Below are 144,179 nucleotides of genomic sequence, written 5' to 3'. Positions count from 1 at the left end.
ATTTGTCTATAATTTTTTTCTCTTTTTTTTTTTTGCTCTTCTTGGTTTAGGTATTAGCACCATATTTTTTTCTGTAGATGGAGTTTAGTAAAACTCCTTTGCCTATTATTTCAAATATATATTTTTTAATATTGAAATTACTTGATCCTTAAATGTTTGGTAGAATTCATTTTTCAAGCCATCTGTTCCTAATGCTCTTTTCTTAGGAGTTCATTCATGGTTTATTTAATTTACTTTTTAAAAATACATTTATTTAGATATTCAATGTCTTGCTCTGATAATCTAAGCACTTTTTGTTAAGTATTCTTCTATATCTCTTTCATTGCTATATTTGTTTTCATATAATTGAAGCAAAATAACTCCTAATAATTGCTTTAATTTCATTTTAATTGGTAGCCTATTCACCCTTTTGATCTTTAATGTTTGTAATTTTGTTTTCTTCTCTCATTTTAAAAAATCACATTAGCGAAACTTTTAGCAATTTTGTTGATTTTTTTCATAAATTTAACTCCTATATTTGCTTATTAATTCAATAGTTTTCTTACATTCCATTTTATTGATTTTTACCTTTAATTTCTGTTTTCTAATTTGTTGTATCATTGGAAGTTTTTATTTTGTGCTTTCTCCAGTTTTTTAAAAATTGTAATGCAAATTCATTGATCTTTTATTTATCAATTTTATTAATATAAACATTTAGAGATATAAATTTCCCTATAATTACTGCTCTTGATATCCCATATCTTATGTTGTCTCATTATTTTCATTCTCTTTAATGAAATTATTTATTGTTTCAATGATTTTTTTTAAATCACCAACTTTTTATTGTTATTCAGTCTCTAATTAGTTTTTACTTTTACCCCCATGGTTCTTTATTTTATATATAATTTTTATTGCATTATAGTCTGAAAAATATGTGTTTATTATTCTTGCTCTTCTACATTTAAGTGTAATGGTCAATTATGCCATTAAAAACATCAATTTTTGGAAAGATGCCATGTACCACTGAAAAGAAGGTTTACTCTTTTTTTTCTTCTCATTCAATTCGCTCTGGATATCTGTCATATATAACTTATTTAAGATTCTACTCATCTCCTTAACTTCCCCATTTATTATTGTTTGTTATTTATTTCTATATGAAACTTACATAATTTTTTAACAATTTGGATGCCATAATATTTGGTGTATATAGCTTTTATATTAATAAAGCTTCATTACATATATATTACCTTTTAACATAATAGTCTCCCAATTTATTCCTTTTGATTAAAGCATTTAGCTTTAAGTTTTTCAGAAATCATGAATGTTACCCCTGCTCATTTTTATCAGCTGAGGTATGGTATAATCTGCTCCAGCCCTTTATTTTTATTCTATATGTGTCTCTCATTTTTAAGTGTGTAACTTAAAAACAACATAGTGTCAAGTCTTGGTTTTGGGACCATTCTGCTATCCACTTTCACTTTATGGGCAAATTCACCCCATTCACATTCAATGTCATAATCATTAGTTGTTTATTTCCCTTCTTTTTATTTTTCCTCACTGCTTGTCTTTACCTTTCCTTTCTTTTTTGTCATTATTTCTCATCAGATATCCAATTTTCTGTCTATTATGTCTCTAATTTGAACCCCTTCTTGGAAATCTTCCCTTTTCTCTCTTTTTTGCCTGCCTAATTCCAAGTTGGCCTACTTTTAAAAAATCCCCTCTTTTCTTTTCTCCCTAACACTTCAATTCTTACTCTGTCTTTCCAAATGCCCCTTTGTTATCACCCAACTGTGACCTCCTATTTCTTGATATGAGTTCAATTCTTAAAACACTTCCCTTATTTTGTCCTGAGGCTTTCTGTTATCATTTCACCTTACCTTCCCTATTTCTTGATATGTCCTCCCTTCTAGGTGTCCCATTCTTTTCTTATACCCTTTGCACTCCTTTCTCTTACTCTACTCTTTATCTTCTTAATCCCTCACTCCCTTAAGGAAACTCAGTACCCCCTTTAGATTTTCCATTTTCCCCTGCTATTTCTCTGTATGTTAAGATTTTTACCCTTCTAGTTACATTTATTGTTCTCTTTTTTACCCATGTCTGATGAAAGTACTATGAATTTTCCCCACCTTCTCCCCTTCTGTATAGCAATTCTTCCAATAAACCTTCCTTTAAATGAGAAAGTCATTCTAGTTTATTTCTTCCTCATCTCTTTTTACTATTATTTCGATCAATTCATTGTATTCACCTTGACCTCAATTCTTTTATCTATATATGCCCTTCCAAAGCACACAAGTAATGATGTCACTCTTAAGGGTTATAGATGACATTTCCCCATAGAGGAATGAAAAAATCTGACCTTTTGGGTTGCTTATGATTTGTCTTTCATCATTGCCTTTGTGTGTTTCTTATGGGTCTAATTTTATACTGAGTTCCCTGTTCCTTCCCCCCAAATATTTGAAACTTCTTAGTTCATTAAATATCCACTTTTTATCTAGAATAATTATGCTCAACTTTGGTGGGTAAGCTATTCTTGGTAATAAATCCAGTTCTTTTGCTCTTGTAAATATTTTTTCCTTTCCCTTCATTCTTTTAATGTTGTCACATATTATTTTCATTATAACTCTCTAGTATTGATTTTTTTTTCCTCCTCTTGCTTGTTGTATTTTATCCTTAATTTGAGAACTATGGAACTTAGCAAAGGTGTTCCTGGGCATTTTCATTTTTGAGTCTCTTTTAGGTGGTGATTGGTAGATTCTTTCAACTTCTATTTTACTCACTGATTCTAGAATTTCTGGGCAAGTTTTCTTGATTATTTCTTGGAGTCTTATGTCTTAACTCTTTTTTTTAAATTGTAAATTTCCAGGAGTACAACTATTCTTATATTGTCTCTACTTGATCTATTTCCCAGGTCAGTTGTTTTTGTGATAAGATGTTTCATATTCTCTTCTATTATTTCATTCTTTTGATTTTGATTTATTATTTCTTATTATTTTAAGAAGTCATTAGCTTCCCTTCATTCTGTTTCTTAATAAATTATTTTTTTCCTGTGAGATTCTGGATCTCTTTTTCTATTTGGTTGCTCTCTCTTTCATAATTTTTGTGATTTTCTTACATTGCCTTTAATTTTTTCTAATCTTTCTTCCTGAACCTCTCTCATTTTGTTCCCAAGGTCTTTTTTTAAAATAATATTTTATTTGATCATTTCCAAGCATTATTCATAAAAGACAAAGATCATTTTCTTTTCCTCCTCCCCCCCATAGCATGATTCCCCTGGGTATCATATGTGTTCTTGATTCGAACCCATTGTCATGTTGTTAGTATTTGCATTAGAGAGTTCCTTTAGAGTCTCTCTTCTGTCATGTCCCCTCAACCCCTGTAGTCAAGCAGTTGTTTTTCCTCGTTTTTCTACTCCCACAGTTTGTCCTCTGCTTATGAATAGTGTCTTTTCTCCTAGATGCCTGCAGATTGTTAAGGGACATTACACCTCCACTAATGGAGAAGTCCATTACGTTCGATTATACCACAGTGCATTAGTCTCTGTGTACAATGTTCTCCTGGTTCTTCTCCTCTCTCTCTGCATCACTTCCTGGAGGTCATTCCAGTCTCCATGGAATTCCTCCACTTTATTATTTCTTTTTGCACAATAGTATTCCATCACCAACATATACCACAATTTGTTCAGCCATTCCCCAATTGAAGGGCATCCCCCCGTTTTCCAATTTTTGGCCACCACAAAGAGCGCAGCTATGAATATTTTTGTACAAGTCTTTTTGTCCATTATCTCTTTGGGGTACAAACCAAGCAGTGCTATGGTTGGATCAAAGGGTAGACATTCTTTTATCATCCTTTGGGCATAGTTCCAAATTGCCCTCCAGAATGGTTGGATCAGTTCAAAACACTACCAGCAATGAATTAATGTCCCTACATTGCCACATACCTTCCAGCATTCATTACTTTCCTTTGCTATCATGTTAGCCAATCTGCTAGGTATGAGGTGATACCTCAGAGTTGTTTTGATTTGCATCTCTCGGATTATAAGAGATTTAAAACACTTCTTCATGTGCTTATTAAAAGTTTTGATTTCTTTATCTGAAAACTGCCTATCCATGTCCCTTGCCCATTTATCAATTGGAGAATGGCTTGGATTTTTGTACAATAGATTTAGCTCTTTATAAATTTGAGTAATTAAACCTTTATCAGAGTTTTTTATGAAGATTTTTTCCCAATTTGTTATTTCCCTTCTGATTTTAGTTACATTGGTTTTCTTTGTACAAAAGCTTTTTAATTTGATGTAGCCGAAATTATTTATTTTACATTTTGTGACACTTTCTATGTCTTGCTTGGTTTTAAAGTCTTTCCCCTCCCAAAGGTCTGACATGTATACTATTCTGTGTTTACCCAATTTACTTATGGTTTCCTTCTTTATCTTTAAGTCATTCACCCATTTTGAATTTATCTTGGTGTAGGGTGTGAGGTGTTGATCAATTCCTAATCTCTCCCACACTGTCTTCCACTTTTCCCAGCAGTTTTTATCGAATAGTGGATTTTTGTCCAAAAAGCTGGGATATTTCGGTTTATCGTATACTGTCTCGCTGAGGTCTCTTTCCCCCAGTCTATTCCACTGATCCTTCTTTCTGTCTCTTATCCAGTACCAAATTGTTTTGATGACTGCTGCTTTGTAATATAGTTTGACGTCTGGGACTTCAAAGCCCCCCTCATTTGTGTTTTTTTTTCATTATTGCCCTGGATATCCTTGATCTTTTGTTCTTCCAAATGAACTTTGTTATGGTTTTTTCTAAATCAGTAAAGAAATATTTTGGTAGTTCAATGGGTATGGCACTAAATAGATAAATAAGTTTGGGTAGGATGGTTATTTTTATTATATTGGCTCATCCTATCCATGAGCAGTTAATGTTTTTCCAATTGCTCAAGTCTAGTTTTAGTTGTGTGGAGAGTGTTTTGTAGTTGTGTTCGTATAGTTCCTGTGTTTGTCTCAGGAGATAGATTCCTAGGTATTTTATTTTATCTAAGGTGATTTTGAATGAGAATTCTCTTTCTAGTTTTTGCTGCTGAGCTGTGTTGGAGATATATAGAAATGCTGATGACTTATGTGGGTTTATTTTGTATCCTGCAACTTTGCTAAAGTTGTTGATTATTTCAATTAGTTTTTTGGTTGAGTCTCTAGGATTCTTTAAGTAGACCATCATGTCATCTGCAAAGAGTGATAACTTGGTCTCCTACTTGCCTATTTTGATGCCTTCAATTTCTTTTTTTTCTCTAATTGCTACTGCTAGTGTTTCTAGTACAATGTCAAATAGCAGAGGTGATAATGGCCATCCTTGTTTGACTCCTGATCTTATTGGGAATGCATATCTAGTTTATCCCCATTGCAAATGATATTAGCTTATGGTTTTAGATATATACTGTTTATTATTTTTAGGAATGACCCTTCTATTCCTATGCTTTTTAATGTTTTTAATAGGAATGGGTGTTGTGTTTTATCAGAGGCTTTTTCTGCATCTATTGAGATAATTATGTGATTCTTGTTGGTTTGTTTGTTGATGTGGTCAATTATGTGGATGGTTTTCCTAATATTGAACCAACCCTGCATCCCTGGTATAAATTCTACTTGATCATGGTGGATGATCCTTCTGATCACTTGCTGGAGTCTTTTTGCTAGTATCCTATTTAAGATTTTTGCATCTATATTCATTATGGAAATTGGTCTATAGTTTTCTTTCTGTTTTTGACCTGCCTAGGTTTGGAATCAATACCATGTTTGTGTCATAAAAGGAGTTTGGTAGAACTCCCTCTTTGCTTATTATGTCAAATATTTTGTATAGTATTGGGATTAACTGTTCTCTGAATGTTTGATAGAATTCAATGGTGAATTCATCGGGCCCTGGGGATTTTTTCTTAGGAAGTTCTTTGATGGTCTGTTGGATTTCATTTTCTGATATGGGATTATTTAAGAATTCTATTTTTCTTCTGTTAGTCTAGGCAGTTTGTATTTTTGTATGTATTCATCCATATCACCTAAATTGGTGTATTTATTGCCATATAATTGGGCAAAGTAATTTTTAATGATTGCCTTAATTTCCTCTTCATTGGAGGTGATGTCCCCCTTTTTGTCTTTGATGCTGTTAATTTGCTTTTCTTCCTTCCTTTTTTAATTAGATTGTCTATTTTGTTTGTTTTTTCAAAGTACCAGCTTCTTGTCTTATTTATTAAATCAACAGTTCTATCACTTTCAATTTTATTAATTTCTCCCTTAATTTTTAGGATTTCTAGTTTGGTTTTCTGCTGGGGTTTTTTTAATTTGATTGCTTTTGAGTTTTTCCATTTGCATTTCCAATTGATCGATCTCTGCTCTCCCTAGTTTGTTAATATATGCACTCAGGGGTATGAATTCACCTCTGATTACAGCTTTGGCTGCATCCCAAAAGGTTTGAAAGGATGTTTCGCCATTGTCATTTTCCTCGGTGAAATTATTAATTGTTTCTATGATTTCTTCTCTAACTAAATGATTTTGGAGTATCATATTGTTTAATTTCCAATTAGTTTTTGATTTTGTTTTCCATGTACCTTTACTGATCATTATTTTTATTGCCTTGAGATCTGAAAAGGCTGCATTTATTATTTCTGCTTTTCTGCATTTGTGTGCTATGTTTCTGTGACCTAATGTATGGTCAATCTTTGTGAATGTGCCATGTGGTGCTGAGAAGAAGGTGTATTCCTTTTTATCCCTATTTATTTTTCTCCATATGTCTATTAATTCTAATTTTTCTAAGATTTCATTCACTTCTTTCACCTCTTTCTTATTTATTTTTTTATTTGATTTATCTAAATTTGATAATGGTCGGTTTAAGTCTCCCACTAATATGGTTTTACTGTCTATTTCCTCCTTCAATTCTCTGAGTTTCTCCATTAAAAATTTGGGTGCTATATTATTTGGTGCATACATGTTGATGAGTGATATTTCCTCATTATCTAAAGTCCCTTTTAACAAAATATAATTACCTTCCCTATCCCTTTTGATCAGGTCTATTTTTGCTTTGGCTTTATCAGATATCATGATTGCAACTCCTGCCTTCTTTCTGTCAGTTGAGGCCCAGAAGGTCTTACTCCATCCTTTAATTCTGACCTTGTGGGTGTCTACCCACCTCATGTGTGTTTCTTTAAGACAACATATGATAGGGTTTGGGGTTCTAATCCAATCTGTTATTCATCTCCATTTTATGGGTGAGTTCATCCCATTCACATTCAAAGTTATGACTGTCACTGGTGGACTCCTTGGCATTTTGATATCCTTCCCTAATTCTAACCTTTCTTCTTCAGCTCTACCTCTTAGTCCAGTGATTTACTTTAAATCAGTCCCCCTTGTCCCCTCTCTTGATATGTTTCCCTTTCTAGTCCCTCCTTTTTTGTTCCCTCCTCCTCCCCCCTCTTCTTCCCTGCCTTTTTTGTGTTCCCTCCCCCCTCCACCCTTGTTTTTCCCTTCTCCCTTTCCTTGTTGGGTAAGATAGAATTCAAGATCCCAATGGATCTGGATGTTCTTACCTCTTAGAGTTGATTTCCCTGAGAGTACAGTTTAAGTTAAAACTCTCTTCCTCTCCTTCTTATAGGAGTTTTCTTCCCCTCCCCTTCCCGTGTGAATCTTTGTGTGAGAAAGATTATTCTCTGTATACCTCAAAGTTTCTTAGACTTATAAATGTTGGAAATTTCACCATTGGGATATTTCATACTTGAAAAATTTCCTATTGATAGTGGGTCTTGACTATTGGAATGTGAACCCCATTGGCATGGGAGGTTCCTTCTCCTCCTTTCTTAAGATTACTTTAGGACAGAAACCTTTTGCTGAAGAATGGAAAGGACTTTGACCTATGCTTAAGCATAGAACAGGAATTTCTTTGAGTCATGATTGATTTTAGAATTGATACAATGGAGATACTTGGAATCAATCTCCACCCTATTCAGTCCTAACAGGATTGAGTAAGGGCTGCAGCCTAGATCAAAATTTAATTATTCCAATCTCTACCCTACTCAGGTTAACAGGATTTAGAAAGGGCTGTAGCAAAGGATCAAAGATTTAATTATTTGAAAATATGACCTTCAACAGACATGTGCAAAGCCAGAGACCTCTGGGAGGTCCTGGGTTAAGCTAGAGCCTCCATTGGCTCAGGGAAATTGATGGACAGGTGATTGATAGATGTGAGGACTGAGGGGAGGGAACTTGGATGGTCTCCTTGAGGATAGGGGGGTCTGAAGACTGGAGGGGGTTGAGGAGTTGGTCGGAGTGGTTGCGGTGTGCTCTGAGAAGCTTGCGCTGAAGGAAGCTGAAGGTGGGGGCCCCGGAGACTGTTTCTCCATTTTTGGTCACGTGAGTAATAGGGACTGATCTCCTTTCATTGCCCCAGCTATCTAAGGGCTTGGGCCTTTTGGCCCAGCCTAAACAGAAGGGGTATTTAAGCCCTATTCCCTTCTCTCCCCTTTCTCTCTCCCTCTATCTCTCTATCTCTAATTCCTTTCTTCCTCCTGTTTGTAATTAAAACTCCATAAAAGGTTGACAGCTGACTTGAGTTTTCATTTAGGAATTACATAGCTGAATTCCTTGGCGACCTTAAATTAATATATATCAGTCTTTTAAAGTGATTTCCTTGTCACATCTCTTTGGTCTTTCTTTTCCCCCTATTTACACATTACATTTTCCCCACATGTTAGTATACGTAGATTGATATAAATGTAGTCCTTATAGAAGAGAGTTTGGGTAAAGAAAAAGATAACATTTTTCTCCTTTTCCCTTTCCTTCATATTTACCTTTTTAGCTATTCCATGCTCTTTGTTTTTCAATATCAAACTTTCCACAGAGCTCTGGTCTTTGCTTTGCAAAAAGTTGGAAATCTTCTATTTTGTTGAATTCCCAGACTTTCCCTTGGAAGTATATAGTCAGTTTTGCTGGATAGCTGATTCTTGGTTGAAGACCCAACTCTCTTGCCTTTCTGAAAATCATGTTCCATGCCTTACGATTATTCAGAGTGGAACTTGCAAGGTCTTGTGTGACCCTGATTGGCATTCCTTTATATATAAATTGTCTTTTTATGGCTTCTTGTAGGATTTTTTCTTTTGTTTGAAAGCTTTGGAATTTGGCAATTACATTCCTGGGAGTTGTCTTTTGGGGATTAAGTGTAGAGGGTGTTGTGTGAGCTCTGTCAGTGACTGTATTGCCCCCTTGTTCTAGAATCTCTGGGCAATTTTCTTTGATTATATCTTGTATTATGATGTCGAGTTTGCTGTTTATTTCTGGTTTTTCTGGAAGTCCAATTATTCTTAAATTATCTCTTCTTCCTCTATTTTCCATGTCTGTCACCTTGTCAGTGAGATATTTTAAGTTCTCTTCTAATTTCTTGATCTTTTGGCTTTGCTTTATTGATTCTTGCTCTTTTATCTGCTCATTGTCTTCGAGTTGCCTAATTTGGACCTTTAAAGCCTAGTTTTCCTTTTCAGTTTGGTCAAACTGGTTTTGTAGATGCATGAATTTCTTTTGCATTATTTCCCACTTTTCCTCCCAGAAGGCTTCCATCTTTTTTATCCTTTCCGATTCAAATTCTTCATGGGTTTGTGGAGAGTTTCCATTTCCTTTGGAAGGTTTCAGAGCATTTGCTTGTGTTTCCTCTTCTATCTCCTCTGTATTTTGTATTTTTGCTCCATAAAATGTGTCCAAAGTCGCCTCCTTCTTCTTGTTTTTCTTGGAATTTTGGGGCTTTTGTGCTTCTGTGGAGTTTGCCATCTCTATCTGAGTGGGGAGGACTAGCTTTTCTTATCTCTGTCTGGTGTTAAGAGGTTTTAGCCCTAGGCAGATTGTCTGTTCTATGCAGTTGTTGTTCTGTCTTCCTGGGGAAGCCAGGGATTGTTGGTGTTTCCGTGTTACTACCCTCCTCAGTTCCCTCCTGATGCTTCTCTGTTGCCTTACTTCCACACTCTGAGCCTGGCTTGGCCCTTTCCTTGGGGTGTTTGTTTCTGTGCATTAGCTGGCCAGGAGAGCCAGCACTCTGAGGGAGGAGGGTCCATGGCTTCCTAGAGCTCCTAGGGCTCCTGATAAGATTAGCTTTCTCTGGGTTGAACTGAGTATGCTTTGAGGCAGGGACCTTGAGACTCGGATGGAAGGATCCAGCCAGGGGGCTGCAGGCTCCCCCATCTCTTTCTGTTTCTCTGCTGTCTGGGTGCCCCCGTGACTGGGTCAGGTTGTTTTCAGGATGTGGCCTTCAGCTCAGAGGCCCTTTTGCCAGCCCTGAGGGTTACTGTTGTTTCAGAGGACCCTGCTCTCTGAGGGGGGGGTGTGGCTTCCTGGAGCTCGGAGGGCTCCTGATAGGATTAACTCGGATTGAGTATGCCCTGAGGCAGGGACCTTCGGTGAGACCCAGATGGAAGGATCTGGTCAGGGGGTTACAGGCTCTCTCGTCTCTATCTGTTTCCCTGCTGTCTGGGTGCCCCCTCAACTGGGTCAGGTTGTTTTCAGGAAGAGGCCTTCAGGATAGTCGGCCCTGAGGCTCTGAGGTTCCCTCTGCTGCCTCGGACTCAGTGCTCTGAGTTGGGGGGGGATGGGTCCTGGGACCTTCCTTCTGCCTACCCCTTAGGTCCGAGTGATCTCGTGTTCTGGCTTGGGGGGGGGTGTACCTTTTGATCCAGGTCCAGGTCCAGGAGGAGGATTTCTGGGGTCTATTGTTTGTTTTGAATTTCAGTGCCTTAGGAGCATATAGTTTGAGTTTGGTAGGGAAGGGTTTCCGGAGATCTGAACTTTAGCTTTCTCTAAGCTGCCATCTTGACCGGAACCCCAAGGTCTTTTTAAGCTTACAAAACCTTTTTTTTTTTAAACTTGGGGCCATTTAATGTGTTTCTTAGCTGTTTTTGAAGTAAATGTTTTTATTTCACTATCCACTGAGTTTAAACTCAGGTATTTTCTGTTCCCATAATAGCTCTCAAGAGATGGGTTCTTTCTCCTTTGTTTACTAGTTTGTTTATTTTTTATTTTATTTTAGTGGCCAGGCCAATAGACTTAATTATTGATTTTATGTTGTAGTCCCAAGGGTCCTGAGAAATATTTCCTGGGTCATATTTAATTATTCCAGTTTCTATAGTCCTTGGTCTGATATGATTTCCGGTCCCTCCTTAAGCCCCAGTATGTGATTGGTCTCAGGTTCTCCAACCAAAGCCTGTGGGCAGTTCTGCCACTACAACTATAAGCAGATAGCTCCTGGGAGAAACCTCAGTGAACAGAGTCTCAGTTCCTCAGTAATCACACTCACCAATATGAGCTTCTTCCTCATATATCATCTCCTAATGCCAGAACCTGGGATAGAGCTGATTTTATATTGGCAGGCCTTTTTATACCCTGAGGTGACCAGTGAGCTACATCAATATGAATAGTGCATACAAAGAAATCTTTCTAAAGAAAAAGAAGCTTGAACTAATCACTCTGGGCCAATCAAATATGAGGAAAAGATTCCTTACCTTTTATAGAAAAAAAATATCATAATCTATACACATTTGAAGGCAAGAGGAAAAGCATCTTATTGTATATTGATCTTTTCAGATGTCCCATGAACTCTCAGACCTTTAATTATCCTTTCATTTCTAAATTCAAAACATCACCACATGATGTCATTGGTCCCCATCAAAAATGAAGGAATAACAACAACTTATAAAGCTCTTTAAATGAGGTATTTAATTTTTATTTTACTTTTGTAATGGCAGTAATTGTTATAGCTCCAGTCAGACTAGAAGACAAGAATAAGCATGGATTTTAAAAAGCCTTTAAAAATGAATACTTTCTATGATTTTTCCATATATTGTATTCTTACACTCTTTTTTAAGCACTTTGCTTTGCTATCTCTAACTCAACCATACATATTTGTATTAAATCCCTGTATGTTACTTCCCCTGTGCCCCCAAATCATTTATAGTATTTACTATAAATTTAAAATGCAACATGAGATCCTTTAACTAGTACTAAATTCATGACAAGCATTACAATCTAATTACTGAAGTCATGTGCACAAATGGACTTCAAATGTCCCTGTGGTTGGCCAACTTAAGTCAGGAGTTCAGTTGCTTGGTAAGCTCTGCTGTCACCCTTAGGCTTAAAGCTACAATCTAGAAAATAAATTCCTTTTATAGGCCATAATTTTTAACAGCATTCTATGTTGGCAGAATCATCTTTCCTTTAAACCTTCCTAATGTGCCCACTGGCTGCCTTGCTCTCTTGTTTTTGTGGCTGACTTTGCTAACCTAATTAGCTGCATCATTTCAGCTAGACCTGGCACATGGATCCCCAACTTAATGATCACCTTGCTTCTATCTAGCTCCCATTTTGCTTATTTAATGTGGCCAGGATTCTGAATCCCACATCCTTGATCTCATATTCTTTGCTTTCCCTTACCACTATGACTGCTTTTTCATTTCGCTTAAAATACACTCTCATTTGTCCTGTCAAAGAAAGTTAGATATTTGGCCATCCTGTTATTATTTTCTTTGTTTGCCTCAGTAGCAGGGCTGTCTGTGCCAATACTTTGGCAATAATTTGTGATCTTCCTGTCACTCATTAAGAACAGAGGAAGGAGCTAGTAAGATGGGGAAAATGTTGCACTATTAGTTCAAAGATCATCTTTCTCTATGTCTCTGTAATTAATTATGTGTATCATCTTGGGCAAGTGGCTAAATTTTCTGGGCCTAAGTTTTAGCCTCCATAAAATGAAGGGGTTTGAGAGTTTCATTAGAACTCTAACCTCCCTTTTAGTTCTGACTGATATTTTAGAGTTTTAGTAGTTTTACTTTTTTTACAGTATTCTTAAAATCATCACTGATTTGTTATTAAACATTGGACTATGAGCTGAGCTATTAAAAATCAAATATGGACAAACAATATAAGACTCATTAGACTGCAGGAGAAGCAATGAATGGTCTCATTTAATTTGTGGAAAGTTGAATAGTAGTGATTCAGAAGCTGAAATTAAGTGATATGCCTCATTGAACATGCCCAGAGCTCTCCAAGGGGAGATGAGTACCAGCGCACAGCAAGAGGAAAAAAAAAAAGACAGGCAGTGCTTTTAATTTAGTTGTATTTTTGAGATAGCAAATTGGCAGAAGATAGTCAGGAGAAGGATGTAATGATCTCACCCTGTAGGATACTGAAGAGATGTCAATGTCAAAAGGAATTTCATGCCAAAAATTGCTAAAAGAAATATCTTTCTATTTTCCTTTTTTATTGGAATTATTATTTTCTGGGTTTCTCCTTATTTCCAAAGCTCCCCAAAAGATAATGAATCTGAATTCTCATGATATTTCCATCCCCCAGTTAAAGCTCTTAATTTCATATCTATGCCTCCTTTCATTTAAAGTGTAAAACTTCCACTTAGTAATTTAAAAATAAAAATCTGGTTTAAAGTTTTAGCTTAAGGAGGTCATTTCCTAGAAACTCATTTAGAGAAAAAAAATCATCCATATTAACCAACTTTAATTTGACATTTCTTGTACCACCTGCCTTTCGACACACTTGATGAACTCAATCAATGAATCTATCATTTTAGAATATTCTAGTGTGCTTGCCTTTTCTACCAAGCTTATTTTTTAATCCTTTCTAATGTATGATGCTGAAGAGATGATGAAGAAGAAGATGTAAATGAGCCAAGATGGTTATGTTCAAAATGAAAGTTGGTGGATAAAAATGATTATGTTTATATATTTATGTATAATCACACACATACATATGCTTCGTTATACAAAATATTCCCATGCCTACTCTTAACTATGCTAGAACACTGTACACTATGACTATGGTGAGTTTGATTTTGAGAATACAAAATTACAGTAATAGGATTTATTGTATTTAAAATGCTATTAAGTATTTTAGTAAAAAAGATCTTGCCAAAATTGGTTTATAAATGGTTTCTATTAAGTTTGGCTGAAGCTTTCATGTAAATCTGAATACATCCAACAAATAAGATATTTATGTAGTTCAGATAATTTTTTGTGTTCTTCAGGAAATATTTATCTCTCTTTTGAGGTTCTAATTTTCCTAGATTCAGAACTAGAATTGACTACCCAGAGTTTGTCATAGTGTTGTAGCATTTTCGGGGAGGGGAGTTATATACTTATTTTACATACGAGTCCCTATCCCTGAATGCCACAGTATTTCAAAATATACGATCTATTATGAATAACACTTTTTCTGATGTTTGATTAGGAAATTAAATATTGTGATATTTGGCTCCTTATTATTTTAATCCTGACAACTTCTGCCAGATAGTGAGTGGGGTTGCTAGCTAGTGTTCTATTTGTAAATTTAACCCCCCCCCCCATTTCTGTCTTCACAGTAAAATAAATTTGTCTCAGGTATAATTATGCTTGCTTAAAATTTGACATTTTTGTTCTTACTTCTAGTGACCCTTTTTGATACCTAGGTTCTTTAAATACTTTTATCTAGTTTTAGGAATTACTATTAAGGCTTTTGCTATAGAAAAATGGTATAATGGTATGTGGAATCAATGTTTTTCACATATTTTTTTCCTATTAGATATTCAAAATTTTTAACAATCATTTAAAAATTTTGAATTCCAATTTTTTATACTTCCTCCCTGACTTGCCCCTCATTAAGAAGGTGAGCAAACTAATATGTGTTATAAATCTACAGTCATGAAAAAATATATTTCCATATTAGTCTTGTGGTGAAAGAAAACACAAACCTGCCCACCCCCTATAGACAAGAATAATAAAGCTGGAAAAAAAAGATGTGCTTATATCTGTATTCAAACATTATCAGTTCTTTCTTTGGAGATAAATAGTATTTGGTATCATATGCCCTTCAAATTTGTTTTAGATTATTATATTAATAAAAATATTTGTCTTTCACAGTTGATCATTACCCAATATTGCTCTTACTATGTATACTGTTCTCCTGGTTCTGCTTACTTCATTTTGCATCATTTCATGTAAATCTTTCTAAATATTTTCTGAAAGCACCATGTTCATTCTTTCTTATGAGTATTCCATTATATTCATTTATCACAACTTGTTCAGTAATCCCTCAACTAATGGTTTTCCTTTCAATTTCCGTAACTTTTCCACCAAAAAAAAAAAAGAGCTACTATAACTATTTTTGTACAAATCAGTCATTTCCCCTTTCCTTTGATCTCTTGAGGATATAGACTTAGTATTGCTATTGCTTGTCAAAGAGAACACACAGCTTGAACTGGTTCAGAACTTCACCAAAAACAGTATGTTAGTGTTCCAATATTCCTACATCCCTTCCAACCTTTGTCATTTTCTATTTCTGGCATATTACCCAATTTGATAGGAATGAGATACTTTCTTCAAAGTTGTTTTAATTTGCATTTATCCAATCATTAATAATCTAGACCTTTTTTGTGATTATAGATAGCTTTGATTTATTCATCTTAAAATTGTATGTTCATATACTTTGGCCATTTATCAAATGAGAAAAGATGTAAAATTGAATCAGTTCTTTATTAATTTGAGAAATGGGGCCTTCATCACAAAAATTTGGTATAATCCCTCCCCTCCTCCCATTCCAGTTTTTTTCCTTTCCTTCTTATCTTGTCTGCCTTGGTTTTGTTTGTGCAACCCCTTTTTAAATTAATGCAATCAAAATGACTTATTTTGCAGTCTATAATACTCTCAACCCCTGTCTATAAATTCTTCCCTTATCCACAGATCTGACAGGTAAACTATTTCATGCTCCACAATTTTTTTATGGTATCCATCTTTCTGTCTTAATCATGTTCCCATGCTGACTTTATTTTGGTATTTAATTGTTTTAAATGAAATTTATCTATCTCTTGCTGTTAGATTTTGTTGGTATCATACAGAAATATTCATGATTTTTTAAGGTTTACTTTATATCCTGTGGCTTTTCTGAAGTTGTTAATTATTTTTAAAAAATTTAGTTGATACTGTAAGATTCTCTATGTATAATTTTTGTTTCTTCATTGCCTATTTTAAATTTTTTTTAATTTCTTTTTCCTGGGTTAATGCTATGATGAGAATTTCTAGTGTAATATTGAATTATAATGTTAATAATGGCCATCTTTGCTTCTCCTCTGATTTTATTGGGAAGACCCCTAGCTTATGACCATTATGTATAATTATTATTAATGATATTTAAAAAGATACTAACCATTTTAAAAGTTCCATTTATTACTATATTTTGTAGTGATTTTAATATGAATAAGTGTTGTATTTTGTCAAAAGCTTTTTCTACATCTAGTAAGATTATAACATGATTTCTGTTGATTTTATTATTGATAATGATCAATTATACTGATAATTTTTCTTAAATTATATCAACCTGATTTCCTGGTATGAAAGCTACCTCATGATAGTAAATGATCTTAGTTACATATTGTTTTCATCATATTACTAGTATTTCATTAAATTTTTTTTGCATCAACATTATTTTGGAAAATGTATCTTTGGTTTTCTTTCTCTGTTTTTGTTCTTCCCTATTTAGATATCAGAACCATATTTATATCATTAAAAATTTAGCAGGATTATTTGCCTAGTTTGTGTAGCATTTGAATTAATTGTTCAAATGTTTGGTAGAATATATTTGTCAATTCATTGGATCCTTGGGTTTTATACTTAGTGGGCTACTTGATGAATTGATATGTTTCTTTTTCTAGGATAAGCTTATTTAAGTATAATACTTCCTCTTCTATTGATCTGGGAATTTTTTTTATTTTTGTAAATATACATATATTTCACAGAGATTTTTGGATTTATTGGCTGGGCATAAGGCAAAATGGTTGCTAATTATTTCTTTAACTTCATTGTTAGTGAATTTACCTTTTTATTTTTAAAATGCAATATGGTTTTATTATTTCCATTTTAATCAAATTAAGCAATGGTTTTTCTATTTTAATGTTTTCCTGATAAGCTATGTCCCTGTTATGGTTATTAGTTCAATGGATATCTTAATTTCAATTTTTTTAGCTCTCCTTTGATTTTTAGGCTTTCCAAACTGGTGTTTTAATTGAGGATTCTTAATTTATTATTTTTCTACTTTTTGCAAGCCCAATTCATTTATCTGTTGTTGTTTTTTATTTTATTGACATAAGTATTTAGAGATGTGCATTTTCCCTTATGTATTGCTTTGACTGCATCTTATAAATTTTAATATATTGTCTCATTGTTGTCATTCTCTTTAATGCTATTATTGATTGTTTCTATGATTTGTTCTTTGACCCACTCACTCCTTATAATTAGATCATTTAGTTTTCTGTGTTTCCATGGCCCTCTATTGACTATTTTAAAAGTTGTATCAGAACTTGAAAAGTATGTATTTAATATTTCTTCTTTTCATCATCTGGTTATAAGATTTTGTGCTCTTTTAAATGGTTCATATTTATTGTGGTAGCATGTATTGCTGAATAAAAGGTATATTCTTTTATTCCCATTTAATTTTTCAGAAGCCTATCCTATCTAACTATTATAAAATTCTATTAATTTCCTTAACTTTTTTCTTATTAGATTTACCTAGTTCTCAGAGTACTAGTACAGTATCTGTCTAGGGAGGATGGAGGGAAATAATTACTTCTCAGTTATCCAATCAAGAATTTGGGTTGAGTTTGGCTCTAGCAAGTTAGGGCAGAAGGGCAGAAGCTGAAGAGAAATAGCTTCTATAGAACTCATAAAAATATCTGCAAGATCTGTGTTGCATATAGATTGAGAAGTGACTATAACTATTACTATAACTGTAACTGCAAAAACCATCTACACTTCTAAAACAAATTCATTGGCTTGAGGCTGAAACCTGAAGCATTATCTATAGTGTTTCACTCTGGCAGTGAAACTAGGGAGAATATGATCCTTTTGAAGATGAGGACAGACATGAAAGAAGAACTATTTTTGGATTCATATAGTGGGGACAGAAGGCAAGAATTGACTGACAGGTTTGTGTAATACTATCCTGACCTTCTAGTATATGGAAAATGATATAAAACAAGGAAATTAGAGAGATGGATGATAATATACATACATATTTACATGAAAGGAAATATAGAAAATGAATGAATATACATAAATTAATGTATTAAATTATCTTAAAGATTTTCCAAATAAAATAAATATCTGAATATATAAAATCTATATGAAAAGAGTCAGAAAATTGAATTAATATAGATGAAATATATAAATATATACGACATGTATATCTTTATTTATTCTTGCCACATATACATATACATATACATGTGTATATACATAAATATAGTAAAAATCAGGCTTGGACATTTAAAATGTCATTAAAACCATTAAATAACCATGGATATATTACCAAAGTTCATAACCAATATCCTTTAACATGATTATGAAGGGATAGGGAGGAACTCATAATGGTTCTAAAGAAAAAATAAATCTACATATACATACATGCATATACACATATCCTTATTTGTAGTCCTTTTGAAATGCCAAAGGATGCTATGCTGTTTTCAGACACTGAAGGGGAAGATTATTAATTTTGTCTCCAGAACGACCTGCCTCTGTAGGAACTGAGTAAAAAAAGAATAAGTAGTGATAACTAGAAACAAAAAGAGCCTGACTAAGCTGAGTTCTAGGTTCGGTAGTACAAGATAAAGAGATGGTTGACAGGATGGGGGAAGCAAAGCGAATAAGCATCGAATAAATACATACTATGTAACAGACACTGTGTCAAGAACTTTACAAGTATTATTTCATTTCATTCTCAGAATACTCCTAGTAGGTAGGTGTTAACATTATAACTATTTCAGAGTTGAGGAAACTCAGGAAGACAGAGGTTAACTATCTTGCCAGGGTCACACAGCATCTGAGTCTAGATTTGAACTTAGATCTTCCTGACTCCAGTTCCAGTACTCTATCTCGTGTAGCACCTCAATGCCCAGCTATATAATTTTATCTATAATATGAGACATTAAGAAGCACTTTCAAAATATAAAATTGATGGGTAATCTGGTAAACTGTGATGCATATTATGATATTTATAACCTTAGTAAAATATTTACTTATTTTACATTAATATAATGTCAAGGATAAGGGTCTCTTGATTTACTCCTCTAAAGGATCAAGATGTAAATCCCTGATACATTTATCCAGTGAGAAGCAACCTCTTACCTTATCACACAGAGCCATCTTGGTCAAACCACTAATTCTTCTTGACCCTAAATTTCTACCTATATAAAATGATGCAATTGACAGCCTCTGAGATCCCTTCTAAATTCATATCTGTGACTAGAACACAACCTTGTTTTCTATCAGAAATGTTTCTGCTTCTATATTTCAATAGATTATTGCTTCAAAGTACCTTAGTTTTGAAAAAAAAAACAAACTAATGCTTGTATTTATTGTTGGTGCTTATGCTTACAATCAATCACAAATTAAGCAGAATCTGAAATCTGCTTGACTAGAAGCATGGAGTCCAAATACCTCCTCAGCTGTAAAATAGGAGGAAGTATGTGAAGGTCTTGGGCAAAATGACTCCTAAATTCTACATCCTAAGCAGTTAGACCTCGAGTATGAATTTTGTTGCTCTGATTTTTCTAAATAGAAAAATTGTATACATTGTGAAAGCTCTAAGAAAGAAATTGATTCATGATAGAAAATTTTCTGGATATAATTTTCTTATAATTAAATAATGTCAACAAAATGCTTCAGTCTCCAAGGAATTATTAATAATTTTGCTTGGATTCTGGTTCTACTTCTGAATATGGAACTACTGAAGCTTTAATATTTCCCAGAAGTACATAGATATTATCTCAATATCGAGTAAGACTAAACTCAAACATGTTTGAGATGTTTTATTAATTTTAAATTGTAAACCTTCAATACTGACTATTGATTATACTGTATACTGAAATTCCTTCTATTTTTATTTTTATTTTTTTAATTTTAATTTTGTTTTATCAATTTAGAACATTATTCTTTGGTTACAAGAATCATGTTTTTTCCCTTCCTCCCTTCTACTCACCTTTCCCATAGCCAATGTGCAATTCCACTTGGTATTACATATGTCTTTGATCAGAACCTTTTTCGATGTTGTTGATGTTTGCACTAGGATGATCATTTAGAGTCAACATCCCCAACCATATCCCCCTCGACCCATGTAGTCAAGCAGTTGTTTTTCTTCTGTATTTCTACTCCCACAGTTTTCCCTCTAAATGGGGATAGTGTTCTTTCTCATAGATCCCTCCAAGTTGTTCAGGATCACTGCATTGCCACTAATGGAGAAGTCCATTACATTTGATTGCACCACAGTGTATCAGTCTCTGTGTACAATGTTCTCCTCTCACTCTGCATCAATTCCTGGAGGTCATTTCAGTTTACATGGAATTCCTCCAGTTCATTATTCCTTTGAGCACAATAGTATTCCATCACCAAGAGATACCACAATTACTTCAGCCATTCCCCAATTGAAGGGCATCCCCTCATTTTCCAGTTTTTTGCCACCACAAAGAGAGCAGCTATGAATATTCTTGCACAAGTCTTTATCCTTATTATTTCTTTGGGGTACAAACACAGCAGTGCTATGACTGGATAAAAGGGAAGACAGTCTTTTTGCACCTTTTGGCATAGTCCCAATGCCATCTGGAATGGTTGGATCAATTCACAACTCCACCAGCAGTGCATTAATGTCCCAACTTTGCCACATCTCCTCCAGCATTCAGTACTTTCCTCTGCTGTCATGTTAGCCAATCTGCTTGTTGTGAGGTGATACTTCAGAGTTATTTTGATTTGCATCTCTCTGATTATAATAGATTTAGAACACTTTTTCATGTACTTATTAATAGTTTTGATTTCTTTAACTGAAAATTGCCTATTCATGTCCCTTGCCCATTTATCAATTGGAGAATGGCTTGATTTTTTGTACAGTTGATTTAATTCCTTCTATTTTTAAAGCCTCGGCACAAATGTGATTTTTGGATATAAAGCCCTGACATTGGCAGAAATGATCTTTTCTCCATGTTTTGTCTATGAAAAGCCCAGAGAAGAGAGGGTTATCAAATAATAGGAAACAGTTAAGACTCCCTCATATCAACAGGAAGAGAATTGCTGAGAAAGGCCAGAAACAAATAGTTTCACTGGCATTATTTAAATAAATGGTATTTCAAAAAATTTTGGGATGTACTTAAAGGTAATCTAGAGTCATATATCACCAACCCACATTAAGGTGATCTAGAGTCATACATCATCTGCCCACATTAGGGTGCTATCTATTCTATATTTGTATTTGGTTGACACTTAACAAATGCCTAAGGCAATATATTTCAAGATTAAACAGGCCTCCATGTTCATGATCATCAAACAGACTTCAGTTTATTGATGCCTAAGAATTCACTTAATCCTGATTTCCTTAAAGATTCATTTATATATTTTTTCTTTTGTAATTTTAAGGGAGAGGGAGTAGTAGTCACATTTGAAAACATATACACAATTTTAAAGACTTTTCATTTTGGAAATTGTGAACTACAGTTAGCCTAACTATAACTTTGATTTAGGATGGACTATGCTAATTGAAATGGAAACTTTAGTGTTCTGGGCCCTTAAGAGAATGATCATCAATAGCACTTATCAAGCTTTGAAGTGAAATTCTCTGCATTGCCCCCGATTCTTAGAGTTCAAAATTCACTTTAAATAACTACTTACTTGCAAATGGACACACTATAGTTGGGTAGCTCATGGATAAAAATGTGTTCTGATGATTATAGTAGTTATGTATGATTCTACTGTTTGAGATTTTGTTTGAGAAGTAGGCTGGAAAGTGAATACAGAACTTACACTAATCATTGAACCCAGAGGTCTCCAGAACAGAGACAACCAAGTTCTCAGTTATGCTTGATAACAGTGAGAAGAAAATAGACATATTCAAATCCTACAATTGCCACTTACTATCTATATGACTTTGACTAAGTTATTTTATCTATCTAGGATTCAGTTTCCTCACCTATCATATGAAGGGGGTAGGTAGTAAGATGTGGTTTAGGATACTGAAGTCCTTTGCATCTTACTAGTGTCAGCAAAACATCATAAACCGAAAAAATAGCTCTCATCATGGATCCTTGCTGATTGAAGAGAGCTCTTCATACATAGCTTACCTAATCCACTTGACTATGCCTATCTCGGCATATCATTCTCCCTACCCCTCCTTGAGCCCTCTACCTCTTATTTTGAGGACTCAATTAAATAAATGCTACTTTAATAAATAAATACTACTTCTGGAAAGGGCACATGAGCAATCAAATGTCACTCAACATGCATATTTCCTTGCTCTTTGTCAGTGAGTCAGTAATCATTTATTTATGTATTATGCCCTTTGGAGGGCAGCAATACTCTTATCCTTTGTTTTGTAATTGTATCTTCGGTGTTTAGGATGATAAAAGTATAAATACTTTTTCATTCACTCAAGGGGCATTATAGTACAAGGTTGATTCTGCACATGATTGTTCTTTGTTGAAACTAATAAGAAGAATGAGAATCATTATCAAAGAATATTAGAGTGGGAAGAAATTTAGAAATTATCTATCCCAATTCCCTCATTTTAGTTTTGAAGAAAAAAAGGTCTTGAAAAGTGACAGTTTAGTAAAAAAGCAAAGGCTAGTAAATTTTACTTTTTTCTCTATGTGATTCCAGGAGGAGGTTATTAGAGGTAATGTTGATATAGCTCTTGACAAAGATACTGGAGGGGTTTGCCATTTCCTTCTCCAACTTATTTTAAAGATGATTTAACTAAGCAAAACAAGGGTAAGTGAATTACCTAGTGTTACACTATTCATGACTGAGGTGAGATTTGAACTCAGTATGATGAATTTTCCTACCTATAGTCCTAGCACTATATGCATTGTGGTAACTAGTTTTTCTTTCTATAGGAAAGAAAGAAAGAAAGAAAGAAAGAAAGAAAGAAAGAAAGAAAGAAAGAAAGAAAGAAAGAAAGAAAGAAAGAAAGAAAGAAAGAAAGAAAGAAAGAAAGAAAGAAAGAAAGAAAGAAAGAAAGAAAGAAAGAAAGAAATTACATGTAATATTAGATATAATGATGTCATTTGATAGTCTAGGAAACTAAGATTCCTAGACAGAAGAAATAACTGTATCCAAGGCCACAAATGCAAAAAAAATGTTGGAGATAGATTGGAATCCAGGTAACCGACTTCCAGACCAATTTTCAGTTGAATGCATGTTTCCTTAGTAAAAACAGATGCCACACACACACACACACACACACACACACACACACACACACACTTTCAAATGCCTATTTATGCCATTGTCACTGTTGCTCATTCTTCACTTTTGAAGGGGACTTATAACATCACAGGAGGGTAACTTGTAGGTGAATTGGATTTAAATGAATCAGTTGCACAAAGTTGTCATCCTCACTTTCTCTTCCAGAGTCATTGAAATCTAATGACAAGAGAAAAATTAAGATAACTGGTGATGGAGCCCAGGATGGAGTGAATGTTCTTAGAATCTTTGATATCAGCTCGAAGTGCTCCACAGCTCTTGTTTCAGCTAACTTCAGCCATTGGAATAAATTGTTGTAATTTACCCCTTCTACATTATAAATATGGAGCTGGAAAAGACCTTAGAGACCATGAAGTTTAAACCACTCATTTTTAACAGATGAAAAAATGAGGTACAGAGGGTTACAAAGCTATTAAGTTTCTGAGGCAAGATTTTAAAGCAGGTCTTCTTCATTTAAAGTCTACACCCTAATCCACTTGGACAAATGGTTGTCACATATTTTCTTGTGGATTAGGATTTTTAGTTTAAAGAAGTGTACTGAGGGCTTGAGAAAGTTGATGGTGAAGGAAACTTTTGTAATGTTGGAATATGGAGAATATTGAGAAATATGATCACAGTAGGGCACTTTTACTCTGAGAATGCTCTAGCAGGAGTGCCAGGAGGACCAGTAAGTTAAGGAAGATTGTCAAAGATAAAACTGACCTCCTCAAATTCTGTCTGAGGTCTATGCCTGGGTGTGCAAGTAACTGACTTGTTCTGATTTAATTTGCCCCCAAAAAGGTCAAAGAGGCTCTATGGTAGAAAGCTTAAAGTGAAGATTATACCAATTCAGTTGTCAACAGTCATACCTCATACCTCATATATATATATATATATATATATATATATATATATATATACAGGTTCACACACATACACACACTGAATAAAAAATAGTTAAACAGACTAAATTTGGTTAATTAAATTAACAATGGCAGCTATCCTATAAAATGATGTGTTATCTTAGCCCCAATTGCTCTTATGATACACCTCCTGGTTCTTGACCTAAACACATTATTCCTAGGCAGGCCAGTGATCTTTGAAAGATAAATTAATCAAAGCTTTTTATGATTCTAATATCAAAAAGTTGGGAGAAAACAAAACACCGAATGGTGGGTAAGGTTGGTTTTTCTATTATACCTTTCATGAGTGCAATGAATTTAATAAAAAGTTTCTAACTAAGACATGTTTAAGCAATTCTTTGAGTAGTTTATTTAGGAGACATGGACAAAATGCATGACTAGCTTTATACTGAAGAAATTATGAATACTACATATTCAAACAGTAAGTGATCCTGATGGACAGTGTGTGCTATGTGAGCAAATTTTAAAATTAGTTCCATGGTTTCAACAATGTTAAAAGGACATTTACAAACAAAACACTGCAAGTATAAAAATATAACATTTTTAAGGATAGGAAAATGAATACATGACAGGTATATAATGTCCATGAAAAATTCATCAAACTTCTGTTATATACTTTACTCATTCAAATTCTTTTAATGTCCCAATTCCTCCTGTTTAGCTTTGTTCCAATTTTTTTATCATTCTATGAAATATGAACAGCTCAGGTTTATTCTGAACTAATTTTGGAGGCTACCAACATAATATTTTTAAAAAATAAAGGAAGGGAAGGAGGAAAAAAGGAAGGGAAGAAGGGTGATAGGGAGGGAGGAAGGAAATAATTTGTTTCTTTTTTTCATTACTGTGTTCATTAAGGCCTAGGGGAAGTTAATAACTATCATTTCCTCTACGTTCAGGTCCAGTATATATTACACAGTTCCTTTGTTCTTCTCCAAGGTCAAATTATACTCACCTTATCAAAATGTTAATATCTTCTGTACTCCTCTTGCTCATTTTCTCAACTCTAAGCTCATTTAACTTCTTTAAATTGCACTTATTTCATTTTATGCCCCAGAATCCCTCCAACACCAGAGATGACATGTTTACTTAGGGCAGTTTCATTTAAGTTCTTGTCCTCCTGCTTTTGTTAGGATGGTCACATTTTTAGCATATGCAAGTTACATATTTTGAGCACCAACTATGAATCAAATTTGAATGTATAGAGGTGCTTTTAATGAAATTGACATCATTAGTAGTGAGAAAAATGCTTGGATGTGTTGGCATTTTTAAAGCAAGGTTCATTTACAAATATGGGGGAGTTTAAATTAGTTCTTTTCTTCATTACTATTTGGATGCATGAAGGAAAGGCTACTACCAGAATAAGTTTGATTTACTATCGAGGTAGTAAAAAGGGAGAGGAAAAGAAGAAGGATACAGGATATACTACATCAGAGTGGCTTGGATTCTACTCATTTTTGTAGCATGTGAAATCTGTATTAGTGAAGCGTTAGCATGGTCATGATGATGATAGCTAGAAATACACCTTCCCTTGGAACTAATATGGACAATATTCTTGTTGACAAAATGATACTGCCATGCCCGCCACATTCATAATAGTAATCTTATTAAAACTTTTTTGAGCATCCATTATGTGCAGAGTAATATTTTAGAGTCTACAGGTTCACACAGAGCTCATGTACTGAATGGAAATTTTTTAGCAATCCCTTTGAGAATATGCCAGCAATTCTGAGAGGATTTAATTTTCCATAACTTTAAGATGCATTATCATGTAAACATAGAAGAATGACTTAAACAAAGGATTTAGGTGAAGCAGGAAAACAAGAACAAATCCATGTGGAAATTTCAAGGAAACTGATATCAGGAAGAATTACATTTCATGCTACAGAATGCATTTTTGATGCTTGGAAATAATAGATAATAAAAAGCCTATGAAGAAAAGGATTCATTTCTGAAGAAGTGTTATTCATAAACTAATTGTCAAGCAGATTTGAGTACCAGTTTAGTACCAAGACTAAGAAGAGTTGCAAAACAAATATCTTTGACAGATTATTGAAGCAAGCATATCAAATATTTAGGACTTGTACAACTTGGGAAAGTGATAGTCAAAAAAGTTCACGTTCTACAGTTTGCTGTCAAGCCCCATACCTAACAATTTCAGGACAATGATGGATGTATATTCATTCTTCACTTGTTGTTATTGGTAGATGAGTAGAGTCCTGGGGGAATCGTTTACAGGAATAAAATTTACCTAAATACAGTAGACTTTAATTTATTTGAACCAATTTCTCAAAAGACAGAGTATTAGCATTTTGGGAGTGAGGAAGGAAGCATGCAGGTATTCTTCCTTTTGAAGGCATTCGCTGACCAAGAAAAGCAACATGCTGTTATGAGCACTTGTTTGGGAGGAAGGATACCTGGATTCTCTTTCCAACTCCAATTCCATCTCTATCTCTATGCATGCTTTGGCGTAGGGGTTTGGGAATGAGATACATCTGCAATTTTGCTGAATGTGTCCTTATTTTATAGCTATGGAATTAAGTTCTATAATCTCATAGAACCATGTGGCTTTATGATTTTGTAACATTCTCCATTTTAATATCAACGTGGTAGAATGAGCATTGAAGGAAGAGGCAGAACATCAGGGTTCAACTCCCTTTGTTAATTATAGTCTATAACTGAGGACAAGGTAAGGAACCACCCTCTTTCTTGATTCTCCCACTCATAAAATGACTGAGCTTGATTAGATTATTTCTAAAGTATTTACTAGCTCTAAATCTATGAACTTGTAAGTAGTTTACAATTTTTCATACCAGAATAACCATTATTTCTACTCTAAAAATGTAAACCAAAATTATAACAATAAAAACTGCAAAATTATTATATCAGTTCTGCTCTGTTTTAAAATTCACAGTATTATAACTAAGATGGAAATTATGTGATGGCTAAGAAAGCACTCTGGATTAGTAGTCAGATGATTTAAATTGGAAGCTGAGATCTACTACCTCCATGACTAGCAAATACCATAACCTTGAGGCTTCATCAAGTTTTCTCACCTGTAAATTGAGGTCTCTGGATGCAATGAGATCTAAAGTATCTTACTACTATATGCCTAAGAGTTTATCATTTCATGTAAGCAGATGAAACTGCAATATAATCCAGAAAAACTTTTCTCTGCTCAGTATTCAATAACTTTCAAGGGTTAGAAGTTGTCTCAGTGTCATCTCACTTCTATGTGGAACTGGAAGCCAGACTCTTACATTTTCTGCTGCAAATAAATCTAAAATGATCTGAACTTAATGGTGTAAGGAAGGAAGGGACACAATTGATGGGAGGGGGTAAATGTGAGGAAGTCTATAAATCAAATTAAGAAAGTCTAGTTGTTTAAAGCACACTGGTGTTTGAAGGTACCTGAGTGTTTTTAATGAAAAGTGACTGAAAATCATACTGTAATCATGCAAGGCACTATATGTCAATAACGATTCTCAAGTATAGTTAGCACCATTTGTAGAAATAAAAAATTATATCTTCTAATTTCTAAGACAAATCAGCTGTTTTCTCATTGTTTCTTCCTCAGAAAAATTATAAAGCGAACATGTTTTCTCCTTTGTTAAGACATAAGTATGCAAATCTACATCCCTAGACAGACGAAAACTCCCACTGTGATAAGTGACATAGACAATCCTTGATTTAGAATGACAGCCAGCAAACAAACAGTTTTCTGAAAGGGGAGTCCTGAGAAGTGAAAGATGGCTACAGAAACCAGCCAGCGATTGGATACATATTTTTTTCTACATTCAAGTCATTCAAACAATCAAAAGTAAAGGCTCAAATATCTATTTGTTTTTAAAATTTCTTAAATGCCTGAGTTATATCATCCATTTATCTAAAACTGTATAGAGATAGAAGGTAGCTAAAGAGTTAAAGAAGTATAATATAAGAAAGAGTGGTCGGTGTGTGGAGCCAGAGAATCTATATTCAAACACTGGATTTGTTACAAAATCAGTGTCTAATATGTGGTTTGGATAAGTAGATTAACCCCTTAATTTTCTCATCTATGATAAAGGAGGAATGGAGTAAATGACCTCTTAAGGCCATTTACCTATAAATCTAATAGGATAATATCCTATGGAATGACAATGAAATCCTGTGAATGATAAAGAAAATGAGTGACTAGATCTTCAAATCCACATTTTTAAAAATAGCATCTGCTCTAAATAGACTAACTTTGGTCCAATTATTTAGGAGTCATGGCTAATGAAGAAGGATATGAAATACAAGAATTCAACAAATCTTTAGTCATGATAAAAATGATTCAGGATTTATAGGTATGGTTATTTCTAGTGTATTCCCTTCTTATTCAACATGCTTCAGAAAGGAGAACTTGCATTGGATTCCTTCAGGGAACTATTACACCAACACATAGATCTTATTACAGCATGAGAAATTGTTTTCTGATATCCAATTCCCTTTTTCAGCTCCCTGGACTACCTTAAATATGTCTTCTCCCTCCTTGAGGTTCACATTTCACTCAGGGCAAAGTAATTCTAACAGTTACCTGATGCCCTTCTCTTTGCCTAGTGATCTCCTTTGACCTTAAACCTTCTCTTCATCAGCTGACCATGTGAGTTCTTTGCTTTCAAACCTTGCTTCTTCTGTTGCAGTCTCTGTTTTTAACCATTAGAATTATTTTTGTTATCCCTGTCTCCACCTCCAGGTGTCCTTTGTTCTTTCCTCTCCAATTTAAGAGAGTATACCTTTGAAAAGTCACTGATCATATACCACTCCCATTTAAGGTCTACCATTTAGTACTTGAGAAATATCAAATAATCAACCATTGTTATTGCTAAGTGAATAATAGTTTGTTCAATTAACTGACCTAATTTAAATCTTTACTATCTAAAACTTTAGTAATTTCATCAGTGGCAATGGTTATTACTGAATATTAATATATTCACAATTAGGTATGATAGAAAATTAAGTAATAAAGGAAATGAAATTACAGGCAATTATTAGTGCCATTCTACTTATAGGGTGAAGCATATTGGACATTTAATTTTAATTATAATTAGTCTGGTTAATTTTTTTTTAATCTTCAGTCCTCAATTCTTTTCCCCTTTTCATTTCATGATTGCTTATTAGAATGTCTATTTTTGTTTGATTTTCCTTTGTTGGAATCACACTGGAAGAAAATGAAATGCTAAGTATCCCCAAAATTAAAAAAAAGAAATAGATGTTCAACAATGATTTTTCTATTGCAGTGAAGAGTTTCAAAACTATTTTTTTTTGGTTTTGTTTTTATAGGCTAGAAATGTTGAAGATTTTGTGATTATCTTTAGTATTTTGCTATTTTAATAAACACTTAATTTTTTCACTTATTTCATGAATGATTCCTAGAGGTTTTCTAAGTAAACCATTATGTCCTATGAAAATATAGAGATTCATTTCTAGTGACCAATATCAAAATTATTAATTTCTATCTTCACTTCTACAGTTAGTTAGGAAACTGACTTTTTTATTTATTTGCAAAGCTTCAAGGATTTTTCTCATTTAAGATAATGCTAGCCTTTGTTTTTATTTCTACATGTTTGATCATATTAAAGAAGGCTACTTCTATTAATTAGATTTTTAAGTTAACAAAAATAAATGAGTGATGTTTTCTATTTTTCTCCTTCTTTTCCTAATTTGAACAACCCTTTTATCTCTGGAAAAACCCAACAGTTATAATATTTTTGAAGGGGAGAAAAGACTGTTCTCATTTGTTCATTTTACCTCTATGAATTAGGCATTGGGACCATTTTTGCTTTATAAAAATTGTTTCTCCTTTACTAAACATCATCTTTGTAGTACAGTTAGATGAAGCCAGTAGAGAATCATTCAAAATTCAGAAATGTCTAGATGTAAATCCATCTCTGATACTAATGTGTGACCCTAGACAAGTTACCTCACTTCTAGATTACATACAGTTCTCTAAGACTATAACTTATACAAAGGTAGTAATTAAATCAGAGGAATTTCCTGTGCTAATTAAATTAAACATATGAGAACAAATGATGATTTTGAGCTTGTAGATCAATCTAGAAGCATTTCCTCTCCTCCAAACAGTTTTAATTGCTTGATTTATACCTTTGGACTATTCAAAATATCTTGCATGCTGCTAATTTGAGTATGATATTTTTGTAGATAACTACACATTTCCTTTAAATTCTCAGCCCTGTTATATTGTTTTGAATACCAGTTGCTGATTTCTACTATTTAAAATGAATTCACTTTATTATATATATTTTTTAAATCAAAAGGTCATTTTGTTTTCCTTTCTCTTTCTTCTGACCAAGAAAATTTCTGGACCAACAGTTTTGCTAGTCTCAAATATTCACTTTGAGGGTTTTATCAGTTCTACTATTATTTATATTTTCAACTTTTATTTTCCCTCCATTAATTTCCAATATCTTCTATTTATTTTGATTGCTTTATTTTATTTTCCAGTATTTTAAATTTCATGCTCACTCCACTGATTTCTTTAGCTATTTTGTTAATAACTATTTTCATTTTTTTTCCTTTGAGTGTTCCTTCAGTTACATCCTCAAAGCTTTGATATGCTGTCTTGTAATAAAATGAAATCATATTTTAAATATATTTACACTAGTGTCTGGCATATGGTATGTGCCTAATAATTGCTTATTTCATTTCCTTTTCATAATTCTCCTTAGAACAGTTACTTAATATTCATATGACTAATTCTTTGATCATTATTCATGATATTATTCAATGTGTGAATCTTTAATTACTATATTAGTCTGAAGTCTTCAATTTTTTACTGGCATTCTTTATTAATTAATATTTTGATTACTAACCTTCTAATTTTTGCCATTTATATTTTTTATGATTTAGGTATTAATGACCATGTGACATGTTTTTGTAAGGCTATCTGAAAAATGAATGTGAGAGTACATATGTTTTTCATGTTTATATTTCTATTACCTTTCCCCAGTAACAAGAAATGAGCATTAAAATCTCCTGTGATTATTGTGCTACTATAACTGTGTTTTTGAATTTAGGCTATTTTTTTCTTTCAAAATATTGACGCTATGTCATTTAGTGTATTTATATTTAGAAATTTTATCTTTTCCTTTAAGTATGATGTAGTTCCATGTTTATCTCCCTTAACATTTTGAATTTCAGATGTCAAAAGATTTATCTGAAATAATGATTACAACTCTTGCTTTATAAAAATCATCTGAAGCATAGTAATTTTTTCTATCTCCTCACTTTTATTTTGTATTTTTCTTCATTATTTATATATTTTTCTATAATTTTTATTGTGTGGTAAATTCTTAGGTTTTATTTCATTTGCCATTAGTCTATTCTGTTCCATTTTTGGAGAGATATAAACCATATACATATAGAATGATAATTGTTAAATTTGTGTTTTCTACCATTTAATTATTTTCTGTCTATTTTTCTCTTTCTCATCTCTTTTAAGTTAGTTTCCTTTTATTTTTATGACATATATGAATTTACACAATTTTCTTCCAAACTCTAGTCCCTTCATTCTCCTTACCTTATCCAAAAAAAATTAGTGTGTTTCATTATTATCCCTATCATTTTCCCCTCTTTAATAAGAGAGGAAATTTTTGTATTTTAATATTTAATAGAATATTTCATATACATTTTGTTAAAACACTTAACAAATTGAAGTCACAGAGGGGGAACTTCCTTATGCTTCAGAAATTGTTTGGAAGTATAGTTTGGAAATCCAACTTACTTGAGGTGATTGCTAAACAGAAAAAAGTCCATCAGGGCTCTGTAAGTGAGAGACAATTTCGGCCAGTTTCTGTGCTGCCTCCTGTCTCTCCTAAGGTAATTAAAGCAGTATTCTCCCCAATATTTGAACACACATCCTGATTAGCAAAATATTCTGAGTATGAACTTCTAATATGTATGTATTTACAGATAATATATTCAAAGTACTATACTAATAATTATGCACGTTATAAAGTTTCACAAAACATTAAAAAGGATGAGATAAAGATCAAATTACATTTTTCCTTGAGTCAGTAGGGAGTCATGCTGTTCATTCATGGGTTAGTGACATGATCTTTTCACTCTGGAAAAAAAAACACTTTGATGGTTTTATGGAATAGAGATGGGAAAGGGGAAAATTTAAGGTGGGAAAATACAATAATCTAAACAACAGGTAATGAGAACTTCAATTTTGATGGTGGAAACTGTGAGTAGAGAGAAGGGGAGAGATGTATAAATAGAACTGACATGATTTGACACCAACCATTTGTTTATGTGAGTTGAGGAAAAGTGAAGAGTCAAAGATGACACCAAAGCTGTAAGTACCTGTTTGACTAGAAGAATGGTAATAGAGGGCAGTAATTGGAAGAATATGAGCTTTGGTGGCAAGAGCATATAATGATATGTGTGACACAGATCATAACACATGCATGTCTATTCATCCATCCTGTGTGGCTCCCTCTGTCCCAGGCAAGTTGGAAAACAAGGAGGAAGGGCTATTATTCACCAGTCACTGCTATTTTCCCTGCCCTATCTGAAGACTTGCAGGAGGAGGGCAAGCAAATGTGTGATTTTTCTCAAGGTCACTTCATCAGTTGCTATTGTGGGTGACTGGGGTAATGTTGGGACTGGGAGTGATTGGGAGTTTCAGAGCACAAGGAATGTGGGAAGTGGGGGGAATCTTGGGGTAGGAGTAGGGACAAGGGTAGATGTGGTTTTATTGGAAACTAGGTCTAGAAACTAGTCAGAGCAGCAGAAGTAGTATGCAAGTAGTATGCAACCTTCCTTCCCATATACTAGTTGCTTAACCATACACTCTTAAAATTTATTTATACGGGCAACTAGTTAGCACAGCAGATAAAGTGACAGTCCTGGAGTCAAGAGGATGAGTTTAACTCTGTCCTAGATACTTTCTTGTCGTGTCACCAGGGGCAAATCACTTAATTCCAATTGCTTAGCCATTATTGCTGATCTGTTTTACAATTGTTACTAAGGTAGAAGATAGTTTTTAAAAACTCTTGAAAAGGAATTTTTTAAACTCTTGAAAAAGAGTTTAAAAAAAGAAAAGAGTAAATCTATGACCTCCCTGGTATAATATCACAGCCTTCTAGGTGGGACCTAGCCCAATTTTGGAAACCATTGAACTAGAAGCAACAGATATGCTTCCATTCTTTTTTCTTTGTACATCAGACAACTATCCTGGATTTCCCATGATATTTCAACTTTCCAAATATCCTAGGAATTTTGCCAGAGTACCACTTTTTCTTCATTTAAATGATGCCAGATGATGAGTTTTACTCAATTGGCAAATCTGGAGGGTAGCCTGGAACAAGAGTTAGGGTTCACCATCTTGTATCTATCTGATCAGGGGAACCACTATTCTATGTATTCTTCTTTGTCCTCTCATGCTAGTGACAGAGTTTAATTTCGATTAGTGATTCTGTAGTCCTGTCATAGAGCCTTGCCTCTTTTGTGATAAAAAAGGCTTTTCTGATCTGATTCTTGGGAAAATTTTCACCTTTTCATTGCTAAATTTACTATTCAAACAGCCTAGTGTAACTTAGTTCACTAGCCAAAAAAAGTGGAAAATAACTTCCTTTCTTGGGTTTTCTAGCTTTCCAGTTTTAGGTTTTTTCTTCATTTCTGGCCATTTTATTTGCTTATCACTGCTTTCCACTGAAATTTTCTTCTGCACATGAAAAATGAGCCTGGGTGGGAGGGAAATATGAATTTCTAAACTATTCATACTTTTTTACAAGTAAAATTTACCTTTCAAAGAGACCATTCTAATATGCTGCATTTTATCAACTTCTTGCAAAAGTACATACTTTTAAATTAGCCATTTGAAAAAAAAAATGCTTGTTAAGGGGCATTGTTAGGTTTCTTGGCTGAAACTGAACTATATTGGGAGAAGTTCCAAAACTAATGTTTCAGGTCAAATTTGGAAGCACATATCTGTATGTGCACTTCCTTGAATTGTAAGTGCATTAGCCTATGAAAATTTTAATGGAGTTTTTTCACCTCTAATTTAAGACACTTTCAGAACAATATCACAAATGTCATTTTAAAATTCACCAAGTGTTATTTCAAGTAATTGCATTGAGAGACAAGCATAATTTATATATATGTGTTTATAATGTAGTCAAATGTTCTGTATTGTTATTTCTTTCCTCTTCCCTCCCCTTCTCCCTCGCCTTCTTTCACACACTTAAGGGAGTTTTCTTCTCCAGCTGTGTCTGGAGCTAGAATAAGTGAACCAATGAAATCTACAAATTAAATATAATGCTGTGACAGAAGCAATGAAAATGATTGCTTTTGTATTATGCTCATGCAATCAAGGTAATTTTGTAGATGAGATATATCTCTGAGAAAAGAAAAAATCTTTGGGGGAATATGACCTTGGAGCATTTTGGCATCCCTAAGTATTTTAGATTTATTTAAATGAAGATAACTTAAACAGAGTCCAATTTCTATAAAGTAATCCAGTCTCTCATTCACAAATAGACATAAACCAATTTTTGTTTAACTCCTTCTTGCTTGAACAACTAATATAGCCCTGCTATCAGGTCCATGAAAACAGGAATGTACTAGAGATAGTCAAGTATAACTATTTTTAAACTTTTTTTCCTCATCTTTCTACTCTACTCAACTATTCTCTTAAAAAGATGGAGAAGAGTGTAAAATTGATGTAAACTAAATCTCAGAGATGCCATTGAAATGCCAGTGAGAGATCTCATAGAGTAACCGTTAGTTATGTATTAAAAATAAAAACAAAAGACCTAATTTGGAGAAAGATGTATCAGATAAATCTCATTGTGAACTCCTTTGAAGAACAAAGGATAACCAGCCAGGAATGGTTTTGAGATTTCTATTAACTCCTTCATGATACTCTTCAGTGGTGAAAAAGAGCTAATTTTTTTGTTTGTTTCATTGTATAGGTGAGGTAACTGAGGTTTCAAGAGCTAGAAAGATTTACGTATGGAAGCACAACTAATAAGTAGATAGTTCATTGATGGCTTCATGTGAGTACCAGAACAATAAAAAATAATAGCTTTGACTCAGAAAGATGTGAGTTTGAATCCAGCCTTAGATATTAAGAGCACTTTCTTCCTAGAGCTTTTGTGGGAAAACAGTGAGATAATACTTGTAAAGAATTTTACAAACCTTAAAATGCTAGCTTATTATTATTTCATTATCATTATAATGATAGCAAAAAAAAAAACAACTTTAACTAAAGGAGATAAGCTTGTGTTTCTAGGAGAATAGAAAGCCAAGACCATAAAATCCTGGGATTACAACTCTAGAACCAGAATGGTCTTATAGATCTAAACCTTAGTCTTCGGTTTCTCCATAGCAGTGAACTTTTGACTATGGCATGATATAACTTTCAGATATTCTTTCCAAATATATAACTATTTTTTGTTCTGACTTAGAGGATCTCAGCTACTATTTTTAAAATCTACCATAAGACTGTTTTTAGTGTTAAAAAAAAAACAAATGAGATAGGAATGGCTTGCAGAACTCAAGAATCAGCATTTATTAAGCACCTAATATATGATGAACATTGAATACAGAAACAGTCTCTGCATTCTACAGGAGAGATACCATTTTAATATGAAAATCCCTGAGGTGCCTCTAAGCATCAACAAGATATTATATAAACATTTACATAATAATTTATAAGATATCTATATCAACATATGACATACATTGTGAGTATAAAGATATCAGGGAGACAGACAGAGAGAAAGAGACACTAGCAGCTGGAGAGTATGGAAAGTCTGCTGCTCCTAAAAGGAGTTGGTAACAATGTACTAATTCTACAAGGATATACTGGGAACATTATTCAAGTTACTTAACTGAATTTTCAGCTTTTAACATTGACAGGTTTCTGATATGAGCTGGGGAGGGTGGGTGGTGATGAATTTCCAGATGTTAATTCAATGACCTAGAAAAAAACCCAGGATTGATCATTATTTCTCAGATTTGACTGACAAAGGCCTGTTGAAATTGTCCTTCCATCTGGAAAAGCACTAAGGCCTTCCTTTTACTGACTGACCAGCCTGCAAATATGTCCTGGAGGGGAAAAAAGTCTATTTTCATTTAAATGACTGCTGTAAAGCATCTGCAGCAGAAGATTAGGGTGACTTACTTGTCCAGAAACCTGGCAGAGCAAGAAAGAGGAGAGAAAAGATTCAAGGACAATCAGATTCCCCCAAACTGTACAGAAGACTTTGTATACTATATTTGACAGTTGGATTCTAAATCGGTTTCAGAAAATTGTATTCTCTCTTCAGGGAGTTTCCCAGACTAGCATTTACATCTTCCTTTGATAGTTCAATGTATTCTATGGAAGCCATGAATTGACACTAATTTGCTCCTCCCAACTTTCTCACCAGGACAGATTAGCTAGGTACAAAATATTGCCTAAAGAGAAATTCTCTATAGTGCCCACATACTGGGACAGTGTAAAACTGTGGCAAAATCCCATTATTTTATGCAGAAAGAAGATTTAGTTGAACATATGGAGCCACATTCTGCCCTCAAATTCCTGTGTTTGCAATTCCCACTAAGATCACTATAAAAGGTATTTTCTGTTTTCTTTATTTCTTCATTAAAGAAAACATTATTTTCCTGTTAAAGTACACCATGAGGATTCACTTTAATGCCTGCAGACTACACATTAAACTATTATTGCTTATTTTAATGTTAGAATATTGTACCCTAAAAATGGAATGAGAAGTAAACTAAAGAAGAAACTGATTGCCAAACTGTAAGAAATCAGTTTCACGTCCTCAAGGTATTTTAATAGGAAAAAATAAAGTATGTATGTCAACAGAGTTAGGATAATGCAAAATTAAAACTTTAAAGAATTTTGACAATATACTCTCTTTTTTTTTACAGATAAGGAAACTGAGGCCAAAAGTAGTTGAGATGGAAAATTAGGTAGCTACTCACATCTTGGCAGTAACTAGCTAAGTTGCCATACTCTTAGTTCAATGACCCCTCTACTCCCTGCTATGATACTGGCTCCCCAAACTTAGCATCAAGATCTGATGACTTCATTAACTTTGACTATTTCAACATCCTGCTAATTGGTCTCTGATTGAATTTTCTCCCTTCTTTTTTCTAAAGATTGAATCTAACCTAATTCTATTGTACTTCTCTAGTTTTAATGCAGTACTTCCCTTGTTTCTCACAGGATATTCCTTTCCTGATTTTATGACTTGAAATAATCAGTCCCCTTTCCTGGACCACTCTCCCTCTCTTCTTACTTTCACCTCTTTGTATTCCTAGTTTCTTTCAAGGCTGAGCTTAAGCAACAACTTCTACATAGAACTTTTCCTGAATATCTACTTCCTAGCTGCTAGTTCCTTTACTCTTAATTATCTTGCATTTATTTAATAGGCACTTCTACAGTCCTATCTATGTACATTTTGTTTTCCCCTATAGAATCAAAGCTCCCAGAGAACAGGTATTGTATATGTAGCCACAGCACCTTTTATAATGCCTAGTTCTTGGAAGATGAGATGGTTAATAAAGACTTTTGTTAATTGATTGGAAGTTGGGAGTGGGTCAAAAAAGGACAAGTAGAATAGAGTCAAGGTATTTCAGGTAGGACCAGTTTCTCTTCTCCATTGTCTTCCCTGGTCCAGTAATAGGTAGCTTTCTTCTGCCACCTAGATTCCTCCAAGAATGACTTCCTTTCCAATCCAACTTCAGAATCATTGACTAGCTTCCTCAAAAATATGTGGTGGATCAACTGCTATTTTAAATTATTTTCAAGGAAATTTGAAAAAGTAGGCTCTGCTATTAGAAAAAAGTATTCTCAACTCCTACTTAACTGCTTTTACTATCTAGCTTCTGATCTCACCATTTCACCAAAATTCCTCATTTCAAAGTTATCAATAATTTCTTTCTTTTTTTTCTTTCTTTCATGAACTGAGATATATACATGATATGAGTGAAAAATCCAGGGACAGGAAGAATATAACCAGGATAGTTTTTTTTTAACCATAGCTGTGACATTATTGATCATAGAGATATCTAATTAAAATTTTTTTCTTGATAGTTTGATATACATATGGCACTGAATAAGTAAGTTATTTTGGGTAGGATTGTCATTTTTATTTTATTAGTTTGTCCTACCCATGAGCAATTAATGTTTTTCCAATTATTTAGATCTAGTTTTAATTGTGTGGAAAGTGTTTTATAGTTGTGTTCTGTAAGAGAGGAATAGGACTCAATCTGTCAGAAGGAAAAGAGAAGCAGCTTTTGCAGGGTGAAGGACTAGCTGGAACTGGGGAAGGGCAGGAAGGAGAGAAAATTCTGAAGGAGGAAGAGGAATTAAGAGAATCTAGACAATTGGAGAGGGAACTTCTTTCTGGGAAGCCCAACAGAAAGGAGGACCTAAGTGGATCGCTGAACCAGCACTCTCTTCCTGTGACCCCTGACCCAATTTCCAGAGAAACAAGCTGAGTGAACAGGACTTCACCTGGAAGCTGTTCAATATAAGAAGAATTCCTCTGAATCCCCTGAAAGTCCTTGAACTTACTATAATAGCCAAGGCAGCTAGAAAAGTCAAGCCATCTTCACAACTGACCCCAGGGGGTCAGGCAATCAAAGTCTGATCCTGCCAGACTTTGGGGAGAAGGGGTTCAGTTACTTTGAGAACCTCCCATTCCCTCTGTCCCACTACCTTATTCTTCAATTCACTTGCCCTACCCCTTTATTTGTTCCCTTAGAATAAACAGCTGTTCTTAAGAGCAAGACTGCCTTCATAGTATCTAAGAAAAGAAGGAGACTTTGGGAGATTGGGGAGAGGAAAGTTACATTTCTCTCTTCAGAGAGGGAGAAGCTGGTGGTATCATAATTGTTTCAACCAAGTCTAAGGGAACAGAAGTTTGTGATCTTGAAGGTAGTCATAGTGGGATTTGTCAGGGAGAACAGAAAGGGAAATCAATCCATCCCCTTTCTCTTTATACTTGACTCCATTCCACCTCTACCTCACTCTGGTCCTGACACAGTAAGGGAGACTCCATTTTCTCCCTGCCCTTATATTACAGTTCATATAATTCCCGTGTTTGTCTTAGCAAATATATTCCTAAATATTTTATATTGTCTGGGGTGATTTTAAATGGAATTTCTCTTTCTAACTCTTGCTGCTGAGTTGTGTTAGAAATATATAGAAATGCTCTTGATTTATGTGAGTTTATTTTGTATACTGCAACTTTGCTAAAGTTCTTGATTATTTCCACTAGCTTTTGAGTTGATTCTCAAGGATTCTTTAAGTAAGCCATCATATCATCTGCAAAGAGAGTTTAGTCTCCTCATTGCCTATTTTAATTCCTTCAATTTATTTTTCTTCTATAATTGCTACTGCTAGGGTTTCTAGTATAGTGTTAAATAATAGAGTTGGTAACAGGCATCCTTGTTTCATTCCTGATCTTACTGGGAAGTCCTCTAACTGGTCCCCAATGCAAATGATACTTGCTGATAGTTTTAAATATATACTGTTTATTATTTTTAGGAAAAGTCCATCTATTCCTATACTTTCTAGGATTTTCAATAAGAATGTTATATTTTGTCAAAGGCTTTTTCTGTATCTATTGAGATGTGATTTCTGTTGGTTTGGTTGTTGATATGGTCAATTATGTGTATGGTTTTTCTAATATTAAAACATCCTTGCATTTCTTGTATAAATCTCACATGATCATAGTGAATAATCCTCCACTTGCTGGAGTCTTTTTGCAAGTATTTTACTTAAGGTTTTTGCACCTATGTTCATTAAGAAAATTGGTCTATAGTTTTCTTTCTCTGTTTTTGATCTATCTGGCTTTGGAGTCAATATCATATTTGCGTCATAAAAGGAATTTGGTAAAACTACTTCTTTGCTTATTTTATCAAAGACTTTGTATAATATAGGGATTAGTTGTTCTTTACATGTTTGATAGAATTCTTTTGTGAATCCATCTGGCTTTGGGTATATTTACTTATGTTCAGTTTCTTTATCTGAGATGGGATTGTTTAAGTATTCTATTTCCTCTCTTGTTAATCTAGGCAATTTATATGTTTGTAAATATTCACCTATTTCACCTAAATTGTCATATTTATTGCCATATAGTTGGGCAAAATTGTTCTTAATAATTACATTAATTTCCTTTTCATTATAGATGAGGTTGCCTTTTTATCTTTGAAACTGCTAATTTGATTTTCTTAACTTTTTTATTTTATTTATAATCAGCTTTATCTATTTTATTTGTTTTTTCCTAAGTACCAGCTCCTAGTTTTATTTATTAATTTAATAGTTCTTTTATTTTCAAATATATTAATTTCTTTCATTTTAGTTTTTATCTGGGGATTTTTAATTTGTTCTCTTTCTAGTTTTTTTTTAATTTGCATGCCTAATTCATTGACCTGTTGACTCTCTGATATGTTGATATATGTACATGGGGATATACATTTTCTCCTGAGTACTGTGTAATTAGAATTTTGCACCTCAGGACAATATTTCCCAGAACCCTACTTTCATCCTCATGTTATGTCCAAAGTTTCTGTGTCCCTGCCCTCGCACTCTCTTCTCTTATTAATATTGTTGGGAAAAACTTCTCTTTACACACTCTTTACTTTTGTATTTTTTGACTCTACTTTAAGTGATCATTAATGAGTCTTATAAAACATAATACCTGGAGTTATTGGATATTAATTTTAATCTTACAATACTGTTTTTGCTGCATCCCAAAGATTCTGTTATATTGTTTCCTAATTGTCATTCTCTTCAATGAAATCATTAATTGTTTTTACAATTTGTTCTTTAATCAACCAATTTTGGAGAATCATATTATTTAATTTCCAATTAATTGTGATCTCTCCATGGACCCTTACTAATTATCATTTTATTTCATTATGATCTGAAAATTTTGCATTAATTATTTCTGCTTTTTTGTATTTGTAATGTTTTTATGCCCTAGTACATGGTCAATCTTCATGATTGTACCATGTGCTGTGGAAAAGAAAGTGTATTCCTTTTTGTCCCTATTTATTTTTCTCCACATATCTATTAAATATAATTTTTCTAAGATTTCATTCACATTTCTTACCTCTTTCTTATTTATTTTTTGGTTTGATTTATCTAGATCTGATAGAGGAAGGTTGAGATCTCTCACTAGTATAGTTATATCTATCTATTTCCTCCTTAAGTTCTGATAGTTTCTCCTTTAAAAATTTGTATGCTATTTACCATTGATGCATACAGATTGAGTACTGATATTTCTTCATTGTCTATACTGTCTTTTATCAGGATGTAATTACTTTCCCTATCTTTTTTTGATCAGTTTTATTATTACTTTGGCTTTGTCAGATATCATTGTTGAGCCTCCCACCTTCTTTTTCTCTGTTGATGCCCAATAAATGTTGTTCTAGACCCTTACCTTTACCCTGTGCATGTCTACCTGCCTCATATGTGTTTGCTGTAGACAACATATGGTAGGATTTTGTTTCTAATCTACTCTGCTATCTGCTTCCATTTTATGGATGAGCTCATCTCATTCCTATTCAGTGTTATGACTACTACTTTTGTATTCCCCATCATTTTGATTTCCACTTTTAGTCCTGCCCTTTCTTCTTTCACTATTTCCTTCTACACCAGTGTTTTGCTTTTAATATGTCTCTATATTCTCCACCCTTATTTTTCTTTCCTTTCCACTGCATCCCTTCTTATTCCCCTCTTATTTTTGTCTTTAATGTCTATTAAATGCCATCCTGCCTAACTTTCCCTCACTTTTAATACTCCCCATTCCATTCCCCCCTGCCTTCGTTTTTCCCTCTCAACTTCCCTGTAGGATAAGAAAAAAATTCTATAACTCAATATATCTGGCTATTATTCCATCTCAGAACTGATTCCACTGAGAGTAAGGTTTAAGTATTACCTATAACCACTCTCTTCCTCTCCTTCTTATAATGTTGTTCTTCCCCTCCCCCTCCCATGTGCCTCTTTATGCTGTATAATTTATCCTATTTTTATTCTTCCTTCAAGTTTCTCTTTGTGCCATCTTCTATTCCCCCTTTCTTTTACATATCATCTTAAACAACTTAGTACCCTATCCTCTGCCAATGACTAATTCTTCTATCTACTATGATAAAGAAATAATTTTGAGAGTTACAGATATCATTTTTCCATATAAAATATATTCAATTTAACCTAACTGATGTCCTTAAAATTTCCCCTTCTTGTTCTTGTTTACCTTTTTATGGTTCTCTTGAATTTTGTATTTTGACATCAAATTTTCCATTTATTTCTGGCATTTTCTTTTGGAATGCTTGGAAATCTCCTGTTTCGGTAAATGCCCATACTTTCCCTTTAAAGTATATAGTCAGTTTTGCTAGGTATGTGATTCTTGGTTGTAGACCCAATTCTCTTGCCTTTCTGAATATCATATTCTAAGCCCAGTTGTCCTTTAATGTGGAGGCTGCCAGATCTTGCATAATTATGACTGGGACTCCTTCATATCTGATTTGTCTCTTTATGACTACTTGCAATATTTTCTTCTTTACTTGGAAGCTCTTTAATTTGGCAATTACATTCCTGGGTGTTGTTGTTTGAGAATTTAAAATAGAGGGTGATCTATAAACTCTTTCAATGTCTATTTTGCCCTTATCCAAGAATATCTGGGCAGTTTTCTTGGATAATTTCTTGTAATATGATGTCAAGGATTTTATTTTTTTTCAGGCTTTCAGGTAGACTGATAATTCTCAAGTTGTCTCTCCTAGATCTGTTTTCTAGGTCAGTTGTCTTTGTCAGTTCTGTTTCAATGAAATATTTCATCTTTTCTTCTATTTTGTCATTCTTTTGACATTGCTTTACTAATTCTTGCTGCCTTGAGAGATCATTAGCTTCTACTTGACCAATTCTAGTCTTTAAAGACTGGTTGTCACTTATGATCTTTTTATTTTACTTTTCATTTTAGTCTATCCTGCTTTTCATGGATTTCAGTAGGCCAATTCTAATCTCCAATTTGTTTATTACTTAATTTGATTTCTATGATTCTTTTTCCAAGTGGGAAATTTTGTCTTTTAAACTGTTATTTTCTTATTGAATAACTTTCATTTCTTTTCCCCACTTTTCTCACCATTTTCTTCTATCTTTCTTACTTGGTTCTTGAAATCCTTTTTGAGTTCCTCAAGAGCTTGTGACCAATTTCCATTTTTTTTGGAAAGTTTAGACATATTTGCTTGTTTGCACTCTCTGCTGTTGCTTCTGTATTTCGCTCTTTTTCTTCATAGAAATTATCCAGGTTCAAAAGTTTTTTTTGCTGCTCATTTCTTTTGCTACTTGGGGATTCTCGTTCCTGCGGGTTAGTTGACATTGCTATCTTAGCTTTTGTCTCTGTATTATCTTCCCTTCCAAGTCAGAAACCTGAGTGAGGAGGGCAGGCAGTTCTTTGTGTAGCAAGCTTTAAAGCATTTTGCCCTGAAACTATTTTTCTAGTCTTTGTTGCCTCTGATGTGCCTAGCCAGCTTCTGCCCATTCTCCACATTCTGCTACCCAGGTTCTGCCCTCTTCAGCCTCAGGTCCCAAGTCTCACTGCCAAGGCCTTGCACTGCCCTTAAGGGTAAGTCTCAACCATCCCTGGAGAATCTAGAGATTGCCCCTGTCCTCCCTCTGACTCTGGCACAGTAGGTAGTGTGGGGGAGGGGTGATCACCTTGCACTTTGAAAAGTGTATTTTCACTCCCTTATTGCATGGAAATCCCAAATCACTGCCTACATTTAAGGATGTGCCCTGTGGGAGTACCCCTTTACTTGTCTGATTTTGATATCTGTCCTTTTGAAAATCTTTGTATTGTTTGGTTGGAAGGAGATTCAAAGAGTTCCTGTTACTCTGTGGCCATCTTAGCTCCACCCTCAATGAGTTCTTAGTTGACAAATACAGTGGGATTTTTGTTTTTTACATATTGTTCATCTTTTTGAACTCTTTCAAGCTTTTGATGCTCTTGATAATTCTCTTCTCTCTTCTGTCTAGCTTTTTGGAACACTACTCTTCCCTGGTTCCTTTACTTATCTGACTAATTCTTCTCAGTTTCTTTTGCTTGATCCTCATCCAGATCACAACCTCTAGCTATAGGTGAACTACAGAGATCTGTCCTGTGCCCTTTTCTCTTCTCCCTCTATACAGCTTCATTTGCTGATCTCATCTGCTCTGATGATTCTCATTACCATTTCTATGCTGATAATTTGCACATCTACTCAGTCTACCATAACCTCTCTGTTGTCCTAGAATCACAATCTCCAATTAACTTTCAAATATCTTGAAATGAATGTCTAGTACACATCTTAACTCACTATGTCCAAAAACTCATTATCTTTTCCCCTCAAATCCTACCCCCCCATCTTCCTTATTACTATTGAAGGCAACACCATACTTTAGGACTCTAAGGATCACATACTTATCATCTCTCCCCCTGCCCCCATATTCAATCTGTTGCAAAGCCCTATTGATTTCACTTTTGTGACTTTTTTTTCAAATGGGCCTTATTTTCCTTTCCGATACTGCCACTAGTCTAGGGCTTTGCAATCTTTGAAGTCCTACATAAGTGCTGTTGTGTGAATTAAATATTTTGGATACTTTTAACCTAGTCCAGTCTTGGAAGACTCACCACAGTGGATGAACATAGGAGTCACAGAGTCACATATCTGGATCTGCCAGCATGGAGGGCTAGGTAACTGACTGGAGGAAGTCAATGAGGCCAGGAGAAATTACACAGAGGTTGGCCAATTGAAGGATTTTGAAAGGATCTATCTATCTATCTATCTATCTATCTATCTATCTATCTATCTATATATATATATATAGAGAGAGAGAGAGCTCCCTCAAAGTCTTTTCCCTCTCTCTCTCTCTCTCTCTATATATATATATAGAGAGAGAGAGATAGATATACACACACATATATAAATATATATTTCCTCCATAATATGGAGGAAACAACCCCAGGCTGGAATCTATCCTGTACCTCATCTTACCTGAAATAAGAAAGTCTGGAAACCTTATTTCTCACTTTATTTCTTTTTACTAATTAATATAAATTAAATATTTATAAATTTAGTATAAATTCTTCACAATTAACTTTTATTCATAACACTGTTTACTCTTAATGACAACAACTACAAAAATTAGGATTTTAACTCTAACCTGAGACAAAGAGAGATTATATAACTTTCCCAGGGTTACACAGCCAGTATGGGTCAGAGATCGGAATTGTTTACAAGTGCCCTGATCCTAAACAAGCTTGCCCATGCTTTATGTCACATTGCCACTCACTACTCTTCAGCAGAGATAGGTCTTTCTGTGTCAAAATGTTTTGAGTTTGAAAAGCACTTCATAATCATTATTTAGTTTGATCCTGTCTTCAATTTAGGTCTTCCTGATTCCAAAGCCAGTTCTTCCTTCTATGTCTTATGCTATCTCATGAATTACTTTGAGTCTTAGAGGGTTTTTTTCTTGGGTATGTATTTTTTGTTGTTCAGTTATTTCAGGTGTGTCCTACTTTCCTAGACTCCATTTGAGGGTTTGTTTGTTTTTTTTGCAAGGGGGTTGTTTTAATTTTTTGGTAAGATACTTGAATAAGATACTTGATAATATGCCATTTCCTTCTCCACTTTATTTTCCAGATAAGAAAACTGAGGCAAGCAGGGCTAAGTGTCTTGCCTAAAGGGATATAGATAGTGTCTAAGGCCGGATTTGAACTCAGGAAGAGGATTCTTCTTGATTATAAACTGAGTGCTGTATCCACTTTTTTACTAGTTGTCCATGGGTTTATCTTTCTTAAACAGTAATTAAAAAGTCCTTCATCTTGTATTTTCTTATTTGTGATCTCCTTACACCTTTTGAACATTAGATTATAATTTGTCTCATTCTATTTTTCAGAAGTAAAAAAATGAGGAGGCTTTTAAGGTTATTACAAGTAAAAATTATCCAGACCAAATAATGAGCTTCCTAGCCCTCAGTAGTTCCGGCTTTTATTTTTTGGTGAGACTACAGCTATTTTTCTAGAAGTTTTGTCTCCTGTATTTCTGTTTTGCTAACTATTTTTTAAGGCTTGAAAGTACATTTCTAAACTTTGTGGAAATTGGTCATTACAGGAGACATTTTAAGGAAAAATTTTTGTCTCTGTTTTAGAGGAGAGGAAAAAAATTCAGGGAAGAAAAAGACCTGTTGGGGCCAAGGTCTTAAAGGAAGTTAGTATCCATGCCAAAATTAGAACACAAAAGCTCTTCATTCTAAGACCAGGGTTATAGTATCTCTAGCATATAACCTTGGTTATAGATTTTTTTTACCCCTACAGATCTTTTGCTATTTCAAGGAAGAAAATGGTGAGAATACAATTTCATATAGGCCCAGTGTTGCTTTCTACAGTATCAGGTCCCTTGAGAGACCAGTCTTTAGATAAGCATATTGAAGAGCAAGAGAGGCGTCCTGACACAGTGAATGGACAAGCTATTTTGGAGTCTGGATAATCTGAGAACAAGTCTGGTCTCTGACCCCTACTGGCTATATGACCCTGGGCAAATTGCATAATTCCTGTGTCTAGGTTTTCTCATTTGTTAAGTAGGAATAATCATAACCCTCACCACACAGGTGGAAATCACATGTATGGAGCACTTTGCAAACAATAAAGCATTTGATAAATTATTTTATTATCAATAACATTGTAGCAAAAACAACAACAAATTAACTTTAATTGAAGGGTATAAAACCTGTTTCCCATAGCATGGAAACGGTCTCCTATAGGGTCAAAGTCAAAATCATAGAATTCTAGTATAACAGCTTTAGAACCTCAAAGATCTGAACTTCACTCTTCTGCCTTCCAATTCCAAGGTATTTTCTAGGATGTCACATTGCATTTTCCAATATTCTTCTTTAGAGATAACATCTTCTTGCTTTGCCTCAGTGGATTTCTGCTACTCCTTTCATTTTCCAGGCCCAATTCATAAAGCACTATATAAGTGCTAGTTATTATTATTGATCATTTTTCTTATTAATAGGCATAGATAGCACTTTTCCTTTAAAAGAAGCATAGTTTTTAGAAATCACTAAGTTTTTGTGCGCACATATGTGTGAGTGTGTCTGCATGTACATGTATATGTGCAGGGTTGGGGAGTGTTTTAAGAATCATAGGTATTATTTTAACTCAGCTTCTGTCTCTGATAAGCTACTAGGTTTCCAGACCTAAGTTTCTTCATTCTGTAAAATGAGAGCATTGAACTAGATCAGGAGTTCTTTCCCTTTTCTGTGTCAGGGACCCCTTTGGCAATGTAATGAAGCCTATTGATTCCTTTTGAACATAATGTTTTTAAGTATTTGAAGAAAATGCTAAATTTCATTTAGAATTTAATGAAAATAAAGACATAATTTTTCCCATCAAAATTCATTGACCTCCCCAAACTCTGTCCAGAGACCCTTTAGGAATGTATGGATCTCAAGTTAAGATCATGATCTCTAAGTAGCCTTGTGGCTCTTAAGCATTCATAGCTATATATGCAATTCTACTTGATTTCTTCTACATTATAGATAAAGTAAATGTAAAAGGAGATAATTGGATTAGGTGGTTTTTGAGGTAGTTTTTCAAAACAAAATTTAGCAAAATTTTGTTAAAACAGTTGAGTACTACCCACCTACCCCCATAATGATTCAGGCACAAATATACTAGAAGTAGTAATTAGAAAGTATTGCTAAAGATTACAGGATGTTAGGTGAAAAAAAGAAAAAAACTGAAAACAGAGTCACAGGTACAAATTTCATAGCTCTTGCTAAGAAAGGCATGAGAAAAAAATTGATTTGAGAAGTGAACAACTGCCTAAGAAGATAATGCTTAACAAGAGATTTGTATTTATGGACCATTGCTTAAAATATTGGAATGATAGATTTATTAAGGATGAATTATGCCTAAAAGTCTACTATTACTTTATTTGCCCACTGTCATGACACAAAACAAAAATACCGATTAGACTGAGATAGATAGGAAACAGGGACAATTGCCTATATATACTCATTAAGCTAGAATATCATAGAGATTAGCTATAATAGTAGAAGAAAAATGGTAGCTGGGTAGCTGGAATGCCCAGATATTCACAATAGACAAAAAAAAGCAAAAAAAAAAAAAAACCAAAGAGCCAATAAAAGCCATGGACTTAAAATGCACATGCTCAAAAATAAGAAGCTAAATCAGCATACAAGAAGAAAGAAGTGAGAGTAGTAATATGAGGGGGAAAATTTGACCCTCTTAATATCACAGATTTGATGGAATGAGGCAAAGGACTGGTATATGGTTCTGAATGAGCATATCTTATTAAAAGAAAACATGAAGAAAAGTGGGGTTTAGTAGTAGTCATAGCATATTAAGAAGGTCTAAACATTTGAAGAAATTCAAGAACTAGAAAAAGGAAACATGATAGAGAATAACTGGTTAAAGATCAATGCAGAAAGGAATAGAAGCCCTCTGACCCCTTCAATGTAAATTTATTCCATCATTCTATTAGATGGAATGAGAAAATAGATGAAGAGTTTGGGCAACAGATCATAAACGTAAAAGAGCAATGATAAGAGATTTCAGTTTTCCCCATAACTCTGCTTCTCTCTCTCTCTCTCCCCCTCCCTCTCTCTCTCTCTTTCTCTCTTTCCATCTCTCTCTCTCTCTCTCTCTCTCTCTCTCTCTCTCTCTCTCTCTCTCTCTCTCTCTCTCTCTCTCTCTCTCTCTCTCTCTCTCTCTCTCTCTCCTCTTTTCCCCCACTCTCTCTTTCCAGTCTTTCTTCTTTTTCACTCTCATTTTTTTATATTCGCTCTCCACACTCTCCCCCCCCCATAGAATTATACTGTTGGACCCAATATTTTGCTTCCTTATCTGGCAAAAAGGGGAATCACCTTTGGTGAAGGGTAGAAGGGGAAAAAACCTGTTGAGCATCTACTCTATCTCTCTCTTTTTCTCTTAGGTTCCTCCGAGTTGTTCAGGGTCATTGCATTGCCACTAATGGAGAAGTCCATTACATTCAATTGTGCCAGTGTATCAGTCTCTGTGTACAATGTTTTCCTGGTTCTGCTCCTCTCACTCTGCATCAATTCCTGGAGGTTGTTCCAGTCCCATGGAATTCCTCCACTTTATTATTCCTTTGAGCACAATAGTATTGCATCACCAACATATACCACAATTTATTCAGCCATTCCCCAATTGAAGGGCATCCCCTCATTTTCCAATTTTTTGCCACCACAAAGAGTGCAGCTATGCATATTTTTGTATGTCTTTTTCCTTATTATCTCTTTGGAGTACAAACCCGGCAGTGCTATGGCTGGATCAAAGGGCAGATAGTCTTTTAGCACCCTTTGGGCATAGTTCCAAATTGCCCTCCAGAATGATTGGATCAATTCACAACTCCACCAGCAATGAATTAATGCCCCAACTTTGCTACATCCCATCCAGCATTCATTACTCTCCGCTGCTGTCATGTTAGCCAATCTGCTAGGTGTGAGGTGATACCTCAGAGATGTTTTGATTTGCATTTCTCTGATTCTAAGAGATTTAGAGAACTTTTTCATGTGCTTAATAGTTTTGATTTCTTTAACTGAAAATTGCCTATTCATGTCCCTTGCCGATTTATCAATTGGAGAATGGGTTGGTTTTTTCTACAACTGGTTTAGCTCTTTATAAATTTGAGTAATTAGACCTTTGTCAGTGATTTTTGGAATGAAGATTGTTTCCCAATTTGTTACTTCCTTCTAATTTTGGATGCATTAGTTTTGTTTCTACAAAAACTTTTTAATTTTATGTAATCAGAACTATTGATTTTACATTTTGTGATTTTTTTTCTAACTCTTGCTAGGTTTTAGTCTTTCCTTTCCCAAAGATCTGACAAGTATACTATTCTGTGTTCGCCTAATTTGCTTATAGTTTCCTTCTTTATATTCAGGTCATTCACTCATTCTGAGTTTATCTTGGTGTAGAGTGTGAGATGTTGATCTAAACCTAATCTCTCCCATACTGTCTTCCAATTTTCCCAGCAGTTTTTATGAAAAAGTGGGTTTTGGTCCCCAAAACCAGGATCTTTGGGTTTATAATAGACTGTCGTGCTGAATTAATTTACCCCAAGTCTATTCCACTGATCCTCGTTTCTGTCTCTTAGCCAGTACCAAATTGTTTTGATAACCACTGCTTTATAGTATAGTTTGAGACCTGGGACTGCAAGGCCACATAGTTTTTTTCATGATTTCCCTGGATATGCTTGATCTTTTGTTCTTCCAAATAAATTTTGTTATTTTTTTTCCAATTCCATAAAGAAGTTTTTTGGTAGTTCAATGGGTATGGCACTAAATAAGTAAATTAATTTGGGTAGGATTATCATTTTTATTATGTTAGCTCATCCCACCCATAAGGAATCAATGTTTTTTCATTTGTTTTGATCTAGATTTAATTGTGTGGAGAGTGTTTTGTAGTTGTGTTCATATAGTTCCTGTGTTTGTCTTGGCATATAGATTCATCAGTATTTTATATTGTCTAGGGTGATTTGAAATGGAATTTCTCTTTCTAATTCTTGCTGCTGAGATGGATTGGAGATATATAGAAATGCTAATGACTTATGCCGGTTTATTTTGTATCCTGCAACTTTGCTAAAGTTGCTGGAGTCTTTTTGCTAGTATCCTATTTAAGATTTTTGCATCTATATTCATTAAGGAGATTGGCCTATAGTTTTCTTTCTCTGTTTTTGACCTGCCTGGCTTTGGGATCAGTATCATATTTGTGTCATAAAATGAATTTGGTAGAACTCCTTCTTGGTTTATTCTGTCAAATAGTTTGTATAATATTGGGATTAGTTGTTTTTTGAATGTTTGATAGAATACATTTGTGAATCCATCTGGACTTGCAGATTTTTTTCTTAGGGAGTTCTTTGATGGATTGTTCAATTTCTTTTTCTGATATGGGGTTGTTTAGGTAATTTATTTCTTCCTCTGTTAGTCTAGGCAATTTATATTTTGGTAAGTATTCATCCATTTCACCTAGATTGCCAAATTTGTTGCCAAATAATTTGGCATAGTAGTTTTTAGTGATTGCCTTAATTTCCTCTTCATTAGAGGTGAGGTCTCCCTTTTCATCTTGGATACTGTCAATTTGGTTTTTTTCTTTCCCTTTTTTAATTAGACTGACTAATACTTTGTCTATTTTATTTGTTTTTTCAAAGTACCAGCTTCTAATCTTATTTATTCAATCAATAGTTCTTTGACTTTCAATTTTATTAATTTCTCCTTTGATTTTTAGGATCTCTAATTTTGTCTTCATCTGAGGATTTTTAATTTGTTCACTTTCTAGTTTTTTAATTTGCATGCCCAATTCATTGACTTCTGCCCTTCTTAATTTGTTAATATATGAACTCAAGGATGTACATTTTCCCCTGAGAACTCTTTGGCTGCATCCCATAGGTTTTGAAAGGATGTCTCATCATTGTCGTTTTCTTCAATGAAGTTATTGTTTCTACAATTTGTTCTTTAACAAAACTAGTTTTGGAGAATTGTATTGTTTAATTTCCAATTAATTTTTGACTTTCCTCTCCATGTTCCCTTACTAATTATTATTTTCATTGCATTGTGATCTGAGAAGGTTGCATTTATCATTTCTGCTCTTTTGCACTCATTTCCAATGTTTTTATACCCTAATACATGGTCAATTTTTGTGAATGTACCATGTGCTGCTGAAAAGAAGGTATATACCTTTTTGTCCCTACTTATTTTTCTCCACATGCCTATTAACTCTAAATTTTCTAAGATATCATTCACTTCTCTTACCTCTTTCTCATTTACTTTTTAGTTTGATTTATCTAGTTTGAATAGAGGAAGGTTCAGGTCTCCCACTAGTATAGTTTTTCTGCCTATTCCATCCATGAGCTCCACTAGTTTGTCATTTAGAAATTTCATTGCTATGCCATTTGGTGCATACATGTTGTGTACAGAAATTTCCTCATTGTCTATACTGACTTTTATCAAGATGTAGTTACCTTCCCTATCTCTTTTAACTAGATTTATTTTTACTTTGGATTTGTTAGATATCATGATTGTGATTCCTGCCTTCTTTTTATCAGTTGATGACCAGTAGATTTGGGTCCATCCTCTTACTTTCACCCTATGCGTTTTTATCTTCCTCATGTGTGTTTCTTGCAGACAGCATATGGTAGGGTTTTGGATTCTAATTCACTCTGCTATTCACTTGTGTTTTATGGATGAATTCATTCCATTCACATTCAGTTATGATTACCAGCTGTGTATTTCCCAGCATTTTGATTTCTACTCCTAATCCTGCCTTTTCTTCTTTCACTATTTCCTCTATACCAATGTTTGTTTATAATCAGTCCCTCTAGTTCCCACTCTTATTTTACTTCCCTTTCTACCCCTCTCCCTTCTTATTCCCCCCTTATTTTGCCTGTAGTCTTTCTAAAATTGCTCCCCCTTCCTCCCTTGTACTGCTTCTTCCCCACTAGTCCATTTGCTACCCTTCTACTCCCCTATAGGGTGCAAATCTATTCTCTGCCCCAATGGATTGGGTTGTTCTTCCCTCTTTGGGACAGTTTCAAAGCATGTAAGAGCTGAGTATTTCCTATATCCAACCTCTTTACCCTTCTGGTGTATTGATGTTCTCCCCTCTCCCACCATGAGCTTCTTTGGGACATATAAATTTACCCCCATTTGTTTCTTTTCCCATTTCTTTTAGTATTAACCTCTTTTTTTAGCTCTAGTTGTATATATGTATATATATATATATTTTTTCCCATTCATCAAATATGCATTTTATTCTTTCCCCAGGAAGGAGCCCCCCCCATCCCATCAAGCTCTTTTTATGGTACTCTCTGCATAGGACTCCAGCACAAAGATGGTTTCATCCACTTGGATCTCACTGGCATCTAACTTGTTGACATTGTGCTTCAAACTCTCCAGCTACTGGCATTCAGGGGCTGTGATCATCTCCTCAATCTCCTGTAGCTGTGCCTCTTCAGCACCTGTGGCCTGCATGGATGCAAGGATGGCTTCTACTCTCTGGGGCTTCTCCAGCAGTCCTTTATTCTCTTTGGTCTCAAACTGCCGCCTTCCTATCAAGTTGGCGATGCTCTTGTAGCATCGGCGCAGCAGCATTCGGGCAGCAGACAGGGAATTCACCGTATATAGGTAGAAGGTCTGAGAGGGAGCATGGTCCGGTGTTTTAGGGCTCTCCTATAAGGATATGAGATTTTCTGAAAGCAGCTTGTACAGCATATCCTTAGCTTCTTTGGCAGGAATCATAGCAAAATCTTCTACCTGTTTCTGTTCCAGGTGCTTCTTCCGCAAAACCAAGTGGAATGTCCTGGCACATCGAGACCCAAACCTTTCCTATACAATGGACTCCAGGGTTGCCATGGCCAGTGATGCCAAAGCCTTGGGAAAGTTGATGACATACATTCCTCCACTGCTGTCACCTGACTTCCCAACAAACTCCAGTGGATCATCTGCCAGAAGAGTCAAATACTGATCAAGAACTTGCTTGGAGATGTTATATCCAACAGAGAGAGATCTGAAGATCTCATTTGAAAACAGGGGCTATGTGAAAGGAGCACAGGAAGAAGTGGTGATTTCACTCATTCGAAGCATGGTCTGAACAATCTTGCTGCTGGTCTGATCCATTCTGTTGGCGACTGCACTCACAATAGACTGGTCACAGAAATGCTGGTGGAATCTGTCAAGGTTGGCCTGCCAGTAAATGCCATAATCTGGAATGGGCTCTTTGCTCTCTGCTGTTTGCTTTGGCCTCTTAGGCTTGGGCTCTCCAGCTGCATCATCATCAGATGATCGCCTCTGCTTTCCTTTTCCTATAAGGTTCAGTTTGGGAACCAGGTACATGTCCTTCTCGTTAATGCTAAGTATTGGGGCAGGGGGTGGTGGCTGAGCATCAGCACTGTCTGTGGGTTTAGGAACAAAGGGGCATCACTGTACAAAGTGTGTTTCTGCTAGACGGCCAAATGTGTTGGACACCTCAGAGTAGTCCATGGTTTTCCAATCCTCCATGGTCTCTGTGATTCAGTCAGCCACCTTCTTCACCACAGCTGACCTGGTCCATTGAGCAGAAGTTCCTCAACAATCAACTCTCCTGTATCACTGTACAAGGTCTTGGCTGTATAGATGTATCGGGGATACCTCAGGATCCGCAAAATCCGACTTCAGTAGGCTTCATATTCCACAGTCCCTTGTTTGTGTATCTGGTAAGTGTTACCAGATTATTTTGGATGAGGACACAGAGGGCTTTCTTATACACACACACATATATGTATTTATGCATGCATATATCTATATACCTATTTATATCTTCTCCTTTCTTCCTATACAGTTTGTCAATGTTCCTTCTAAGTGTAATTCTTCTATCTGTCCAGGTGATAGCAACAGTTTTTAAAAGTTACCAATGACCCCTTTTCTTAGAGGAATACATATCATTTTAACTTATTGAGTTTCTTTTAAAAATTTTGTTGTTGTTGTTGTTTTGTTTTTCTTTTCCCCTTCTTTTTAAATTACCTTTTCATGATTCACTTGAGTTCTGTGGTTGGACATCAAATTTTCTGTTCAGGTCTGGTCTTTTCTTTACAAATTCTTGGAATTCTATTTTTTTTGAATGACTATACTTTCCCCTGTAAGAATATAGTCAATTTTGCTGGGTAGTTGATTCTTGGTTGTAGACCTAGTTCCCTTGCTTTCCAGAATATCATATTCCATGCCTTTCTGTCCTTCAGTGTGGATACAGCCAGATCCTGTGTTATCCTCACTTTGGTTCCATGGTATCTGAATGACTTCATCTTGGCAGCTTGTAATATCTTTTCTTTGGTCTGATAGTTCTTGAATTTGGCTATAACATTCCTGGGTATTGTCAGTTGGGGATTAAGTACAGGAGATGATCTGTGGATTCTTTCAATCTCCACTTTTCCCTCTTGTTCTAGGATATCGGGGCAGTTTTCCTGAATAATTTCCTGTAGTATTATGTCTAGGATTTTTCTTTTGTCATGGTCGTCTGGTAGACCAATGATTCTCAAATTGTCTCTTCTCAAATGATTTTCTAAATCATCTGTTTTGTGAATGAGATGCTTCATATTTTCTTCAATTTTTTCATTCTTTTGGTTTTGTTTTATAGTTTTCTGCTGCCTTGTGAAGCCACTTAATTCCAGTTGTATTCTGGTTCTTAAAGACTGGATTTCATCCCTGGATTTTTTGTCATCCTTTTCCTTCTGGTCTGATTTTCGTTGAAGATCATCATTCATCCTCTTTACCTTGTCTTTCATCTCCTTTGTCTCATCTTTCATCTTCTTTGCCTCATCTTTCATCTCCTTTGCCTCATTTTCTAGCTGGTTGATTTTGGCTTTCAAGACTATTTTCTCATTTTAGTTCAAATGCCTCTGTTTCCAGATGACTTATCTTAGTTTTTAAGTTTTTTTCTCAATTGTCTTTAGCCTCTCTTAATTGAGTTTTGAGTTCTTCCACATCCCGTATCCAATTCACTGGGATTTCTGATTCATTGTTTGATGATCTCTTCCCCCTCTGTTCCGTTTGCTGAATAGAAGCTGTCTATTGTAATTTCTTTCTTCTTTTTCTATTTTTTGCTCATATTGATGCCTTCTTTGCTCCCTATATTTGTCTGTGCTCTTGCTCCTCTCATTTTTTTTTGGTTTTGGGGGCTTCTGTCAGTCTCCCTTCTTGGAGCTTTAATAGCAGATCTTTCAGTGTAGTCTCTGGGGGAGGGTTGTTTTGGGTTTGAGCTTCTCTGTCCTCTGGAGGCTTTAGATTGGATTAAAGTCCAGCAGTCAATGAGGATGGCTATGGATCCTGGGCTTCCCTGAGTTCTGGAGACTTTTGATGGGATTAAGTTCAGCTTAGGTGGGCTTGGTGTGCTCTGAGTCCAAAACTTCCTGGAAGGCTGGAGCAAATATGGAGGATCTCCACAGCTCTGGCCAGGCTGCCAGGTCTATGTTCCCTCTCTAGCTCCTTCCCCGCCACCTGTATTGGACCCTCTGTACTTGCCCTTCAGACCAGCACCTTTGCCCATCCAGAAGTTTCCGCTGCCTCTGTAATCTCAGTGCTCTGGGTGGGAAGGGGGGATGGGTCCTGGGAACTTCCTTCTGCCTTCCCCTTAAACCCAAGTGTTCTCAGATTCTGGCTTTTTGAGGGGGTGTACCTTTTGAATTAAGTCCAGGAGGAGGGTTCCTTGGCTCTGTCTTGTTGTTAGGTTTGATTTTGAGTCCCCTAGGAGCATTCAGTTTGTGATCGGTAAGGAAGGGTATTCAGAGGTCTGAACTTTGGCTCCTTCTAGGCCTCCATCTTGACTCTGCCTCTGCAAATAGTTTTTTCTAAGAGTTTGCCTATCAAGGAGAGGAGATATCTAGAAGGCTAGCCTATGGAGGTGGTCTGATTAAGTGAGTGTTGTGTAGTTTTTTTCAATGGATGGAAGAGACATGGATATGTTTGTAAGCAGCACAAAAGGAAGCAGTACATAGATTTTCAATATAAGAAAGTAAAGATGATAGTGAGGACAATCTGTTGGAGAATAATTTTTAAATTTGCAGATAACATAAAAGGGGGTAGGATGGCTACTTTTACATTGTATGATAAAGAAGAGATTTTAAAAGATCTTGATAGTTTAGAAAATTAGACTGAATCTAATAAAAATAAATTTAATAGTGGAAATTGTGATGTTTTGCATTTGAGACCCCCAAACTGACTTTCCAACAATTGGGTATGTGTGGTGAGACAATATTGTGACTAAATCAAATTTGGGGTATTGTATATTGGCATAATTTTCCTTTACTCTCTATTAAAGGGAGGCTGAGGCTGGTAGGTCTCCTAAACTCACAGTTTTGAGTTACCTAGCGCAAAGTTAATCAGGTATCTGTCTGAGTCAAGCCTGTCATCAACAGGATGAGCCCTCTGGAATCAGGAGAGGAAATATACCAGATTTCCTAAGAAGGGACAACCAATTTACATAAAAAATGAAAAAAGTCAAAGTTGTTATGTTGACCAGTATTGGGACTGGCCATAAGTAGCCAATGTGTATCCTGTCTGCTGGGTGAGGAAAGGGATATTTGTATATATATCTATATATGAACGTATAAATACATACATATGTGTGTACAATTTTTTTTTCATTTCCTATTCTTTTTTTCCTCTGTTCTTTCTAAAGAAAGCTGTTGGCAATGTATTTGAGACTAAGAGCTAGCAGGGATTCTATGGGTTTCCCATGAGAGATCAAGGCCTTTCCTAGATGAGTTAAGAAACAAGTCAATTCAGAAAAAAAAGAATGCTTGCATATCTTTTGCTAAACTTTATTCAATCCATGTATCCTCAGATCAAGGTGTTTTAATATTTTAAGAGCCATTCTTAGTAGTCAATGTATCCCCACTATTCCATTTAACAGATCCAACTTTTTCTTGACTTTTCTTCAGATCCTTGTCTTTTTCCATAAATGTAGCACATCATTCTCAAAGTAAAAATGTAAAGTGTAAAATTTTGTATTACAATAATTTTCAACATTAAATAAAATGAAGTAATATATAATATAAGATTTAGTTATAAACTGGAATATGTTTATATGGTAACCACTCATCTACCCACTGGCTAGGATTTTTGGAACAAAATGGCTATTATGGATCATATATTGTGGCAGAATTTGACCTAAAAAGCAGAATGACCAATATTCCCAATGGGTGCTTTCTTAATCAAAACAGATGGTATTTATTTAACTCACATAAGGTATATATCCTCACAGCCATCATCATTTGTAGAATTCCATCTGATCTGAAAACAAAATAATTTTGTTTGATTTTATTCTATATCATAATAATCCTGTATATATAATCAAAATACCTTTAAGTTCTTTGTAACAGGTATATTGTATATCTCTGTGTATGTGTACATACACTGCAGTAATTTTTATAGTGTTAAATTGTCTGATACCAAAAAGGTCCATCTCTTTAACACTGTTTTTCTCCTGATATTATATTGTGATAAATCATGAAACATTTCAATATCAAAGAATATCAGAGACATAATAAGCAAAGAGGGAGTTCTACCAAACTCCTTTTACGACACAAACATGGTACTGATTCCAAAACCAGGCAGGTCAAAAACAGAGAAAGAAAACTATAGACCAATCTCCCTAATGAATATAGATGCAAAAATTTTAAATAGGATACTAGCAAAAAGACTCCAGCAAGTGATCAGAAAGATCATTCACCATGATCAAGTAGGATTCATACCAGGGATGCAGGGCTGGTTCAACATTAGGAAAACCATCCACATAATTGACCACATCAACAAGCAAACTAGCAAGAACCACATGATTATCTCAATAGATGCAGAAAAAGCCTTTGATAAAAAACAACACCCATTCCTATTAAAAACACTAGAAAGCATAGGAATAGAAGGGTCATTCCTAAAAATAATAAACAGTATATATCTAAAACCAACAGCTAATATCATCTGCAATGGGGATAAACTAGATGCATTCCCAATAAGATCAGGAGTGAAACAAGGATGCCCATTATCACCTCTACTATTTGACATTGTACTAGAAACACTAGCAGTAGCAATTAGAGAAGATAAAGAAATTGAAGGTATCAGAATAGGCAAGGAGGAGACCAAATTATCACTCTTTGCGGATGACATGATGGTCTACTTAAAGAATCCTAGAGATTCAACCAAAAAGCTAATTGAAATAATCAACAACTTTAGCAAAGTTGCAGGATACAAAATAAACCCACATAAATCATCAGCTTTTCTATATATCTCCAACACAGCTCAGCAGCAAGAACTAGAAAGAGAAATCCCATTCAAAATCACCTTAGACAAAATAAAATACCTAGGAATCTATCTCCCAAGACAAACACAGGAACTATATGAACACAACTACAAAACACTCGCCACACAACTAAAACTAGACTTGAACAATTGGAAAAACATTAACTGCTCATGGATAGGACGAGCCAATATAATAAAAATGACCATCCTACCCAAACTTATTTATCTATTTAGTGCCATACCCATTGAACTACCAAAATACTTCTTCACTGATTTAGAAAAAACCATAACAAAGTTCATTTGGAAGAACAAAAGATCAAGGATATCCAGGGAAATAATGAAAAAAAACACATATGATGGGGGCCTTGCATTCCCAGACCTCAAACTATATTACAAAGCAGCAGTCATCAAAACAATTTGGTACTGGCTAAGAAACAGAAAGGAAGATCAGTGGAATAGACTGGGGGAAAACGACCTCAGCAAGACAGTATACGATAAACCCAAAGATCCCAGCTTTTGGGACAAAAATCCACTATTCGATAAAAACTGCTGGGAAAATTGGAAGACAGTGTGGGAGAGACTAGGAATAGATCAACACCTCACACCCTACACCAAGATAAATTCAAAATGGGTGAGTGACTTAAACATAAAGAAGGAAACCATAAGTAAATTGGGTAAACACAGAATAGTATACATGTCAGACCTTTGGGAGGGGAAAGGCTTTAAAACCAAGCAAGATATAGAAAGAATCACAAAATGTAAAATAAATAATTTTGACTACATCAAACTAAAAAGCTTTTGTACAAACAAAACCAATATAACTAAAATCAGAAGGGAAACAACAAATTGGGAAAAAATCTTCATAGAAACCTCTGACAAAGGTTTAATTACTCATATTTATAATGAGCTAAATCAATTGTACAAAAAATCAAGCCATTCTCCAATTGATAAATGGGCAAGGGAAATGGATAGGCAGTTCTCAGATAAAGAAATCAAAACTATTAACAAGCACATGAAGAAGTGTTCTACATCTCTTATAATCAGAGAGATGCAAATCAAAACAACTCTGAGGTATCACCTCACACCTAGCAGATTGGCTAACATAACAGCAAAGGAAAGTAATGAATGCTGGAGGGGATGTGGCAAAGTAGGGACATTAATTCATTGCTGGTGGAGTTGTGAACTGATCCAACCATTCTGGAGGGCAATTTGGAACTATGCCCAAAGGTCGACAAAAGAATATCTACCCTTTGACCCAGCCATAGCACTGCTGGGTCTGTACCCCAAAGAGATAATGGACACAAAGACTTGTACAAAAATATTCATAGCTGCGCTCTTTGTGGTGGCCCAAAACTGGAAAACGAGGGGATGCCCATCAATTGGGGAATGGCTGAACAAACTGTGGTATATGTTGGTGATGGAATACTATTGTGCTCAAAGGAATAATAAAGTGGAGAAGTTCCATGGAGACTGGAACAACCTCCAGGAAGTGATGCAGAGCGAGAGGAGCAGAACCAGGAGAACATTGTACACAGAGACTAATACACTGTGGTATAATCGAACGTAATGGACTTCTCCATTAGGGGCGGTGTAATGTCCCTGAACAACTTTCAGGGATCCAGGAGAAAAAAAACACCATTCATAAGCAAAGGATAAACTATGGGAGTGGAAACACCGAGAAAAAGCAACTGCCTGAATACAGAGGTTGAGGGGACATGACAGAGGATAGACTTTAAATGAACACTCTAATGCAAATACTATCAACAAAGCAATGGGTTCAAATCAAGAAAACATCTAATGCCCAGTGGACTTACGCGTCGGCTATGGGGGGTGGGGGGGAGGAAAAGAAAATGATCTATGTCTTTAACGAATAATGCTTGGAAATGATCAAATAAAATATATTTAAAAAAAAAAAAAGAATATCAGAAAATCACATTAAGTAATATATGTTGATAATGTTTTCCAAATCATGACTTGCATGTAAATCAAAGACACAAATCATCAGTATAATTGTTAATTGAAAAAGGAGGTAGAGTGGTCAGATAGATGGACAATCCAATTATTACATTGGTATGGTATGGTATGGTATGGATGAATCCTGTGATTTCATTCATCTAGTGAGTTCCCAATGAAGGAATTGCTTGCCAATGCAGATCAGCATCTGATTTTCAATTATGTTCTTAGAGTCCCTCAAGATAGTGAGGGCTTAAATGACTTATCCAGAGTCACCCAACCAACATGTATGAAAGAAAGGACTTGAATAAAGGCCCTCCTAACCCTAAGAGCATTTATCTGACCACTACCATACCTCTAAAGGTACATTGGTATTCTTGTGATATTCAAAGAACAGAATAACCTTCAGTTAATTTGCTCCTCAAAAACAAATTTACAGAAAGCTGGTAGGAAAAGTCTTGGAATGGTTATAAACCATCTCACTGGAACAGACAGCAACACTAATGAGATATCCAAATCATCAAAGTAAACAAATTCATCTTTCTAATAAGAAATTTATTATATATATGTTATTACACATATATATGTCATATATGTGATTTGTTGGTCTGAGAGAGAGAGAGAGAGAGAAAGAGAGAGAGAGAGAGAGAGAGAGAGAGAGAGAGAGAGAGAGAAAGAGAGAGAGAGAGAGAGAGAGAGAGAGAGAGAGAGAGAGAGAGAGAGAATTTTTCAGATCTACAAATTAACAAATATTTTTAGATCACTTTGTGCCAGGCACCGTGCTAAGTACTAAGGATTCAAAGGGCAAAAATTATCCCTGTTCTCCAAAAACTTACATTCTAATTGGAGAAACAAGCTGCAAGTATGTACACATGGTATATACAAAGATTAAAATATGTGAAGGAGTATTTCTTTAATCATGAAAAAATTTTCTATGATTTGTTTTAATATGATTTAATATCTCTCTCTTCTTTTCCCCATATTTACCACAGTGCTAAACACTCCTGCTGTTTCAAATGTGACTAAGTACCAAATAAGAAGTGTGGATAATGACTTGTTTTACCTAAGGATATATGTTACACTATTACTTTTTTTCTGAAAATAAAAAAAGACTTGCACATCAAACTGTCTGCATAAAATGTTTATCTCCAATAGGTATCACAAGAGATTTGGTGGTGAACTGCAAATGTATGTATTCTTTAGAGTTCCTGAAGCCCTTCTGGGCATGCAACCACTTAAGCTGTCAATGAGGTATAAGACTTTTATGAATGGGGCTCTGGAATGTCAGCTCTTTGGGGGATCTTAAGTGCTTAAAGCTTGACCAGACCAGAAAGCATGGTGACCCAACCCAGAGATATACCAAGGGACTCATGATCCTGAAGGATTGTAGAATTGTTTAGCAAAGGCCCAGTGGGCAAGCTTAGCCTTCCCAGGAAGCTGGACATTTCTTTGCTGAGAAATCTCACTCTTGAAGTTTTATTAAAATGGTTAAAATTCTTGGAAGAGAGATAGTGGCACACATTTTGCTGCTTCTATTCGTTAGTGCTCTGAAATGCATGTGCTTGCATTGGATAAGATCACCATGAGAGAAAAGAGAAGCCACCTGGAAACTTTCCTGGGCTTCCTGACAATTTTTATGTCCATCTGCACTTCAATCTTAGATCATAAATATCAAACCATGTTAAGTTGCACCCAGCTGGAAAATATATACTTTATGAGAAAGATGACATTATTTAACAGTACCACATTCATAGAGTTGTGGGTCCCCTGGGACTAATAAACTTGAACCCTACACCATAACTAGTGTTATTTTATTATAGAACTTGTCTTCCTTTGGAAGTTACTAAACTGTAGTCTTGATTTATTGAGAACCTCATCAAAAAAGTGTTCCCCTCTGAACATCAGCATGGCTTTTCAAAATAATTTCTAACTGAAAAATTATAGCCTTCGATAACTATTTAAAGAAATCTTGATTATGTAATTACAAGCTCATCAACATAGGACTCAATTTAGCTTAAGGATGAGAAGGAGAGAATTTTTAGGCATTAAAAATCTCCAGTGTGCCATTCAGAGTCTGGGACATGAAATTTTAGCTTCTGGAAAAGTGACTGGGGAAAGGTAACTGCTAATGAATGCAAATTTTAAGTCTGTCCCTCAGAGTTCCCATGGCACTACATATATATATATATATATATATATATATATATATATATATATATATATAGTATGTATGTATTTAAAATTCATAAAATGATCACAAAATAAATCAAAATAATTTACCTACAAATAGCCTCTTTCTCCCCATCTTTATTGTGTGTTCCATTTCCATAATAAGCTGACCATCTCTTATTAATGCAGCAAGACAGTGGAGAGTTGTTTCCAATGGTTTTCTTCTTGTATATTCCAGGGTCTCACAGAAAAGAAAAAGTACTAAGAGAAATTAATTTCTAGGAGCTGTACTTGCAGCTGTAGAGATTTATTAAATAGACTCCATAATGGAAAAGAGAATGAGATAGCAGGTAATGTTGATTATGTCTGTGTTTGTATCAGAATGGGGAAGGCTTAGACTTTCTGTTTCCTGGTGTTCCAGTTACTTTGGCTCAACAACGGTTGAGGTCACTGTAATACACTGTAATACACTGTAATACCAAATAATTCAGAGAGGAAGCATTGAAAGCTTTTTGACATATTGATCAATCCCAAACTTCTAAAAGAAAAACACAAATTTCCAGGCACAGAAAAAGCCTCAGTGATTATTTAATTCAACAAGACTTCCATATTTTACAAATAAAGAAAGTGAAGTCCAGGAAAATGATTTCCCCAAGGTCACACAGTGTTTGTGGCAGAGAACCATAGATGACTCACAATAGAGTATAGGAAAAATGAACAGAAGGCTAAAGCCAGAAGAATAGCCTTGAGTGCCCCAATTCCATATATCCAGCACAAAGTAATTTAACCAATATAGCTCGCCAATCAAGATAATTCAGCTAATTGAACATTAGACCTGGGATTTATGCTTGGGGTAATTAACCAGAAAATTGCTGGGAACAGAATGAGAAATTACTAAAATACATAGATGGGAGTCTAAAGGCAGTCACTATGTTATACAGCATACCCATTTTTCTAGGACTTCTTATTTCTTCTGAATCTTAAATGCCTCATTAATGTCATAGTCTGTCGATTCATCTGCTACATAATTCCTTTTTCAGCTTCTATGGTTTTGAGGTTTTCTTTTTAAGTTTTCTTTCTGTTTTTGTTTTTCTTTCCCAAATGGCCCAGATGATCACTTAGGATACTTTGTCTGGAATTTTGTGATTTTATTTAAGAGTTTGAGAATGTTCAATCTGCCAAAAATCCTTGAGTTAGTCTCTGTCTAGCACTGTACTAGATAAGACACAAGGTGTTGAAGCCCAAGGCAACTGGGAAGCCAGTAAACAGAAATCTGAACCTCAGTCACTCCAAAACAAATGCAGAAACATTCCATATTTTTTGTTACCTGAGTCCTTATCTACCTCCTTTGTACTGACTGCAAGTTACTGAAGTAAATTTATTCTTACTTGAACCAACACTCTAATGAGAACTTTTCTAGGTTAAAATTCTTCTTAAATTGAATATTAAGCTTACGTGGCTTAGGAAAGCTATAGCATAAAGAATAAATTAAGAATAACCCTCAAATCTATGAAGAAAGAATGGGAAGTGTATGGGAAAGATGGTAAGTAACAGATTTCCATTTCAGCTAGGGACAGAAAAAATATATTATTTCCCTTTTGCATGAAAAGAGATTTATTTTCTCTACAAAGAAAAGAAGGTTCTTATTTCAAGGGAAAACATAATAAAAGAAGAAAAAAATGAGTTTTATGTCACAAGTTGAAACTATGGAGGCCACTTCCCTCAGAGAACATTAAAAGTTTGCCTAGAATGTACCAAAACAACCAGTTAGGAAAAAAATTAATCAGTTTTTTTTGTTGTTGTTGATGTTTTCATGACATAAGTTGCTTTGCTATTGTGCGGTTATAACCAAAGAACAGACAATTGGCTAGGAACTATCAATCTGGGGTGACTTTAAACCATTACAATGTATTACCTGCCTCTCCTGGCCCTCAGATAGTGGGTATGTATTCTGAGAATAGGCTTATGTAGGATTTCAATCTTCTTCAAACTGTCAGGCTTTGATATTGCTCTGACTCTGGGAAATCATCCATAACCCCTTCTCTATCTTCTCTCGTGAACCTTTCTAGACAGCAGTCATTGGCATACCAAACATCATGGGTGACTGCATCATGGATTCCTGTGTCTACTTGCAATCTATTGAGGTGGAAAAGTCTCCTGGAGAATAAGAAACATATCCTGATTCTAGTGTCCAGAATCAGTGGTAAATTGTCAAGTGCCAGTGATAAGCCAAGTATAATACAGATTTAAGTAAGTCTTAAAGTTGGTTTAGCTATTCTGGAAAAAAATGGCATGCTATTTTTATTAGATTATTCTCCTTTAACAAAGGAAGATTTTCATCCAGTCATTCATTATAAAGTTGCCCCTAAACACATTTATTTCGTGTTGCCAATTTAGTCTAGTCTACTTTTATTCTATCATTCCCTCCTTTTTTGGTCATCATATTATGAAGAGATCACAAATAGCAATAGAGTAGAAGACAGATTTCAACAAAAATTAAAGCCAGGTATGAAAGTGGAGAGGTCTTAGAAAGTGGTAGTAAAGATGGAGTTGTAATTGGAAGTTAGGTGAGTCCAGGAATTAGGAAACTCATAGGTACTATTTAAGGCAAAACAAGAGGTCAAAGAACACAGAAATCAAGTTTCCTTCATGCAAGTATTGCCTTATTTAGGGAAGCATAATAAGGCCCACCACTGATAAGGAGACTGAAAATGAGGCCATTTGTTTTCCTGCTCAGCCATGAAGCATCCTCTTATGCTTAGTGCAGGAGCCAATTGATGACATAGCAAAAGCTATGGGTGGAAATAAATGAGCCATAATGGGTACAGCAAAAGGGTCAATCTTAGGGGAATAGGAAATCTGGAGTCAGAACTAAGTAAATTTTGTCAGTGCAGTGAAGGAAGAGTGAGGAGATAAGTTGGTACCATGCCCTAACACTTGTCACTTAAGAAGATCAGATAGATCAGGTCTGCTCCAATCATCCTAGTTTAGACATCCAAAGATATAACACATCTCTGGGGGCTCACTGAAATTTGTTGGGACATGCTCTTGACATGCCTTGTGTTGTTTTTGCAGAAGTCCTGCTTGCTGCCTTGGCTCTGGTTTACCTCTTACTCAGCTTATGGGCAGTGCTTTGATGGATCCTGGATCCCTGGTACCTAGCCCCAAGTTATTTCAGCTCCCTAATGCCCTGGGCAGAGAATGAGGGGATAAATAGTGAATCAGGTGCCCGGTAGGCATATAGGAAGATATAAATATTTAAGAATAAAACAAAATGGTTAACCAAGGCTCAGTCATGAGATCATAGGACATGAAGGACAAGAAAATGTGTTTAGATCATATATATGGCATCATTATTGATGCACCAACTTCTGCCTAAGCCAGGGAATTCTTTGATCTTTCCCATTACCCTATGAAAGCAATTCCAAGCAAAGCTAGGTTAAGATTTACACAAATAGAAGGAATAAAGTAAAAGCACCTGGATGGAATGAGACATGTGTAGGCAAAGAGGAGGTATATCTGGGCAGTTTTTAAAATAGTGTTATAAAATAATGATCAATTGTGATAGTCTATCCAAACCTAAAGAACTGTGAATAGTACCTGTTAATGCTTCTGATTGCCTCTGTCTTTTTAAAAAAAAAAACATTTTCTATATTCTCTGCCTAGGCAGTTCTCCCCCACTCCTCATTTCTCTCTAAAGGCCTAACAACTAAATCATGCAATAAGCTGGTATTTCTGGCTTTTTTTTCTTCCAACAGATATATTCACAGTTCACCAAGTTTTAACTATACGAGGTGCTAGCTATGGCCTCTACTTTTCCACATTTACACCTTCCATGAAGGTAGAGAAAGACACTTCTTAGACACTAAATCAAAATTGCTTTCTTCATGAAAATAAACAAAAAAATTTTTAAAGTAGCAAGAAACTGGGTTCAAAATTTATAGGCATATTTAGGGGACCAAAGGAATTTCAGCACTATTAATTAAATTTAGTACAGAAGTTCAGTTACCTTCTTCAAATTAACTTTTTAACATAAAAAACTATCGTCTCTATTTGACCTAATGATATACTAGCAAGTTGATAGGTAGGATAACTTAGGCTAATGAATACCTTTATATAGATATTGTGTTTCAATCATATGAGACATTCTTTAATATTGTAACACTATTACAGACTCTTTTTCCATAGGCATTCACTAGATAAAGGCTAACCGTGAGAAAAGGAGGCTAAACCCAAATAATCACAGCCATTATTCTCATCTTCATCTTCATCATTACACCACTTTTATAAAGTAGTTAATGAAATAGGTGGTATAACTATAATTAACCCCATTTTACAGATATGAAAAATGACACTCAAGAAGTTAAGCAACTCACTCAAGGATGTGTAGTCAATGGTAAAGCCAGAACTTTAACCTAAAAGTCTGCAGAGTCTAAAGTTGTGTTTTTTTTTTCCATTACTATATATACCTCAGTCATCACCAGTTCACATGGATCAGTAAGGAACTGCTTTTTCCAGGGTACAGAAAAATCTTTTGCAAATAATGCTCAACCAGGATGCAATTCAATCAGTTCCCCAAATTGAGAAATGGCTATAGGCAAACAAATTTATTTGTTTAGAAAAATCATCTGAAATTTTTGAAGGACATTTCAGTTCATTTTGAGTCAAAAAGGCATTAAACTATCTCATCTCTCTTTTTCTCCATAAATCCTTTAATATAATTGTTCTGTCATTCCTCCTTGGTTCCCGTTTCTGATGGTATGGCTCTTTCCCTTGCCTAACCCAACTTCTCTCTTTGTACTCTTATCATTCTACCATCTTATCCATCAGATTTTATTATAATCTTGTCTATGAATCTTTATTTTTACATTTTCCTTTTCTGATAGGTAAACGTAATTGCCTAATAGACATCCCCAATTGTAAGTCCTGTAAACATTCCATGTTCAACATGTCTAAAACAGAATTTAGTATCTTTTCCCCAAAAAATTCACCCATCTAAACTTTCCCATTTTTGCTGAGAATATCACAATCAGTCCAAACATTGAAGTTTACAATTTTAGTATTATCTTCAACTACTCACTCTCTGTCATATTATGTGTCCATTCAGTTGCCAAATCTTTTTGTTTCAGTCTACATGATGATCTCTGTTCCATGTCTCCCTTAATGCCTGAGGAGGATTTTATATTTGATAAGGAACCATTGGAGACTAAGTTTCAGGTCAAATGTGGTATTACTGAAAATGTTATAAATATGAAACTGATATGCCATGGAAACATACTAATGTGGAAGGTGTGAGATAGTGAGGAGTTGAAGATGGTATCTTAGTTGTGATGGTGGTGCCCTTGACAGGAGTAAGGAATTTTGGAAGGGTGGAAGGTTTAAGGCTAACAATAATATGTTCTGTTTTAAATATGTTGAGTTTAAGATGTGCAATGTACATCAAGTTCAAAATGTCTGAAAGACATTCGAAGCCTTGAGGCTGAATGTCAGCAGAATGTTCAGAATTTGAGTAGTAGATACAATAATAATAATAAGTAGATTTGAGATCTTTGACATAAAGATAATAATCAAATCTATGAGAGCTAATAAGATCACCAAGTGAAGTAGTATATAAGGTAAAAATAAAAGATTTCAGAACAGAGCTCTGTGAGATACCCACTGCTGATGGGCATAACCTAGATAAGAATCTAGCAAAGGATACTGAGTAGTAATCAACAATAAGAAGGAGAACCAGGATTGTTGTTTAAAAAATAGAGAAAAGAATATTAAGGAGAAGAGGGTTATCAATAGCATCAAAAGTTGCCAAGTAGTCAAGATAAAAGAATAAAGAAAAGGACATTTGACTTGGAAATTAGATCATTGGTAACTTTGAAGAGAGTAGTTTCCATGGAATAATGTGGTCAGAAATTGAATTATAGGGAGTTAAGGAGAGTAATTGGAGGCACCTATTATAGATGGCCTTCTTATGGAATTTAGCCTCAAAGAGCAAATGAGATATAGGATGAGAGCAGAAATGGATTGATGCTTTGAGGGTGAGGGAGGAAATGAGCATGTTTGTAAGCAGGAGGGACGGAACCAATAGACAAGGAGAGATTGAAGAAAAGTGAGAGACTGAGGATGACATAAGGTCCAATATGTTGGAGGAGACAGGATGGAATGGGACAACTAGTAAAGGTATAAGGGTTTGCCTTGGCAAGGAATAGGACCACCTTTTTATTGAGACAAAGATAAAGGAGAAGAGATTGGCAGAAAGCATTTAGATGATAGGAAATGACAAGGATGGGAGAAGAGGAAGTCCTATTTTCCCAACTATCAATTTGTCTTTCTGTCTTCCTGTATAATGAGTGTAGAGAAGAGGAATAGAAATGAGGAAGAAGATAAAGGCAGATAGTTAAAGAAAAATCTACATAGTATACTTAGGTCTTCCATTACTCCTTGATAGGGAATGTATTTAGCTGTTTATCAACTGGAAAAATACCCTGTGGCAAAGATACATTTCAAACTCTGCCTTCCTTGATGCACACAGGTGTCTGACAGCTTATTACCAAGTCTTTAGGAACATTCAGAAGAGTGTGAAAAAATAAAACTACTGGAGTGAAAGAAAGGTGTGAGAATTACATTGTACAGATGAACAGACTGAAATTGTAGGTGAGCAAAGCACTTGATTATTGGCTAAATCCAACAAAAACACATTTTAAAACTCAATTCAAGACCATAAAAGAAAAGCACAAGCAATATTTAATTATGGAACAAGAGCATAGCCTCAGAAGAAGCAGATGAGCTCCTGGAGCACCAAACCAAAGTGTAGAATTGAAGAAATTAGAAAATAGAATTTGGAAACCAGGTGAGATATTTTCACTAAAACTATTTAACAGGTGGGTAAGTTTGGAACTTCACTTTGAACACATTTGATTTTTAAAGCAATTAAACAGTGAAATAGAACAAAAACCAATCTAGATAACTCCAAACCTCAGTTTGATCCTCTGTATAATGAAGTGGTTAGATGAGGTGGCATCTAAGGTCTCTTCAAAATCTACAGTCCCACAATGATGGAGTCATGGAATCCCTACTTGTTTCTTGAAGTGAATTCTTCTCAGGGCTAGTACACACTAGGTAAGGTTTCTGCATCACTTGAATCTAATGTATTCTTATGCTTTATCATGTCATAATGCTGAATTTGAGTTGTCCAGAGCTATATCAATAGAACACAAAGCTTTAATATGTCTTATTCAATTGGGAAGACTTAGGGTATGGGTTCACTGGTGAATTTTGAGTCTATAATCTAAGAATAATTATATTTCAGAAAGTTGAGGGATTCATAATCTATAGATTAAGATATAGATTATCCCCAAGTGGTAATTTCTAGGAGGCATATCAACAAATGCAAAGGCATGAATAGGTATGATCTTTAATAGTGCAGGAAACAGCATTGCTGATGAAATTCCCAGTCTTTCAGTTTCTAAATAATATCAATTCCTTTGAAAGATGATTACTTTTTCAATTGTAGGACTTACAGTAGAAAAGGCTTAAGCAATTGCCGATTGTTATGTTTAAATCATTTAACCTCTGTCTGCCTCGATTATACAATATGAAAAGTAATAGTACCTATCACATAGTAAGTCCTTGACAAATGATTTCCTTCTTCGTCACCTATCCTTGTCCATATAAACAAGACAATTCTACCACAACTCACTTAAAGGAACTTAAGATAGGGATATTGAGATAGAAAGTAAGAATATATTCAGAGTCCCAATGTCTTTCTTCCTTCAATAGGAAATACCTAAACAACTCAGTTCAAGTTTCACAATTAATAGGCATGTATTCACTGTCACATGAGGATAAAAAAGACTACCTAGATGCCAAATTTGCTATGGCTGGGGGATAAGACAATAAAGCAAATGGAGAATAAGAAGCAAGAACAGTTCTATACTATAGGCTACACAATGCAAAAACTATGATAGGGTCAATTAGAGCTTAGTCCCAGGAAAGGAATTTGCAGAAGTTAGAAAATTTGCTTCAAGTAGGAATTTTATAGGGCCACTAAAAGCATTCATGCTCCTTAGAGGAAGGAGATGGTGATAGAGCTGGAGGAGGCTCCCCCTGAGAAAAAAGTTTGACTATCTTAGGGTTCTCCACTCATTTACCATATACGGTTCCTGTGATCTAAAATGAAAATGGAATGTTCAAGAATGGGTTCTGGTCTAACATTCTAAACTCTGCCCCTCCACCAGATCCATGGAAATTGAAGCCTTGCATTCTTCACCAATTAGCACCTTTAGTTACAGTCCTCTGTGTACTTCCTATACAATCTGAGGTCAACAGAAAGAAATGGGCTTAGACTGGGAATGTCTGAGGCCCTAAATCTTTAAACCTGTTTGCCTGGACACAAAGGAAGATGGAAAGAGGAAACATGGTTGTCCAAACTTCTAGCATCTGATACTAATGAAATCTCTATCCATATCACTCTGGAATAGAGATAGGAGGCGACAACTAGCAATTTTGGCACCTTGGGTAACTATTCAATGGATGATGGCTTCACTTGGGGGAATCAGCATAAATATCCCTTGAGTATAACTTTGTAATTGATGATGTGAAAATAACACAAGAAATAATTAATAAAAATCCATAGTGGGCAGAAGTATTCTAGGGGTTAAGTGAAGAAATTTTATGTTTGGAAGAGATATTGGAGCATATTTAGTCCAATCTGCCAAATTTCTACTCCACTAGGAAGGCTTTGGTGAGGTAATGCCAAGATTACTACTCACTCTATCAACAATAAGAGAAGAATGATGGTTTTGACATCAAATGCTTGCAAAGTTTATGGGTAGATATATGGAAGAGGCTGAAAAAGACAGAGAGGCTGAGCAGCTTAGAAATGAGGCAAGGAAAAGAAATTCCTAGGGAGGACACAGGAAAGGACAAGGCTGTGGATATATTTTTAAGTAATGGCCAGAAAAAGAGAGAGGAAATAGATTATCTCCACAACTATCCTCAACATAAACCCCTTCTGTTTTATTGATCTTCCTTCATCATGTCCCCTCCAAATCCTACTCAATTTCTATTAGGCTGAAGAAATTCGTGTGTTAAATGCTTGCTTCCTTAAAATTTCCCACTCTTCAGGAAAGTTTGGGAAGGAGGTCATGGAAGCAAAACTCTAAAACTGGAGGTACACAGGAAATTATCTCTTCTAATCTCCTAATTTTCAGAAGAACAAACTGAGGTCCAGGGAGATTTAGGGATTTGCCTAACATGATAGAAGTAAGAAAGATCAGAGCTGGGACATGAACACAGGTCGATGATATTTGCCACTGTACCATGATGCTGTGTCCTACATGGAAAGAGGTTGAGTTACTGATAAACTTCAGTCAGTGGTGGCTGACTGACATAGTGGAGCTCAGTTTAAATTCAATCTCAAATACTTAGGCAAATTATCTAACTTCCTTACTCCTCAGTTTCCTCAATTGTATTTGATCCTCACAACCTGGGAGTTGAGTGCTATTTTGACCCTCAATTGTGAGAATCAAATGAAATAATAATTTTTTAAAACCTTTATCTTCCATGGAATCAATACTAATCATCCCATCTTCACAGACGTAGGCAATTGAGGATAAGTGACTAGCCCAGGGACACATACCTGAGAATTGCTGAAGACCAGATTCAGAGATAATATTTGTAAAGTGCTTAGTGTAATGCCTGGCACATAATAGGTACTTAATGAATGGATGTTTTCTTTATTCCTGTCAAAACAAAAAGTATTTATTAAGAACCTTAAGCCACCATAAACTCTTTTCACAGGTCCTTAGGAAGTAGGTGGAAATTTATGTTTCTGACTAAGCCACTCCAGTATTTCTTCCCTCTCCACATCTGATTAACAGCAGATAATTGGGAGGGGGGGGTGGCATATGATGAAATATGTCTTCAGTCTTTCAAGAGAAGTTTCCTCATCTTAAATTCTTGACTCTTTTAGTTTTTTTACCTTAATCCTTGGTAGGAACTGTCCTTTGTTCTCCTCAGACTCCTGCTTTCTCTGGGTCCTTTGGGTTTTGTTGATCTCCTATACTAATACACTGGCACATAGGGCCATTTTTGAAATCTATTCTCAGTGTATTCTGAATTGGAGAGTACCTGGAAAGGGCTGCTTTCCAAAAACGCTCTTGCCTCTTCAAAGTCCAGAATGTCACTGAATGGTTTCTCATGTTAGGTTCAAGGGGAGTCAAAACCAACGAACAGAAAGTCAGATTGGCCCTGATATATGACTTGCAGCTCCTATTTATGTCCCTTAAAAGCTAAAAAGGGTGGGGGAAGCTGGGTAGCTCAGTGGATTGAGAGCCAGGCTTAGAGATGGGAGGTCCTAGGTTCAAATCTGGCCTCAGACACTTCCCAGCTGTGTGACCCTGGGCAAGTCACTTGACCCCCATTGCCTAGCCCTTACCACTCTTCTGCCTTGGAGCCAATACACAGTATTGACTCCAAGATGGAAGGTGAGGGTTTAAAAGAAAAAAAAAAAGCTAAAAAGGCATCTGTCTCCTACTTTGGCTTAGACTGGGCAACAGTATTGTTTCTACATGCTGGGCTCCTGCTACTGGTTATAGGGAACACTGGCCGTAGATACCCAAGAGCAGCCAAGCTCTATCACTTGGAGTTCTCTTATAGAAATCCCCTGCTCTGTTTTCAATTATTTTTTTTTTAAACCCTTACCTTCTGTCTTGGAGCCGTATTGGCTCCAAGGCAGAAGAGTGGTAAGGGCTAGACAATGTGGGTCAAGTGACTTGCCCAGGGTCACATAGATAGGAAGTGGCTGAGGCCAGATTTGAACCTAGGACCTCCTGTCTCTAGGCCTGGTTCTCAATCCACTGAGCTACCCAGCTGCCCCCTTGTTTTCAATTATTCTTATTCTATGAATGTAGAGAAAAACTGGTAATGCAGCAGTTACTGACAGTCAGCTACCTTCAAATTTAATCCTTTCTCTACCCAATCAGAAATAGAACTAGTGACCCAAATATCATCATCAAACTCATATAAAATGGAGATTTGAACTCTAGATTTCAATCCCCAGCAGTCCTTGGTATTTCCCAGAATTCCCTATAATCTCACCTGAGTCTTCACTTGGGCGAGATCACAACTTGTATTTAAACTGGCAGCAACACCTACTTGGGGCTCTTCCATTGCAATGATGTAGTAAGTAAGCTAAGTGCAGGGGTTTTGAATGGGCTAATCTGCCCTAGGCAAATGGTTTATTATTTTTGTATCCTTAATTCTCATAATCCTTAACAAACCTCATAAAATATTATACTTTTATTACTGAAGACTAATTTAATTTTTACACTCATCAACATCATTTCACTCACTCTATAATGCTCATCTGCTTTTTAGGTGTCAGGGAGCGAACAGGGAGCTGGATCTAGAGTCAGGGAGTCCTGAGGTTAACCCAGTCTCAGATATTTTTAGTAGCTGTAGACTCTGGGCAAGTCATTTAATCTCATTTGTCTCTATTGGCTCATCTGTAAAATGGGGATAATAAGAACACCTACCTCCCAGGATTATTGTGAGCATCAAATAAAACAAATATAAATCCAGCATCTAGTACATAGTAGGCAATTTATAAATGTTACATACTATCATCATCATCTTTATCATGGTAATAAGAAAAATAATATAATAGCTAGTATTTACAGGGTGCTTTAAGGTTTGCATTTATTATGTGATTTACTCCCAACAGTAACTTTGAAAGATAGGTTCTTTTATTAGACCAAGTTCTTAGATTAAATTAGAACAGATTAGGGAACTGAGTTCAAAAGAGATTAAATAACTTGTCCAGGGCCACACAACTAGGAAGTGTTTGAGACAAAATTTAGACTCAAGTCTTCCTTACTCCAGGCTCAGTATTCTTTCCTCTGTACCACCCAGCTGCGATCTCCTGTACCTGCAGCCTCCCCATCTCCTCCTCAAATAGAAGGCAGTGGTAAATGCATCTTGGTCTAAGATAGGAAAGGACCTCAGTGGATATTGAATGGAGTCTAATTCCCTTGTTTAAAAGATGAGAAAAATGAGGTAGAAGAAGACTGAATATCTTGTTCCAGGTCACAGAAGGTAGTAAGCATCAGAGGAGGAATTTGAACTCAGATCCTCTGACTCTACATTCAAATGTGTAATTTTTAGTAACTCATATTGTTTCCCAAAGAAGTATGATCTTTTTTCCTCTAATCTCAATGGCCCAGTGGGATTGTTTTTTGTCAAGTTAAATAAGGCAGAATAGCCCTTACACTTCGTGACTGAAATAGTTACTGTCACCAGTTAGAATCCACCATTCTTTCCTTTTTGATGTGTCAGCACAATTTATTGATTAGGTGTGTTACAATGATAGGTTGGACTATATGATCATTGACCTACCTTCTGTAACCTCAAGCTCTATGTGTAAAGATGTTTAAGGTGAGATTGCAATGATGAGTTTTGCTTCTTAAATCTACAAGTGGCTCATGCAAAAATCTGAATTAGAAATCTACATAATATGTGTCTAACTATAATACATACATACACATTTACATAGGAAACATTGAGATGTGTTTTCTTTCTGGATGGTTCTTGAGAGATGAAGTTATTTGGTATTAAATTAAGAACCATTTTATGTTAGGCAGACTTGAAAGGAGGAGGAGGGCTCAGAGCAGTAGTTTTATAACCCCATACTTCAATGTGAAATATACTGTTGGCATTTGCTCTGAGATTCAACAGCAGTCAGACAGTAATGGATCATGGCAGGATAAAACAATATTTATGCTACAAAGATATGCTGTTAGTTAGGTGTGCCAATGCAAAATACTATGGAACTTCAGGTTGTAGGCTTTCCTCAATAACTTCCAGGGAGGCATGGAAATATTTAACAAACAACGGTTTTATTAATAGGTTGTCTATGGTTGATTACATGAATGTTTGCCAATGCTCTGAATCACTAAACATCCTCTGGGAAATAATGATATATCTTTATTCATACTAAACAAAGACTACAGTAGGAAATATAGTTTTCTTTGTCTGCCTTCTTAGAACATAGGCAAAGGAATATTATGACCCTTCTCCAACCCCCCTTTTTTATGATTTCCTTTTTATTCTTCTTTTTGCCACTGTTTTTCTAAGATATAACCAATAACGTCACACCAAAGAACTCAATTTCAGACCTCAGAAAGATGTGTCCAGTTTCATTCTCTTATGATAAAGGGGAAATATGTGATAGATTTCCTTTCAATCTGTTTGATCCATATTTTGGACAAGATCACAAGGGTCAGAATGTTTTTAACAGCAGACATTAGTCTTGAATGATGGTAGGGGCTGAATATAGCTTTTATTATAGTTCACATCCTCCTCCAGAATGAAGCAGGGTGCTGAAGAGGAACAATCTTGCTAGATTGTCAAGGCTGTGAGATTCCCATTTAGAATCTGGCAGGTAGCGGGTGAATTTTCTGTGTTGTAGAGTTCCCATCATCAAGTTGACCTGGGATCCTGTGACTTAAGGATAAAACATGATGGAGACTCATCCTCAGGAAAGTGATTGAGATATAAAATTAAGTTAGCTTAAAAATAATTCTTCAACCATGAAATAAAGCATAAGTCAAAGGCTGAAAATCAAGCTGCTGGAGCTTTTACTTCTGAGACAGCACCTCTGCTCATAGACATGTTGAGAAATCTCATGTGTTTTGAAAATGCAATCTAAAATAAGTTAGAAAAGCATGACCACAGTCAGTTGTGTCTGGCTCTTTTATTATATTTACCCTGGAGCTGTTCCAGTATAGACTTAATAAGCTTTAATTCTGATTAAATGCTTCTTTTGCCCCTAAATCTTTCAATCACCTTGTATGTTAACATTATCTACTCAATGTTCAGCACTTTTGTGGGCATGGTTAATGTTAGAAAGAAGCATAAGATAACATCTACGACTTCAAGAAAGTTAAAGCTGGATACAGAAAACTCACCTGAAATAAGCTTAGCAACATGCAAACCTACTTGGTACTGATTATAAATAAAGTGAAGTTTCAAAAAAGGATAGAGTAATGTGATCTAGTGCAGTCAGAGAAGATTCATGGAATTTATGATCTTGGATATTCTCTTACAACAATGATGAATATAGAAATATATTTGACATGATTTTTTGCCTGTATATATATACATATTCTCTTACAACAATGATGAATATAGAAATATATTTGACATGATTTTTTGCCTGTATATATATACATATTCTCTTACAACAATGATGAATATAGAAATATATTTGACATGATAAGATATATAATGAATATTAAATCGCTTATTACCTCTGGGAGAGGGAAGGCAAAGGAGGGAGGGAGATAATTTAGAATTATAATTTTGGGAAGTTTAATTTTAAAATTACATGTAATTGAGAAAATAAAGTATCTTTTTAAAATAACAATAAGGTAAGGGACCTAGATTAAGTCAAGGTCTCTAATCTTGTTTGTATATTGAATTCCTCTCAGGCTGGTGAAATAAATGGTGAAGTTTTCTCTTTCAGAATAGTGGTTTTAAAAATTTAAAGAAAACACAAGATTTCATTTAGATGTTAATGAAAATAAAGTTGAAAATTTCCCATCTAAAAAAAAGAAAAGAAAAGAAGATTCCTGGAAATGGGATAAGTAAAGTTAACACTCCTATTTGAGGACTTAGATATTCCTTCAAATATACCTCAATCATGGTAAATAAATAATGAGTCTTGAGTCATCATGTAAATTTTGTAATCTTCCAATAAATACTATATGTGTGCATGTATGCATAATATATATGTGTGTGTATACAATGTCTATGTGTATATGAATATGCATTATATATTTGTATGCTTACAAATATTATATCATATCTTATACACATCATATATACAACTTGATGGCCCAATTGAAAGAACACTGGGTCTGAAGACAGGAAGACCTAAACAACTTCAGCCTCAAACATTTAGTAGCTGCAATATGAAAACATCTTAGTCATGAAATTGAAACTACCACATGCATTTTAAAAAAATTTAATTCTTCCTCTAATTAGGATTCAGATGTTACATTTGCAATAGAGTGATCTTTTAATATCAAAACCCTAATCATATTCCCATTGAACTATGTGAATGATCATATATTTTACTTCTTTGTTTCTACTCCCACAGTTCTTTCTCTGGATGTGGATAGCATTTTTTCTCATAAATTCCTCTGGATTGTCCTAGATCATTGCATCGCTGCTAGTAGAAAAGTCTATTACATTTCATGGTGCCACCATGTATCATTCTCTGTATAATTTTCTCCTGCTGAATTTTGTTGGAAATATACAGAAATGCTGATGATTTATGTGGGCTTATCTTATACCCTGCAACTTTGCTAAAGTTGTTAATTATTTCCACTAACCTTTTAGTTGATTTTCTAGTATTCTTTAAGTAGATCATCATATCTTCTACAAAGAATGATAATTTAGTTTCCTTGTTGCGTACTTAATTCCTTAAATTTCTTTTTCTTCTCTAATTGCTCTCACTAGTGTTTCTAGCACAATATTAAATAATAGAGATGATAGTGGACTTCCTGGCTTCACTCCTGATCTTATTGGGAAGGCTTCTAACTTGTCCCCTTTGCAGATGATACTTGATGAAGGTTTTAAAAATATATTGTTTGTTATTTTTAGGAAAGGCCCTCCTATTCCTATACTTACTAGTGTTTTCAATAGGAATGAGTGTTTTATTTTGTCAAAGGCTTTTTCTGCATCGATTGAGATAATCATATCATTTCTGTTGGTTTGATTATTGATATGATCAATTATGTGAATGGTTTTCCTAATATTAAAACATCCTTGCCTACCTGGTATAAATCCTACATGGTCATAGTGAATAATCCTTGTGAAAACTTGCTGTAGTCCTTTTGCTAGTATTTTATTTAAGATTCTTGCATCTGTGTTCATTAAGGAGATTGGTCTATAGTTTTCTTTCTTTGTTTTTGGTCAACCTGGCTTTGGAATCAATATCATATTTGTTTCATAAAAATAATTTGGTAAGATTCCTTCTTTGCTTATTTTGTCAAATAATTTGTATAGTATTGGGATTAATTTTTCTTTAAATGTCTGATAGAATTCACTTGTGAATCCATCTGGGGATTTTTAAAGAAATTCCTTGATGGCTTGGTTTTTTTTTCTGAGATGGGATTATTTATGTATTCTATTTCCTCTTTTGTTCATTTAGTAAATGTATTTTTTGTAAATATTCATCCATTTCACTATATTGTCATATTTGTTGCCATAGAATTGAGCAAAATAGTTCTTAATAATTCCTCTTCATTAGAGGTGAGATCCACCCTTTTCTCTTTGATGCTATTAATTGGATTCTCTTCTTTCTTTTTTAATTAGATTAACCAGTACTTTATTTATTTGTTTTTCAAAATACCTGCTCCTATTCTTATTAATTAGTTCAATAGTTCTTTTACTTTTACTTTTATTAATTTCTCCTTTAATTTTTGAAATTTCCAATTTTATCTGGGGATTAAGCAGATCTTCTAATAACTTATCCAATGGTAGAAAGCAATATGGTTTTTCTACCTGTTGCTACCCTTCAACTTGGTAGATAATGGAATTGACAGGTAGAGAAATGCCTATCTTACCAAGAGCCTTAAAGAAATTGTTCATTGATCTCTTTCATTGTATTCCAAAGAAGTCTATAATTCCCTAGTTATCTGCTCATTCATATCATCCATAAAAAATTCAATGTGCAAAGCTAATTTGATATGTTTTCTGGCTTTAAATATTTCTGTATCCTAAAGATACAATATCTTATATTTTTTTTTATATCATAATATTGGGTGAACTTGGCATCTGTTCTTTGTTTGCATTTTGTGAGTCAAGTAAATACCAAATTTCTATGTACTATTAGTGCTGTGTATTTGAGATGTGTTCAATTAAAGTCAATCCCAAGAGGGAAGGGAATGGGGAAGAAAGTCAGATTCAGAGAGACACAGAGATAGATAGAGAGACAAAAAGGCCAGTCTCTAGTTGATAAATGGTGAAAGGCTATGAATCGGCATTTTCAGAAAAAGAAATCAAAGTCACATAATTAGTCACATAAAAATGTTCTAGATCACTGTTGATTAAAAATTCAAATTAAAACAATTTTGAGATACCATCTCATATTTATGAGATTGGCTAACATGAAATAAAAGGGAAAATGATAATACTGGAGGGGATGTGGAAAAATTGTGACACAAATGTGTTGTTGGTAGAGGTGTGAGCTAGTACAACTATTGTGGAGAGCAATTTGAATTTATGCCCAAAGGGTTATAAAACAACATTTTGTGACCTAGGAATACTACTACTAGACCTGTGTCAAACTGATCAAAGAAAAGGTAAAAGAACCTATTTGTACAAAATATGTATAGCTATTCTTTTTTGTGGTGGCAAAGAATTTGAGTCCAAATGGCTTTCTATCAATTAAGGGAAGGTTGAACTAGTTGTGGTATGTGATTATGATGCAGTACTATTGTGCTATAAGAATTGATGAGACAGTATGGGTTCATAAAAAGCTGGAAAACCTCACATGAACCAATGGAAAGTCAACTGGACCAAACAACACTGCACACAGTAACAATATTGTAAGTATGATCAACTGTGACTTAGTTACTTTAAAGAAGACACACATCCAACACAATTCTGAAGGACCTCTGATGAAAAATGTTATTCACCTCCACAGAGTGAATTGATGAAGTCTGAATGAAGATTGAGGCATATGGGTTTTTTTAATTTTATTTTTGTTTTATTTTATTTATGTTTTCTTTTGTAACATGGCTCATATGGATATATGCTTGATCTGACCTCATGTGTATAATAAAAATAAAAATTCTTGCCTCCTCTGTGAAGGGCAGAGAGGGAAGGAAGGAGAATATTTGGAACTCAAGTTTTTAAAATGAATGTAATTTGGAAATATTGATATGAAATAAATAATTTAATATGAAAATTTTATGTGTGTGAAATTTTGCCTTCTTAAAATTGATAAACTATTAACTCCAAGAAAGCAGGGAAATTTGGGGTTTTGTTTACCTCTGTACATGACATAGTGGCTGACCCATGATAAGCACTTAATCAATATATTCTGATCAACTGAAATAAAAGAGATCTTTTTCTGAAAGAAGAAATTTTAACTGAAGCAAATTTTTTTTACATTTACCATATCTTAAATCATTTGCATGTTCTCACAACGATATTGCTGCCTTAAAAGCAGCAGCAAGGAAACACTCATAGAAAACTCAACCTATAATCAGTAAAACATCAGTTTAAATCTTGCCTGAGTCCTTTACTACATATGTAGTGAAGGGCAAGTCAGTTAACCTCTCAGTACCTCAGTTTTTAATCTATAAGATGGGGAAACATGTTTTCAAAGGCCTGTAATATTTACAAACTTCTCATTCAGTGAATTCAGAGAATATGCCAATGTTTAACAAAAGACTACAACCTGAAAACATTGCTTTGAACACTGAAAATGTTACTCTCTAATTTTGCATGGTGGCAGATATCCCACAGTGGAATGTAAGCTCCTTGAGAATAGGGACTATTTTTCATTTTATTTTCTTATCCCTGGAGTCTTAACATAGCTCTTGGCAGACACTCAATAAATTCTCACTGCTCAGTGAAATAACTTTTTCTAGAGATTTAATTTAGTCTTGAATTTAGTTCTTTTCATATGCAACATGTCATTAAGAAAATACCTGTTATTTGCCTTAGAGGACAAAAGAAGAAAAAGTCCCGATGACTTTTATCAGTTTCCCTCATGAAATCAATGTAAGATCAAATGGCATGAAGAGACCTCCAGCAATAATTGGGAAGAGTAAAAGGAAACTGGAATTTAGACCATGCTGATTATTATCCACCCACATACTCACAATGAACATAAAAGTCAATTGAATGGCAAAATATTCAAAATGAAAATAAATGCTAGAAAAATAAAGCCCACTAAATTTCAACACTTCAGTAATCTGAAGTATTGCTGTAGGGTGTCAAGTATTGAGAATTAATGGAAGAATCATTTTTACTTAAACATAAGAAATTGTGATTAAGTTAACTCCAAACCTTTTGCTAAAATGCTAGGCTTGGAATTAGGGAACCTGGGTTCTAGAGTGGGCTCTATCATTGACTACCTTTGTCACCTTGGGAAAATAATTCCATTCTGTATTTCTATTGAGGGCACATCATTATTTTCTGAGTCACCCATGTGCTTAAGCTTGAAATCCTTCTTGACTTTTCTCTCTTCCTCATCCTCTCATGCAAACATTTGTCAGGTAATATTTACTAGCTTCCATAGAACCTCTGAAAATTTACTCTCTTTCCTCAACTTGCATAACCACTTCCCTAGTTCAGACCCTCATGACTATAATACCTTTCTAATTGCTTTGCTTGATTATAGTTTCTCCATCCTCCTCCACTCCCATTTCACCCTCAAAAGAGGTACCAAATAATTTTCTCAAGATACAATTCCATTCCTGCTATTGTCTCTAAGGTACAATACAAACTCCTCAACTTTACATTTAAGAGCTTCTATGACATGGCTTCAATTTACTATTTCATCCTTATTTCACTTCATTTTCCTCCTCCTTTCCAGACAATCCATGAAATCAATGTCAGCTTTTCATAGCTCTCTAGGTTTCCTAGAATGTTATCCCTCCTAACTTCCACCTTTCAAAATCTGTCTGCCTATAATATTTGGCTCAGTGACACCTTCTCTTTGAATCCTCTTTTAATACTGCCAGTTGTTAGCACTTCAAATCTCAAATCATCTTAAATTAACTTAACTGTGTACACTTTTATTACCAAGTAGAATGAAAGCCCTCTAGGGACAGGTATTATTTCATTTCTGTATTTGTATCACTTGTTCTTGCACCTGACAGGTGCTTAATAAAGTTTTGCTGAATCAAATATAATTGTGTTTAATTTTTCTAATCTTTTAATTAAGCTAATTAACTTGGACTCCATAATTACTAATGCCCTCCTAGAGTTTAAAATTCTATCTTTCTTTAATATGTTGGATTCCCAATATATCCTCTCTCACAATATCTATTTTAAGAATGTTTGTATAGAGGACAACTAGGTAGTGTAGTGGATTTAGAGCCAGGAGCAGCAATAGGAGTTCCTGGACTCAGATATTTCCTAGCTGTGTGACCCTGGACAATTAACTTAACCCCACCATTGCCTAACTCTTATTGTTCTTCTGACTTGAAACCAAAACACAGTATTGATTCTGATGGAGAGTAACGGTTTTTTTTAAGTGTTTGTATGCATGGGTGTTTGTGTGGTTGTGTCTGTGTGTCTGTGTGGTGTATGCACAAAGCTTAGCAGCAAAGCAATTCACAGAAGTCTTTGCTCATTGTAGCTTTAAAATTGTTTTGGTGAGATTTCAAATCAAATGATCAAATGTGTATTGATTTCCCACTATGCGTAAATCACTAGACTAGGTATTCTAAACCACCACTACAATATAACCTCAGAGACTAATTATTCTAATATTCTAATACTTTATAAACTTTAAACTTTAAAGCACCCTATAAATGTCAACCATTGTCATCATCATCATCATCATCATCATCATCATCATCATCATCACCAATTTGCTATGTCCTTTCCAAGGATATACAACTACGACATAACAAGTTCTATCAGAAATTGAACCAAACCACAAGATTTGACTAATGAAAAAACTCTCTAGATTTGTATTCAAACTTTATAAGGAGCAGAAAGATGAGCCAGGCTTTTTAGACAATAAAGTGAGTATCCAGTGTTATCAGTAGTGTCATTTCCAAAGGGAAGATTAGAGAGTATGTAACTGTGCCCTATTCACTTGGTTCACATGCAAAATAGACTATTTCCAAAATTAGCCAATATCTTACTCTCAGGGGTTGGGAAAGTAGTGCCAAATTAGAGCAGCTGTGTGAGAGATAGATCATTTTCTTTATCCATTTTGGCTACTTATCAAACATAAAGAGAACCTGCAGTTCCCACAAAGCATCAGTACCAATGCACCTTTTTTTAGTGACAGGAAGCGAAGAGAAACTTGGGCATTTTTCCCCCAGAGAGAAAGTACAATCTTCTCCAACCTCTTTTTGGATCCCCACATAATTCAAAAGTGGTCAAATCAATTTAGTTTATACTTTGAAAAGAAAAAAAAATAGAATGACCTTTCCCTGGAGGCCAGACATGAAAAATTTCAGCTCAAAAGCATTTTTTTGTGAAGTGGCTGGAAGTATAGATTTAGAACAGAAACAGCTTCTTGATGTTAATAGTTGCATTGAAATGCTACCATCCCCTCCCTTCTTTTCAAAATTCCCAAAGCAATTTATAGGTGGAGCTATGGAGATACAGTGCAATCAGCTTGAATGTGGGATGCATGGAGGAAAACCCATCAGTCCAAAAACCTTTTGTTCTCAGGTTTTTGTGCTCTCCTCATTTTTTAAGCCTAATGTCCCTGGGATGTCCCAAGGTAGTTTCTACTTCAGGCTGAGAGGATCAGCAGAGGAACTAATTTACTTTAGGTTTTTTCGTGAGTTACCAAGAAAAATTAGAACTGAGAAATTAATATGCGATTCAAGGTTACAGTGACAAAGGGTGGTGGAGATCATTTGTTTCAATTCCATCCTTTCACCATTCTTTTCATAAAAGACAAAACTGATTTTTTGAAGCTCACATAAAATTGGTCTTAACATTCTGGGCTACCCAGTCTAGTGGTTCCCCCCCACCCATTATCTCTGTGTTAATCATATGTTCCAAGCCAAAAACTGTTGTAACTATAAAAAGAATATCATTTTTGCAAAACATAAATAAAACTATGAGGTTTTTTTTTCCTACTAGATTTTTCAGACTGTCCAAGATTTTTCTAAGCTCTATTATATTGTTTTCTATGTTTAACCATTTTCTAAGGTGTGAAGACTTAGACTCTCTCCTTGACTTCCCAGGAAAAAAAGGTGCCTTCCCACTGAGTGCACTCAGTCATTCTTTATATGTGGGAATTACCCAGTCTTCCCTTCTAAGTCATCCATTATGGTATAGAAAACAGGATCTAGTCTTCCATACAACTATTGTTCTAAATACATTGGCTAAAAGCATCATATCCCCTTTATTCTTTCTGTTGGTTAGAGAGAAGTATTAAAGAATCTCTCATAAGATCACTGCAGACCTGGAAAGCACCTTAAATACACTTTAGTCTGCCTTTATTTCACAGAGCAGTAAACTGAGGACCAAGGAGAATAAATGACTTACCAAGATTACAGAGGTAACAACAATAAAATTTAGATTTAAATTGAGTTTCAATGTTTTCAAAGTTTACTATGTATTTTATTTTATTTAAGCATAACAGTAAGCCTGAAAAATAAGTACTGCATTGTATTATTACAATAATTTTGGTGGTGAAGCCACTGAGATGGAGAGTAGGTTTATGATTGAATTAAGTCACATAAAAGGTGAGCATCTAAGGTGGGATTTGAACCTTAGTCTTCTTAAATCCAAGTCCCCAACTCAATTCACTCCATTATGCTGATTTTTCAAATAGTGGAGCCATTTTTAATCATAATGAATTTGAATGTACCTCTTACACACAATTACTTTCTAGTATATAATATTGCTTTCTCCTTTCCCCAAATAGCCTTAGTCCCAGCCTTGTTTGCTTGGTGGGAAATATAGCAATGTGCCTACACAGTCTATAATTTATCTACTCTCATGAAGATAGAAATTGGTCTAAATGGAATATGTACGCCATGACTTTTCCAAATATGGAAAACTCCTGCAGAAGCATTTGTCCTAGAAGCACCACTCCATTTAACTCAATAATGAAAAGATTAGGTTCTTTACCCTGTGGGCCAATAGAAAAGAAATTCTTTATGCATTCAAAGGGGGTGGAGATGGGAATTGAATGAGCTATTTTGGTCATTTGGGGTCATTGCTTTAAAAAAAAAAACTTCAAAATATTTTTTTAAAGGAAAAGTTTTTTTGTTTGTTTGTTTTTGGCAAACCAACAGGACATGTCCCCAAGTAGATCTTTCAATGACCAAAAAGGAAAGGTAATTTCTAGCCACCAACCAGCTGGAATATTTATTCAGATTCATCAACAAGCACCTGTCACTTGGGTATAAGCAGGCAGAAAAACCCAACTAGGTAACAAGTGGGCCCCAGGCATAATTCAACAAGGACATAATTAAGTGAGGTGAAAACCAATGAGGCAAACATTAGTTTGAGGCCCATCTCTGTAGTAGGTGCAAGGTAATGGATTTCAATAGAGTTAAATGGAGTTTTCTTTAGCATAGTTTCAAAATTCTTTAAGCACAAATCTACTCAGAGAACTTCACTTCAAAGCAACTATTTTATCCAGAGTTTTAGGGCTAAATGCTTTGCTATAAAATCATTTTGAAAACCACTCACTTATTCCCTTGGTATAGGTATTGAAAAGATAACTGAAGTTATATCAGAGACATAGGTTTAAGTTTCTGTTATCTTCTAGCTACTAGCAAGATAACCATTGGTTAATCTTAAGCTCCCATATACTCAATTTCCTCAATTCTAAAATCAACCAGTCCACAAGCATTTACTTTTTAATTCAGTTCAATTCTTTTAATTAAGAAAAAAACTATTTGCTCTCCCTCAGAGCTTCTCCTTACCCTTCATCAAAAAAAATACCAAAAACACATTCCCTGTAACAAATAGCAAAAGTCAAGCAAAACTGATTTTTGCTTTGGTCATGTCCAAAAAATGAATGTCTCAGTCTGTACCTTGAGTCTATTAGCCTTCTGTCAGGAGGTGGGTAGCACAATTCATCATGAGTCCTCTAGAATCTTGGTTGGTCATTGCTCAGCAAACACTCATTAAATGCAAGATATAATACATTCACTCCTTTCAGAGTTTTCAGAGAATCAAATATTATATTATATTATATAAATATTATAGTGCATGGACATGTAAATCATCAGCATTCGCATCAATGAAAATAAAAGAAACCCAAGAATAAGCACTAGAACTATTGACCGAGTATTTCATGTTGTACACTGCTAAGTTAGTACTGCCAAAATGCTGTGGGCTAGAAGTGGTGAGTTTGCCTTTTCATCTGGACAGAAAGCCCATCCAAATGGTGTGTTTATATGTGTGTTTGCTAGGTGGAAATCATAAATGAATGGTCCCAAGGACAGAATCCATCGAGATGTTAGAGGTCAAGCTATGATTTTTCAGTTTAATTGGAGTGGAAAGAGAGATGTGTAATGTGGTAATAGGTTCAAAACCACAATGCCAATTTCCAACTACCATTCCAAAATCCCATTTAACATCACATGAAGTGATTCTTCTCTGCATGTAGAGTAAAAAGATTTTATTCGATCAAGAACTGCCATTAGTACCGTTTTTCAAATTTACCTTGTCCACAAGGTGCTGACAACTATCAATTAGCAGCTGAAATTAAGTGACAATGTGCTTGGTGAAAATTATAGTGCTAGACTTGTCTGGAGGATAGAATTTTAAGGATGGAAGTTTCTACCCGAGGCCCAATTAATGGGAACACAAAATTCACAAAGTTCTTGACTGAATGTCTCAAATCAATCTAAGGTCTAATGTAGGTCTGAACAAACCCTTAATTTATTTGGGAGGAGTAAAGTACTTGGATACTTGCATGAAAGCACATTTTGACACATAGGATGATGTCACAGGAAATAATTTTGTGACTGGTTGAAGAGAAACAAGGTAGACAATTGTGGAACTATGGATAAAACAAGGAAGCTAGCCCAGGAATTAATTCATTCCAGAGCAGGTCAGTCTGGGAAATGACCCAAGGAGTTGCCTTGAAGATGGAAAAATGATCTTGTGGCTGCATAGACTTTCTATTATATCTGATCTCTAACTTAGCTTACTGGTGTTGCTTTTCCTTAACCAAAATTGAGTCTTTCCTTTTTTCTTTTTAAAAGTAATAAATTGGGAAAGAAACTGATTTGGAGAACATTCTGAACAATACAAAGATGAAATCATATTGTTTGATTGAAATAAATTATTTTTGTTTGAAATTTTTAAAAAAGATAGAGAAATGTTGGCAATTCTCTCTTTATCTACAAGCTTCCATTGACCATATAAAGACTATAGAACCTTTTAATAGCTGTCATTTGAATATGCATTAATAACAATATCCATTGGAGCCAGCTTCAATATTCCAGAGGCAGTATGACTGATGACATTAAGAGCTAAGAGATAAACTTAGGACATTAGATAGAGTGAGAAGAGACAGATTCAGTTCTCTATAGGACACTAATTCTTGGAATTCAACAGAGAGTTAAATTTAAGGGGAACTTCCTGAAGACTCCCCTAAAGGGGGAGAGGTTCTCCTATTACACTGTGATCTCTTTGAAAGCATGTACTCCCTTTCCCCTTCTTTTGAATCCCTAGTATTTAGCACAGTGCTTGGCACATATAGGTGCTTAATAAATATTTTTTGACTGGCAGTAATCAGGAACTTTGAATATATCATTTGGCCATATTTGTTCCCTACATGTAAGATCACCCTACCTAGGAAACATGTCTACAAGGATAGAGTATGTCTCTGAGGTGTAGGGGACTATTTTGTAGCTACTACTCTTACTATACATTCTCAAATATCTTTTGTGTAAGACCTAATTGATGTCTGCTGATTGATTGATATTGAGCATACATTGGATGATGCATAATTCATTATGATACCAGAAATCATATACTCTTAGGGTTACTCCTAGAACTCTGAGAGGAAAAATTAATCAATCACCCTCTAGGGACCAAAGTAGCCAATGCAAGTAGGAATTGGAGAAGTCGAACTAGACGGAATGCTATTCAAAGAATAATGCAATATCTGTTCATTGAGATTATGATTGACTTCATAGAACCACAGACTATGAGAATGGGAAGAGACCTCAGAGGCCATGAGGTCTAATCTGTCTTAAAGAAATTGTTAGTAAAACACCACCAACAATTTTGATGATTTCCAAGAGGAAAATTTCTAGTTAGTTCCTATCCCACTTTTGTTCAGCTTTAATTGTTACAAAGATATTCCTCCTATCTATACAAAATCTGACTTGCTAAAACTTCTGTCCTATTAAAAGGAAAAAAAATTCAGCTAAATTGCCACTTGGGAAGTCTTCAATGTTGAAGGTTCCTAAGGTTTATGGAGTTTTCAACCAAGCCATGCAGAGAATGCCACAGAAATAAAATTCTTCTAATTCTGATTAAATCTAGTCAAGAATCTGAGGAGGTCAAGTACTCTAATTCCCTAATGATTTATTGTAGGTAGGTGAGCATTAATTTTTTTGTTACCAATGTATATAATTATAAACCTGATTGAGATTATTTTTCCATCTATCAAAGGTACAATTCAGTATTCAAAGTTTCAAGAATGTCACCTTGAGAATGAGAAGATTCTTCTGTTGTATTTTAGTGATGGGAGATTACACTTAATGAATTTTGGTTGTAGAGGTGATATAGGCTTGAAGACTATGACACTGAGACACTATCACTTCTCCTTCCTCTAAAATTGATCTGAAACACTAGTGTAGGCCCTTTGAGGCCATGACCTATTATTCATGGGCCTCTCAGAGCCACCAGAGCTTCCTGGTAGGCTACTTTTACTTGGGTATCACAATGGAAGGAAGCAGTGCTTTCTCATATTTCCGCTTAATGAAGTAATTGTTTAACTAAATATTTAAGCTCCCCATTGTACCAGATAAGGAACTCTTACTAGAACAACAAAGATTGCAGATTTAGAGCAAGAATGGATTTGAGAGTCCGCCTAGTACAAATCCATTTTAATAAAAGAATCTGAGTCTTAATGAAGTTAATGGACTTTTCCAAGGTTACAGAGGTACAGAATAAACAATATTAGAAGACAATGTGAAACGCAGACCACTGGACTTCAAATCCAGGGCTCACTACACTCACTGCACTGTCATTTCTCTTCTTGGCTCTGGCTTATGGCACAAGGAACATGGCGCCAAGAAAGCCTTTTGACTTCTATAATGTTTCATTTTTTTCTTTTAGTTTTCATTATTTTAAAGAGCAACAACAGCAACAGCACACACACCTGGAATAAACAAAGTCTTCCTATAGCATTTATAGATTGTATGCCAATCACATCAAATCATATTGTCAGTCTACATTTTTAATTATAGTCCTAATTAGTTTTTACTTTAAATTTCACTATAAACCTCCCTCAAATCACCTGTCGTACATACAAATGCTTACTCAACTGGGCTCAGAAAGAAAGACTTTGAGTAAGAAAAAAGAGGAGGAAGTGGTGGGAGGAAAACTAAAGAAGAAAGAAAAAAGAACACAATTATGAGGTAATTTGAATTCTAATTTGCCATTAATATTATTTTTAGGAATATGGCATTATGAATTCTGATAGATCTTTGCAAATTTCATTTCATTCTCTACTTTGAAATACTATTATTTTGACATATTTCTCATCTCTCCTTCTAGACTATAAGCTCCTTGAAAATAAATACCATGCTTTATTTATCTTTATATTCTCAGCATAACTAGTATATGACTCTTAATATGGTACATATTCAGTAAATGCTTATCAAATTAAATGATTTGTATCTATCAAATATTTCTAATTTTGATGCTTATAGAATACCACCCAATAAAAACAACAACAATAACAAAATAACATAAGAAACTTCCTTTTTATAGGCTATCAATAATTACATGGCATACTTATGGCAAAATTTATGTTGAAAATTCTTATTTAGGAAGATGGGAACCCAAGTGATGATTTCAATAGCATAAAACAAAGGAGGACAATTCTATAGTCTTTCTATAACAGGTAGTATGCTGTAATAGTAATAGCTATCATTTATGTAACATTTAAAAAATTTAAAAAGAATGTGATAAATATTCTCATTTTATCTTTATAAAAATCCCAAGAATTAGGTGCAATTATTTTCCCCATTTTGCACATAAGGAAATTGAGGCAAAGGCTAATTGACTTGCCCAGGATCACCCACATAGAAAGTGTTTGAGACAGGATTTGAAACCTGGTCTTCTGACTCACAGCCCTTTACTCTACCAACTCCAAGGGTCTATGTGCCATCCAGCTGCCTCTACATCTGGTGATGAGCAAAGGATTTGGCATCATATAACTTGCCTTCACAAACTGACGTGTTACAACTTCTTTGGCCTTTATTTACTTATTCTTACTTTAATTTACTTAATGGGAGGGTTGAAGTAGATCATCTTAAAGACCTCCCAAGCTCTAAATACAGGGTTCTAGTCATTTACCATCTTTGTCCTTGAGTAAACCTTCAAACATATTGGTTGGGTTGTTCTGACACTGATTATAATTTTGATTTTAATTCACAAGCTCCTTCCAATTATTTCCTATCTTATCTCAGAAGCTCCAGTTAACATTTTGGGGGCAGCTAGGTGATACAGTAGTTAGTGGTCTGGGTCTAGAGACAGAAAGAACTCATTTCCAGTTTGGTCTAAGATATTGAAGAGGTGAGTAACCTTGGGAAAATCACTTAACCTTTGTTTGCTAGAGCTTCCTCATTTATAAATCTGGGATTATAATAATACCTACTTCTAGGCTTGTTGTGAGGATCAAATAAGATGATAATTGTAAAGTGCTTACCACAGTGCAAACGTTAACATAGAAAGCTTTTAATTTATTTTATTTTTTATTTTATTATTTTAATATTCATTTAATTTATTTAATGATATTTAATAGCATCAGCTCAATATGTAAGCCACTTTGTTAAATTACTATTGTCAGAGTAATGTGGAATAAAAAGAAAATAGCTTGAAGGATTTCTGAATACCAACAGTCTTGGCATATGTAAAGATGTTTTTACTTTTATCTTTCTTCAAACAGGTGACATGGCACAAAGGAAATATTGCATAGATATTGTAATACATCTAGGGATTGCATTTTGATGGGAGTGTTATATAAATTTGAGGCTTAAGAATAAATTATGGCTTATTGGAAGTGATTGATAATAAGGATATTAATTATTCTCCTGAGGCATGACACCTGCATTTTGTCCTGAAAGAATAAAATGATTGTCCCAGCCAGCAATGTTTATCAAACTGACAAGGAAGCTACACTATATGGATTTACTCTTCACCTCCTAAAATTTACACAAGTTGATTAAGTCAGGTCATAATGCATACAGGATATCCCCGAACCATTGTATATCAAAAGGACAACTGTACTACAGCTTTCTCTGGAAACATCTTCAAGTTGCAGAATTTAGAAGGACTTTGTCTGGAAAGCAAAGTACTCACCTAGTTTAAGGAGTAATATCCTTATGCACCTAAAATTCTCCATTCTTATTCATTTCAATTCTCTACCCCCACATTTAAATATAGGAATGCAGTTACCTAGGTTGGTGGTGGGGAGTTGGAAAAGGTTATTTGTCCCTTTCAGTATTTTCTATCTAACCTCTCTAAAATTTACAAAGATCATGACTGATATCATGTTATTAGAAAGGAACTTTAGCATCAAGAGTTTAGAATTAAGAGATGCCCAATATCCTCCTCCTATTGAGCAACAGAAAGAAAAAAAAAGTTCAAAAATAGACTTAAATGTCTAAAGGCTTTGCTAAATAGCTGTGCCAGTTAGAAACAGATGGCTGGGATCTGAATCTCAAGAGAGCTGAAATATTATGGGGTGAGCTTCTCAGAGCCAAAGCTCCAATAGTAGCTCTTTCATGGACTCTTCAAAGAAGACACACCTCAGCTGAAGACCTGCTGATAATAGAGGAAGGTAGCAATAGATCAGTGGAGACAGCTAAGCTTTCAGAATACAAAGATGAAAATAAAATAGTGACAGCAAGTAATACATGATCTTATCTTTGAATTGAGCTAGGGACTTGTTAAAGCCTTTAACTACCATCTTAGGATCAATACTGTATATTGGTTCTAAGACAGAAGAGCAGTAAGGGCTAGGCAATGTGGGTTAGGTGACTTTCCCAGGGTCACACAGCTAGGAAATATCTGAGGCCAGATTTGAATCCAGGACCTCCCATCTCTGGGCCTGGCACTCAATCTACTGAGCCACCCAGATGCCCCTTTGAGCTAAGGATTCTAAGTGACCAAAGTTAGGATCTCTCTTAGCACTCCTCACATAGTGCATTGAGCCTAATAGGCACTCAATATTCTGGTTGTATGTTAAATTTTGTTAAATGTTCTAAAGGTTTCTATGACATTTTCCCTTAAATTCTTTGCATTCTTATAGCCAAGGGTCTAATTAAATAATAATAATATTTAGCATTTATTTTGTACTTTGATGTTTGCAAACTCTTTACCTGTTATATCATTTAGCCTACCAGTCCCCATTGTGAATGGGTAGTACTAAATATCATAATTTTAAAGATGGGAAAACTGACACTGAGGGGGTTAAGTAATATGTCCATGGTCATCCATCATTCTTTTTGAACTCTTATCTTACATCTTAGAATCAATACTGTATTGGTTCCAAGGCAGAAGAGCAATAAGGATTATTTACAGTACAATATTTACGCTATTTAGAGCAAATGAAAATTTCCAAGTGAAATATTGGGAATATAGAACAATTGTATATAGATAATATAGATGAACTATAAGACAACATTGTAGTTTCTCTTCTATAGCAAATATGTAGATGACTCTCAGGAATTAGAGTCATTTTCCCCCCTTAACATTCTTCCCTCAGAGATAGATAACCAAAAGGAAAAAGGTCTAATTTTACTTTAATTACAGAATGGTGATAGAAGGACAGAACTTCAGAGCTAGAACAAGAAAGATCATTTTGTATAATCTTTAATTTTTTTACATGAGGAAATCCAAGTTCTGAAATGATCAGGTAGGAGTTGGCAGTGGTCACAGAGTTGGTGAATGTCAGACTAGACAAGAATCCAGGTCTCCTGGCTGATTCATTTTGGGTTTAGTCTATGACAAACACTAAGAAAAAATAATGAGCTTGAAAAGATTTATATTATTTCTAAAACTGAAACAACCTTCAAAGGGTCCATGTTTAAATTATTCAAAAAACCTATTTTATTCAAAACAATCCAGTTTATGGCTTTTGTCCATTTAAATATCTGGGCACAATAATTGTTACTCATCTAAATTCTATGAATGTTTGATTTATACTGTTACTTTCTTTAACATTCCTATTTTCCTTTATTGTTTCTACTGACATGCAATATTTCATGTCCAATTTCTATCTTATTTTCATGAATGAGTTGTTTGTATGTACATATTTTTTTGCAGAAATCTAAAAATTTTCAGTACATATTCAGATTTGAAGTCCCCAGTAGCTGATTTTTATGTGTCTTATTTTTTTTATCTTATCAACAAGTCAGTGAGTCTTGAGCTGAATGGTATCTAATGGGTTATTAAAGCAACCAAGTTGTCAGATTTTATTCAAATCAGTTCTAGGATGAGCACCAAGGATTCAAGGAGGCTTGTATCCTTCTCAAGCAATGTGCGAAAAGGTGGTAGTTTAGTGGTTGTTACCTCAAAAAAATCCAGTGATGTAAAACAAATGAGTATAAAGATCTTCATTTTTAACATTCTGGCAATAGTACATAAATACAGCAAAAAATTCAAAATCTGATGTTAAATACCTCAGACAAATTGCATAAATGCATAAGCATATGCTCTCACCCTTGAACAGAGGACAGTATTCCCATCCACTTTAATGCAAAGTCCTAAATAAATTACAAATTCATAAGCAGATGTTGTAGGTGTTGATAAAAATATGCTCTTGAAAAACTAATAACTGGCTCATTAAGGAGACATTCACCTTCTGCTCTCCTAATGGTTTTATAATAAACACAAAGCTAAAATGTGTCCTAATCAGGAAACAGTTATTTGAAACTGGAGAGACTGTGGACAGAAGAGGCAAAGGAGAGCATTGCTGCCTGTCTTCAACCGTTTCAGTCTATAAGTTAGATGTGATAAAAAATGACTTAAGCAGTATATACATTTCATAGTGGGTCTCCAACATTTCATGTTTTGAAAATGATGTTTTAAAGTATCTCCTTTACTGCTACATTTAATTCCTATTTGGCTCTTTTTTTCATTCTTTCAATCTTTATTCGTGACTAGGAACCAGAGTGTGAAGAATCAGGAGCTCCAATGGGGACAGAAAATAGCAAATGAGCCTTTTTTGAATGCTTTGGTTAAGAGTTTCAAGGTATCTGTTGATTATATCTCTTGATTGCTAAAGGTTCTTGGGGAGATGCCTAGCTAAGCAAACTTCTAGGCTAGTTCTAGAAGTTAATTGCTTGTCTCTGAGAGGCAGAACTTGGAAAGGAAAGAAAAGGAAATGAATAGGTTCAGCTAAAAGGGACATTACAAGAATTGTTGCAAAACAAAAAAGAGTCAGATTAGTTACACATGCTGGTACATACCTGGAATCCCTGTATTTTGGGGAATCAAGAATGTACTAACCTTGGTGGATAGCTTGAGCTCAGTGGTTCTGAACTATAGCAGGGCTAAGCTGATCAGGTGTCTATACTAAGTTCTGAACAAATATGGTGAGCCCCTTGGGGTATGGGGGCATCAAGATGCCTGCCTAAGAAGAAATTAATTGGCTGTATCAGAAATTGAGCAGATCAAGGACTAAGCCGTTCAGTAGTGGAAAATAGAAGGAAGGAAGGAAGGAAGGAAGGAAGGAAAGAAGGAAGGAAGGAAGGAAGGAAGGAAGGAAGGAAGGAAGGAAGGAAGGAAGGAAGGAAGGAAGGAAGGAAGGAAGGAAGGAAGGAAGGAAGGAAGGAAGGAAGGAAGGAAGGAAGGAAGGAAGGAAGGAAGGAAGGAAGGAAGGAAGGAAGGAAGAAAAGCTGGGAGGGAGTGAAGGAGGGAGAAGAAGAGGGAAAGGAAGAAGAAAATCACTATTTGGGTAGGGTTGTGTCCAGGGTAAGCCAAGAAGGATAGTGATTTTACAAGTGATTCAAGAAACATGAAAGACTAAGGAACTGTCTTAATTAGGTAATGCACTTGTGATAACTTTGTCTTCCTGCCAAAGGTAATTCCAACTCATTGTGCTTGTATTGAATATTAGTTTATTTCCTCATTTGAAGACAATTTAAAGGATCTTAAAGAATTTCTTTGTTCTGGCTTGATAGAAAGAATTACCAGAAGAGATTGAAATAATTCCCTACCACACAAAAAAAGATAAAAGAAAAAAGAAACAGGAAAGGAAGATTTGGAAATTGTACATGAGAACCAAAACTTATGTTATAAATATTGGAATTTTTTAAAGGAATATATAGGATAAAGGGAAGGGTGATCAACTCTAAACTACTAGAGCTATATAAAGCTCTGAGATTTTTCTCCAAATAGGAAATTCAAAACCTTATTAAAAAAAACAATAACAAGTATAGCATACTGTAATCTGTGGAGCAAAGAAGAAATGAAAATGTTAACAGGTGTGAGTGAAACCTGTTACTATTCCCAATAACAAGGGGACTATAGTTTTGTGGCTTCACTGCTAATGGGTACAGAGCTAACCATTTGGTTGGAAAGATAAGGTATATTTCATTCCTGTTATGTTCCTAGAGTAAATATCTAAGATTTGGCAAGATTTCTCAAACTAATTACCTAATGTTCTTGATTTAAGTCAGAATGAATGAGATTACGAAAGGAATTTCAGATTCCCTATAGGGCAAAGTCTCTTTCTTTTCCCACTAAATCTTTGGAGAGTTTGCAGATGAATCAGAAACACAATGTTTAGGAGAGACTTATAGCTATGTTAAAGATTGGCAGACTAGAGGATCTGGAAGTTGGGGTAAAAATCACACTCAGGATCAAATTCTAAAATTGTGTACCTGTACATGAGTACAGGTACAAGAGTACCTGTAACAACAATGGAAGAGAAGGGATACAGGGAGATACTGGTGCTACTGAGGACCAGACCGTGATCTAAATATGTGATATACATTCTGGATTACAGATAAACCAAAAAGCATCATTCATTATAAGCAGCTACCAAAGAATGAAGGTGCAAAGTATTGAGAAACTTGTTAAAACTAGCATAAAGGGTGGTCACAATGGTTGCCATCTATTAATCTTGTTTGCTGGATTATATTTGTCCATAAAGATATCACAATAGTAAAAAAAAAACTGCTTACCTAAAGTATGAATGAATAGATTAACTACTGGAAACAAAATGGCTGGAAAACAAGTCAAATAAGGATGTTGTCCACAAAAATCAATTCACTAAGCTGAGTAATTTGATTCAGGACATAGATGTTGGAGTGGAAATAGGTTCTTGCTCATTTAAAAATGAAGGGAATGCTGAAGCTCAGAGATTAGCCAGAGAAGCAATGAAAAAGAAGTGAGAAGACTCAATCAATACTTGCAAATGTTAAATTTATTTTAAAGTGTCTCTCTAGTTTAACCCTGCAATATAATCACCAAATCTTTTTTTTTTACCTTTCCCTCTCACATTTTCTTGGAGCTATATTAGATTTTTCTTTGTATTTTTTCCATATGCTATCGTTATTCCTTTAAAATAATACAAACAAAAAAGAAATGTATGTTAAAAACTGTAAAAATTGTTCACACATACTAATAATAAGAACAACTGTCCAACTGAACTCTGATTCGGTCAACTCTTGCTCTAGACAACCCAAAACCAATCCACGCTGCTTAACTGTTCACATAAATTGGGTCAATAGGAGTCAGCAACTTTTCTTTCAGATAAAATTGATCACTAAATAAAACCTTACCATGCACTCCAACACTGCTTTCTAAAAACATCCTAGCATTACTGTCTACTTTGCTTATCTACCCTACAGTTTCCCAATACTGTCATCTTACCTACTAACAATCTAAATATGCCTATCTTGACCGTGAAATCTGCCTCTCTTGTGCATTCTCACTCTTTTTTTAGAACTTAGAACGTTTCAGTTTTTTCATTTGTCCAGCAGCTGAACTCTCTAATATGCTGTCTTTCCCAGTTGTGAACTTGATTACGAATAGTCTTTCTCCAATTGTCATCCCCAGTTTGATGAGTAAGGCACTTGGTACTTAGTAGGGATAGGAGTCCAATAAATACTTTTTTTCCAGAGGGAGACAGAGAGAAAAAAGAGAGAGAGAAGAGAAAGAGACAAAGACCGAGAGTGAGAAAGAGTGAGTGAGAGGAGAGAGAGAGAGAGAGAGAGAAAGAGAGAGAGAGAGAGAGAGAGAGAGAGAGAGAGAGAGAGAGAGAGAGAGAGAGAGAGAGAGAGAGAGAGAGAATATCAAAAGTGTTTTTGAAATCCTGTTCAGGATACTGACAGACAAAAGGGAAAAGTGAAATATATGGTATATTTTCTACTTTTCATAAGTGATTAATAGGACTTTGGAAAAGAAAAGAAAATACAAAAAGTGAATATTTGATAAATAGATGGTATTAAAACTGGATTTGCTTTTTTGGAAGATGACTTGAGATGCCAGAATGATTTACTTTCTAGAGAAAGGAAAAGGAATACTAGGATGAGAGTGTATCTTCAAAGCTCTAAGAGAATTAATACACTTGGGCATAGACTTGTTCCTCTGATCTAGATATGTTTTAACTAAAAATGGAGGTGGGAAGGACAACAAAAATGTACAGATCTAGATTCCTTTCTATGCTCCAAGCCTATTAACACTATTCTGACCTCATTTTGTCTCCTGCCTAGTCTAGACCTTACTGTTAGTCACTTTGAAATCATCCTCTACTCTGCCCTGGGATCTACTGACTTCTAACCTCTAAGGTTGGGCAATTTGAACAGTTTTTTTTTCCCTTTCTCTACTTCTAAAGTTTCAAATGTTTTTTTTTTTTTTTTAATTCATTCACCCTACTGGAGCTACTCCAAATTCTTGCCAACTTTACTTGATCTCTCATTGCTACTTGGTAATATTTTTTATTCTGTAATAAAATCTCTACCACACTAGTACTATATATCTTTATTATCTAAGGCAGAAGAGCCATAAGAGCCAGGCAATGGGGGTTGTGACTTGCCCAGGGTCACACATTTAAGAAGTATCTGAGGCCAGATTTGAACCTAGAACCTCCTGTCTCTGGGCCTGACTCTCAATCCACTGAGCCACACAGATGCCCCCCAACACAATAGCATTTTTGAAACTTCTCTTTTCTCCTAACTCCCCTAATACACCCTCATTCTTGCTATGATTACTAGTAGAAAAGTTTGCTTTTTTGCTGAGGCATCTAGGTGGCATCAATGGATAGAGTCCTGGGCCTGGAGTCAGAAAGACTTGAGTTCAAATTTGACTTCAGATACTTACTAGTTATATGACATTGAGTAAGCAATTTAATCTGTTTACCTCAGTTTTTCCAACTGTACAATTGGAATAATACTAGTATCAACCTTAAGGGTTATTTTGAGTATCAAATGAGACAGTATTTATAAAGCATCTAACAAAATGCATGGCACATAGTAGACATTATGGTAAAGTTTATTGATTAATTTATTATTAAGTTATGAATCCATATATTGTTCATTTACATATATAAATATATTTATATTATGAATTTTTAATTAATACTATGAACTCCTTCAATTTCCATCCTCTACTTAATCAGTTCCCTCTACATGTTAATGCATTCTCTCTCCCCTCTCCAGTTTCTGAAGAAAAAGAGGTCCTTGTTAAAAATAACCTGAACTTCCTGATCTTACCCAATCCTGTCACCTCGCCACACTGATCATTCCTTTACTTTTATGCATCTTCAATTTTTCACTTTCTGACTTTCCCCCTTCAACATAAAAATATATTTTTCTCTCTTGACAAAACAAACTAAAAATCCTTTCTTCAACACTACCAACCCTCAAGCTTTGATCCTATCTTTATTTTCCATGTTGTTAACAAATTCCTAGAAAGTATGGTTTATGATTATTAGCTCTGCTTGCTTTTCACTCATTCATTCACTGAAGGGGTCTTCAACCTTTGTAATATGGCTACTCTCCCCATAACTCTATGGGTTACTCCATTTCTCTCCCTAGCATGCAGGACTCTCTTAGAATTGAGTATTAAAATGGTGGTCTAAAAAAACCACTGATGGCCTCATTTTCACCTAATTCAATGACTTTTTTTCCTATTACTACTCTCCTGGGTAACAGTGCCACTTTACACCATAAACCACTTCTAGTCCTTCATCTTCTCTGCCTTTTGTGACATTATTTTTACTGTTCTCCTCACTCTTTCCATAAGGAAGTGGTTAAAAGAAAGTACCTTTGGTTGATTATGACCTGACTAAAAAAAAAACATGCCTTGGAATTTTGAGATAATGACTATGAGATGGAAACCACACATGGCCACTGACAATTACAGAAGAAAACATCTACATTCCAGGACTTTTCCTATTTTAGTTATTTCCTTTTTATTATGGATATAGCATGCTTTGTATATTTGTTTGCCAGTTGTCCCTCCCTTTATAATATAAGCTTCTTTATGTAAGGCACTGTCTTGCCTTTTTTAACCATAGCATTTTGTACAGTATCTGGCACATAGTAGGTGTTTAATGAAAAGATAAAGCAAAAAGAGTATTGAACATGTGGAGTCAAAAGAAATGGATTAAAATCTTAGGGCAATATAAAATTCCTTTGGTTTCCTTGTGGATAAAACAGATCCAAAAATCTGCCTGCCATTTATCTCACAGAATTTAAAATGCTATGTAAATATTCTATTAATTTATTATCACAATGCCCATATTTATGAATGTGGATGGCATTATCAAATATACATGTACATTACTGTTTCTTTTAAAGATAATACCAATTCAAATCTATAAGACTACAAAGCATTTCTCAATTAACAAATGGTCAAAGGATACTAACAGGAAAATCTGAGATGAAGAAATTATATGAAAAAATGCTCCAAATGAATATTTATTAAAAAATAGAAAATTAAAACAACCCTAAGCTACCATCTCATGCCCATCAGATTGGCTAAAATGAAAAAAAAAAGATAATGATAAATGCTGAATGAGATATGGAAAAATCAGGATACTAATACACTAGTGATGGATCCATGGATTGATACAGTCTTTCTGTAGAACAATCTGTGATCATGCCCAAAGGGTCATAGAGCTATTTATGCCCTTTCACCCAGCACCACCATTACTAGATCAATATCACAAAGAAATTAAAGATACAGGAAAAACCATCATGTTTATAGTAGCTCTTCTTATGGTGGCAAAAACTGGAAACTGAAGGGACGTCCATATTTTAAAGAATGACTGAACAAATTGTGGTATATGATTATAAAAGAATACTATTGTGGCATAAGAAATGACAGATAAGATGATCCCCCAAAATCCTCTGGAAATAATTATATGAAGTGATACAAAGTGAAGTAAGAATAACCAAGAGAACATTGTACACAGTAAGATTAATAAAGTAGATGGTCAATTTGAATGACTTAACCATTATCATCAAGGCAGGGATCCAGGACAATTCTAAGAGACTCATGACAAAAAACAAAAAACAGACAAACAAAAAACCAAACAAACAATTATCCACCTCCATAGAAGGAACAGAGTTTGAATGCAAATTAAAACATGCCATTCTTTTCTTTATTTTCTCCATGAATTTTCTCTAGTGAAAGCAGTATGTATCTTCTTTCATAACAGGATAATAATATAAATATGTATTATATGATAATATATGTAAAACCTTTATCATATTACATAACATAGGGGAAGAGGAAGAAGGGAGGGACAATGCCTGCATTGCAAAAATTTCAAAAGACAAATATTAAGAAATTGTTTTGACATGTAATCTGGAAAAAATAAAATTTATTAACAAAATGAGGCCAATATATATAATCAGAAAGATCACCAAGTGATAGCCATGTTTATGTGGATAAAAGGTAGAATCACAAAATTCACTGAAGAAAATGTGACAACTAGGTAGTTTCACTATGTCGAATGGGTAGATTTCTGGGCTTGAACTTTGGAAGAAATGAGTTCAAATCTGGCCCATGACACTTAACAGGCATGTGATCCTGGGCAAGTTCCTTAACTTCTATCTGTCTCAGTATTCTCAGCTCCAAAATGGGAATCTCAGGAGAATGAAATGATGGGCCAAAAAGAAGGAGATAATTGGTGCACTGTCCAGTCCAAACCAAATCTGCAATTTTAGGTTCAATTCTGAGTATTCATCTTTTAAACTGACGTGCTTTTAGAAGAAGTTAACCAGGATTGTGAAGGAATTGAGAGATATGGCTATTAAGAAATGTTGAAAAAACTGGAGAAGTATTTAGATTCTCTTGGGGAAAAATACCTGTCCCAATACTTGATGGATCTATTATGTGGAAACTCCAGCAGCAAAACAAGTACAAAAGGGTAGAAATAAGGAAACAGGGTTTGAGTCTAACAATTAGACTTTTTAAAATAAGAAATAACATTCTTGTGAAATAATGAGTGTCCCTTAACTACAATTGTTTCTAAAGAAGGTAAATGCCATTCTGTAGAGACAGGTACTTGGAAAATCTCTACTGAATTGATTTGAAAGTTGTTGTACATGGAATTCTTGAATAAAAAAGGAAGATTGGGCTGGGTAACCTCTGTGGTCCTCTCTAAAAACAGAATTCCATATAAGTAGATGAAATATTTAAGATACCATGTTCTATGGAATAAAAAGGTAGATAAGACATGGTCTCTCCACCCAGGATTCTTATATTCAAGTCAGGAAAAATGAGGGCATGTATATAAGTAATGAAAATACCAGACATTGTGTGATAAGAGGTTTAAACAATGCAGGAGTTTCAAATAAATCATGCTTTTTGGAGAAGGTCCATTTGATTTAGGGCTTGAAGTATCAGGATGATCTTGAGAGACATGGAGGATGCATAGATGGAGGTATAGTGACTGGCATGGTGGAAATGTAAAAGCAGAGAAGGCAGAGTCAGAGAAATAGGAGAGGAACCAGGGTAACATTGTCATTAAAGGCAAGCTGCAAAAGGAGTGCAGTCAACAGTATTCACTGGAGTACAGAAGTAAAGGTAGAAGAGAAAAAAAAACAGTGGATTTGAAGATAAGAAGTTGAATAGTGATCTTGGAGAGAATACGAGATAGTCAGAAGATAGATTATAAGAGGTTAAGCAAGGCGTAGGTAATGAGAAAGTATAATGGCTATATCTTTTTTCATTATTTTCCAAACATGTTCAGCTACAAATGATAAATCAGAGGATGACTGTTCACATTTACTTAATCCTGAACTCTGGAAAAGGTTATAATGGAAGCAATTCCAGCGTTCTTGTTCCCTGGCGCTTGTGTTCTGACAATGCACTTTCAGGAAGATGTTTAACTTATTATTCACCGCTTCATTAGTGTAGCCAATCGCTTTGGCCTTCATGCTGACTTGAAAAGGTCAGAGACCATGAATAGCTCATTCCAGCATTTGTAACATTGCCAACCATCATCACTTGGAATGGAAAAAGTTATTAGGGTATCTGATTCACTTATATAGACCTGAGACTTTGCAGATAGTGGAGTGTCTTTTCAAAACACAGAAGCTCTAATAGAAATTTAAAATGCCACAGCTCCCAGCCCCATACTTTCTCCCTTACCATGATGTTATCCTGATAAAAGGGGGGTTCAGAATACAATATTGATTCCAGTTCCTTTGAGATTTTCTAGACTCTGGATATGGGTGTCGAGTCAGTCTGATTAGGTTTCCTGCTGTGCTGGAGTAGGGTATAGGAGAAGGTCCAATGATCTACTTAAAATCTCAGTCTATGAGCTATGTAATGATATTAAATACAAGGAAAACTTCCAAACTGTATGTCAATGGATAAAAGGATAAAGAAGTGAATAGGGCATGCAGGAAAATATAGTTCACTGTGCTTAAGCCAGAATTTCAAAATATCAAGAAATGAGTAACAGGGAAAGAGTCCAAAGTCAATGGTCGGGTTCATATAAAATAATGTCAGTGATTGGGAGACAAATTTTGTTTTGCTCCCTAAACCAAGAAACCTGTAATAGTCTCAAAGGGCTGGTTAACTAGGTCTGCATTTTCCTAAATATTTTTCTAAATTCTGACAAAATTCAAGGGGGCAAGATACCATTGACATCAAATAGCCAGATCTAAAGTACTTTTTCCCATATATTTTACCCATTAAGTACATGGAGACATAGCTATATATTGTTTTCTGTCCCAACCACTATTATTAAGCATCCCACACTCAATCACCAGCAAACTGTACTGACAGTAAGTTGATGTTACCATGTATCTAAATCCTTTTATCGACACTTCATTGTTCTCTATTTTGAGCTCCCACAATTCAAGATTGTTCTCAAGTGCTTAAGGAGAAAACTGCTCTTTCAAACAAAGAGTAGCTTCTTACATATCACAAAAATTACATTTATATACAATGAAACTGCCAAAAGGATCAAAGTATCTTGAGAATGTGAGCTTAGCATTTCTCTGTCCTTCAAAAGAACAAGAGGAATATCTTTCTTCTCAGTAGTGAAATGATTGATTGCTACTTAAGTGGCAAAATGTATTGTCAACTTCTCTTCAAAATAATTTAGGAATGTCAGTGAAAATTCAAGAATTACAGGAAAAATGGAATTTGTCATTCTGGTGGCAGTTATATTTTTAATGATGTGTATATAATCTATTCTAAGACTATTAGAAGCACTTTAAAGAGGTGTTGTTCACTCTTTTCAGTCATGTTTGATTCTTCATGACCCCATTTGAGATTTTCTTAACAGATACTAGAGTACTTTGCCATTTTCCCACAGCCTATTTTGCAGATGAAAAACTGAGGCAAGCAAGAAAAAGTGATTTGGCCAGAGACACACAGCTAAAAAGTGTCTGAAGCTGGATTTGAACTCAAGAAGATGACTCTTCCTACCTTCGAGCCTGGCACTCTATCCATTACACTACCTTGCTGCTCAGGATAAATCTGCTATATTTCTTTCTCTTCTTAATTATTTTTCAATATATTTTTAATATTTGTTTTCTGAAATTTTGTTCTCCATGCTCTCTCCCTCCCTCCCCACCAACCTTGAGAAGGCAGGCAATAGGATATAGGTTATACATTTATTATCATACAATACACCTTTCCATGTTTATCATGTTGTGAAAGAACTATAGTCTATTTCAATTTTAAAATGATCACATTCCAGCCTTCAGTAAGAAATACTACATGGAGACCTAGTGACTGAGAGTCCCACAAGTCTACCAGCTACTTAAAGATCATCTTTGGAAGGAAGATAATGCCTTACCTTCATTGTAATCATATTTAGTGGAAATATGATATAAACAGAAATTAATGTGGATGAGAAGGAATGAGAGACTAAGGGATATTTCTACTTTAGCTAATGAATAACCTCCTACATACCAAATGAGGAAGATAAAGTGAAGGGAAGAGTAAGTGGTGAATGATGATGATGATAATGAGCAGCAGCTGTGTAACATTTTTCATGGTTTCGAGACTTTCTACAGGAAGAGGAAAATCCCTGAGATGTTTTAAAACATTAGTGCTTGCTTGCTCTGACTATAGTGAAGAGGGTAGTGAGAGGGGGTGCATTTTTGTAATAGTCATCACATTTTACTCCCTACAGCTAAGCATTTTCAGTGAAATAAGTGTCATGTTTATCACAATCTTTTCATAAACATGGAATTCTAGGTCTTTTGCTTATAAAATTCAACAAACACTAACTCTACTCTATTCAAGGCAACAAGAATCTAGCTAGAATAGAAACCATCAAACTGAATTTTATATACAACTAGTTGAAAGTGGTTGTCAATTTTGGGGCAGCTAGGTGCCTGAGTGGATAGAGAGGCAGACCTGGATGCTGGAGCTCGAGGGTTCAAATCTGACCTTAGACCCTTCCTAGCTGTGTGACCCTGGGCAGTCACTTAACCCCAATTGCCTAGTCCTAACTGCTCCTCTGCCTTGGAACTGATATTAAGATTAAAATTCTCATGAGATTATATATTAATTTATAATTTCTTATTAAATAAAAAAGCAAGTTGGAGAGAGAAAAGACACATAATCATGAGACTAGTCACCTAGCTAGCCTGGGCTCATCACTCACCCTATGTTCCCCTTTCCTAGGAAAAGGACCATGAGCTGCCCCACAAGAAAGACAAAAGACCCTGTTGCTTCCTAGCAAAGAGGCTGTACACTTCCTTGTTCCATAACTTGTAACTCTGGTGATGTCACTTTTTCTGGGGCACCCTGGTTAGGCAGACTGGACCTCAGTCTGGATCAGAGGCCAAAGTCATATGGGAAGAGAGGTGAACATCTTCCTGGACCCCAGAGAACCAAGAGGCATCCTCTTCATACAGGTCTTGTTCTTAATCTAAATAAAAGGTGGGAGTGAGACAGAAATGGGCTTTCAAAATATTCTTTTTAAAAAGTAGAGAGGGTACAGATTTATGTTAAATTTACGTGGTATGAATTCTAAGACAGAAAGTAAATTGGATCTTTTTATTAATCCCCTACTATATTCAAAATACTGGGTTCAAAGAGCTCAGAAAACAGGTAAATAATTCACATGGCCATTGCATATGGGTGTAGAAGGACCAGATTTGTCAATTGTTTTCATCTCTGTGACAATTTTTTAAATAATATAATTTTGTAATTTGGCTATATATATAATATAATTTATCCATATAAAATAAACTTAAATGGGAATAAAGATAAGCAGATACAACAATTTTCTTTAAGTTAAAACTTCTCATCATACTGTCCCCCATTATTAATCAATGTGGCTTACTTCTTCAAGGATTTTTAAATATTGGTCCTGCTTAAAGAGGGAGCACAAATTACAACAGATACTAGACAAGTGATAAAGCTGAACAAAACAGAAAAAGAACAGATAAAATTTCATATATTTCATATAATTTCTTCAAAGTAATAATCAACTTAAATTCTAAATTTACAAAAGCTCTAATTTCTGACAAAAGTTCATTGCATTTTTTTCTTTTAAGAGCTGCATTTCTCTTGTGAACTATTCTTGAATTTCTTGCTATTGTTCTATGATCTCAAGGTAGTCTCAATATGGATTCATTTTACTGGACATTGTTAGCAATTTAGCATACCTGACATACCCACAGACAGGGGGAGCTAGAAAAAAATTTACCATTCAGAGACTGTATCTGCTACCTCTGCCCATCCAAAGGCCACAGAAGGCCAGGGCAGACTAAAGTGCAGCCATAACACAGGGTCCATTTTGTTTTGATGTCTCCAAAATCTTTCAATTTATCTCTTTCTTGACAGCCTTCACAATGACAGAAAACCTCATGTGTACTCTGATAATTCTTCTTGTCAATTCCTGTGTCACTTTTGTTTTCTTTACCTAAGGGAATCACCTTCAGACCAGGAAAAATGAAAAACTATAATTAAAAAAGAATAACAATAATAATATTCATTGATATGGTAATTTAATGTTTATAAAATTCTCATGTAAAGATAGCTTTTCTATATCTTTCTTTTATCATCTCCATATATCTTTTCTTTGTTAAATATGCCCAATTTCTTCAGCTGATCCTCTTATGGCTTTATTATATTATTTTTATTAACATTACTAGTATTATTATTATTATTAATAGTATATTAACAGTACTGGTCAACCTGTCCCTGGATACATAGCTTGTCAATGTTTTTCCTGAAATGTGCCATTCCAGACTAAGGATGATACTCCAGATATTACCTATTGAAGTAAAATTAAAGTTATTTTTCCATTTTTACGTGCTAAAATTAGAATAACAGGATACCAAATTTTGGCTAGAAGGGACCCTAGACATTATCTAGTCTAATCTCTTCATTTTACAAGTGAGAATAAAGAAGAAATATCTATGTAACTTTTATGCATTCTAGGAGAGCTTTAGTTTTTTGTGGTGTTTTCTTTTTTGGGGGGGGTATTTTCTTCCTGGAGAACATGTCAAAAGTGCTGCTTTATAGTAAACTTACTATCCATTAAAATCCCTAAATCATATTTTCCTGTGAACTTTTTTGTAGCTATACAATTGAACCTTATTGTTATTATCCCAAATATTTGAAAGGTACTCATGTTAAAAAGGGTTTAGATTTGTTCTTTTTTTATCACAGTGGGCAGAACTCTGACAAATACCTAGATGTTATAGGTAGACAGATTTCATTTCAATATATGAAAAAACTTGTAAACTAATAATGAAGGTTGAGCAGAAATAGTATAAATTGATTCCAGACAGTGAGTTCTCTGTGACTAGAGGCTTCAAAGAAATTTCTGGATGACAACTTGGTCAGAGATTGTTGTTGTTCATCCTTCATTTTATTAATTATTATTATTATTTTTTAATTTTATTTAGTCAATTTTGAATATTTTACTTTGGTTACAAGTCATGGTCTTTCCCTCCCCTCCCTAAACCCCTTCTATAGTCAATACACAATTCCACTAGATTTTATATGTGTCTTTGATCAAAACCTATTTCATCCTTCATTTTAGAAGAGAATCAGTAGCATTATGAGATGATATCTTGACTTGTAGGAAAATTGGGTTTAAGTAAAGCAGAGTTGTCCAGTCTTCAGCCTCATTCTCCCTTCCAGAACCATTTGAAGTCTACTGGCAAGACAAAAGTCAGGATGACCAGTGATGGTCAAGGACACAGTGGATGATTCTGGCATGTTTCATGATGATGATGATATTTATTAGCTTTACAAAATTAAATGGAATCAGATGTAGATATCTGAATTCAGGGGGCATAAGGCAGAAAACAAAGTAAGTTTAATTTGTGGGATATAAACTTTTCATCTATCTAAAAGTGTGCTGTGACAAAAATCAAGTAATCCACCTTCAATAGATATCATGGACACAATCTCTTTCATAAAAATGTCATTTCTTTTTTTTTAAAGACTTTTATCACTTGATCTGCTACTAATATTCTCTTTTTAATATGTATTAACTGCATCTGCTATTTAAGTGATGCATGATTTATTAGAAAGATTTGATAAGGGGTTCTTACAAAATATTTGAATTTTATGCTTCAAGACTCATGCATAAAGGTTTTTAAAATACCCACCACTTGCCTTTGTTAATGATGAAAAGCCATGAGCTATACAAGGACTTTGCTACAAGATTTCAACTTAAGGGCACTACTGAATACATATAGTCTTCTATTATGTCTTTAATTCTACTATTTATTTTCTTAAAGAGACATGTTCAGGGAGGCAGCTAGGGGGTACAGTGGATTGAAAGTCAGGCTTAGAGACAGAAGGTATTGGGTTCAAATCTCTTCTCAGACATTTAATAGCTATATGACTTTAGGCAAGTCTCTTAACCCTGATTGCCAATCCCTTAACTGTTTTTCTGCCCTGGAACCGATACAGTATTGATTCTGAGGGAGAAGATGAGAGTTTAATAAACGCACATGTTCAGAATGCAAGTAAAACTTATTAAATACTATTTTATAATAAATAATTATCACACTTGTATGATTTTTTAAACTAAATTTTAAAAAATATTTTAGAATCTTGACTGTGAGCCTGACCTATCTTTTTTCATTAAAAATGCCATAAAGACTACATTTAATCTTCTTAAGCAATTCAATTATGTTAATATGCCCATCTAAAATAGAATGTGAAACATTAAAATTTCATGTATATGTGATATATATGTTAAATAAGTATGTCTAGTTAATGTCTTATATTGTTTTATATACATATATGTAAATTTATATATTGTTTGGTAAATGTACTTTATGGGTTGGACTAGATGATCTTTAAAGTCCTGCCTAACTCTGTGAAAAGAGGGACATTTTTTTTGAATTGGTACCATCATTGTATGTACTTCTTCATTTGTTACATTTATTCAGCAATGTTCTCTCTTACTAAAAGTGTAAGTTCCTTGAGCCCAGGGACTGAATCTTCAGTCTCCTCTTTTGATCATGCTGTAACTCTTTAAAGAACTGGGAATTTAATCAAGATATTAATGCTTGATTATTTTTCATCTTGGAGTTTTAAATTTCAGAATTATTTTTATTGTTCCTACAGCCTAAAAGCACAGTGAACACTTATGAGTCCAACCTAATTATTTATATATTGATTTACATAAAACTTTTGTCCTATCTTTCTGATCTTCCCTAACACTGTGGCCCTCAAACACTGAGGCTCATAGTACTGGTGCCAGCCTCAGTTTAGAAACCAATGTAGACCATGAAAGATCAAAATTCCCAAATTCAAGCAATTCATTGGCTTTAGCCCCCACTTCCTTGAGATAAGAATTAAAGATGTGTCCCAACAGGCTTGGCCATAAACCATATGGATCAGAGTGAAGGGTAAAGTCTGACTCTGGTATATCCTTTGTACAGTGGGGATCATATTAGGAACTGCCTTCACCAATGCAAATAGTTTTCTTCTCTGTGAGATCTTAAAGCAGTGATGGTGCACCTATGGCCTGTATGCCAAAAGGGCACACAGAGCCCTTTCTGTGGGCATGTCTGCAGTTGCCCACCAGAGTTCATTATTAGAAAGCCAGAGGGACTCAGGGAGGAGTTGTTGACCCACTTGTCCATATTTCTGTCCAGGTGTGGAGGACCTTAAAACCCTCAACATATGTTATGATATAATTGGTTGATTATGTTGCTAGACATTACAATGCTGTTTTACAATATGGATGAGCAAGTATGATATGTACATGTAACTGTTTGATGAGGTAATCTTTATACTATTAGAATAAATTGATTAAATTAAATGCAGTCTTATAGAAATTGGGTTAATACTAGCTAAAAGGACATGCTTGATAACTTTCAACTTGCAAAAGACTGTCTATATACTTTTGCCTCAGATTCATTTAAGCACCCTTGCTCAAGTTATTGAGATAGATCACTGAAGAAAAAACATAATGTACCATGTTGGATCAATAACTTGGTTATATATTAATAAATTATAAGATCCTTCTATGAAACTGAAATAGTCATATCAGGAGGTAGGAAAGCCCCCCCCCCTTATCAAGCTCAGAAATGTTACATCTAGAAACTCAAGACCCAGACCAAATTGTAGAAGCCAAAATGCTCTAAATAGGCTAAATTAAATATGTGCTCTTCAAAAATCTTTTACTAAAATTAGGCAAAACTTCAGGTGTAGAGCTCATCTAAAGGTAAATCAGAGAATAACTGAAGGAAACGTATTTTGGACAAATAATAAAGATAAAATTATGGGTTCACTATTGTGGTGCTAGACTTAGTGAGTGTGTACATCTGATAAGCTTTTGACTCATTGCATCTCAGAACTCCTGAGCTCAAGTGATTGACCAGCCTCAGCCTTCACAGCAAGAGGGATTATAATTGTGTGCTACCAAAGGCAAGAAAATATATTGTTTCAATAATATTTCAGTAGCTTCAAAGACACTAAACTGGGTCAGACTTACTGTAAGAAGTTATGTAGTTGTTGGGGAAAAAAAAGGAGAATATTCCCATTCATTAATAAGTATTTTAATTCTATAATTTTGTGGTCTAAGTGAACAAGAGTTTAACAGAAAATGGTGGAGAATTTGAGAAACATAAACATAAAACTGATTTTACTCCAACAGGCAATATTTTACAGGCACCTTGATTTTGCCTGGGAAATACCTTCTAATTTTCTTATCCTATTTAACATGCAACAGGTAAAAAAAAGTTCAGCTCAATTAAATTGGAGCAGAAAATAGATTTAAATGTACTTTTATTACAACTTACAAATTCACTATCCATCTGCTAAAAAACAACCAACCAACCATTTTCTTTTCAGCATGTCATCTACAAAAGAATGTAAGAAAATCAACAACTGCAAAAGTAATCATTTTTGGTCCCTGAAGTGCTCAAAATTCTAAAGGGTAATCATCTTATACTTTAATTCTGTGCAGAAGTAGTCATATATCTAAGTTGCTAAATTGAATTTAATTCAAATATTAAATGTCTACTATGTTCAAACCACTGTTTAACATTAAATGGCGAAATGAGATTCGCACAACCATTCTAGATAAAGTTGTCAGGTATACACAATCTTTAGGTTAGACTTAGTTTGGTAAATACAATCAACCAATAATGCAGAAGTTACTCTTCCAAAAAAGGATAAATGACAAAAGGGACTATCAAATGTAATAAGTATTTTGCACATACCTTTATTACCTAACATGGTGGCCCACCTCAAGGTAGATATTAGGGAACAATTTTTTGAGACAGAATGTGTAATGCAGGTGTTGCCATTCTTTCTGTTTTGTTTTTATTATTATTTTAATTTTTTCTAGATATGTTGATCTAATTTTTATCATTCATTTCATGACATTTTGCAACCCATGATCATTCCCTCCTGTCCATCCTTCTCTTCTCCCTCTAAAGGTAGGATGTAGGTTAATAGAGTTTATACATATATTATCATATAGTACATATTTCTATGTTCGTCATGAGTGAATCAAGACAAATATTGCTTCAACAAGAAAAATTCCTGAAGGAAATAAAGTGAAGGATGGTATGCTTCAATCTGCATTCAGCCTCCAACTGTTCCTTCTATAGTTGTAAATATCCTCCTTTGACATCAGTCCCTTGGACTCATGGTTAAGTCATTCATAGTTGATCATCATGCATGATTTTTGTTACTGTGTACAATGTTCTTCTGATTCTACTCCACTTGGCATCACTTCATATAAGTTTTCTCAGAGTTTTTGTGATCATCTTGTTCATCATTTCTTATGGTGCAATAATATTCCATTATAATTATATACCACAACTTGTTCAGTTATTCCCCAGTTGATGGATATCCTTTTAGTTTCCAATTCTTTGCTACCACACACACATACAAAAAGCTGTTATAAATATTTTACAGTTAGGTTCTTTTCTTCTACCTTTAATTTATTTTTTTAAAACAGACCTAGTAGTGGTATGGCTCAAAGGTAATACAGTTTTATGGCCTTTTGGGCATGGTTCCAACTTTGTCTCCAGAATGGTTTATCAGTTCACAGTTCCACTTACAATTAGTGTTACAGTTTTCCCACATCTTCAATATTTATCATTTTCATTTTTTGTTATATTAGCCAGTCTGATAAGCGTGGTGGTAGCTCAGAGTTGTTTTCATTTGTATTTCTTTAATTAATAGTGATTTGGAACATTTTAAAATATGAATAGAGAGTTCTAATTTCTTCATCAGAGACTTGCTTTTTCATATTCTTTGACTGTTTGGCAATTGAGAAATGCTTTATATTTTATCAATTTGATTCAGTTCCCTATATATTTGTGAGATTAGGAATTTGTTTATTCTCTTTGTGTTCTTGCATCCTTTCTCTTCACAAATGTATTGCTTTTGTTTACTGGTTTCTCTGAGTTCTTCCTCCCTTTTCTCCCTCAACCCCTTTTTTTCATCCTCCCCTACTTATTTCTCTATTGGGTAAAACTTTCTATATTTAATTGTAAATGTTATTCGCAATTTTCTTCAATTCCAATGACAGGAAAGTTCAAGTATTGCCTACCACCCTCTCATTTTCCCTTAAACTGTATTGATTCTTTCATGCCTTCTCATGTGAGATAATTTACCCCCAATTTTCACTCCTTTTCTCATTTGGCAGTATATTACCCTTCTTTGTCCTTTGATTTAAAAAAAAAAAAACCTCATCATATTCAACTTACTCTGCTGTCTGTCTATTATATGCTCTTATTCTCTCCTATTAGTGATAAAGTTCTTAAGTATCTTCAATACCGTAAGCATCCTAGGTACTTTAGATAACTTAAGTACTTCAATTATCATAGATATCTTCAGTATCTTAATTATCACCTTATTGGTAATGTAATAAATTTAACCCCATAATTACCCTTCATTAACTTAAAATATCTTAAGTATCACAAATACATCTTTTACCCTAAGAAACTTAAGTATTCTAACTATCACTTTCCCATGCAAAGAAAATAATCAGTTTTAACTGTATTGTTTCCCTAAATTACATAGTAAGTACTTTAGGTATCTCTTGAAGTATAGAAACCTTGGAACCTTTTGGAAATAAAGTGCTAGACCCTGCCCCAAACTCTTGCCTCCATCCCAGACCAAATGTCCTGCTCCCATTGAGCTGCTGGGTGGAGAAACAGGTGAAGTGAGGAATGTCTTCAGCTAGTATAGAGAGGGGGAGGAGAGTGGTCTGAGCACTTTACTCCCCTCTAGCTCTGCCACCTTGTGAGCCACTGACCTTATCCCTTGTGCACTCCCACTGGGCTACTGGACAGAGGCACAAGTGATGTGAAAAAATGTCATTAGACACTGTGGAGAGGGGTAGGGAAGCAGCTCTTCCTGAGTCCCTATGCGTTTCTTGTAAGGAATTCTGGGAGTGTGTGTAAGGAGGGAAGATGGACATTTGCCTACAGAGACTGCTCTGCATGCTATCTTTGGTACCTGTGCCATAGATTCACCATCATTGCCATAGTTTCTTTTTTTTCTGTTTACCTTTTGATGCTTCTTTTGAATATCGTATTTGATTAATGATTTTTCTTTTCAGGTCTGGCCATTTCATCTGGAATGTCTAGAATTTATCTCTTTCATTAAATTCCCATTTCTTCCCCTGGAAAACTATGCTAATTTTTGCTGGGTAAGTGATTTTTGGTTGTATACCTAGGTCCTTTCCCTTAAAGAATAACCCATGTCTTCTGATTACAACTGCTAGGTCCTGTGTAATACTGGTTCCACAAAATTTAAATTATTTTTTTTTCTGGCTGCTTGTGCTATTTTCTCCTTAATTTGAGATTTTTGGAATTAGGTTATAATAGTCCTGGGATTTTAAAATTTGGCACTTTTTTTTCAGGAGGATATCAGAGAATTTTCTTTCAATTTATATTTTCTCCTTTGTTCAAGTACATTATACTAGTCTTCCCTGATAATTTCTTTCAATATGGAGTTCAATTTATTTTTATGATGATGTCTTCAAGACAATTCAATGATTCTTAGTTTATCTTCCTGGATCTATTGTCAAGGCTAGTTAATTTTCTAGTGAATGATTTCAGTTTTTTCTAAGTTGTCATTTTTTCATTTGTTTTATTGTTTCATACTGTCTCATGAAGTTGTTAGCTTCCATTTGTCCAATTATCATTTTTAATTTTGGAAATGGCATCCTTTTATATTTTCCTTTGAGGAATCATACATCTTCTTTTTCATATTGAATCCTCTTCTGAGTTTGTAATTTGATCATTTTTCTTGTTGAGATATTTTTCTAGCATCAATCTTTTTCTATGTTTTTGTTCATTTTAGAATAATTCCCCCCTTGATTTTGTCTATAGGCTATAGCTAGCCTTTCTTCCTGGGCTGGGGGAATGGTATCCCAGGCTTGAACTGTACCTGAAGTTAGCTCAGCTATTTAAGTCTCCGATTAAGCTTTCTACAGAGGTGGCCTCATTGAACCGTGTCATATGGAGGTCTGAATCCTTGTTTCACTCTAGTCCTTATTGGGAAGGCTATTCCATTACAGATGTTTGCTGATAGTTTTAAGTAGGCGTTATTTTTTAATTTGTGAAATGTTCCATTTATTCTAATGTTCTCTAGTATATTTAAAGGAATTGCTGTATATTTTTTCTAAGGTTTTTTTTCTGCAACTATAGATATAATCATCTGGTTTCTGTTGGTCTTATTACTGATATGGCCAACTTTGCTGATATTTTTCCTAAAATTGACTCATCCCTACATTCCTGGTATAAAAGCTACCTGGTCATAGTGTATGATCTTTTTTCAAATATTGATACAATCTCCTTGTTAGTATTTTGTTCAATATTTTTGCTTCAATACTCACTAAGGATATTGGCTTATAGATTTTTTTCTTGACCTATGTATTAATACTATATTTGTGCCATAAAAGGAATTTGGTAGAGTCCCTTCTTCAGCTATGTTTCCAAATAGTTTATTTAGTATTAGAATGAATTGTTCTTCAAATGTTTGATAGAATTTACTTGTGAATACATCTAGCCATGGATTTTTTTCTTAGGGAATTCATTGATCACTTATTGTTTCTTTTTTTAAGATGAGATTATTTAAGTATTCTATTTCCTTTTTCTGCTTATGTGGGAAATTTATATTTCATTAAATACTTATCTTTTTCATCTAGCTCATCATCAGATTTATTTGCAGATAATCAGGAAAAAAACTCCTAATAATTGCTTTAATTTCCTCTTCATTAGTTGAAATTTTATAGTTTTTCATATGTAATAATGGTAATTTGGTTTTCTTTGTTCTTTTTAATCAAATAACTAATGGTTTTCCATTTTATTGGATTACTCCCCAAAAAACAGCACCTTGTTTATTTATTAATTCCATCGTTTTGTAACTTTCAATTTAACTAATCTCTCTTTTGATTTGAAGGATTTCTGATTTGGTGTTTAATTAGGAACATTAAATTTGTTATTTTTCTAGTATTTTTAGGTGTATACCCCATTCACTAATCTACTTTTTCTCTGTTTCATAGTTATAAGCATTTAGAGATATAATTTTTTCCCTAATACTGCTTTGGCTGTATCTCAAAATTTTTGCTTTATTCTCCTTCTTGTCATTTTGTTTAATGAAAATGTGAATTGGTTTTATGATTTGTTTTTTGATCCACTCATTCTTTATGATAAGACTATTTAGTTTTCAATTATTTGTTAGCTTTTGTTCTCTAGTCCTTTGTTCAGTGTATTTTTTCTAGCATTATGGTACAAAATAGTCATATTTAATATTTCTGTTTTTCTGCATTTTGTCATAAACCTTTTATGTCCTATTATGAAATTTATTTTTGTGAAGGTGCTATTTACTGCTAAAAAATATATCTAATTTTCCATTCCCATTCAGTTTTCTCCAGAGTCTATCTTCTAGGAAGTCGAAGTTCTAAATTCTATTCACCTATTTTATTTTTTCTTGCTTTTTTCTTGGGTTGATTGATCTAATTCTGGTAGGGAAAGGTTAATATCCCCTACTAATATAATTTTATTGTCTCTTTCCTTTTGTAAATCACATAGCTTCTTTAGGAATTTGTATGCCATGCCATTTGCAGCATATATGTTTAATATTGATATTGCTTCATTGTCTATAGTTTCTCTTATCAATACATGATTTCCTTTCTTATCTCTTTTAATTAGGTTAATTTTCATTCTTGCTTTGTATGAGGTCATAATTTCTACCTCTGCTTTTTTAACTTAACTGAAAAAAGAGTAGATTTTGTTCTAGCTCTTTCTCTTTTACTCTGTGGGTCTCCTTGTTTTAAATGAGTTTCTTAAGGACAGTAGATTGTGGGATTCTGATTTTTATTTCATTTTGCTATCCTCTTCCATTTTATAGGTGAGTTCATCCCATTCTCATATGCCTTTATGGTAAGCAGAAAGATGAATAATTTATTCTAACTGCTAATTGAAACAATTAGAAGATAGTCTATGTTCAAAAAGTAACTCCCATTACAACAAAAACTACTGTCTTCCAATGTTTAGTCACTGAAATGAATAGGTAAAAAAGATATAAGGCATGGTGAAAAAAAGAAGGTAAGTTGTGTGATGAATAAAAATCCTTTGCTGTCAGAGGACATATTCCATTTGATCTTAGCTCATAGGTCTCAAGGTTTTATATCTATAGATACACTCCACTTTATAAACAGGAAAGAAAAGAAAAAAAACAAGGTACAGAAAGAGATAGTTCACAAAATCAGAAGTCAAGCTGAGACCATGACTCCCAATCCTGTAATATAACTCTTCCATTTCAATAAACCTTCTTATTCTTGGAATCTACTACTTGGTGCCTTTTTTAGATTTAACAACATGTCAAATACTTATTTTCTTCAAATTTTAATGAAAAATTAAAGGAATCAGAATATTGCTGAATTATAATTTATGAAGTGTCAGTCCCACACTTTGAAGCCCAGAGAATGATGTTTATAAACATGTAAAATTCAACCTAATGTTTTGCCAATATTTGATTTACAAAAGGCATCAAATTATACATCAAAGACTAAAAAATTGAATTATAATCATACAGAGATTTTTTTTTATTTGTCACCCAACTGCCTCACAGATTTTTCTAACTCAAGCCAATTCTTAAGATATGTGGTCTACATATATTTTGACTGTATCATAAATTTTTTTGTATAACATTGAAATATTTAAGCATTTATATGTGGAAAAATAGTAAATAATACTAAACAAATAAAAATCTTCACTGAATTGCTCAGAATATACTAATTAATTAGAGAACTAATGAACAAAAGATCAATATGGTAGCCAACAGGGCAACCTATATTCACATTACAAAATAGATATACGATATAAGTTTAAAATATTATCTTTGCACTTATTTATAATTGTATAAGAAATAAATATGAGAACAGCTTCTGAAGAGCCATTTAAGTTAGAAAAGGGATAACTAGCTCTGCAATGGCAGTGTTTTTATTTGTGCAGGTATCATAAATAAGTGAGGTTATTGACAAATTTTTCAAAATAGGTCGATATGCTTAACAAGGCCTCCCCAATTGTTGAACAAAAATAGAGACTACTAATGCTTTTCATTATGACAAGTTCAATAATCTATTGGCTTAAAGAACATTCTCTTTTTTGTAGCTGGATAAAGAGTAGTCACCATTACAGTGTTGTTTTGTCTTGTTGGTCTATGGTAGACATAGATAATCTTTCTTTTTGGCAAATATATGATTGGGGCCTACAATTAATTTAAGTTTCAGTTGAGTATTTATGTTCTTTAATATACTTAAAGGAGATAAAAATTATGTTTTAGAAATTCCTATATAACCCTGGTGTTAAATAAAATCTTTTGGACTATTTCACTGTTGCCTAATAAAAATAAAACTTCCTTTTTTTAGCTGGTATAATGCAGTGGTTCTTAAAGTGGGGTCAACAAACCCCTAGGAGTTACAGGGACCCTTTCATGGAGTTTTTGACATCAAAGTTATTTCTCAATATTACTAAGATGTTTTAATTTCTAACACTATAGATATCAATAGATATAACCCACAGGGGGGAAAAAAAGCTTTCTGAAATCATTTTAAACACTTACCTTACATCTTAGAATCAATCCTGTATATTGGTTCCAAGGCAGAAGAGTGGTAAGGGCTACGCAATGGGGGTCAAATGACTTGCACAGGGTCACACAGCTATATAGTATCTGAGGCCAAATTTGAACCTAGGACCTCCCATCTTTAGGCCTGGCTCTCCATCCACTGAGCTACCCAGCTGCCTTCAGTAATTTTTTAAAATTGTAAAGGAGTCTTGAATAAAGAGAAGTCGGAAAGCTACAGTGGAACATGAGTCAAATGAGAATTCTTCAAATATTTGGTAGTGGTGTGACCTCAGGCAGTGTACTTCCTTCCTCTGAGACTCAGTTTTCTTACTTAAAAAATGAAGAGATTAAGATGATGTAAAAGCCCCCTGTAGCTTTAAATCTATGATGCTCTGATCTTGTATGTAGCCATCTAACCAGGTTAGCAAGTTGCCTGAAGCAATGATAAGTGGGAGGGGTAATATAAATTTTATATAATTGATATATAATTATTTTGATAGTTATAGCTCTCTCTCTCTCCCCTAGCTATTATCTAACTGTAGACTTCCCATATATCTACATCTATAGCTATAGACAGTTAATTCCCAAATTGGGATCCACTCTACCTCATTTCAGTTGTTTTCTTTCCCTCTCCTACATTCCCAATTGTGTTACTGTTGAATTATTTTTTTCAAGCCCCTCTCAAAACTACCAGGAGTTATTTTTGCAAACAGGAGCTTTCTGTTGTCCTTTAATATTTCTTCTTGTAAGAACAGCAGACAGGGCTTACACTCAGGGAGGTATACATTCAAGTCTGTGTTTGTTGTTTTTTGAAAATGAAAGAAAAACACCAGGAAGGTTCAAAAAGAAAATGTAATATTTTGAAGCTGCTGTATCTATTCTGTATTCTTTTCTAACCTGCAGTTTTCCCTTAAGGAGAGTCATGAAAATAGTTTTCAAATTGAATGGGAATAAAGTGTGATTTGCATAAAAATGACAAGTCAAAGGATGCATTTCTTAAGATCCTACTAGGCACCTTCACTGTGCTATATACATTAGAGCAATGGTCCTCAAAGAATGTTCTAGGAATTTCTGGGTTGTCCTCAGAATTCTTTCACAGGGTTCTTGAGGTCAAAACTATATTCATGATACTACTATGACTTTCAGTTTTAATTTTAAGTTTAAATTTTAAATTTAATTTTTTGTTTTAATTTCTAACATGGAAAATTTCAATAGATAGTCATGGATGCTCTGGAAATGTCTTACACTGGCTCATTATAGCTGATTGTTAAATTTTCCATTGAGTATTTACATCTCTGGATATGTTATGACTAAAATTGAAGGATTAGTTTACTATTTTAATCATCTAGACTTGGGAAAATGATAGGGAAAATATGATTATTGCAGTTTAAATTTAAAAGTGTGCAGTGCTCATGTAGTTCGCCTCCAGAGAATTAGTTGTTAACAAAAGCTCTTTGAAATATCTGTAATGATTTTTAGGAGTATGAAGGGGTCATGGGACCAAAAATGTTAGAGAACTGTTGCCACAGGTGATATAGTGAAAGAGAAAGAAACTTTGATCTGGAGGTTACAGCAATGTTGACAATGGAAAAAGTGATAGAAACAATCTATTATATTTTCCATATTTCTTATAAAAGAAACATGGGGGAAGATGCATGGCTTAGTATATAAAGAGCAAGGCCTTGGAGATGGGAGGTCCTGGGTTCAAATTTAGATGTGTGTCATTGGTCAAGTAACTTAACCCCAATTGTCTAGGTCCTACCACTTTTCTGACTTGGAACCAATACTTCGTATTGATTCTAAAATGTAAGGTATTATCTAAACTAATTTTGTAAAAGAAGTGATAATAATTTGTTCAATTTAGAACCTTTAGAATTCATAAAATCAATAATCTAGAAAAGAATATGAATGATAAAGATAATTTTGTTCCTCTTTTTAATTAGTAGCCTTGAAATAAACCTATATAGGACAACCCCTAAGCAACTACATAATTCTGTCAATTCAATTACCAAATGAAATAAGTTAGTGGACGGCATTTTCATTTTCTATCAGATGATAATGGAAAGAAACTACCTTCATTAGATAATCACCATTTTCCAAATAGCTGGGGAACCGAAGGTTTGGAGAGGAATAGAATGCTTTTATTATATCACAAGTTATAAAGCTGTTCTAGATTTAATTTACTTAAGTATGTAGTAAGCACATGTCATAGTATACTTGGCACAGAGCAGAAAATCTAGACCACCCCTATGTAGAGCAGTGATGGTGAAACCTTTAGAGATGGAGTTTCAGGCCCTGCCCTCATGCACCCTGTGATAGAGGCTGGTACTAAAGAAAAATGCCAGACTGAAGAGTATATGAAATTGATCACCTCAATGGGGGAGAGGCCCCAGGAGTGAATTTCCTGAGGAGAGAAGAAGCTGGCTGGGAGAGCAGTGAGGGTCTCTCCATCTTGAGATGTCGAAGAGAGAAGGTGGATAAAGACTTTCTCCTGAGGGTTACCCACTTTTCCTGCTGGTGACTGGAAATCTTTCCCCCCAACACTTCCCAATTGAAGGGACTTTCTGAAGAGAAACCTGGGCAGACTTTAGCTCAGCTCCTGTTTCCCAGGGGTGAGTCCACCTGACTTTCTTTCTCTCAGGGGGGCTCAGGCTGCCAAGTCCTGATCCCCCCCAAACTCGAGGAGGGAGGAAAAGGGTTTAGAGACAGGGACTACCTTTTCCCACTTTCCTTTTCCCATTCTTCCTTGCCTGTTAATTCCTTTTGTGTTACTTGATTGAATTAACATTAAAAGTTATCTGTTCCCTAAGCTGAGAGTGAGCAAACGGATCAAGGGGAGACCTTTTGGTCTTGAGTAGTGGAGGGGGTACAAGAGTGACAAGAGCGAATTGGGGAGAACAGCTTTAACTAAGGAGGGAAGGCAGAAAGGGGAAAGTCTTCAAACCCCCTCTCCTCTCTCTGAGCCAACCCATTACAAGCCTTCCTTTGGGGGTACATCCATTCCCTTCCATTCTTTTTCCTTTATTTTTTTAAACAGTTGGCACCACAGATTTAAAAGGACCCCATTTATTAGAAAAAAAAAGCTTCAGTGACTAACTGTCACCAACTGCCATCAACTGTCAATTGTGAAGTTTGTCAATTACAACTCCTGAGGAGAACAGCCTTTGTCACTGACTCTGCCTGGCAGTTTCCACACAGATCAAAAACATCTTGATTCCTTGTGGGGAGAGAACTAGTCAGTTACCAACTGCTACTCTGGTCAGTTACAATACTGAGAGAGTGTCTATTGTAAAATGGAGGTGGTACTAGAGCTGTCAGCAATAGGATCTAGCCATTTGGATTCTAGCTAGCTAGAAGCAAAGCTTGTGGGGACAACAAGCATTTTCTAACTGTTAACTCCTGACAGTTAGAGCCTAGAAAAGATTTAATGGGAACATGTTACAATTGATACTATGGTCAACTGTGCTAGGAAAAATTACCATTTATTGGGGCTACTGTAAAGCACATGAAAAAAAATGTTCTACATCTCTTATAATCAGAGAGATGCAAATCAAAACAACTCTGAGGTATCACCTCACACCTAGCAGATTGGCTAACATGACAGCTATGCAAAGTAATGAATGCTGGAGGGGATGTGGCAAAGTGGGGACATTAATTCATTGCTGGTGGAGTTGTGAACTGATCCAACCATTCTGGAGGACAATTTGGAACTATGCACAAAGGGTGATAAAAGACTGTCTACCCATTGATCCAGCTATATCACTGCTGGGTTTATACCCCAAAGAGATAATGGACAAAAAGACTTGTACAAGAATATTCATAGCTATGCTCTTTGTGGTGGCCAAAAATTGGAAAATGAGGGGATGCCCTTCAATGGGGGAATGGCTGAACAAATTGTGGTATATGTTGGTGATGGAATACTATTGTGCTAAAAGGAATAATAAAGTGGAGGAGTTCCATGGAGACTGGAACAACCTCCAAGAAGTGATGCAGAGCGAGAGGAGCAGAACCAGGAAAACATTGTACACAGAGACTGATACACTGTGGTATAATCGAACGTAATGGACTTCTCCATTGGTGTCAATGCAATGTCCCTGAACAATTTGCAGGGATCTAAAAAACACTATCCACAAACAGAGGACAAATTTTGGGAGTAAAAACACCAAGGAAAGGCAACTGCTTGACTACAGGGGTGGAGGGGATATGACTGAGGAGAGACTCTAAATGAACACTCTAATGCAGATACCAACAACATGGAAATAGGTTCGAATCAAGAACACATGTGATACCCAGTGGAATTGCACATGGGCTATGGGAGAGGTGGTGGGAGGGGGGAGAGGGAAGAAAAGAAAATGATCTTTGTTTACAATGAATAATGTTTGGAAATGACCAAATAAAATAATGTTAAATAAAAGAAGAGTCTTTGATAGTGAAACCTCATCCAAGCAGTTCTCAAACTGAAATTAATACAAACACAATCCTTTCCTCTGAGCAAACTGTTAGCTCATGGACAGCAGTGGTCCAAAATGAAACAAGTGTATTACAAAACCTGGGGCAAGAAAGTAAAGATGATAATAGAAAATCTGCGTATATAAACACCATAATAGCTAATTTACAAGAAACTCCAGAACCATATCTTGAGACAGAAGTGGGAGAACAAAATCACAAATCCTCCATTTCCTGTTCTATCTGAGGACGAAACCCAGAGGAGACTTACATATTTCCCCATATGAGATGTTGTATGGACAGCCAGTATGGATAGGAATGACCACTAAACCATCTTATCTTTTCATGCTGGGAGGAGAATGCCAGTTACACACCTATCTGACACAGATACAAAATAGGCTGGAGGAACTGAGAAGGCTGGGACTACTAGTGCAAAGGGTCCCACTAGATTTCTCATTACATACCATAAGACAAGGAGACAAAGTATATGTAAAAATTTTTGCCAAAGGCAAACCCACAGAGCCCAGATGGATTGGTTCATATGATGTAGCTCTCACCACTCCTACATCGATCAAAGTAGTGGGAAAAGATTCTTGGCTTCACATATCTCACATTAAACATCACTATGCCCATGATAAAACACAGAAAGACAACTTAATGGGAGCTCAAGAATCCATTCAAACATAGATGCCCCAAGAACAACCCTTGATAAATAAACATAGAGCCCATGAATGCAACAAAATCACACAAGAAGAAATAGACACACTGAATAGAGACAGTTAAACTGAAATAGAATAATGGTCAAGACAGATAGTATAAATTTGGGTTAGTTAGATCAGGGAGGATTAGCATAGCCTGTGAAACATAGAAGTGGTTCCTTGCTGAACCTGGGAGTTTATTTGGGTGGATTTAGAATCCCTTAGAATTATTAAACCAATATCTCAAGCCTATACTAAAATATCATTAACCTCTACAATCAACCACCACATATGAATAGAATAATCACCTTACAATCACACATTATGAAAGTTACCTACTTTCATTACATAAAAAAAAAAATCTCACTTGCACACATTTGGATGGCATTAATATCCTATATAAAGTCTTACTCACAAGCATCAAACTATTCAATCTTACATACACACATGTTAATCTTACACATACGCATGATCCTGTAGGTCTGGATACCTGAGATCATCTTTCAAGGTGAGATGACAGACAAGTATGTATCCTGTAAAAAGGAGAAGGCACCCTGGACTGTGACAAACTTCAAGCAACACCAAAGGATGGAAGATATACAGACAACTGGAAAAAATCTTTGAATGGAAGGCATTATGGGGAATGAACTTCAGGAAAATGGGTCATTTACGATTGATCACCAATCATGTTAACTTCACTTATAGGGAAGTACATCCACATATACATTGGAATAAATTTGCATCCACCACGACATATTTAGAACACAAATTTCACATTGGCATTAGGGGCTGTACCGTAAATAAAGACAGCCCATGAATTGTATATCTGTACCAGAAGATGTGTATATATATATATATATATATATATATATATATATATATATATATGTATGTATGTATTCAAATGACATGTGACATATATAAATGTGTAAGAATAGCAGATGTATATACAGCATAATAATGATCTCATCAACAAATGTAGATAAAGAGGAAAGAGTTAATATGCTAACCGTTAATAGACAGGGACAGAGTAGTTTAGGGTGGAAAATGGAATATTGTAACTAGAGAGGTAACATAGGGACAGAATGAATCAGATTTCATTTAGATATGAGTATATATATATATATGTACCTATAAATGTTATGAATTATTACATTGGAATTAGCATTATATAAGGCATAGTATAGTTCAATTTTATTTAAGATTTGAATTTTATATTGATTGCAATAGGAATGAATTTTGTATTAAGAAATCGTTAAATTGTAAAATATTTTGTTGGCACATGATCCTAACCCTCTTCCCACAACTCAGTCTTAGCATAAGATAGGAATTTAGATTAGCAAATTGATTAGAATAAGATTTATTATTTTGGGAGGGGGAGGTTAGATGTGAACAATAAGCAGGATAGATAGATTAGAATAGACATAGAAGATAAGTAACTGGTGTGGGCCAAGGTGGCACCACAGGAACAACAGGAAATGGAGGATTTGTGATAGAGGCTGGCACTAAAGAAAAATGCCAGACTGAAGAGTATATGAAATTGATCACCTTGACGGGGTAGAGGCCCCAGGAGTGAATTTCCTGAGGAGAGAAGACTCTGGCTGGGAGAGCAGTGAGGGTCTCTCCATCTTGAGACATCAAAGAGAGAAGGTAGATAAAGACTTTCTCTTGACGGTTACCCATTTTTCCTGCTGGTGAATGGAAATCTTTTCCCCCAACACTTCCCAATTAAAGGGACTTTCTGAAGAGAAACCTGGGCAGACTTTAGCTCAGCTCCTGTTTCCCAGGGGTGAGTCCACCTGACTTTCTTTCTCTCAGGGGGGCTCAGGCTGCCAAGTCCTGATCCCCCCCAAACTCGAGGAGGGAGGAAAAGGGTTTAGAGACAGGGACTACCTTTTCCCACTTTCCTTTTCCCATTCTTCCTTGCCTGTTAATTCCTTTTGTGTTACTTGATTGAATTAACATTAAAAGTTATCTGTTCCCTAAGCTGAGAGTGAGCAAACGGATCAAGGGGAGACCTTTTGGTCTTGAGTAGTGGAGGGGGTACAAGAGTGACAAGAGTGAATTGGGGAGAACAGCTTTAGCTAAGGAGGGAAGGCAGAAGGGGGAAAGTCTTCAAACCCCCTCTCCTCTCTCTGAGCCAACCCATTACAGCTGCTGTCTCCCCTGAACCCCACTTTGTGGAAAGGGGGGTTTCTCCTCTCTTTGCCTCTCTCCATACCTCAGGGTCCAAGCCTCCCCTCTAGACTACATTCCTTCCTTTTTAAAAAATATTTTTTAAAACAACCCCCCAGATCAAGAACCATGACTGTCACCCCCAGAGACTGAGAGCTGTGCCCCTTTTCCAGTCAAGTGCCAGGCATGTCACCCCTTTCCCCTCACAAGTGAGGGAGAAAGTGCTCCCATTGGGCTACTGGGCAGAGGGGTGGTTAAGTAAGGAATGTTCTCAGGGAATGCAGAAAGGGGGAGGGGAGTGGCCTGAGTTCTCTGCTCCCTTCTAGCTCTGCAGTCCATGAGAAGTCCATTTAACCACTGCTCGCTCTCATTGGGTTGCTGGACAGAGGGACAAGGATATGAAAAAAATGTCATCAGGAAGGATGGAGAGGGAGAGGAGAGTGGCTCTGCCCAAGGCCCTCTGCTTTTCTAGTAACAAACTCTGTGCAATAGGGAAGGGTAGCTGTATGCCCACAGAGGGCTCTCTGCATGCCATCTTTAACACCCTTGCCATACGTTCACCATCACTGATGTAGGGTCTTATGCCTTTGAGAATGTCCGTTTTTGCCTTTTTTACCCCATATGAAGCAAGAGGAAAATAGTTAGTCATCCATTCTTCCTTAGCATAATTTGCTATTTCTAAACCTGTTTCTTTTACTCACAACTTACTTTTATCAGCCTCTTCTCAGAGCACACAAAGATCTCTACTGTACACGATCAATGACTATCTTTACAGGGGGAACAGACAATTTAGAATAGCTAACAAAATCAAAACCTTTTTTCTGGGAATAGCATTCTATTGACTTAACTCTTCATTTAAACTTTCTACAGAGTGCCATTTCCCTGACTACAATGTCAGTTAAAAGTTTTTCTTTGCTTATTCTTATTTTGTACTTTATTTCTCACAGCAAAACAGCTCTTAAATATACTGAAGAAAAGGGAGCTAATAAAGGGACACTCCAGCAGAAATTAAATTTGTTGTTTGAACCATAACTAGCATTGGGCTAGAGGGGATTTGGCTCAAGGTGCCGTTATGGAACAAGGTAGGAGACTGTCTGCCTAGATTTTTTTTTTTACCAGGGCTATTTCCCTCCTGATATCCTCTGGTGTTATACCAACCTAATGATTTGTTGACCGCTCTTTCAGAGCTGCAGTCAACCTTCAAAACTCCCAAGGCAACTGTATCCATGATCTGGCTTTCTGTACTTCCTAAAGCCCCAGTCTCATTTCTTCCTCCAAGCATGAACTGTTAATATTTCAAGACTCCCTTCTCTTTGTTACTGCTGTTTAATTGTTCCAGTCATTTCTGACTCTTCAGGGCTTATTTGGAGTTTTATTTTCAAAGATTTTGAGTGGTATGCCATTTTTTTCTTCAGCTTATTTTACACTCAAGGAATTGAAGTAAACAGGATTAAATGACTTGCCTAAGACAACACAGCTTATAAGTGTTTAAAACCAAACTTGAACTCAGACGATAAGCCTTCCTGACTTCACTGTGGCAGTTCTGTGTAATGTACCATCACATCTATCTTCACTTCTCTTTACTTCCCTTTTAAATTCTTTATCCAAACTTATGATCAACTATTAGATAAAGAACATTACAAGATGTAAAATTAATAATTTTGACTATATTAAATTTAAAAGGTTTGTACAAAGAAAGCCAATGTAACTAAGATTAGAAGGGAAATAATAAGTGGGAAAAATTTTATAACAAATTTTTCTGTGAAGGTATCATTTCTAAAATATAGAGAACTAAAGGAAATTTATAATAATACAACCCATTTTGTCATATATAAAAACCATATTGACTAATGGTCAGAGGATATGATCAAGCAGTTTTCAGATGAAGGAATCAAGGCTATCAATAGTCATAAGAAAAAATGTTTTGAATACCTCTTGATTAGAGAAATGCAAATTAAAACAACTCTGGGGTACCACTTTACACCTATCATATTGACCAATATAACAATAAAGGAAGGTGATAAATGTTGACAAGGATGTGGCAAAATTGGGACACTAATGCATTGCTGGTGGACCTGTGAACTGATCCAACCATTCTGGGGAGAAATTTGAAATTATGACCAAAAGGCTATAAAAAGAATGCATACCTTTTGATTCATTAATACCACTCCTATATCTATATGCCAAAGAAATTAAAAAATGGGTGGAAAAGACCTACTTGAACAAAATATTTGTAGCAGCTCTTTTTTGTGGTAGCAAAAATGGAAATTGAGGGGATGTTCATCAATAGGAAAATGGCTGAACAAATTGTGGTAAGTGATGGTGATGGAATACTACAGTGCTGAAAAATCATGAACAGGATGATTTCAGAAAGAGCTGGAAAGCTCTACATGAACTGATGAAGAATGAAATAAGCAGAATCAGGAGAATATTGTCCACAGTAACAACAGTCTTGTGGGATAATCATTTGGGAAAGACATCTACTCTCAGCAATATAATGATCCAGAGCAATTCTAGAAATTTATGACAAAGAACACTATACACAGCCTCAGAGAAAAACTGTAGGAGTCAGAATACAAAGCATATGGTTTTTCACTTTAGTTTATTTGGGTTTTATTTTGGGTGTTTGCTTTTATATGAGCACTCCTTGACAAAAATAAAAATATGAAAATGTGTTTTGCAAGAAAACACATGTATCACATGTATAACCCAGATCAAATTGCTTATCAGCTATGAGAAGAAAACTTTTGCAGAAAATTATTATTACATGTAATTGGGAAAATAAAATGTGTTACCAAAAAAATTAACTATTATAAAAAGGAACATTCCATGGTAGGAGAGAGTAATTTTGTGTATTTGTGATATATTAAAATAGAAATTATATTATTATAAAATTCTTCATATGTTTTTGCTGCTTTTGTTTGTTTATTTTTTCTATTCAAGTCCACTGTTGAGGTTACCAAAAAATTTGAGAGTTAGGAAGAGAGCTCGGATGTGACAACACATCGATAGTACCTGACTCTTAATAAAAGCTTATTCAGTCTTTGCCTCCTCCTATACCTATAATGAGATCCCTTATATCAGATCCCATACAAGTGAACATTCACCTTTTGCATAGAAACTTTCACTTTCTATGCAAGGAATATGGGTAGGGAACTAATATCTCAAGAGAAAGCCTGTTCTAGTTGAAAGAGAGACCTAACTGTTAGGAAATATTCCATATATCAAGTCCAAATTTGCCTCTTTACAAGTTTCATTCATGACCCCTAAGGAATTAAGAGCCCTCTATGATCAAGAAAAGTAAAATATATGCCTATTCTAGTCTTTTAGTGAGATCATTGTCTTCTTGTTTTCCTATTTATATACTCAGCACTTTAGAACAATGATTTGCACATACAGTAAGCCATTAAATGATTTTTCTTTTATTCACTTTTACCACTAGAGTCTTTCAAATATTTTTTTAGTCCCTCAAATATTTTAAAAATAGCCACCATCCTTACTCTACAAGTTATTAAATTGCCTTGGGCAAGTAATTTATTTCTCTGAACATCAGGGTCCAACACGGTAAAATAAATTGTGAAGGTAGCTTAGAAAACATAAATTTAGAGTCTTAGTTCTAAGGATTAAATTCTAGCTCTACTAGTTAACTATTTTGACCTTAGATAAATCATACAACCACATAAGAAGAATAAAGAACATTTTACCTAGGAAATTTTTGCATAGAAGAACATATGGATAAACAAGAGATAGAAAGACTTGTGAGATGTAAAATGGATAATTTTGCATACATTAAATTGAAAATATTTTGTACAAATAAAACTAATATTGCTGAGGTTAGAAGGCAGTTTGGAAAAACATTTTTAGACAGTTTCCCAGATAGATGTCTCTTATGTAAAATATATAGAGAACTTTGTTAAATATATAAGAATATAAGCCATTCCCCAAATGATAAATGGTCAAAAGATATGAACAGTTTTAGATAAAGAAATCAAAGTTATATATTAGTATTTGGAAAAATATTCTAAGTCTAATCCTAGTGATCAGAGAAATGTAATTTGAAATAGTTCAGAGATATAACATTCATATCAGTCTTTCAAATGGTTTTATCTTCATACTTCATACCATAGGCCTCTGCTTAACTTCTAGACATTTGGTTATCTTTTTTTTCTCTTCTGAACACTTTGGCACATGTTGTAGATCTAACTTGGGAACTGGGATGCTGTTGGAGATCTACTAGTGATAAATTTTACAAATGACCTGAAGCTTATTATTGAACCTCCTCCCTCAACAATCAAGAAAAAAGCTCTGAGGATTTCTCAGAGGGATTATATGTGGTTGTGAGGAAATGAAGGGAAGAACGAGTATTTATTAAGTGTCTTCTATGTGCCAGGTACTATGCTACCCACTTTAAACATGACATAATATTTGATTCTTATAAGAACCCTGGAAGGGAGTTGTAATTATTATCCACATTTTACCATTAAGGAAAACTGAAACAGAGTTAAAGTGACTTTGTATAGTCAAATTGTGAGGAAGTGTTTGAGGCTTGACTCAAGTCTTCTTTCCTCCAGACCTAGCACTCTATTGACTGTACCACCTACATGCCTTAGGGAAGAAACCTGAAAATTTTAGACTACTATTTTGACATATTGATGTGGGGAGGTTAGCATGGTCATAAACTTAAATTGAATGTAGTAATTTGTTAAGATAAATTTTAATTACTATACTTAAGGGTTGAGGGGAAATGGAATAGGAAAGCCTTAAGAAAAGGTCTCCATTTACCATAATTAATTACCTATGACTAGTCTATAGTATCTAATTAGATATGATATACAGAGGTTATTGTAAATTTAGGGTTTTTTAAAAAATTATTAAGAATATTTTTCTGTGGTTACATGATTCATATTCTTTTCCTCTTCTCCTCCCAACTCCCTCCCACAGCCAACAAGCAATTCCACTGGGTTTTACATGTATCTTTGATCAAGACCTATTTCCATATTATTGATGTTTGCACTAGGATGATCACTTAGAGTCTACATCCCCAATCATATCCCCACTGAACCATGTGATCAAGCAGTTGTTTTTCTTCTGTGTATCTACTCCCACAGTTCTTTCTCTGGATGTAGATAACATTCTTTCTCATAAGTCCCTCAGAATTGTCCTGGATCATTGCATTGCTGCTAGTAGAGAAGTCCATTACATTTGATTGAGCCATAGTGTATTTGTCTCTGTGTATAAAGTTGTAAATGTAGATTTTAACAAAAACCAAAATGGGTTTTTAGAGTTTTAAAAGCAAGTGTAACAAGCCTATGACTACATTTTCCAAAAGAAAAGATGAAGAGTAAGAAAGTAACATTATCTATAGATTAAGGGACACAACAGACCCTTGTTGAAATCAAACAGAATTAGTCCCTCTCAAAGGAATAGGTGAGATTAGGGCATTGAAATAATCTCTGGAACCATGTCTACCAGGGCTAGCCAACCACCCTCTGGTCTTCAATGAACACAGCATATCATGGTAAGCAAACATTCTTGAGGAAAAGTCTTTGACTAGACGATAAATCCTAATATTCAGGAGGCGACTTACCAAGAAAGTCACTATCCCTCTAGGGATAACCCTAAGACAAACCAGAACAGAACATCCTACTATTTATTTATACTAAAATTGTTATTGCCATATAACCCAAGGGAAGAAGAATAGAACATCCTGAAAAAGTATTTATCCTTTATGAGCAGAATGAAATCTAACATCTAGACAATGATGCCTGAGATGGGTGGGCAAACCACTCAAATTGTCCATTTGAATTGTATACTTAAAATGTTAGAAAATATTTTTCTGAAGGGTTTTACTCAGTCAATAATGTCTAATAAAAGTAGGTGGTAGAATCTTCCAGATAAAATACTAAACCTGCACCTTGATATATTTTCTCTTGGAATAGTGAGAGAAAATATTAAAGGATACAAAATAATACTGTGGAAATAATCTTGGAATTGTCAGAATATCCAGATTCGAATTGTGACTTGGTTCCTTATTACCTATGTTATATTAGTCAAGTCATTAAAACTTTTCAGGCCTTCTCTTCCTCATATGTAGTTTAATCAAAGGGGGCTACATAATTTTTGATGTCTCTCATAATTATAAAATCTATAATCCCATGATCTGATCACATGAGCTTATGATTCTAACTTCTCAAGATGCTTAACCTGATAGCATCTTCAAATATGCTGGAGAGAGAAAACAGATCAGCTATGACATGCTAACTAAAGCAATGCAGTGGATAGCAGAAAAATTACTTTATACATTTATATATTTTTAATTTAAAGACAATGGGTTAAAATACTAAACTACTAGAAAATTCATTATAATCAGGTTTTATGCTCTTCCTGACAACTACAATTTTTTTGTTTTAGTTATAGTTATTTCCACAGAATGTCAAAACTGGGATAGACATTAAGATAAACTTGTCCAATCTCATATTACAGATGAGGAAACTGACACCCACTATATATTGACCCACAATCTTCTTTGGACAATTTTTATTATTGAATGTATCCCAAAATCTTATCTAACTTTGATATAGATGTGAGAAATTAGTTTATGTGTAGTCTACTAATTGCTTTTGACCCTAGAGTCAAACGTTTTCTTTAAAATGAACACAGGTGGGGTAACTTGGTGGCTTACTGGATTAGGCCTAGAGATGGAATGTCTTGGATTCAAATTTGGCCTCAGACACTTCCCAGCTGTGTGACCCTGGGCAAGTCATTTAACCCCCATTGCCTAGCCTTTACCACTCTTCTGTCTTGGAACAAATACAAAGTACTGGTTCTAAGATGGAAGTTAAGAGTTTAAAAAATAAAATGAACACAGAAAAACATATAGTCTGTGTATCTTTCAGACTAAGCTATATCCCTTAATGATACATTACACTCATAAATGCATTATTTAACCCAGATTTTGAAAACTTGTAAAACATAAATTACTTGGAGGAAGAACTTCAAATCTGATGAAATTGCTAGAAAAACATTGAAACACAATTTGAATTTTAAAGGTCACATTAAAAAAAAAGAAATGATTGGATAATGTAACATTCATAGCTCGACTAGGTGAAAAGTTCTTAACCAGATAAACAATGGAAACAATCACAAATGATAAAATGAAAAATTCATATCACTTGACATTGAAAAGCTTTTGCACAAATATACTCAAAGAAAAACTTGGGAAAAGGAGAGCTTTAATTGGGAAAAAATGTTTGCATTAAAATTTCTGAAAAGGATCAAGAGTCTTTCTTTAAATGATCAAAGGATTTTAGTAGTTCTTAAAAGCATTGTAAAACTGTAAAAACACACACACACATATACATGGCTGCTCAAAATCACTTTAATATAAGAGGAATGAAAATCTAAATGATTGTTTAGGTTTTCTGCTAAAACCCAGAAAACTGACGAATATAACCAAGATGAGAATAATTAATGGAATTGTCTGGGACTTCCCATCTCTAGATCTGACTCAATTAACTGAGCTAACTAGTTACCTCTGACCACACACACACAAACACACACACACACACACACACACACACACACACACAGATTTTTTTTTATCTTTAGAATGTTCTCCTCCATCAGAGACAGCTGTGTAGTCATATAGTGAATATATCCCTAGACTTAAAATAGGAAGATCTGAATTTGAATCCAGTCTTAGAAACTTTCTATCTGTGTATCTCTAGATAAGTGACTTCATATTTCTCAGCCTCAGTTTCCTCATCTGTAATATGGATTAAGTAATATCTCTTGTCTCACAAGTTTCTTGTGAGGCTCAAATAAAACAATACATAGAGTGGCTTGTAAACCTTAAAGTACTATTCAAATGTTAACTGTTATAATCACTTATCTTGAAACTCTGTCACTCTATGCTTTCACAATGGAAGAGCCTTTGGAGCTGGCTACCTGTGTCAATTTGACTTGGTTCAGCTTATTTTTTTCATCTTTGCTTTCTTTTTTACCATTTCTGCTTCCCCTTCAAGGACATCTGAGACTGTGAAATAAGGGTTAAAGTGGGCTGGACAATACTATACCACTTAGTAATTCTCTCCTATAATGACACAAATTGCTGGACATACGCTGTTTTAGGAATGTCCAATTCTGAACCCTGAGCCATTTGTGGTTTGGTCAACCCATCACCATTTCTCCTCCATCTTCCAGTGTTCTCAGAGCTCTCAGATTTCAGGTTGCAGGGGTGGGGATAGCTAGTGAGGTTTTTGCAGTCATTTTTTTAAGATTCCTCAAAATTTTAAACTTTCTTTTTTATGGAATGATTTTTTACTTTAAAATGTTGATTTGGGGTTTTTGATGCAACTTGTTGAAGGCATAGTTTGTGATGTCCTTGGTATAAAATTATTGCATTTTCTATGAGTAGATATTGAGACAGTTCAGAAAGACAGTCAAATGGAAGGGAGCATACATTGATATTGCAGCAATGAAGGAAATACCTTTAATGACAAGAATAGCAATAATAATAACTAGCAGTTATAAGGGCAGCTGGTGGCTCAGTAGATAGAATGCTGGGATGGAGTCAGGAAGACTCATCTTCCTCAGTTCAAATGTCTGGACTCAGACACTTACAGTGTGCTGTGTGACCATGGACAAGTCACTTAACCCTGTTGGTCTCAATTTCCTTATTCATAAAATGATTTAGAGAAAGAAATGGTAAAGCACTCTAGTTTGTTGTTGTTTTTGCTAAGCAACCCCTAAATAGGGAAAGGAAGAGTCTAATGATTAACAAATATAAACAAACTAAAAAATAACTAACAAAAGAAGTTTATTGATATTTTCAGTTTCCAAAATACTTTATGCTTATCCAGTTGGATATTTATTAAAAATTTTGTAAGATAGATGTTATTGTTATCCTCATTTTATAGTTGAGGAAAAAGAGGCTGAGAGGTTATATGATTTTCTAAGGCTAATAGACATAATAAGTGTCAGAATGTGTTTGAACTCATGTTTTCCTGATCTGCCTTCTTTCCAGTGCTTTAACTATAAGCCAAATTATATAATTCAAGGACCCAAGGGCACCCTCTCCCCTTAAAATTGTTGGTCCTTTTAAGTAAAAAGTTGAATATTGGTTTGTAAAAACACACACACACATACATGTGAAAATGATTTTTTTGGATTAAACGTTAATATTAGTAAGTTGTGGCAGCTTTTGTTCAGCTTTTAGCTTAAGGCTCAAAATGAAGTTGTAGATATTTATATTAAGCACTCCATGGTCAGTCTCACTTCTCAGCAAACAGGTTTTTAAATATGGTAAACTTGAAACACTTGGCATACCTCCATTTTGAAATTCTTTCTTACTTTTAGCATTCTCTTCAGAACATATTTTTTTCCAATCTAAAGCTAGAATTTATTCTCTTTATTCATTCAGTTGTAAGTAAAACAATTTATATCTTTTATAGAAAACTGGGGAGACTGTCTTTATTCTGTGAAAATAAATACAAGTATAAATAGATGTCAAGAAAACTTGCTACCCAAGAGCCCAGTGTTAATGACACCACAATGTAAACTTCTGCAAGAAAATCAGAATGAAGATGACAAGCCCGTCTGCACAAGGGAAAATGATGAAACATTTAAGTGGAATGCGTTATAACTATTTTCATACCACTTATTGATTTAACTCATACAAATTCTACTATCTAAAATACAGTAAGTAGCAGGCATAGAATAATGCATCTAATATTTTCCAACCTGATCTATGGATGCCCTTTTTGTAGTTGTTGTTTAGTTGTTTCAAAAACATCTGACTCTTTCTAACCTCTTTTGAGGTTTTCTGGCCAAAGATACTGGAGTGGCTTGCCATTTTCTTCTCTAGTTCATTTTAAAGATGAGGAAACTGAGGCAGAGTTAAGTTGCTTGCCAATAGTCACAGAGCTAGTGTCTGAGGCAAGATTTGAACGCAGGAAGATGAGTCCTACTAACTTTAGGCCTGATACCCTATCCATTGTGCCACCTAGGTACCCCTGGATATGATAAATTATCAGCATCTTAATTCATTTTATTTTCATTCAAGAATCGCTTTCTGGGTCAGCTGGGTAACTCAGTGGATTGAGAGTCAGGTCTACAGACGGGAGGTCCTAGTTTCATATCTGGTCTTAGATACTTCCCAGCTGTGTGACCCTGGTAAAGTCACTTAATCCCCATTTCCTAGCCCTTACCTCTCTTCTGCCTTGGGGTCAATACACAGTATTGGTTCTAAGACAGAAGGTAAGGGTTTAAATAAAAGGATCATTTTCTGTCAGTATTAGCATTTTTAGTCTTCCATTTCATTTTATGTAGATTTCTAGGAAGCCAAAAAATAAAGTTAACAACAAACAAAGTTGGTATGTCTGCCCACATGCTTTCAGGTGGTAATTCAGTTCAGTATTTATCACTCTTAAATAATTATCCTTACTTATTGATTTTTATATAATTTTCTTTCAGTCATCCTTTGGACTTAAGGCTTGTGGTATAAAAATGTTTTCGGCGATCCAAGATCAAGCCATAAAAGAAATATACACATACGAATCTCCAGGATAAGGTTTTGTAATGCATTCATTTTAATGAATAATTTAACATTTTCTGTATTTTTTCAGTTTGCATAAATTCATTTTTCTTCTTTGCATAGACACAAAAATGACCTTCCTTTGCTTTTCATATATCTTTAGCACAGTTCAGATGCTGGTACTGAAAAATGTACTTTTTCATAAAGTACCACCTCAAATTTTTGGCAAATTGAACAATGAATGCCCTTGAAAAACCCCAAAATCCAGAGTTTTTTCTTTATCCACCCATTTTTATTTCCACAGTGTTACTGCAACCATCCCAAATCACACTATAGTGGTACTTGATTCTGACTCAGATAATGAATCAATGCCAGCTAAGAACTCACTGCTCTATTTCTATGACATTTACCATGGAAGTTTCCATGCTTTTGAGACAGGCTTTGTCTTCACACTTGAGTATCTAAAGTTCCAGAAGACTAGAATTACATAACTGATTCCTCATCCCTCCAGCTAAAAGTGTTCTTTTCTTTCCTCACATCTTCCTAGAGCTTTTTTCTGGAGCTTTCCTTTGCCCTCTTTTCCTCAGGCTTCATTTTGCTGTGCTGTTCCCTTCCATACACAAAGTAGAATGGAAGTTCCTTGTATAATTTATCTTTTGATCCTATTTATGATCACGGTGCCTTGTGTAAAGTAGGTGATTAATAAGCATTTTAATTAAATTATTTGTTGAAGCTACCCACACAGACAACTTTTCAACTATGTGTCTGTGTACTTTCCCTGATTCTTCATTGCAAAAAGCAATGGAAAAATATAAATAGAGTCTTAGATCTATAAGTCTTATATAGGCTGGTTGTGTTTTGTTTATTGTTTGTTTGGTAGGGACTCAGGGGTGATAGAAAATGTTAGCTTCTCATATTTAAGTATTATTTTAAAGTGTGAAGATTTTCTTGAATCCAATTGTTGATTAATTTTATAGTCTGATTTTTAAGGATAGTATTGAATTTTTTTCAAAAATTTTAGTTGAATCATTTATTGAATTGTCCCAAAGGTACAGACTTTTGGGACATATCACAGCTCAATTCTAATCAATAGCTGCACCTTCTCATCATGGGATTATTTTCTAAATACTTTCACTGATATCTCTAGTTATGTTGCCAACACCATCACTTATTATTATTAAAAGCATTTTTCAAAACCTAAACATAACTTTTCTCTTAGGATTATTTAAGATCTATTTCCCCAACTAAATTGATATTCCTGCTTTCTTGTGGGTTTTCAACTGCCTCCTCTACCTCCAATTCTACATTACAAAGAGCCCTGGAAATATTTTTAAAAGGTATTGTTTTGTTAAGGCTGGATTTAGGGGTGGTTAGGATTTTATATCCATAGGTCTAAATTATTATTGATGCTTTACTTTCCCTCAAAAATTAATTCTATACTTTTAGTTTTTTTTATGACTTTGTTGTCCTTCTGGCTGCTTAATCTGGACAAATGTTGCTTAAAATGAGAAAGGGTATGAATGTAATGTCCTTTTTAAACAAAGCAAAACCAAAATGATGGCTTAGAAGAGTTTCCTGAAATTGGAGAAGGCAGAATTTTTCTTCAGTTAAAGTTCACTAGTGTAACTTGGAAAAAAAAGATAAGATTACTACCAGGTCTTTACTAGATTTTGTTTTGTTGTTTCCCCCAAACCCTTGAGATTTTTCCTAGAAAATAAGTGGTATTACCTGCTCAAACTCTTAATAATGTTATGTTTTCAAGTATTCTTTTCAAAGAAAATTCCCACAGCCAGTTGTCTATTTTCAACTAATGATCTAACATTCTAACATAGTACTATACCAGACTTCAATAAACACTATAAATATATCCTCAAGGTCCCCTTATAAATCATTTCCCTAAACCTACAGATTCTGCTTACTACAAATTGAGTAAAATTTTATGCCTAAAAATGGAATGGTGACTTCTATAAATATATTGCTAAGTACGTTTAAATACCATCAAGGCAATTTTATAGTCATCTTTTTTAATGTCTCTAAAACATTTCTGATTTAGGAACTGCTGGGTTAAAACTTAACATGTTTTTGTGTTGGGTTGGATAAAGTGAAAGGAAGTGCTTGACTCAAATAAGCTATATCAATGCATCCATTCTTTATATTTCCCTGCTTGTAAAATGGAGTGATGATATTTTGCCTATTTATAGTTTAGTGAGATTTCAGGCCTGACCCTAGAGAAGGTGGAGAACATTGTTCATTTTGTGAGTATGAACATCTGCAAGCCTTTTACATCATTGATAATTGATTAAAGATAGGACCTAAGGTTAATATTTTTCAAGGTAAGACACAGTGATTAAAAGTGAGATATTTCTTGTGACAGGAACATACCCAGTACTAAAAAGGACTTGTTTTGTTTTCTGCTTTGCTGTAAGATTAGACTCTGAGGTTATTGTTTTCTTCTGCTTGAAATTGTCTATATCAAGATATTTTGTAATAAATATATTCTTTTATATATTCATGTTATTTTAAAGTGTTCCTCTCTGCATTTTGTTTTTCTCTTTTATTTTTGAGTTCAAGCACTAATATATGCCTAATGCTAGAACACAATGGAATACTCAACATTTCAACCCCCCAAGCTCATTCCACTAGAATTAAAGGTTACACATTAATTTCAAGAAAGGTGCATTGATCTTAGAGTTCTGATTAACCAGGTGAAACAGGAAATGCATTATTCTTGATGACAAATGTATAATGGTTGAAGCTCTCATCTTATTAGGCTTTGGGCATTCTTCCTCAGAGTTACACTGAATGAGAATTTTACCCATATTTTTTTCAAGTCACAAAAATCATTACTAAGCCAAATGTGAATTTGAAAGGTGTTGTTTCATATTAACCTTTAACTATCCCTTTCTCTCCCAATTGTGGTCTCGCATCCATAATGCTAATGAAATGCAAATCTTTGTCCCCTAAAATTTAAGAAAAATAAAATATGAAGTGTATGAGCCAAATATGAGAAGATATCATCATATTTCACAGATATCAAAATAAAAGCCCCTCCACATGATTTGCTAAATGATAGGTGGACCACAGTGAGGTCAGAGTCAAGTGGTATATATTCGTGCATTATATAAAGCTAGTGGAGCCCATTTGGTACATACTGAAGAGAAAGGAAACAAGCATATGAAAGGAGAAAAGGCTTGAATATCTACTCTTATAATATTTCCATGGTTCTATCCAACTTGAGACAAATATGGAGGCCAAATAACAGCTAGCTTAATGGAGTATCATAAAGGAAAAGGAAGTAAAATCAGGAGGTGATTCAGGTGAGAGGTGAGAAGGAATGCTAGATAAAAATCACCATAAGACAATTTAGCAGTTAATTTTCTCACCTTATCTCATCTGACTCAATAAAAATTAATGAAAGACCAAAAAGGAGCTTCAAACATTCCAGGAAGTAGGTTTGGGTGCTGAGAGTCACTTAAGGCTAAAATATCTCTAGGCCCTAATTATCTAACTCTAAAGACTATTATCAAGATGCTATTAACCCTTGGCATGGAAGATATTCTACCATAGTAAATGGAGGAAGAAGTTTGCTATCAAATTTGAGGGTAACAGTTCATTGAAAAGGGCATTTCCTAATTCCTGTTTATCCCAGGAAGGTGAGACAAGATATATGCCAACTAATAACAACCACCAGCAAATATACAAAGCTACAGTCAGTAGCTCAAAACTTAATCTTTCCAAATCCAACAAAATGAACCCCCAAACCAAATGGGCTATTTCACCTTAAATTAAATCTATCCTATTACCCTAAAGGTAACTGCTTGGGTTAAACTGGCCTTCTAATGTCTTCCTAGCTCCAAGGAATTAATAAATCTATTTCCCTCCTGTGCTTGAAATTGATTATCCTGATGTTTGGTCATTTATCTTCAAGATTGGATAAATTTAGAAAATTAGACAGGATCTCTTTTTAACTTTAGCATGTAATAGAGAGTGTTTCTCAGATGGATGTGTGTGTATCCAATTTTCTTGCCTAGATAGCATTAAATCATCATCCAAACTATTTATATTGTACAGGAAGTTATAGAGAGTAAATTAACCACTGGTATTGTTTCTGCCCTCAAAAGAATTACCATAGAAAACTGATACTCATAGTGTGTATAGACCATAGAAATAGAATAATATATCCAAATTCAGCAAGCATTTAATAGGCATACTCTGCCTATCAAAAAAATACTGATTTTGTATCCAGAATTTAGAGGGATGGAGGACACTGGAATTTATAAAGAAACACTCATTTATCTCTTCAGTATACTCTGTTGCAATTCATCTTAATATTTACAATACTGACATTTCAACTTCTAAAATGCTTTCAGTATCTTGTCCCAACCAAATAAAGTTTCTTTTATATGACTTGGAAACATTATCATTACTATAATTACTAGAACCCATATATGAAATCCTAGTTTTAATATTATGAAGAGTAGAATTTAATATTTCTTTTATTACTAAAGCAGTTGTTCAGGGTCTTATCATGCCTGGGGATAAGAATAGGATAATAAAATACCATGTTTAGTGATAGAACCATGCTTGAGATTAGCTTGACCAAACCTTATGACTCGAAAAAGAGAAATGAGACCCCAAATGTAAATGACTTATAAGAAGTCTAAAAAGCTTATACTCAATTCACTGGATCATTGTGGCAAAGCCTGGGATGGTCATGTCAATAATCTTAAGATTTATAGAATCTTAGATAAGCTAGATTTTGTTGTATCATTATTTGCTTGGAGACAGATGAGATTCTTTATCCTTATCTTTCTGGGGAAGAGAAAAGTTGAAAAGGAAGGACTTAGGAAGAAACTAAAAGACCAGTTTTTATGCAGAAAATACTCTCTGAGCAAGTGTAATGGGAAAGCATTTAAAAGAAAATAAGAATGAGCAGCAGGAGTTTCCAGTTATTTGTAGAAAAAGGGAAGAGGTATGAAGCTATTGGGGAAAAGAAGACTTTCTGTCTATGAGGTAAAAAGGAAAACAGCCACCAGATAAAGAATCTAAAGTAATTCAAATCAATAAGGACTTATTGGAAGACACATTGTGGGAAGATGGTGGAGTAGGGGTGAAACTTTCTTGCTCTACTAACATTCTACAAACAACCAAAATTAAATCCACAAAATTGATTTAAAAGTAGCAAAATCTGACTGGAGTTGATTGTAAAATTGAAGTCAGGGATAGCTAAGGAAGAATATTTTTTAATTCTATTCTGGGATAGTCCAGTTCCACAGATGTTCCCAGTAGGAAAAGAGCAAATTGCAATAAAACCCTTGAGGGGAAGATTAGCAACCTCATCTTATTTGTAACCCCCAAGCCTTTGTCCAAGAGGACATCTTGGAAATCCATATCCTCCCTGATGGTCTCTAGGAGCTTCTGTGTCTGTCTAGACCACAATGACTGCAATTCCCTCAGCACCCAGGCCTCCACTGGCTCACAGCTGAGGATTAAGGAAGCTGATAATTTGAAGTCTATGGTGCCAGATCCTAAAATCAGGACATCAAGCCTTGCTGAAAACAGCTAGGGAAGTTGGAGGACCTGGGAATGTGGACTGGATGTCTGCTTTGTTCCAGGTTGTTGCACTGGGGAAGGAGGCATTAGGAGGAGTGAACACTAGTGAGTGTGGGTTGCTGAGAGATTTGAGCACTATTTTCTGTGATCATTTTCTGGAAATTAGGATCCTTTTTGTTGCCACAAGAGGAGATAGACTGTCCTTTTCAGAGGCAGAAATTCTGGTTAGAGTTGGACCTGGTTGGAGCACCTGAGATCAACCACAGATTAGGGCTTGAATAGGGCACATAAATAATGCATCAGAGGGGGCAACTGGGTATTCAATCAGTGGATTGAGAGCCAGGACTAGAGATGGTAGGTCCTAGGTTTAAATCTGACCTCAGTCACTTCCAAGCTGTGTGACCCTGGACAAGTCATTTAACCTCCATTTCCTAGCCCATACCACTTTTCTGCCTTGGAGCCAATTGACTCCAAGACGGAAGGGAAGGGTTAAAAAAAAAAGAATATATCAAAACCTAGTCTATAAAAATGGAAATAATTCAATAGGGTCCAGAAAAAAAAACATAGGAATTCTAGGAGTCTAGTAAAAAGCAATTAAGTCTACTGACTTGGCCACTAAAATTTTAAAAATAAAACACATAAGCAGTGAAAGAAAGCAAGAAAGCAAGTAAGCAAACAAGAAAGAAAAAAGAACAAAAAAGAAAATAAGAATGGAAGAAAATGCACAACTAGTACTTATGATATTGAATATGAATGGGACAAATTCATGCATAAAACAAAAACAGATAGCAAAATGGATCAAAAATCAAAACTGACAATTTGTTGTTGACAAGAAACACATTTAAAAATGACATATATAACAACTTCCAGGCTAAGATGGAAGCAGAGTAGTAGCAAGGGGCTCTTTCTCCTCACCATCAACTGATGTGTAAAGACTCAAAAGGACAAGGAACAGAAGCAGATGAGTGAAGGGGCTCTACTGTGGGGCACAGACTGGAAGGTAGGCAGGGTTTGGGTATTTCCACACTATAAGGTGATAAAATTACTCATACCAAAGTGTGACCTGACCACCCCTCCCCCACTACACCTACCATGCCAGAGTCAGAGAGAGCATGCCACACTCAGAGTGAGTTTTGGGCAAATGCTAGATTCTGGGAGGGGACAGGGGGGCTGACTGAGAACACCACAAACTGACCCCTGAGAGCATTGGGACTTGGGACCCTAGGATGCTGAGAAACATGGAGCTTGGGCACAGAGACAGGGCAGAAAGGAGCTGCCCATAGCAGAAGACAGGGAGACAGAAAAAAATAGCCTCAGGGCAAAACCTCTGAAGCTCCATACACAGGGAGTTACCTACCCTCAAGCAGACTTCTGGCTGAGAAGGGAAGAGAAAACTAACATAGCAATGCCCACTAACACCCAAGAACTACAATCTGTAACTACCAAAAAATAAGAAAAAGCCTTTGATTTTGGATAATTTCTACTTAGAGAAACAAAAATGACATATAAATATACATATATATATATTTATATATATGTGGCAAAAAATAAAGGGCTAGAGCAGAATATACTATGCATAAACTGACTCAAAAAAGCAGGTGTAGCAATCATAATCTTTGAGATACTTAAAGCTAAAATAGTTATTATCCAAAGAGATAAAGAGAAAATATATTATTTAAAGGTACCATAGATAATGAGGCATT

At 34.8% G+C, this 144,179-nt stretch overlaps 1 pseudogene; it reads right to left on the bottom strand.

Annotated features, from left to right (window-relative positions):
* Window positions 1-53,034: 53,034 nt before the first annotated feature.
* Window positions 53,035-103,460, bottom strand: LOC100023564 (DNA-directed RNA polymerase III subunit RPC3-like; annotated as a pseudogene).
* Between the last annotated feature and the right edge of the window lie 40,719 nt (window positions 103,461-144,179).

Source organism: Monodelphis domestica, chromosome 4, assembly GCF_027887165.1.
Source record: "Monodelphis domestica isolate mMonDom1 chromosome 4, mMonDom1.pri, whole genome shotgun sequence".
NCBI classification, from domain to species: Eukaryota; Metazoa; Chordata; class Mammalia; order Didelphimorphia; family Didelphidae; genus Monodelphis; species Monodelphis domestica.
This window is presented reverse-complemented; position numbering and strand designations above follow the sequence as displayed.